General features: G+C 35.0%; 10 protein-coding genes across 18 annotated transcripts; 5 read left to right on the plus strand and 5 right to left on the minus strand.

Moving 5' to 3' along the window:
• Nucleotides 1-347: 347 nt before the first annotated feature.
• Nucleotides 348-3,133, plus strand: LOC127182633 (glycerophosphodiester phosphodiesterase domain-containing protein 5). 3 transcript variants are annotated; one of them, XR_007829937.1, is made up of 4 exons: nucleotides 348-625; nucleotides 731-865; nucleotides 2,308-2,390; nucleotides 2,974-3,133. XR_007829937.1 is itself a non-coding variant. In XM_051138019.1 (2 exons), the coding sequence occupies exons 1-2, from the start codon at nucleotides 669-671 to the stop codon at nucleotides 3,116-3,118; spliced, it is 342 nt and encodes a 113-aa protein (XP_050993976.1). In that variant the 5' UTR covers nucleotides 643-668; the 3' UTR covers nucleotides 3,119-3,133. The 3 variants fall into 3 exon arrangements, 1 of the variants encoding a protein (XP_050993976.1); XR_007829936.1 differs by lacking the exon at nucleotides 2,308-2,390; XM_051138019.1 differs by lacking the exons at nucleotides 348-625; nucleotides 2,308-2,390 and having other exon boundaries at nucleotides 643-865.
• A 584-nt stretch (nucleotides 3,134-3,717) lies between these two features.
• slc25a24 (solute carrier family 25 member 24) lies at nucleotides 3,718-13,214 on the minus strand. Its single transcript, XM_051139429.1, has 10 exons — nucleotides 12,758-13,214; nucleotides 11,600-11,726; nucleotides 11,180-11,267; nucleotides 9,688-9,799; nucleotides 7,571-7,729; nucleotides 7,254-7,406; nucleotides 6,326-6,433; nucleotides 5,959-6,126; nucleotides 4,653-4,803; nucleotides 3,718-4,570 (listed from the first exon to the last, which is right to left on the minus strand). The coding sequence occupies exons 1-10, from the start codon at nucleotides 12,938-12,940 to the stop codon at nucleotides 4,389-4,391; spliced, it is 1,431 nt and encodes a 476-aa protein (XP_050995386.1). The 5' UTR covers nucleotides 12,941-13,214; the 3' UTR covers nucleotides 3,718-4,388.
• Nucleotides 13,215-14,974: 1,760 nt separating this feature from the next.
• On the plus strand, nucleotides 14,975-34,261 carry elp3 (elongator acetyltransferase complex subunit 3). The gene is made up of 15 exons (XM_051138628.1): nucleotides 14,975-15,161; nucleotides 15,653-15,752; nucleotides 15,832-15,970; nucleotides 16,079-16,149; nucleotides 17,862-17,925; nucleotides 18,038-18,106; nucleotides 18,296-18,450; nucleotides 23,522-23,683; nucleotides 24,849-24,975; nucleotides 29,862-30,055; nucleotides 31,273-31,363; nucleotides 31,441-31,506; nucleotides 31,591-31,818; nucleotides 32,844-32,925; nucleotides 33,566-34,261. Exons 1-15 carry the CDS (start codon nucleotides 15,140-15,142, stop codon nucleotides 33,640-33,642), a joined length of 1,647 nt encoding a protein of 548 aa, XP_050994585.1. The 5' UTR covers nucleotides 14,975-15,139; the 3' UTR covers nucleotides 33,643-34,261.
• Nucleotides 34,262-35,850: 1,589 nt separating this feature from the next.
• si:ch211-63o20.7 (Serine/threonine-protein kinase pdik1l-B-like) lies at nucleotides 35,851-42,308 on the minus strand. Its single transcript, XM_051138633.1, has 4 exons — nucleotides 42,128-42,308; nucleotides 40,317-41,009; nucleotides 38,129-38,354; nucleotides 35,851-37,289 (listed from the first exon to the last, which is right to left on the minus strand). Exons 2-4 carry the CDS (start codon nucleotides 40,929-40,931, stop codon nucleotides 37,057-37,059), a joined length of 1,074 nt encoding a protein of 357 aa, XP_050994590.1. The 5' UTR covers nucleotides 40,932-41,009; nucleotides 42,128-42,308; the 3' UTR covers nucleotides 35,851-37,056.
• A 150-nt stretch (nucleotides 42,309-42,458) lies between these two features.
• Nucleotides 42,459-59,466, plus strand: pnocb (prepronociceptin b). 3 transcript variants are annotated; one of them, XM_051138635.1, is made up of 5 exons: nucleotides 42,459-42,757; nucleotides 43,654-43,775; nucleotides 46,628-46,838; nucleotides 55,447-55,641; nucleotides 57,468-59,466. In XM_051138635.1, the coding sequence occupies exons 4-5, from the start codon at nucleotides 55,519-55,521 to the stop codon at nucleotides 58,062-58,064; spliced, it is 720 nt and encodes a 239-aa protein (XP_050994592.1). In that variant the 5' UTR covers nucleotides 42,459-42,757; nucleotides 43,654-43,775; nucleotides 46,628-46,838; nucleotides 55,447-55,518; the 3' UTR covers nucleotides 58,065-59,466. The 3 variants fall into 3 exon arrangements, with proteins under 3 accessions (XP_050994592.1, XP_050994594.1, XP_050994593.1); XM_051138637.1 differs by having other exon boundaries at nucleotides 55,514-55,641; XM_051138636.1 differs by having other exon boundaries at nucleotides 46,628-46,796.
• Nucleotides 59,467-59,624: 158 nt separating this feature from the next.
• znf395b (zinc finger protein 395b) lies at nucleotides 59,625-69,026 on the minus strand. Of its 4 annotated transcripts, none has more exons than XM_051138629.1 (10): nucleotides 68,941-69,026; nucleotides 67,370-67,486; nucleotides 67,121-67,272; nucleotides 66,806-66,912; nucleotides 64,146-64,345; nucleotides 63,931-64,031; nucleotides 63,541-63,781; nucleotides 62,064-62,189; nucleotides 60,970-61,088; nucleotides 59,625-60,854 (listed from the first exon to the last, which is right to left on the minus strand). In XM_051138629.1, exons 2-10 carry the CDS (start codon nucleotides 67,436-67,438, stop codon nucleotides 60,743-60,745), a joined length of 1,227 nt encoding a protein of 408 aa, XP_050994586.1. In that variant the 5' UTR covers nucleotides 67,439-67,486; nucleotides 68,941-69,026; the 3' UTR covers nucleotides 59,625-60,742. The 4 variants fall into 4 exon arrangements, with proteins under 4 accessions (XP_050994586.1, XP_050994589.1, XP_050994587.1 ...); XM_051138632.1 differs by having other exon boundaries at nucleotides 62,048-62,189; nucleotides 68,941-68,998; XM_051138630.1 differs by lacking the exon at nucleotides 68,941-69,026 and adding an exon at nucleotides 67,754-67,856.
• A 1,917-nt stretch (nucleotides 69,027-70,943) lies between these two features.
• LOC127182583 (membrane progestin receptor beta) lies at nucleotides 70,944-79,613 on the minus strand. Of its 2 annotated transcripts, XM_051137907.1 has the most exons (5): nucleotides 79,475-79,613; nucleotides 75,347-75,466; nucleotides 74,755-74,911; nucleotides 74,262-74,337; nucleotides 70,944-71,930 (listed from the first exon to the last, which is right to left on the minus strand). In XM_051137907.1, the coding sequence occupies exons 3-5, from the start codon at nucleotides 74,883-74,885 to the stop codon at nucleotides 71,502-71,504; spliced, it is 636 nt and encodes a 211-aa protein (XP_050993864.1). In that variant the 5' UTR covers nucleotides 74,886-74,911; nucleotides 75,347-75,466; nucleotides 79,475-79,613; the 3' UTR covers nucleotides 70,944-71,501. The 2 variants fall into 2 exon arrangements, with proteins under 2 accessions (XP_050993864.1, XP_050993863.1); XM_051137906.1 differs by lacking the exons at nucleotides 70,944-71,930; nucleotides 74,262-74,337; nucleotides 74,755-74,911; nucleotides 75,347-75,466 and adding an exon at nucleotides 75,795-78,642.
• A 2,520-nt stretch (nucleotides 79,614-82,133) lies between these two features.
• mcm3 (minichromosome maintenance complex component 3) lies at nucleotides 82,134-91,826 on the plus strand. The gene is made up of 17 exons (XM_051092196.1): nucleotides 82,134-82,377; nucleotides 82,539-82,651; nucleotides 83,721-83,929; nucleotides 84,015-84,145; nucleotides 84,232-84,470; nucleotides 84,562-84,670; nucleotides 84,783-84,936; nucleotides 86,218-86,349; nucleotides 86,475-86,683; nucleotides 86,885-87,059; nucleotides 87,156-87,282; nucleotides 87,592-87,742; nucleotides 87,866-88,006; nucleotides 89,961-90,073; nucleotides 90,323-90,408; nucleotides 90,745-90,829; nucleotides 91,001-91,826. The coding sequence occupies exons 1-17, from the start codon at nucleotides 82,303-82,305 to the stop codon at nucleotides 91,197-91,199; spliced, it is 2,448 nt and encodes an 815-aa protein (XP_050948153.1). The 5' UTR covers nucleotides 82,134-82,302; the 3' UTR covers nucleotides 91,200-91,826.
• Nucleotides 91,827-99,021: 7,195 nt separating this feature from the next.
• On the plus strand, nucleotides 99,022-101,387 carry il17a/f3 (interleukin 17a/f3). The gene is made up of 3 exons (XM_051138443.1): nucleotides 99,022-99,494; nucleotides 99,792-99,985; nucleotides 100,892-101,387. Exons 1-3 carry the CDS (start codon nucleotides 99,402-99,404, stop codon nucleotides 101,133-101,135), a joined length of 531 nt encoding a protein of 176 aa, XP_050994400.1. The 5' UTR covers nucleotides 99,022-99,401; the 3' UTR covers nucleotides 101,136-101,387.
• Nucleotides 101,388-101,817: 430 nt separating this feature from the next.
• Nucleotides 101,818-108,227, minus strand: stmn4 (stathmin-like 4). The gene is made up of 6 exons (XM_051138442.1): nucleotides 108,076-108,227; nucleotides 107,008-107,053; nucleotides 105,034-105,129; nucleotides 104,699-104,904; nucleotides 104,429-104,620; nucleotides 101,818-102,535 (listed from the first exon to the last, which is right to left on the minus strand). Exons 2-6 carry the CDS (start codon nucleotides 107,018-107,020, stop codon nucleotides 102,476-102,478), a joined length of 567 nt encoding a protein of 188 aa, XP_050994399.1. The 5' UTR covers nucleotides 107,021-107,053; nucleotides 108,076-108,227; the 3' UTR covers nucleotides 101,818-102,475.
• Between the last annotated feature and the right edge of the window lie 21,584 nt (nucleotides 108,228-129,811).

Genomic DNA, 129,811 nt, shown 5'->3' on the forward strand with positions numbered 1-129,811 from the left:
TATTAAATAACGCCGTTTGACAATTTTCAAATAATAAAACTAGTAAAATGCAAAATAAAAAAAAATTAATAAATAAAGTTAATTTACGCCGTTTAGGGGATAATTAGCGCCACAACTAATGCCGTTTTCTGCCGTTTAAAGCACCATAAATAATGCCGTTTGACAATTTTCAAAACAGAAAACTAGTAATATGTAAAATGAATAAACTAATTTAAATTACGCCATTTTGACAATTTTGAAATAAAAAATCTAGTCATATGGAAAATAAACAAATTTTTTAAAACATTTTTTTGATGGATTTGCGTCTGTAGTCAATTTTCATGGGATTGCTGTCTTGGGGTGGTGGTGGATAACGTTGGGTGGTGAGTGCTGTCCCATCACACCATATCTATGGGAATGAGCCAAGGCATCAGGTGGTGTGACTGTCTCACTCGCCCAACGTTCACCTGAAGCACTCTTACCATAGCGAGACGCTGCTCTAAATTCTCGCACTGTCAGTGAGAGATCAGTAGTGAGGCATCGCTCGGTGGGTGACGGATGGTGTCAAAGACAGCTTCTCGTGAGATTGTTGACTACAAAAATAGCCCTGGCTTACGCCTCAGAGGGCTTGCAATGCCCTATAAGTGTAAGGGCCCACTCCACAAACATGCAACTTTTCACTTTACAAGATGTTAAATGATAGAGTGGAGTCGTGTAAATTACTTACGGATTATTTTGATGTTTTTATTAGCTGTTTGAACTCTCAATCTGGCGGCACCCATTCACTGCAGAGGATCCATTGGAGGGCAAGTGATATAATGCTAAATTTCTACAAATCTGTTGTGTTGAAGAGACAAGCTCATCTACAATCTGGACAGCTTGCAAGGTGAGTAAATTTTCAGTTTTTTTTTTTTATATCAATCGGCTATAATCACATTCAAATACACAGGCCAGATTTGGAACGCCTGTCATTCATGAAGTCCTACACGTTGGCCGGATGTTCATTGAATGGCTAATTCAATTATGCTGTCAGCTTCCAAGAAGGATGTAGAGAATCTTGGCCCACTTTTACACATTTTACCACCCATTCCACAGAATACTGTAGATTTTAAATTGGCATGCTTTATATATGATGCAAGATCACTAACTAATTTTGCAAATAGTTGCATACATTTGCATCAGAAAAATCTGTAGTGGAAAGGGATTGTGGGCTCCAAAAGCTTCGAAATACTTCAAAAATTCCCTGGAAATAGTGCTTTTAGACACATTTAGACTTATGAGATATACACAACCAATCAAAAGTTTTTGAACAGTAAGATTTTTAATGTTTTTAAAGAAGTCTCTTCTGCTTACAAAGCCTGCATTTATTTTATCCAAATTACAGCAAAACAGTTACATTTTGAAATATTTTTAATATTTGAAATAACTGTTTTCGATTTGTATATTTTAAAAATCTGATTATTCCTTTGATCAAAGCTAAATTTTCAGCATTACTCCAGTCTTCAGTGTCACATGATCCTTTAGAAATCATTCTAATATGCTGATTTGCTGTTCAAGAAACATTTATTATTATTATTATCAATATTTAAAACAGTTGAGTACAGTTTTTTTTTTTTTTCCAGGATTCTTTGATGAATAGAAAGATCCAACGATCAGCATTTATCTGAAATAAAAAGCTTTTATAACCTTATACACTATACCATTCAAAAGCTTGGAGTCAGTATTTTTTTAGGGGAAGAAATAATGGGAATTAATTATTTTCTTTAGCAAGGATGCTTTAAATTAATCAAAAGTGATGATAAAGACATTTGTAATGTTACAAAAGATTTCTATTTCAGATAAATGCTGTTCTTCTGAACTTTCTATTCAAAGCAACCTGAAAAAAATTATACTCAGCTGTTTTTAACATAATAATAATGATAATAATAATAAATGTTTTTTGAGCAGCAAATCAGAATATTACAATGCTTTCTGAAGGATCATGTGACTGGAGTAATGATGCTAAAAATGTAGCTTTGAAATCACAAGAATGAATTACATTTTAAAATATATTCAAATAGAAAACAGTTATTTTAAATAGTAAAAATATTTCAGAATTTTACTGTTTTTGCTGTACTTTGGATCAAATAAATGCAGGCTTGGTGAACAGAAGACACTTCTGTAAAAAACATTTCAAAATCTTACGGTTCAAAAACTTATGACTAGTAGTGTACAGTTTTATATATATTGCGATTTTATTTTATTAGGATTCTGCTTGTTTTTTCTCCTAATTAGCTTTTTTTTATATTGATATCTAATGGCTAAATGCTGCTTTAACATGTTTTGTAGAGTGCAGAAGAATATGGCCTGATATGGATCACCTCAGATTTAATATCTGTGGCGACTGTCATCAGCATCTTCATTTTTCAGAAGTAAGTGCATCTCTTTTATGTCCTTCAAGTTGTTTCTTAATGCTTTTTAATACTGGAAGCTATTTTGCTGTGTCAGTAGTGGCTTTAATCTTCAATATGACTATTTCTGTGCTCGCACACATTTGCACGAAAGCAGGCCTTGGTGTTAATGTTAGGTTGTTTTGTAGTTAGCACGCTTGCTATATCTCTGCTGGGCGGCCGGGCGCTTTTCAACTGATGGTTCTGCTCTTTTCTTCTTGGCAATCTCTACTTTCCATTTTCTCTCTGTCCTCTGGTCTTTGCATGCGCCTGTCCTCCGCTGCTCGCTGAAATTGCTCAGCTATCACCTGATCAGGTAATGAGGATGAGTATTTTAGGGTCTTGATTTGTTCTGTTTCTTATGTCTGTTTGTATTTTTCTTTCCAGTAATTATCATTCTTAGTGCTTTTACTTTACTTTAGTGGCTTTAATCCTTTCAAGTGTTCTCAGTCACTTTATCTCATCAAATATTTCAAGATCTAATACTTAATGAGCAGAACTTTGTGGCACTTTCAAAGCCTCAGAAGTGTGTTTTGTTGACTGTGTTGTCATGTTTTTTCCTCAGGTGGAAGATGAGTGGTATGCACAGCTACAACCCTGAGCAGATCATGCTAAGCGCTGTAGTACGTCGGCCGAGTCGTGACGTCAACCTCATGAAGGAGAAACTGATCTTCTCAGGTGAGACTGAGCACACAGCTGTGTGGAGATAAAGCCTGGTTAATGGACCCTTATTGCACCAGAATTGAACACTGGAAGCGCTTGTCGAAGCAGTGTATCGATTCTTCCGGTTATGTATATTTTTCAAGATGCTGTAATCACTAGTTGAATAAATTGAGCATCTGCAGGATGATTTCAAACTACGGACATTTTCAGCTCTTGCGTCAGAGTGGAATAAGCCAGTTCGCTTAACTATTCTCAAGTCTTTTTGTCACTTGCTACATGCAGTTACAACGGATGGCTATTTTATCAAATTAGTCAAGTTTACATTATTTAAACATATTCAAAGGAAATTTTATTACAGCTTAAAATAACTGTATATATGGTGGCAAAGCTTAATTTTTAGCAGCCATTACTGTAGTCCTCAGTATCACATGACCCTTCAGAAATCAATCAAAAATTCATATTTGGTGCTCAAGAAACATGCTGAGAACAGTTGTGCTGCTTAATATTTTTGTGGAAACCACGATACGTTTTTTTTAGGAATCTTTGATGAATTGAAAGTTCAACAGAACAGTCTTTATTTGAAACAGAAAACATTTGTAAAATTAAAATAAAAAATATGTGCAATGAGACACGTCCCAACACTGTATTAAAATACAACCTTTAATATAAACAAGAGTTTCTAAAATAAGCAAACTTAGGGGATAAAGGCAACACAAGTTCAAACTATATTTCCAATGTATAGCTGAGATGGAAAGGAACCCACACAGAGATCGAACAAATGATATAAGGCACATTTAGCTCTTTATGTCATAATGCGGGTTCCAATTTTGCATCATTTTACTGTGTGTATTCAGCATTTTTCACAGAACATATACAAACAGTACTGACTGCAGCATGTAAAGACTTGACTACGGCCCAACCTAACCAACCTAATTCACTTAAAATTATACTTTGTATATTTAGGTAAAATTACTTTACACAAAAAGGCAGATTTTCATGTCTATCTATCTATCTATCTGTAAAACAGACTGATACTGTATAACATTATAGTGCACTGGCTCACAATGGCTTTGGTCAGGGACGAATGTAGAACATTTAGAAATTTCTTCAATTATATATAAATGTACAGTTATATATCAGTGTAAACATGATTAGGTTGGGCCCCAGCCTTAATGCAAGATGCCATCATGGCTTTTTCCCAGAGTTGATATTAGAAACACTTTGGTTACTGAACAAAACATTTTGTCCCATCATGGAGGGTGTTTTCAAAGAAAGGTGGTTAAAATTTGTGCGTTGTAAAAACACGCAAGACACTGATCATTTTGAGATGCCTAATCCAGACCTCATGTACTCATACACCACATAGCTGATGCTCACAGCTGGGATCACTTTCATAAAGTTGGGCAGGATCCCACGGTAAAGCCCGAAAAAGCCTTCTTTCTGCATGATCTTCTTCACTAACTTGGACATGGACACCTGCTCTGATCCCTCCATTGATGCTGTGGAGAATTAAAAAGGGGAATATTAGGCAAATCACAATGCAAAATTGTATTCTGTGCGCATTCATGTCTGAATATTTACCCTGGGCCTGCATGCGTGTGCGGACCAGGGCGAGGGGGTAACTGGCTAGCTGGCCACATGTGCTGGAAATAGTCCCACAGCCAAGAAGAACCAGGACTCCTGGGTTAGCAGTGTCTTTAGCATAGCGAGACAACCAAGCGTTCTTCAGCGTCTGTAGAGAAGAAAGAGTAAAATTGTATGTATAAAACGGATAGTTCTGGTCCTTGATAAATCATCCGATTATTAGCATCTCACACAAAAATGACCAAAGAGTTTTAATATTTTTTCTATTTAAAACTTGACTCTTCTGTAGTTACATTGTGTACTAAGACTGATGGAAAATAAAAGGTCGCAATTTTCTAGACCGATATGGCTAACTGTACTCTCATTCTGGCGTAATAATCAAGGAACTTTGCTGCCAAATCATGGGTGCAGCAGGTGCAATGATATTACACAGCACCTGAAAATAGTCTTCCTGTGCAAGCAGGTGGTCACATTGGTTTTGATGTTGGATGTTAGCCTATTTTCAGGTGCTGTGTAATATCATTGCACCTGCTGCACTCATGGTACAGCAGCAAAGTTCCTTGATTATTACGCCAAAATGACAGTATAGTTCCTAGCCATATCGGTTTAGAAAATCGCAACTTTTTTTTTTTCCGTCAGTCTTAGTACACAATCCAACTACAGAAGAGTCAAGTTTTAAATAGGAAAAATATCGAAACTCTTTGGTCATTTTTGAGCGAGATGCTAACGGTCTAACTGGATTCAATGATCTATGCTAAGCTACACTAAAAGTGCTACCGCCAGACCCAGTGACTGGCTGAACAGATTCAAAAACGGTAAAACTCAACTGTTTACCTCTAGGAGAGTTGGAAAATGAGCCTATTTTCAAAAACAGTGGAGTGTTCCTTTAATACTTAAACATTTTATTTCAGTTTTTAGCTTTCAGTTTTTTTTAAATGTTTTGTTTCATGTTTAAATTAAGGTTTTTGCACTTCAGATAAAGCAAAAAAGCTTATTGACTTGACCAATTTAGGCTAAAGAAAAATATATTTTTGCTTTATCTAAAATGCTAAAGTATGCTAAAGTAAGATTCTTAATGAAATTGCATATTTTCTTTACAACTAGAAATGTCCTTCATTACCAACTCTACTTATGATAATTAAGTACAAAAATATGCAAACACCTGCTGCATTTTTAAAGTAGGTCACAAACCTGAAAAACTTGAAAAATGCCCAGAGGTGTAACACCTAGTCTGAAAATATGAAGCTGATACAATATTCAGAAACTAGGTATGTAGTCTAACAGCACAATATTTTGTGCTCACCTCATACACTGCTAAATCTATTCCAGCATACGGAATAATTCCCAGGATATTGGGCACATAGCCTTTATAAAAGGCCTTCACTCCCTCCTTCTTCAGTATCTTCTTGGCACAGTCAAACATCCCAGAATACTGGCCAGTCTTCCTCAGAGTAAGTCTGGTCTTCATTACCTACAATTAAAAAATAAACAAAAAACATTTTTTTAAATATTACTATTATAATCACTAAAATGTGCACCATGTGTCAATATTGCCACTGAGGGCTACAGTTCATTTTAAATGGGCAATGTTGGAGCAATAATACATCAGTTTATATAAACATCTATATATTAACTCAGAATGATCCATCTCCATGAGTCTCATTTCTCACCTCCATTGGGTAGATGGCTGTTTGAGCAGTTGCGCCAGCCAGAGAGCCAGCCATGAACCTCTCATGTGACTGGATTTTCCCACCGTCTTTGGCCAGCAGCTTCTTATACTGTTAAAGCACAACACAAAGCACATTATGCAAGACTGATTTAACATGTAACAGCTTAGCCAAACAGAACCGAGATGGGTTAACAACAATCTGTTCTCTTTTCATTAGGTAAAGGAAATGCGATCTTCTCCATTGCAATTATCCTCTGTCCTCCACGCCGCATTACCAGTCCACGGTTTGGTGAATGACTGCTGTTAAAATAGCACTAATTGACACCATGCTTATGTAAGACACTTAAGCAATGTCACATGAGCATTTGGCTATCTTAAAGGAGACAAAAATTCCAGAACAAAAATTTACAGATAATGTACTCACCCCCTTAGAGATCCAAGATGTTCATGTCTTTCTTTCTTCAGTCGTAAAGAAATGATGTTTTTTGAGGAAAACATTTCAGGATTTTTCTCCATATAATGGACTGATATGGTGCCCCGAGTTTGAATTTCCAAAATGACATGAACATCTTGGATGACAAGGGGGTGAGTACATTATCTGTAAATTGTTGTTCTGGAAGTGGACTTCTCCTTTAATCACAGCCGCACTGATATTCAGGATAACAGTTCCATAATCTTCAAATTAATATTGAGTAACTGACATTTCACCCAATGTGACCAGCTATTTTGCTTATTTTTGCTACACCAGGAAAAATAATAGCTCAAACTAAGATAGAAGGGAAGACTGTGGCAAAGAAAAAATACAAAAGTGGAAGTGGTTTTCAGTGTTTGTGGGTTTCTTGGTAATGTTGATTTTCACAGTGTCACACTGGTCATATTGGGCTAGATATTTAAGATCAGTGCTAGAGATATTCTCTCTATTATCTCACCTGCTCGTACGCCATGAATTTGATTGCAGTTTCTGGAGCGATTTTTATGACGTTGACTCCATTACCCCGCCACAGAGAGGCCACGCCCCCTTCTTTAATCATCTGCTTGAACCCGCCCGCCAGACTGATTTTGTTGGTTTTTGAGGAATGAACCTATGAAAAGTATAGATTGACAGATACATATATTTTTGTCTTTTTCATGAAATATGCATGAAAAATATACAAATATATTTTTAATGCATGGGAAAATTTTTACTAGAAAGAAAAAATTGATGAGGGAAAAATATTTTGAAGTATAAATTTGGGCTTAACTGTACCTGCATGAAGACTTTCATTCTGTCCAGGGGGGCAGTGCCGGTTCTAGAGACCGCCCCTGCCACGCCCCCAGCAACCAGCTGCCTCCACCAGATGCCAGTGGTCTTTTCCTCCTCGGTGAACTCATCTGGAATAGTCAGACTGTCACCTATATCCAACACCTAGTACACAAGAGAGGTAAAGTTAGGTACTAACCAACTATACTGCAGAGTAACCTACCAAACAACACTAATCCATACTTTATGTCAAATATATTACATATTTTATGGCTCAAACCAATATTTGAACTATGAGAAAAAAGGTTCTTTGTCTTAGTGTTGGACTGAAATATGAAAATAATATTCTGTTACCATTTTGTGACTGTCCATATAATATGCAAAGAATATGATAATAAGCAAATATGATGGGTGACATATAACAGTTTCTATGTGAAAGCTGCAGTAGTAGAATGTACATAATGTCATCAACGCTGTCATCTTATGTAACATATCAGTACTGCATCACAGACTTACACAGGTAACATTAATTTTATTAAAGGGATAGTCCACCAAAAATAAATATTCTGTCATCTCATTCCAAACCTTTATGAGTTTCTTTTTTCCACGAAAAAAGATATTTTGAGCAATGTTGGTAACCCATTTGGTTCCCATTGACTTCCACTGTATTTTTTTATCCACATAATGAAGGTCATTGGGTATCAGAACTGTTTTGGGTAACATTTTACTTTAAGGTGTTCTTGTTACACATATTACATGTACTTACTATTATAATAACAAAAAATGATGCATAATTACATGCAAGTAACCCTTAGCCAAACCCTAAGCCTAACCCTAACCACACAGTAAGTACACATAGTTAATATTACTCAATGAATAAACATATAATATATAATTACACTGTAATAACGAAACCTTAAAATAAAGTGTAACCCTGTTCTGTTACCAACATTCTTCAAAATATGTTCCACAGAAGAAAGTCATGCAGTTTTGGAACAACACAAGGCATTAGTGAATTAACTATCCCTTTACATACCCTCTGTACAAACTTTCATTGTAAATGTAGCTGTTTAGAAATAAAATAAAGCTCAGTTTCTATCACCAAACTATTTCATACTTTGCACTTTATATCATAAACCGTTGGCTATAGCTCAGTGGACCAAAAGTGCTTTGGCCTCTATGAAATAATTTGGATCAGAGGACCTACCATATCTACATCCATCACATATACAGCCTCTTCATCCTCAAAATCAATGATGAGCCATTCTCCCTTGTGCTCCTGCAGCAAAGCCATGCTGATACTCTGCTGCCAGCTCGTCTGACACCAGCCGTGGATACTAACAACTTCAATGAAGACCTATTGCTTCACCTGCTCCCCTCACAACGTTACAGTCCGATTCACTTCTTCATCTCTGCCCGACCTCACTGCGCTTCCATCAGCGCAGCAGTCAGATGACGAACGCATCCAGGGCTAATCCCAGTACAGGACAGTCTTAAATTAGCTTCGCTGCAATTGGCTGAGATGACTTGAGCTGAACCTGCACCGCTCAAAGATCTGTGATTTTTGGCCTAGGGTTATTTTAAGAAACTTTAAATCAACCCATAACCAGAATCATTGTATTGTTTTAAATCTAAATATGAAAATAGGGCTAAATAGGAAAAATAGGGCTTTGGTTTATGTCAGTTGTATATACAATGAGCTTTGATTAAAACAATGTAAATCTATAGTATGTCCTTATTCATATATCTACGTAACATGTGCATGTAAGAGATGCTAAGTTGTCTTGCACAATGAACAAATATTCGTGTCACATTGACTTTTGACACTTAATCAGTCAAGAGACTCTTTATCCTTCCTGGTCTCAGCACTTTTCCCATGATTCCCCAATCCTTCCCACTGACAGAGGGATATAAATGGCTGGCCAAGCTGATTACAGGGCCACTGAACTGTGTGCCTGACTAGACAACTGAATGGGTGTCTGACTGGGCCAATGACATGTGACCGTTTGACTACACTAAGCAGGGCCATCATCATAGCATCTAGTGATCATCGTAACTGATACGTGATTCAGATCAGATGGTAATGTATGCAATATGTGATATAATGCTTGTGTGGAACTTACAGTGGAGTGTTTCCAATAACGAATGATTTCCTGAAGGTTATCTGCTGGGTTGAAGAGGAAATGCTCCCTCCATTCATTCCAATCCACAGTCATAGTTCCATCCGCATCAATACTGGATGACAAAGGGTCAAATTAGAGAACACATGTGGGCCTGAAGAACAATGTCCTAGGTGATGAAGTTACCATAAAGCTTAATGGGTGCATCTCAAGAAATTAGAAACAGAATGAAACAGAAAAGGCTATATCGTATGTATGTGTGCGAGTATATATATATGTATATATACACACACACACTAATGTCCCATTTCACACCACTACTAATCATTTCCTTCATGATAACCATAGACTTTCCAAGAAACTCTGCCCTCTGTAATGCGTTATCAGCAAACTAATTAGATCAAGCATGAGTATTTCACAAGCAAAGACTTTACACAAGGATATTGTATACTTCACTAATCACTGACAACACCAATGTGCTGCAGAGACGTACATAAATATCCAAATGCCTATTTATAGGTTTACATTAGGGGTGAGTAAAAAATATTGATGAACAGCTAATGAACAGAAAACTGTAGCACACTTCCCATTCAATAAATCACAATAGGCTTTGTGCATTTAAGCATTTGTATACAAATCAGTAAAATTTAACCTCCAGTATTACAGTAACGTAGTACCAACTGACTGTGATGGGAATAACAGCGTTATAAATAAACGGTGTTACTAACGGCATTACTTTTTTTAGTGACAAGTAATCAAACAAATTACTGTTTCCCCATTACAACACCGGTACTGTTACTGACAATAAAATGCAGCGTTACTATAATTTTCATGTTGCATTCTTCTTCTGAGGTAAATCTGGGCATTAAGAAAAAAATTAGACATAACACACCGCTGCGGTTTTCAACCCCAGAGGGTTGTTTTTTATGTCTGTGGGTTGAAGTGACCCCAATAATGTGATATTTAGCCCATGGAAGGTATCTCTCACATTGTCCTACAGCAACATTAAAATAGTGTAGATTAGTATACTATGTTTTATTCATTTACCATTTTTACCAATTCATTATTTATTTATTAAGGGGCATCCAAGTTATTTGACATATTTAAAAAAAAAATGTAAGTAACACAATAGTTACTTTCCTTGGTAATCAGTTACTTTTATAATGATGTAACTCAGTTACTAAGTCGGTTACTATTTGTAAGAAGTAACTAGTAACTATAGCTAATTACATTTTTAAAGTAACATGCCCAACACTGACTATACCTGATATAAATCCCAAATAACTGAAAAGTAAGGAAAACGAATCAAATCGCAAGTTTGCGAATCAGAATCATATTGAATTGAGAAATCTGTCAAAACCCAGCTCTAGTTAACACTATCACTTCACATAATTACAAGTTAAATTTGTATCAAATGTGTAATATTTTCCAAAGTGAGTGTAATCTTTATTATCATGAGTATATAGTGAGTTATAGGCTGCTTTGGTGTGAGTACCTGTGGAGGATTTTCTCTGCATCTTTATCTGTCAAGTTTATGCCTATTTCTTTAAGTGACTGCTGGATCTCTTTGGCATCGATGCTACCTGCAATATGCAATTAATGTTGTTAATAAATGTATGTTTTATGATCAACAAAAGCAAAAGGTGTGATTACAAGTGTTTCAGTATGACTCCAAATTAGCATGATTAGTGGATGTAAGAATTTAGGTCAAAATCAGTTATATAGCACCTTTTCACAATATACATCATTTCAAGTCAGCTTTACAGAATGTCATTGCTGTCTATAATGCTTTAACATACAGTGATTTTAGGGTGCAAAAGATCCTATGAATTTAATGATTAAAACAGATTATTGGATTAGTCCTGAAAGAAGGAGAGCAACAAAAAAAATACAGTAGGCTACACTTTAATTTTACCATCTTGATTTTTGTCCAGACTCTTGAAGGTCAGTCTGAGTTTTTTCTCATGTTCTTTCAGATACTTTGAAAACTCCTCAAAGTCCAGCCCTTCATCCTTATCAGTGTCTCCAGAGGCAAAAATTTTCTGTCAGAGAAAAACAAACAGTCCATGAGGTTCCTGGAAAATGTGGATCACTTAGTAGAACCTAAATATAATATTTTTCCACATTGCACTGATTCACTGGAAACAATGATTTCTCAACCTTATACTATATATTTTTTTTAAAAAGCCACCATTTTCATATTCAAACAGACAAACCCAGCTCAGTTTGTTCTGACATCAATGTCAGCTTTAAAAACACTGCCACCCTGTGTTGTCATTTAGATGCGATTATAGACTACCACACACTTCAGTACAATGCAGAAATGCAGGTAATACAAATCAAATGAGCAAAACCAGTATGGCCAAAACAATAAAAAACATTATAATGTGTGACCTGATAAGTTTGCTGGCACTCTTTGTCTTTGAACTTTGATACAGTCAGACTCATTGGCTTAGGCGAGGTGGGGTTATATCATCTGTCTCAGTGGTAAGGAATGGCAACAGATAATGGAATGCATATTTTAAACGAGCATGAGCAGGAGTGTCTTTACCCACCCTTCTGCTTTAAGTGCACTTCCTTGCAAAAGACAGGAAATGGCATACCTATATATGATTGGAAAACCATATCTGAAAGGACATCTGAGAGTATGTTAAGGCAAATAAGCTATTATCTATGTCATGTAACGTTAGTCAAAATTCGGTGACTATTTCCATGTGCATTAAACGTAAAAAGCATAACCTTAAATAGCATCACATATTACTAAAGAAGGAAGAGAAGGAGGTTGTGGGCTGGCAACAAATGCATCATTTCCCATCATATCTTTGATCTGCTACTTATAGTATTTACTGTTAATGGTTTAGCTTAGAAGCATGCATTATGATCTGCAATATTACATCGAACAAAATGGTGGATTTTTCTCAGTAGTAAATTTCCCTTGCATGCGAATAATATAGGAGCCCGACAGCCTGTCGTGGTTTATTGGTTTATGCGGTTTATACTGCACCCGATACCCAGCTCTGCAACAAAAGTGAGTCTACAACAGAAACGCAGAGAGCCAGTGAACTGGAATTACCTGCGCTTCGCCTTTCCCCATAGAGAAGCCCATAGCAGCCAGGCCCGTCTTGAGCTCAGAAACATCCACTTTCCCATCTTTATTAGCATCCAACTTCTCAAACAACTCCGCGAAACTTTTCGTGTTGTCCTCCTCCAAACAATGCGACTCGGTGAACACGAATTTCCTTATAAGCTGATACATGATGAAATGCGACGTACAGTGTATTTATATATATATTTTTTACCGCACGGGATCCAAAGATTGCAGGGAAACTGCGGAAGAACAGCAGACGTTGCCTGGCACTGGAAAAAAACACAAAACAGACCCTCCCTGAACGTCTTGCCCCACTGTGTTAGACTATAATAGTCATACTTTTATTGCCACTATCGCTTGAAACTCAGCACTGTATCGGGTTTAATGTGCAGACTTTCGTCCGAGCTGAGCTGAGAAGGAGGGACTAACATTACTAGGGTATTTTCCTGCCGTGCCTCCTCGTTTTAGACGGACACACCCAAAAGTACACAAGCTGAAGAAATGTTTTTTATTTGACTCACTGGCAATTACTTAACAGAGGTTGTATTCAGTACTTCACGCTCAACTTCCCATTTTTCACGGCATTGTGGACTATAATGCGACCTATATACTTACTAGCCTATATTAATTACGCACAAACCATAGACAGATAGATAGATATCCTAGTAAAAAGTAATGTATTTAAAATATATTTATTTTATACCAAGTAGTCCAAATCTATTAACATATTTACTGACATATCACTTGAGATTTACTGATATAAAAATTAAAATTAAAAATTAAAATTAAAATTTACTTGGAGTACTACTTGTGCACAATGCACATTTATTAATATTAAGTCTAAAATGTGTTTTAATGTCATTATTGGCGATTGTATGGTCTTTGAATAATATCGGTCTTTAAATGCAAGATAATTAACGTGTACCTTAAGAATAGGCCTTCTTGCAATACTTACACTTTAGCACAATCAAATATACTTAAGTGTATGTTTAGTTGGACGTCAGCACTCTGCATAACTAAAATGCATTATATATATTTTTTTTTCAATTTAGCAGACTTTAAGTATAACCGTTTAGTAAACTAAAAGTACAGTTAAGTACATAAATATGTAAATGCATTTGTAGTATACTTAGCATAAAATAAATGTATTTCAAATATATTTTCGTAGTAGACAGATATATAGATAGATATCCTAGTAAAAAGTAATATATTTAAAATATATTTATTTTATACCAAGTAGTTCAAAACTATTAACATATTTACTGACATATCACTTGCGATTTACTGACATAAAAATATAATTAAAATTTATTTGGAGTACTACTTGTGCACAATGCACATTTATTAATATGAAGCCTAAAATGTGTTTTAATGTCATTATTGACGATTGTATGGTCTTTGAAGAATATCGGTCTTTAAATGCAAGATATTTAACGTGTACCTGAAGTACAGGCCTTCTTGCAATATTTACACTTTAGCACAATCAAATATACTTAAGTGTATGTTTAGTTGGACTTCAGCACTTTGCGTAATTAAAATGCATTATATTTAGCAGACTTTAAGTATAACAGTTTACTAAACTAAAAGTACAGTTAAGTACATAAATATGTAAATGCATTTGTAGTATATTTAGCATAAAATAAATGTTTTCAAATACATTTTAGTAGTAGATAGATAGATAGATAGATAGATAGATAGATACCAATAACATTGCTAATAACAGTATTATTATTATTATTATTATTTAATAATGCATGCTAAAATGTGCAATGCATAATACAACTGTGGGCTTGATACAGTTATAATCTTCAGTTTCGTGTTGAACAGCTGTAGAAACAAATCCTTATCATCCTAAATATAGCGAGTTACTACTGTAGTCAGATATGAATGTTATAAATATAGCTTCAAAAGACTGCATAGCAATTATTATAATTGCAGTAACTACATGATAGAGAAACAGATATCAGTCGACACATACACAATAGTAGTTGATGCCCAGAGGCAACTTTACTTTGTGGTGAATCTATTACAACAACCCTTTTTCTTACAATATAATTTCTGTATCACTTAGTATGTGGGTTTCATATTAGACAATAGCCCTATGAGACAAAATGTCTCTGCTAGAGATCGTCTGAACACTAGAGGTCCTCCAGTGTGTATTTCAGAACTGCTGTAGCAAAGTGCGTGACAGCTTTGCGACAACTGCACTCACATGTGTTGCTTTACGACACACGCAGTCGCTGTACGGAAGAGTGTAGCGTGTTTACTGATGTTGACATTTTTATCCGTTGTTTGATGATATAACTAACTACAAGTTTGAGTGTTTATGATATACGAGTTCTAGAGTATTTGTAGCTTGTTTCCAAGATGGGAAAGCCGAAAAAGAAGAGTAAGTATTTACTGCTAATTTTAAGGCGAACGTGTTCTGTTAGTTAGCTGTTGTTGAAAGCATGTTGTAATGTCTAAATTACTAAGACTTGAGTATTGTATACTTATCATATATAAGGCAATATTATGTTTTAACACAAGCAGTTTCGTAAATGTTCGTCACTGTTAAAATGACAATGTGACAAAAAGTTAGTCATGTAAATGAATACTTTTTTGATGTTTTGTTAAGTAAGCTTTCGTTTGGAAGGTAGCTACTAATGTTTTCATAAGTAGAAAATATGTCAGGATATTGCATTTTGGGTTAGACGTAAAGTTTATGATAAAAAGTTGTATCAGTCAAAGCTGTCAGTCTATCCCAAGTAACTAGTTCTGTCCTTTAACTAGTCCTTAGCAGCAGTGACAGTGGAATCTGCATTCTCCTGAGAAAAAGTAAGCATAGAGGTTGGTGTTTCTCTAACATTATCTTTCTGTTTAACTTTGTGTCCACATCAGGTGACTTGAGCCGTGCAGAACTGATGATGATGACAATCGCAGATGTCATCAAGCAGTTGGTTGAGGCCCACGAACAAGGAAAAGATATTAACCTTAACAAGTCAGTGCAATTTTAAATTTCAAAAAGTTAGAACTTGGAAAATGGGACACTAAGATGGCTAACTGGTGTTTTTTTATAGAGTCAAGACAAAGACATCAGCCAAGTATGGTCTCTCGGCACAGCCACGGCTGGTGGACATCATTGCTGCAGTGCCGCCTCACTACAGAAGAGCGTTGGTGCCCAAACTGAAAGCCAAACCCATTCGGACTGCCAGTGGGGTAAGGATGGCCTGTTGGCCCTTTGCTATTTGTATTGGGGTGATGTAAGGATATCATAATGTAGAAATTAAACTGCAGCACAGACTTTGATTTAATATTTCTTTGTAGATTGCAGTTGTTGCAGTGATGTGCAAGCCACATCGCTGCCCACACATCAGCTTCACAGGCAACATCTGTGTGTGAGTATGACCGGAATAATGTGTGTTTGTAATTATTTTACACTACTGTTGGAACGTTTAGTTTAGTCTTTTGTTTTTTTAAACATATTTTATGTATTTACACTGCCGTTCAAACATTTGGGATCAGTATGATTTTTAATGTTTTTAAAGAATTCTGTTATGCTCACTAAGGCTGCATTTACTTGATCAAAAATACAGAAAAAAACTGTAATATTGTGAAATATTATTACAGTTCAAAATAGTTGTTTACTATTTTAATATACTTTAAAATCTAATATTATTCTTGTGATGAAAAGCTGAATTTTCATCAGCCATTACTCCAGTCTTCAGTGTCACATGATCCTTCAGAAATCATTCTAATATGCCGATTTATTACTTTTATTATCAATGTTGGAAACAGTTGTGCTGCTTAATATTTTTTTGGAACATGTGATTCTTTTTTCAGGATTCTTTGGTAAATAAAAAGAACAGCATTTATTTAAAATAGAAATTATTTCTAACAATATAAGTCTTTGCTATCACTTTTTATCAATTTAACACATCCTTGGTCTTATCTATCTAATCTATGTGTCTATTAATTTCTTTACAAAAAAAACGAAAGTATAAAAATGTACTGACCACAAACTACTTTTTATATTGTTACAAAATAAGTTATATTGTTTTAAATAAGTGCTGTTCTTTGTAACTTTTTATTTATTAAAGAATCCTGAATAAAAGTATCACAGGTTTCTAACTAAATATTAGGCAGCACAACTGTTAACATTAATAATAAATCAGAATATTAGAATGATTTCTGAAGGATCATGTGACACTGAAGACTGGAGTAATGTTGCTGAAGATTCAGCTTTGCATCACAGAAATTAATTACATTTTAAAATTGTTTGAAAATAATTTGTTTAAAATTATTGACGTACAAAACCATTATTTTACATTGTAATATTGTGAAATATTCTTTCATTTTTTTTCTGGATTTTTGATCAAATAATTGCAGCCTTGATAAGAATAAGAAAAATAAAATAAAAATCTCACTGATCCCAAACGACACTGAACGGCAGTGTGTTTATTTAATTTTTTATTAGGAATTAAGAATTCTTTCATTGAGCAAGAATGGATTAAATAGATCAAAAGTGACAGTACGGCATTTATAATGATATAAAGTTGTTTTATTTTAAATAAATGATGTTCTTAACTTTTAACTATTCATCAAAAAAGTGTTCCCAGTTCCCATTTATCAGCACAACTGTTTTCAACACTGAAAATATTAACAAATATTTCTTAAGCACCATATCAGCATATTAAAATGAAGGATCGTGTGACACTGAAAACTGGAGCTTTGCTATCGTAAATAAATTACATTTGTATTAAAATGTACTGTGAATGTAAATGTGTATTATAATATTTCACAATATTACTGTTTTACTGTATGTTTGGTTAAAGAAAAGCTATGTTCTTATGAACATAGTAGATTCCTTTCAAAGATGTTAAAAATTCTAAGCGATCCTAAACATTTGAACAGCAGTATACATTTATTCATTCAGCCCGTGCTTTTATACAAACAACCTATTCATCCTATAGAACGGCACCATGAACCTTTTACAGTACATATTCCATGTGGGCCTGCATCTGGTTCAAGCAGTTAGCATTATGCATCAGTTGGAGGAAACTTTCATAAGCAAAATATAATGATGCAGTTTGTTTTTATTTTCAAACAGCTACTGCCCAGGGGGTCCGGACTCAGATTTTGAATATTCCACACAGTCTTACACAGGATATGAGGTAATTATCCTTCTGTATCTCATACCAATGCTATCACACATGTTTTTATGAGTTTTGCACTGATGTTACGCTATATGCTTCATTTTAATTGTCTGTTCACCCTCTTACCCAGCCCACGTCAATGAGAGCCATCCGTGCACGATACGATCCTTACCTCCAGACTAGGCACAGAGTAGAACAGGTGAGTCATCTTCACTGTGCATATTTATAAGCAGCATTTTCTGCTTTGTACAGTTAAAATCATAAGGGATCATAAGCTACTCAATGGTTTTGATTTTACGGTGTACATCTGCAAGGTTGATGATCCTCTCAGCTTTTCCAGTCATTAGATGATGTTAATGTCATTACGCTGCTGTGTTTGCACATCTAGCTCAAGCAGCTGGGTCACAGCGTGGATAAAGTGGAGTTCATTGTAATGGGAGGCACATTCATGGCTTTGCCTGAGGAGTACAGGGACTATTTCATCCGTAACCTCCACGACGCGCTGTCAGGACACACGTCCAACAATGTCACTGAAGCTGTCAGGTACCAGTGCCCTATGATAAACTTGTCTATGACTGATAGAATCAGGCGAACCTTAATTACGAATTTCGTGGCACAAATTTCTCAGTGCCAGGAGAGGGCAAGGAACAGTCCATCTCCAGTTGGTGACAACATTCTCTGTGGCATAATATGCTTGTTTTTGTAAGAATTAGTCTAGTTCTGTTATCTGTCATCAAATGTTGCTTGAAATCAAGTTTTAAATTACCATATACACTACCAGTCAAAAGTTTTTGAACAGTAAGAGTTTTTTTTTTTTAAAGAATTTTCTTATGCTTACCAAGCCTGCATTTATTTGATCCGAAATACAGCAAAAGCAGTAATATTGTGAAATATTTTTACTGTTTAAAATAACTGCTTTCTATTTTAAAATAGTTTAAAATGTAATTTATTCCTGTGATCAAAGCTACGTTTTCAGCATCATTACTCCAGGCTTCAGTGTCACATGATCCTTCAGAAATCATTCTAATATGCTGATTTCAAGAAACGTTTTTTTTTTTTTGTTATTATCATTATCAATATTTAAAACAGTTGAGTAAATTATAGAAATAATACTTTTATTTAGCAAAGATGCTTTAAATTGATCTAAAGTGATGATAAAGACATTTATAATGTTACAATAGATTTCTATTTTGGATAAATGCTGTTCTTCTGAACTTTCTATTAATCAAAAAAACTGAAGAAATTCTACTCAGCTGTTTTCAATATAATAACAATAATAATAAATGTTTTTTGAGCAGCAAATCTAAATTTTAGGATGATTTCTGAAGAATCATACAACTGGAGTAATGATGCTAAAAATTCAGTTTTGAAATCACAAGAATAAATTACATTTTTAAAATAAATTCAAGTAGAACAGTTATATATGGTAATAAATGACTGATACTACAATTATGTGCAATTTTGTTTAAATAAAAATAAAACACAAAAAACTGAATGTATAAACTAAGTGAATTTAGACATAAATAAAATTTTATTGGCCACACACAATCATATGTAGTATGAAATGCAGCGAAATTCGTTTTATAACTCTGTGTACATAATAAAAAATAAGTAAAAACCATAAAAATACAAAACAAACCATCATAAAAAATTAAAAATCAGAAATAGATTTATAAAAAATAACAAATAAGAAATAGAATGTCTTGGTGCCCTAGGAAAGACAAAAATGCTTTGTGGCATTATGTTGCTTGTCTTTGTAATAATTCATTCAACTAATTTCTATTATCTATCATCAATGCTGCTTGAAATCAAGTTTGTTTGTTTCTTTCGATTTAAATTACATTTTAAAATGTAAAATTTAGGTGTCACAAAATCATAATTTTCAAATTATATTGGCCACACAGAACTATAAACAGTGTGAAATGCAGTGAAAATCTTTTTATAACTTTGTGTACATAATAAAAAATAAGTAGAAAAATAAAAAGAAATAGATTTGTAAAAAATAAGAAATAGAATATGCGTGCTCTAGGAAAGATAAGATGTTCCGTGGCATAATGTTGCTTGTTGTTAAAATTATTAATTTCACTAATTTCTATTATCTATCATCAAACTCTGCTTGAAATTAATTTTTTTTTCCCAATTTAAATTAAAATTTAAAATGTAAAATTTAGGCATCACAAAGTCATAATATTCAAATATATTGTCCCCACAGAACCATTAATGATATGAAATGCAGTGAAATTCTTTTTATAACTTTGTGTACATAATAAAAAAAATAAGTAGAAAACATAAAAAAATACAAAACATAAACAATCATAAAAAAATAAAAATCAGAAATAGATTTATAAATAATAACAAATAAGAAATAGAATATCTGGGTGCTCTAGGAAAGACAAAATGTTCTGTGGCATAATGTTGCTTGTTGTTGAAATAATTAATTGCACTAATTTTTTTATTATCTATCATCAAATGCTGCTTGAAATTAAAATTTAAAATGTAAAACTTAAAGGAACACAAAATCATAATATTTAAATTTTATTGGCCACACAGAATTATAAACCATATGAAATGCAGTGAAATTAACTTTTTATAACTGTGTACATAAAAAAAAAAACAAAGCAAAAATAACATGAATCAGAAACAAATGATAAATATAATATTTATTTGTTACAAGTGGGTGCATTTAACGGTGTTAGTGATTTAATTTAAAAATTAAATGCTGATTTAGTTTTATTAATTTTATCAGCATTTAATGATGACAAAAGTAGCCGAAATGTAAAAATAGGTATGATAAATATCCATTATCAGCTGATATATATACAATATTAACCAATATAGATAAATATATATATATATATATATATATATAAATATATAAATGACCAAAATATTGTCCATTGACCAACATGACCAGCATATCATGAATGCATACTCAAGTTTTCTCCAGAAGTAATTATATATAAATGCAATTGTCTTCAGTCATGTTACTGGTCCAAGATCAGTCAGTCAGTCAAAGTGCAGGAATTAAAGTGCAGAAGTTCGATAAATGCAGAGGGGATGGAGCAGCTGTGTTGTCTTATGTGTGTCTGGGGAAAATCACTAGTTAATAAGCACTGACCTGGGACCAGTGTTTTTGTTGTTGAGTAATATAAGTCCGTATAAGCAAAATGAACAAATGCAAGCCTTGGATCAGTTAAAGCATAGTGCCAAAAACCTCCTGGTGAGCAAATTTGGTAGGATGGTGGTGTTGGGAGGCTTTTGGACCGGTCTTTAACTATCAGAGCAGCTGCATTGGCTCTGCTTTCTGCCTAGTCACAGAACAATAAGACAGAATGTGGCATTCGGGCTCTTTGCTTAAATGATGATGACAAGATAAAGTGTGTTATTAGTCACATCTGCTGATATGTAATTTAACAGTTTAGCCACCATTAACTTGCACTTTTATGTCTAACCAAGCAAATAAAAGCCTTCTTTTCACTTTGACCAATGGTCTGTATAAAGGTGACGTATGTGATTTATGTGCAACTAACCTCACCAAACAAATCTTTTATATCTTTTTCTGTCTGATAAGATTTGATATCTTTTCAAAAAGGCTCTTTGCGTCAGTTTTGAACAAATGGTGACTCAGATGCTGTTGACCACCCTGGTGACATCAGCTCTCTGAGGAAAGCAGAAGTTTTGAAGTTTGAATGAAAGACAGAGGTGATGATTGCAAGATGTGGAAAGACTGCCACTGCAGGGCGCTGTTAGTTTATTACTGTGTTTTTTGTGTTATTTATTTTACTGATAGAGAGAGGGAGTGTGCATGTTTGTGTGTGTATGTGCGCGCACGTAGGCAGAGGTCCACAGGATTGTCGGCACACCACAGCTTATCAGCGGGTTTGTTAAGATGACACGATTGCCATAATTGTTCCGGCGGCTAATCAGCCAGAGATGGGCGAGACAACAGTTCGATTTCAGGCACATTGCTTATCTCAGCGGAGGATGTGTGTGTGTGTGTGTGTGTGTGTGTGAGAGAGAGAGAGAGAGAAATAAAGAAAATAAGCACAAATGAGAAACGCTCTGTTGGTTTCATAACTACATTGTCTGAAATCCGCAGAAAGAAACAGGAGCTAAATGGACAGGAAGAGTTTTTGGGCTATTAAATGTCCATTAAAACTTCAGAACAATGTCAGGCGTGACAGGAAGCCAAAAACCATGCATTTCAGAATTATTATTAAATTGATGCAAGCCAATACAGTTGGCCAATTGAAACCAGTTCAGTCGTAAAATAGTTTTCATTTTATCATCAGAAACTGCAATAGCAAAATTTTTTCCATCTTATTCAGAATGTTTTTTTAAAAGGCAGTAGTTTTTTGTTTGTTTTGTATTTTAAACATACATTCTACACACATATACACGTATACATACACTGCCGTTCAGAAGTTCAGGTTTGTAATGTTTTTTTAAAGTCTCTTTTGCACATCTGCATTTATTTGATCAAAAAAACAGAAAAACAAAAAAAATTGAAATATTTTTACTATTTAAAAAATTCTCAATATGCTTAAAAAATGTTTCTTATTCTTATCAAGGCTGCAATTATTTGATAAAAAATCCAGAAAAAAACTGAAAGAATATTTCACAATATTACAATGTAAAATAATGGTTTTCTATGTGAATATATTTTAAAATGTAATTTATTTCTGTGATGCAAAGCTGAATTTTTAGCATCATTACTACAGTCTTCATTGTCACATGATTCTTCAGAAATTATTCTAATATGCTGATTTATTATCAGTGATGGAAACAGTTGTGATGCTTTTTGTTTTTGGAACCTGTGATACTTTTTTTTCAGGATTCTTTGATGAATAAAAAGTTAGAAGTCTTTTGAAACAATATACACTACTGTAAAGAAAATAATACTTTTATTTAGCATGGATATTAAATTGATACAAAGTGATAGTAAAGACTTATATTAAGAAATGCTCTTCTTCTTTTTTTTTTTTTTTTTAAATCCTGAAAAAGTGTCACAGGTTCCAAAACAATATGAAGCACACAACTTTTTCCAACATTGATAAGCATAAGAGAAAACTTTTCCCAAACTTTTCTGTGTGTGTGTGTGTGTATATCATTTTTATATTTTTTTAAATAATTCATTTCTTCTCAACAGTGCTGCTTTTTTTTTCAAAATAAAGTAAAAATTATCATTTTGTGAAATAGTATTACAGTTCAAGTAACTGTTTTCTATTTTGATATATTTTAAAATGTAATTTATTCCTGTGAAGACAAAGCTGAATTATCATCGGTCATTACTCCAGTCTTCAGTGTCACATGATCCTTCAGAAATCATTTGGTGCTTAAGAAACATTCCTTATTATTATCAGTGCTGAAAACAGATGCTGCTTAATGTTTTTGTGGAAACCGTGATAGATTTTCTTCAGGATTCTTTGAAAAGAAAGTTTAAAAGAACAGCTTTTATTTGAAATAGAAATCTTTTTGTAACATTTTTAATGTCTGTCACTTTTTAAAAAAAATAATGTGTCCCTACTAATTTCTTTTAAAAAGCACATATTTAAATAGATGCATACATACATAAAATAGTATCAGAATTTCTAAATTGATATTTTTTCTTCAGATACTCTGAACGCAGTAACACCAAATGTGTCGGCATCACGATTGAGACCAGACCGGACTACTGCCTGAAGAGACACTTGAGTGACATGCTGGCCTACGGTTGCACCAGACTAGAGATCGGCGTACAGAGTGTTTATGAAGATGTGGCTCGTGATACCAACAGGTCAGAGTTTGCTGCTTTTTAAATATAAGTTACAAGCCACAGAGTAAAAGAGTGTTTGGTATTTAGATAAACCTGGGATGTTAATTAGCATAACATCAGTGTTAAGACTGTTTCCGGCTCATGTTGGTAATTGCAGTTACTCGCATGATTATGTGTCATTTAGGAATTACTTAAAGGGAAGGAATTAGTAGACTTGGCAACTAATGCTAATTACTCTGTACTTGTACTCTTTAGTGTAGTTGTAAGTGCTGTGCTGAAGAACAGAGTGAAATTTAAGTGGCCTTGTTAAAAACAAATAATTAGAAAATGAACACTTTTACCCAGTCATATTACCATTCAAAATTTGTTTTTGGTGATTTAAGTTGTTTTACAAAACTTAGAATGATATTTAATTTGTAACTGCATATACAGTTGAAGTCAAAAGTTTACATATACCTTGCAGAATATGCAAAATGTTAATTATTTTACCAAAATAAGAGGGATTATACAAAATGCATGTTTTTTTTATTTTTATTTAGTACAGACCTGAATAAGATATCTCACTTAAAAGATGTTTACATATAGTCCACAAGAGAAAATAATAGTTGAATTTATAAAAATTACCCCGTTCAAAAATGTGCATTCGCTTAATTGTTACCTGAATGATCCACAGTTGTTTGTTTTTTTGATTTAGTGATAGTTGTTCATGAGTCCCTTGTCTGTCTTGAACATTTAAACTGCTTGCTGTTCTTCAGAAAATCGTTTAGGTCCCACAAATTCTTTGGTTTTTCAGCATTTTTGTGTATTTGAACCCTTTCCAACAATGACTGTATGATTTTGAGATCCTTTTCACACTGAGAACACCTAAGGGACTCATGCAACTATTACTGAAGGTTCAAAAACTCACTGATGCTCCAGAAGGAAAAATGGTGCATTAAAAGCCAGAGGGTGAAAACTTTTGGAATTTGAAGATCAGGATAAATGTAACTTAATTTTTTTCTTTTGGGAAACATGTATCTTCTGTAGCTTCTGAAGGGCAGTACTAAATAAAAAAAATATGATATTTAGGCAAAATAAGAAAAATGTACACATGTTCATTCTGTTTAAAAGTTTACACCCCTGGTTCTTAATGCACTGTATCTTATGCTCTTGTACATTTTATATTGACTTTATGTTCTGTCTCCAGGGGTCATACTGTTCGGGCTGTGTGTGAATCTTTTCACCTTGCTAAGGATGCTGGTTTCAAAGTTGTAGCCCACATGATGCCAGACTTACCCAATGTCGGTATGGAAAGAGATGTGGAGCAGTTTATAGTGAGTACTTCATGGATCAGTGTAATGCTACTGCACTCATCTTTAAAATCTGCCACCAAGCACAGTGTGAAAATTATGGAATCATTTCATATTTTGAGTATATATCTCATAGGTTCTTTCGTATATCATAACCAAGCCAAAATTAAAAATGCACAGATGAGATTTTCAGTGAAGAATGACTTTAATTTTTAGTCTGTTCCTCACATAAAGCTATTTAAAAAGCCATTAGAAGATTTGTAATATAGCACAAAAGTAGTTCATTTTTGGTGATTTTTGGAAAGACGGTATTTAATATTCTGCCAAATGCTCATTTGGTTTTTGCTTAAATAAAATAAGTCATGCAAGAGTGGAAATAATGACAGTTTTCATTCTAAAAACACTTTCAAAAGTGCTACTTCAATAATCATGTTAGGATTACTTCAAATAAGTCTCAAACGTAATCTTAAAGAGGATTATGGGAAGTAGTGCTTTTTAATTTAAGGTCCTCATACTTACAACTGTTTATTCTTTAAGCTCTTTTAATGTAAATGAACTGAGGAGTTGAGAGACAGACAACTGCAGAGGGTTATTTAAATGCGCAGGTTTATCGCCGTATACCTCACAGGTTATGCAGGTGGCTTACAAAATGTCATTTTCATCAACTAAAGGACTTCTGTTAATCAATGTTTCTCTGAAATGGCTGTTGGGATATCTAGAATTTCCATATTACTTTCGGGTGCTCTATTAACTTTAGCACTCAAAGTATCAAAGTAACTGAGCTGTAGTTGTCATCAGTCAGGCTTCCCAGAGGTATGAGGACAAGAAATGAGAAATTAAATGTCTCACCTTTAGAAAAGCTTGAATAAAAAATAAATAGCAAAATGAAATTGTTTTCCATATCACGCAGCCCTAGAAGAGGCAAACAGAGGTTATACGCAAAATGTACAGTACAGGAACACTGTAACATGACTACCCCAAGGAGCAATCCGCTTTTATCGGATGCAGTAGCTAATTGTTACATAGCAGGAATGATGGGAGAATGTAAATGAAGTGGGGAGTGATGCGCCATGGCAGGCTGCTCTTTTATGTCCTCTGTCAGTGTCCAGCTGTGACGCATTGGTTCGCATTATCAGGGGCTTCATTATGCGAAGTGAATAGAGCATTCATTATGGTGGGTTTCATTACCGAAGCATGGAGATCCAATCAGTGACTGCGCTCTGGAACCCATTCAAAGTGATTCTCTCTGAAAGACTGTATTAAACACCAACCGGGAGCAATCCAGGTGCCAACAGGTTTCTATGATGTCTTAAGCGAACGCTGTCAGCGCACGATCTTGGGGAGTGTAGTGATTTTTAAAGCGGGTGATTATTTCCCATTAGGAGAACAGAAGAGCCTAGGATGAAGTGAATGACGTTAATGCTGCATACGAAACATCATGATTAACTGAGTGCAATTATATAAATACTATTTTGCATTAACAGTCACATAAATGCCACTTAACTGTAGAAGAGAACCATTAACTTTTTACTGCAATCATCCAGTCTCTAGAGTCTCGGAAGGCATGTGTCTCTAAAGCTAAAAGTCTTTGCTTAGATTTTTACATTGTTGTACCAAGCCCACATTACACCTACCTCGTTTCCCCTGGGACGCTCTTACTCGCCTCCACGCTGCTGCAATCATCTGACAGCTCCAAAACATTTGGACAGCAATAGCTTTTTTCCCTTTATTTGTACGATTTGTAATTGTAATATTGCAATTAGAGGCCAAAGGTGCAGACAGTGTATTTTAAAATATTACCTTTTTTTGGTTCCCTTTTAATGTTAGTCAGCATTACTTGTACCAAAAACCAGCATTTGGAGCCATGAATTCTGATTAAATAAAGTGTAACCGATGTGATTCTTTTACAAGAACTCTTAATAGTGAAAAAAAACTTTTTATCACCGTTCAAGAGAGTTCCCAGTAAAGGGTTTAGGTTTGTGCTCAATAATTATTTGTGCACAATTTTTGCCTTGATATGACATTATTTTTACTGTTGCTTCAGGTTAGAGATGTACCGATATTAAAGTTCTTGCTGATACCGCTAAGACAATTAATTATTTAATATATTATTAATTAATGGCTGGCAGTTACAAATAAAATGGTCAATTATTTTTATGCTATAGCTATTAACTGATAAGTTAACGATATTAAAATTTTGTCTAATGCTGATAAAACGGTTAGTTATTCTTATATTATGGCCAATAACCGATAAATTACCGATATTACAATATTTGCTGATGCTGATAAGACGGTTACTTATTTTTATGGTATGGCCAATAACTATTAAGTTACCAGTATTAAAATTCTGGCTAATGCTGATAAGATGGTTATTTATTTTTATGTTATGGCCAATAACCTATAAGTTACCGATATTAAAATTCTGGCTGATGCTGATAAGACTGTTAGTTATTTTTATGGTACGGCCAATAACCGATAACTTAACGATATAAAAATTTTGGCTGATGCTGATTGGACGGTTACTTATTTTTATGTTATGGCCAATAACCGATAAGCTACTGATATTAAAATTCTGGCTGATGCTACTGATATTAAAATTCTGGCTGATGCTGATTGAACGGTTAGTTATTTTTTTTATGGTATGGCCAATAACCATTATGTAACCGATATTAAAATTCTTACTGATGCTGATAAGACAGTTAATTATTTCCATATTATGGCCAATAACCAAGAAGGTACCGATATTAAAATTCTGGCTGATGCTGATTAGACGGTTAGTTATTTTTATGTTATGGCAAATAACCAATAAGTTAACGATATTAAAATCCTGACTGATGCTGATTAGATGGTTAGTTATTTTTATGGCATGGCCAATAACCAATAAGTTACCGATATTAAACTTCTGGCTGATCCTGAAAAGACATTTAATATTTTCATGTTATGGCCAATAACCAAGAAGTTATCGATGTTAAAATTCTGGCTGATGCTGATAAGATGGTTAATTATTTTCATGTTTTGGCCAATAACTGATATTTAAATTCTGGCTGATGCTGATAAAATGGTTAGTTATTTTTATGATATGGCCAAAAACAAATAAGTTACAGATATTACATTCTGTCTGACACTAATAAGACGGTTAATTATTATGTTATGGAAGATAACCAAAAAAATGTCTGATATTACAATTCTGGCTAAAACTAATAATATGATTAATTATTGTCATGTTATGAACATTAAGCGTTAAATTTTTGATATTATAAAATTTCTTTTAATAAATTTGCTACATTAAAATTCTTGCTAACACAAAAAAAAAGATTATCATTATTATCATGTTATGGCTGTTAAGCGATAAATGACCAATATTAAAATTCTGTCTAAAATGATCAATGATTTGCATATTACAGCCATTAACCAATAAATCTAAAGTGTTGAAGTACTATACTATTTTGTCTAAATGAAAAATAAAACAAAAATCTAGAAACTAAAATCATTTAGGCATCACATTATAATGCACAGTATAAAAATGTATGTTCATGTTAATATTTGCTAAAGGCTGTATTTAACAATGCTATTAAATTAGTGTTATTTGCATTTTGTTTCTCTGCAGTTAAACACTGCACTACACTCCTATCTGTAGATTTGAGTCAGCATGACCACATCCCATCAAACTCACTTGTACAATAATGCTCAGTGTATTTGTCAGCAAAGTGCCTGCCACTTTGTTTCCACTTCATATTCCTGACCAAGTTGTTGCATTTTCTCAATGAAATGAAAGCTACCACTCAAAGCACGGCACTTTGTGCACTTTTGACGATAATCGGCTCGTTTTACAATTTCGCCTATTAATTCCTTCAGCGACTTATTAATATCCGTTGCACTCATACGTTAGAGTGTATATTAAATCGTCTCTCACACACCTGTTGTGATATCTCTGTGATAGAGAGCCATTAGGAAGCAGTGTGTCAGAGCGGGAGAGAGGGAGATTAATGGCTGTGGAAGGTGGTCTCTGACCCCACTGCTATCAGCTCTCCTCCTCCGCCACCGTGTGCCCACACAACCTCACCTGTGTCACCCACCAGCAGCGCTCGGCCGGTTTATCTCACCTAACCTGCTTTCTCCGATGCTCGTGCTCTCCTCCTCCCCTCCCACTTCCGTATTTGCCCGCTCGCTCTCCGTCACGCCTCCCCCCACCTTTCGAGACGGGGACCTGTCGGCGCTATCTCAGGACGAGTGTGCGGTGGAAAGGAGCGTGGCTTAGTGATAATGGAATCCCATTACTGACTCGTCCGACTCTCACTTCTCACTTATCAGACTGTTTGCAGGCTCCCCTCCCTACATAAAAAAGAACACTCAGCGTAAATATATCACACAAAGACTCATTTCATTTGACTCTTAGAGTAAGGAGAACCTCAAAGCGCATGGCAAGTCGTGACTCAAATAATCTGTCATTTCAATTTGTCTGTTAAAGGCAGCTATTTTTGTTTGTTTATGCTATTTACAGCCACTGTTTAGTTTGGACTCATGCAGCGTTTGTTTAAATGCACCAGTGTCCAGTTGGATGATTCGCTAGTGTGTCAGGAAGCAGGACAGTACCAATTAAATGACCACTGGCATTGTCTCTTTGATTGTAATGGTTACATTTCTGAGTCCACTGCATGAACTCTGAGCTTTTCAAAGTGACAAGGGTAAAACAGATTCCCTAGCAATTATGCGTTAACTAGAAGACGTAAGCATGGAGGACTTGAAACTTTCTTTTTCCAGTTTACCAATTCTTGAACTTGTGAATGATGCTACTTTTCAGTTAAAAAGTAAATTGAAAATGATTTTAATGTTTTTATCAGTGTTAATAACAAAGTAGTGGACTCATGTTTGCACTGCTCTGCTAAAACATATCTTGTCTCATTCACCAGGAGTTTTTTGAGAATCCGGCATTCAGACCAGACGGGCTCAAACTGTACCCTACACTGGTGATTCGAGGTACTGGACTGTATGAGCTGTGGAAAACAGGCCGCTATAAGAGCTACTCTCCCAGTGCTTTAGTGGATCTTGTAGCACGAATTCTAGCGCTGGTCCCACCATGGACTCGTGTGTACCGTGTACAGAGGTAAGATGGACCTGATGTTACAGTTTTCCAGATACTGCCTTTCCAAGTTTGTTTTTGGCCATAATTATAGTTCCTCTCATTTGACTTAAAATTGCAATATTAATACACTGACATTACAATTTACAGTACATTTCAAAGGATTTCAGTATATTTTAAAATATAATTCATTCCTGTGGTGTCAAAGCTGAATTTACAGAAGCCATTTCTCCAGTCTTCAGTGTCACATGATCCTTGAGAAATCATTTAAAGATTCAGATTTTCAAATCTGATTCAAATCTTTCAGGTCATGCCAGCCTCTGACCTGCAAATCTAAATAGTGAAAAGACCAACAAAATATCATGCTGTGACTGGTTATTTTCTGATATTAAAATCTATATTATTTTGTGTTAAATTAATCAAAAACAAATGACTAAAAATCAGTAATTTAAAATGAAATGAGTGCAGTTAGACATCACAACATTATGTATCGTGAAAAATGTTGAGTTTGGTTAAGTTGTTTTTGTAAAGTGTTGTTAAATTATACGATTTTAAAAACTTTAAGGGAGAAGTTCACTTCCAGAACAAAAATTTACAGACAGTGTACTCACCCCCTTGTCATCCAAGATGTTCATATCTTTGTTTCTTCAGTCATAAAGAAATTATGTTTTTTGAGGAATGGTGCCTTCAAGTTTGATCTTTCACAATGCAGTTTAAATGCAGTTTCAAAGGGCTCTAAATGATCCTAGCCGAGGAAAAAGTGTCTTATCTAGCGAAACAATCCGTTTTGTTTTGTTTTTTTTAAATGGACAATTTATATACTCTTTAACCTCAAACGCTCATCTTGTCTAGCTCTGCATAAACTCTGTGTATTCCGGTTCAATGCCCATCTCATTTTCTTCTTCAAATCATCCTACATCGCTGTTTTGCCTTTTTTTGTAAAGGGCATTTGAAATTCTTTGCACTGGGTCAGTACTTCTGCAGCTATGTAGGATGATTTTAATCTAGGTAGGACCCTTCTTCCTCGGCTAGGGTCATTTAGAGCCTTTTGAAGCTGCATTTAAACTGCATTTTGGAAGTTCAAACTCGGGGGCACCATAGAACTCCACTATATGGAGAGAAATCCTTAAATATTTTACTCAAACAACAATTTCTTTATGATTAAAGAAAGAAAGATGTGTGACCACCATTTAGTTTTTAAACCACTTTGAAGAAAGCTGATGATCTCTGGCCCTTTTCAGGGATATCCCAATGCCATTGGTGAGCTCTGGGGTGGAACATGGGAATTTGAGAGAGCTGGCATTGGCCAGAATGAAAGACATGGGCACTGAGGTAACCTTAAATTATCAGTCATTTAGTTTGTTTTTTGTTTAGAGCTATTAAATACAAGCTGTTGTTGATTCTTGCAGTGTAGAGACGTACGAACCAGAGAAGTGGGCATACAAGAGATTCATCACAAAGTTCGACCATATCAGGTAATTCATGTTCTCTGTTAATAATAAGCATGTACAGTTAGAAACAGGAAGTAATTTCTAAAATAAATCCTGTTCTTCTCGTAGGTTGAGTTGATCCGCAGAGACTATGTGGCTAATGGGGGCTGGGAGACCTTCCTGTCTTATGAGGACCCCGAGCAGGACATTTTAATTGGTCTCCTGCGTCTTCGTCGCTGCTCACCACAGTCCTTCCGGCCCGAGTTGAAGGGTGGCGTTTCCATTGTTCGGGAGCTGCATGTCTACGGAAGCGTGGTCCCTGTCAGCAGCCGAGACCCCAGCAAGTTTCAACATCAGGTAAAGACACCTTATTTCTGCCAGTAAAACACGACAAAGTAACTTTAGTGTCACTTTGAAAAATAATGAACAGATGATTTGTCATTAAAGGATTAGTTCAGTCCTGAATTTAAATTTCCTGATAATTTACTCACCTCATGTCATCCAAGATGTTTATGTCTTTCTTTCTACAGTCAAAAAAAATAAGGTTTTTGAGGAAAACACTCCAGGATTTTTATCCATAAAGTGGACTTCAATGGTGCCCGATGGGTTGAAGGTCCAAATTGTAGTTTTAGTGCCACTTCAAAGGGCTCTACAGGATCCCAGCCCAAGGAATAAGGGTCTTATCTTGACGAAACAATTGGCCATTTTCTAAAAAAAAAAAAAAAAATACAAATTTATATACTTTTTAACCACAAATGCTCATCTCGCACTAGCTCTGTGATGCATGTCCACGACTTCACACATTATGTAATCATGTTGGAAAGGTATTCTATTTCAAAAAGGTAGGGTAGAGCATAAAACTCCATCTCATTTTCTTATCCAACTTCAAAATCATCCGACATCATTGTTTTACCTTTTTTTTGGTGTTTGAGGGTGTTTTGACTTTTTTGCATGTTTGTCACATTTGTGACTACGTAATGCATTAAGTCATGGATGCAGAGCTAGTGCAAGATGAGCATTTGTGGTTAAAAAGTATACACATTTTTTTTTTTTTTTTTTTTTAAGAAAATGACCAATTGTTTCTCTACATTAAGACCCTTATTCCTCAGCTGGGATCGTGTAGAGCTGCATTGAAACTGCAGTTTGGACCTTCAACTCATTGGTCCCCATTTAAGTTCACAATATGGAGAATAATCCTGAAATGTCTTCCTCAAAAACCTTAATTTCTTTTAGTGTCAAGATAAATATAAATTTGTGCAAATTGCCCAGATTTGAACCATTTCATTTTTAAGGCTTCGTCTTTTTAATGTATTTTACATGAAAATATAGTCTCACTGACTGCACATTCTAAAAGGTTCTTTTCTCCCCATGTGCATTTGTAGGGTTTTGGGATGATGTTGATGGAGGAGGCTGAGAGGATAGCCAGGGATGAGCACGGCTCGAGCAAATTGGCTGTTATCTCAGGTATCAAAAATATTCTCAGCGTTAACGGAATGGCGCATTCATTTTGTTGGGTTCTCCTCTTGCCCTCGCTTGAAAAGAATGAATACGAAATTTTGACATGCACCTCCCCAAATCAGCTGCAGGATGGAGATAACAGCAATTGGAAAATAAATGAAAATCTGTATTCATATTATTCCGGCTCTGACACTTTAATGCGAGTGCGTGATAACTTTTGTACTCGCATGTCTGACAAAGAAAGCAAAACAACAGTAGAATATATTGGAAATACAGTGCAATTTTCTTGTTTTAAGTATTTTGGCTAAAATTATGGTTCCTCTCAAATCACCAAAAAGGGTGATATTCTTTTTCCTTCAGTCAGAGCAAATTCATTACAATTTAAAACAGCTGTTTACTATTTTAATATTTTTTTTTTTAGTATAGTCCTGTGACGGCAAAGCTAAATTTTCAGCACCAATTACTCCAATCGTCAGGATCACATGATCCTTCAGAAATCATTCTAATATGCTGATTTGGTGCTCAAGTAACATTTAATATCACTATTGAAAACAGTTGAAAATCAGTATTGAAACCATTATACATTTCTTTGATGATTTAAAAAGGTCAAGTTGACAGCATTGTTCATGTTTTATGTTGGGTTCAGGTGTCGGAACAAGGAATTACTACAGAAAAATGGGTTATGAACTGGAGGGGCCGTATATGGTGAAAAACCTTTACTGAAGCATAGAGGAATCCAAACCAAGATGTATCATATTCCCTGGAGAATATCGTCTAATATGCAGGACAATGACTTTAAGGGGATCTTTACAGCCAACTATAATTGGACTGGGCATGAGGAGGACTACAGCGAGCGTGTGGTCAGCCAATTCTGTTACATGGCAGCCAAAGAGAGTATTCTGTACTTCTCTTATGAAGACCTTGATGCAAGTATCAATGCTTGTTAGAAAGGTACAGCATTCTCCCTTGGCCACAGCTCCCATTTTACAGAGTTCTCTCTTCAGTGTACTTGCCAGTGCATTTGCTTCTCTGGGATAACACTCATATTTTTGTCACATTATTTTTGGTTTCTACTGACAACATTGGACATAATAGAGAGAAGTAAAAAAAACTGGAGGATCTCCTTTATCTTGTTATAAAAGCGCACATTTTTCATGTGGATTTCGGAGGGGGGAAATTATTTATGCTTGCCGCTTGGCACATTTGATTAATCCACCATTTTTCTTGTTCTGTTCATTTTGAAGATGGGTTAATTGCATTTTCATGTTTTCTTGGCTTTGCATGAAAAGCATTCATCTGGTCATTTTTTATTGTTAATAAAAGATACTTATCCAGGATTTTACTTATCACCACATGATTGTACATTGTCATAAATCACACGTTGGCACAAAGGCAGGCGATTTGGATGGAGTTGAATAGGCATAATACAGCCATCACTGAACATTCAAAGGAATTAATGGGTAAGAAATCATCCGCGGCACTCTCCTGTCCGGCTCAGATATGAAAAACTGTCGCCAGAATGATTGAAATTCAATTGCTTCTATTTTTGACAGAAAGAAAAGTTCACTGCTGCGTTTCAGTGACTGTCACCACACCACCAATTTCTGAAAAATGTCGTCTGGTGTGGCGAGAGCTCTCCTCCGCAGGAGACCTCATGATATGTCTGCTGATGGGTTTTTACTGCTTCATTTGACATCGCAATAGCAGATTATATCGCTATCTCTGTCTGTGAGTCAAGGTGTCAGGCGAATGATGACCGACCACCCTTTAAAGCTAAGCTCAGTCAGATCACACTTGTAAGAGGTTTGTCATCAGAGAAATAGCTTCCAATAAATGGCAAGATGTTGTTTTGCCACCTCCCCGCAATAAAGTGAAGGTTGATATCGTAATTTCCCGGCACAGACCCTTTGTTTTTAATGACTTAATAACCTCACGTTTAAATGATGAACAGTGGCATTGTGTCATCCTACACAGCATTCAGCAGCTTTCCCTAAATCTTAGTTTTAACTACACAATGCCATAACAGATTTCGCTAATTACACCGGCTCATAACGGTCATCATTCCTCTTAAGTCTTACCAATGCAGAATAAAAACTGATGTAGCCGAGATGATGACCTCAGAGAATGAACGAGTGCTGTGTTTAGATAATGTGCATATTTCACCACCGAGGTCAAGATGAGCCATAGCGGCGTTTCATTTGCAAACCAGCGAAGCGTGAGGAAAAGGGCAAAGTGTCTCTAGAGATGGAAATGTCACAGATGAGATCCACTTAGAAGGATTCTCAGACGCTTTATGTTATTGCCGGCGAGGCTGTAAGGTTTCAAAACCCTTTAACACTCACGAAAGTCATTAATATTCAACTTTGGCATTATTATTGGCCTTCATCAACTCAACGCTGCAGTTAACTGCTTTTTGTCTTGATCATAGAGATTTCTGTTTTGAAAAAAAAAACAGCTGATTTACTCTCAGAAGGTTTTTCATTTTCTAGACCTGAGAAGTTATTGAACACGAATTGAGCCAAATATCATTTATATCCATCACAAACAGGGACTTCAATTTCCTGTGGAAGATTGAGTGTTTTTTCCCAACCAGAAAGCCATCTGAAGCATTCTGTAAGGAAAAAAAAAACATCTAAGACTGGCCACTGGAGCTGCAGAAACCATGACAGTCCTGTCGCTGGCAAACAGGCGATCTGAATGATTGATACGTGTGCCGTTTTTCACAGATGCACATTAGGGGAGACAGAATTATTTCCCCTCCGATCTAGATGTTGAACATGCGCCACCAGCTGTGAAACTTCAAAGGTTTCAGTCGTTTTGACTTTCTATAATTACACTGTCGCTTCAAGGAGGCGATTTGTGGTGTGACCGTTTTGAATGCTCAGTTTCTTGTGTCTGACAACACAACTATAACCGATTATGACTGGCTATCCTTATAAGCATGAAGGCTGTATTACAAATTCCACAGATAAAGCAAGTTTGGACTCGGAAAACATGTTTTTCCACTCAAGACTGTATTGTTTCACTTGTTTTATATTGTTCTTTGTTGACTTCACAATAAATACATGAAATTACATTTAAATCACTGAAAACACCACAAAAGAGAGCAAAAACTGAGTTATACTAACAGGACTGCATGATACTGAAGAATCTAATATGATAATGCTTCAAGTGTGCAAAGTCAATTAAAATTACATTTAAGAACAAATGATATAATCAACATACATGTTTCAAGCTTTATCTGGTGAAAACTACCTAAAAACTATTTTTTAACATCAATTTAAGAAACACTTTAAATATCACTCTTTGCTAAACTTGGTATTATATAGCTACATCAACAACTTTTAGAAGTATAAAATCATTCGATTTATCGCAAGTCATGAAATGCATATAGCGATTTATTAATTTGCGATATCTGGATATATCATGCAGCCCTATATAATAATTGCATTGAAATTATAGTACAATTTATAAAGCATCATATAGTAACAGACACGGCACTCAAATTTAAGGTAAATAAAACTTTTTTTTTTTTTTTTTAACTTAAAGGGACAGTTTACCCAAAAATGAAAATTCTGTCATTAATTACTCAGCCTCATATTGTTCCAAACCTGTAAGACCTTTGTTCATCTTAAAAACACAAATATAGATATTTTTGATCCAATCTAAGAGCTTTCTGACCCTCTAAGGACAGGAATCCAACTGAACGAAAAAGAAAAACAACTTTATTTAACGATTTTTCTCTTCCGTGTCAATGTTCGCCACCATTATGAAGAGTACCCCAACACATTTTCATATCTTCATAATATTACGGTTGAACCACGGATATCACAAAGACTATTTTAACATGTCCTTACTACATTTCTGGGCCTGGGAACATTTTAGTCACATTGCTGTCTATGTAGGGTCAGAAAGCTCTTGGATTTCATCAAAAGTATCTCAATTTGTGTTCTGAAGATGAACAAAAGCCTTACTGGTTTGGAACGACATGAGGGTGCGTAATTAATGACAGAATTTTCATTTTTGGCTGAGCTATCTCCAAGTAGACAAACACTACCACAGCTGTTTGATAACTTTTTTGGCTTCATTTTCAAGTTTTTCAGTGTATAAAGGAGACCACTAGCATGCTGCCTGAGATCAGTGCACCTCTATGGCACGGCGGACCCTCTTCTCCAGCTGTTCTGCCATGGGCCGGGTGTCAGGGTCAGAATCTAGCATGTCCATCAGCAGCTCGCACATAGCAGGGTTTGGAGGTGGCGGCAGTGGCGGAGCACGTCGTGCCCTCATAGGGATGATCAACTGCAGGTCAGGATTCTCACAAAGCGCCTCACCTAATGGGATGAGCCAGCGGCCTCGCATTGCATATGCACCTAGAACAACACCGAATAAACAGGAAACAGATGTTATGCTTAATCAATTTTCAAGCATTTTGTTGAGCAGGTCCTCCATTCATTTCTGTCTGAGGAGCTTCCTTTGATCCCCCAAATGGTGCATTTGAATTTGCACCACTCATTATAGTTCACCAACACTAGGAAGCAGCAATAAAAACAATCCAATGTATCTGCACGGCACAAACTCATTATTATTCACAAAACTTCAAGGCAAACAAACCACACAGAGAGGTTAATGTGTGGAATGATGTTAATTGCCCTTATATAAATAAGCTGCAACATTTGACCTTTTTTTGTATGCCTGCTAGGAGCGCAGTCGCTGGGTTCGAGTAATTACTGAGGACTGCTTGTACAGCTTATGCACTCCATCCAAAACCTGCATCCTCAGACCACTTTAGTTTATCTCAGCTATTATGCATTAAGATAATGGGCTACTATGTCAAGCGCTCAACAACAAAGCTTCCACAGCGATCTGAAGTGGTCCGGATGAGGTAACCTGTCAGAGGAGTATCCAAAATAGCCACCCGCCTGCCAACACCAGTGAAGAGAAGCTCTGGAAATTGTGAGAATTTCTATTCCGGTTCCTAATTTTACTCCTATTTCTGTGAAGTAGATGTGACAATCACAAGATGGTGGGTTTTATATTAATCATCATACCCATTATAAGACCTCATTTACTGCATATACAAGTTCCTGTTTCATTTTAATCATAACAATACATGCATCATGGAACTAGATTGATTAAATAAAGACAAAAACATTAAAAACATTAAATGGGTAGTGCTAAATGAGCCATTCCCCCCCGTCCCTCAACTAACCCAGTTGTTCTTGATTAGTGCCATCCTCTAGGAAAGTGATTCTCTCCAGCACAGCCCAGAAAAGAACACCCAGAGAGAAGATGTCAGCCTGGGCGGTATAACTACGACCTGCCCAAACTTCTGGAGCCATGTAGAAGTCTGAGCCGCAGGTAGAGGAAAGAGCCAGTCTACTCTGGACACCATCTGTAGGATTGTCCACCATCTTACTGAGGCCAAAATCTGCCACCTGTAAGACATGAGGAGGGAGTTAACATGGTGTTAATAACTTTTAGTTTTTACATTTATGTGTAATTAAATAACTATTAAATGTATTTATTTAAATTAATATTTTATAAGAAATATTAAAATAATATAACATTTAAAATAAACATATTTAGAATAAATATACAGCACCAGTAAAAAGTTTTTGAACAGTAAGATTTTTAATGTGTTTTAAAGAAGCCTGCGTTTATTTGATCCGAGGTACAGCAAAAGCAGTAAAATTTTGAAATATTTTTACTATGTAAAATAACTGTTTTCTATTTGAATGTATTTTCAAATGTAATTTATTCCTGTGATTTCAAAGCTGAATTTTTAGTATCTTTACTCCAGTCACATGATTCTTTAGAAATCATTCTAATATTCTGATTTGCTGCTCAAAAAAAACATACTATTATGTTGAAAACAGATGAGTATATATATTTTTTCAGGTTTCTTTAATATAAAGAAAGTTCAGAAGAACAGCATTTATCTGAAATAGTAATCTTTTGTAACATTATAAATGTCTTTATAATAACTTTTGATAAATAAAAGTATTAATTTCTATCATTTCCAATATGATTTCTGTCATACTCCAAGCTTTTAAATGGCATATAATGTTAAAAAGCGTATTATTTCTAGATAAACACTGATCTTTCTATTCAAAGAATCCTGAAAAAATAAAATGTATTCAACTGTTTTAAATATTGATAATAATATGATAAAATAATATAATAATAAAGTATAATAAAATAATATGATAAAATGTTTCTTGAACAACAAATCAGCATATTAAAATGATTTTTGAAGGATTATGTGACACTTTGATCACAGGAATAAATTGCATTTTAAAATATACTCAAAAAGAAAACAGTTATTTTAAATAGTAAAAATATTTCAAAATTTTACTGTTTTTGCTGTACTTTGGATTAAATAAATGCAGGCTTGGTGAACAGAAGAGACTTTAAAAAATACATTAAAAATCTTTTTGACTGGTAGTGTGTCTATAAAACCATATCTATTCAAATAATTTCTTCTCTTCATTTCACTGAATGAGGGACTCAGGCCATTCATGTTTTCTTAGTCTTAGTCTAGTCTAATATTATTGACAAAACTTTTTCTTACTGCAGTAAATCCTGAAATATACTTGCTTTGGACATTTTTGGAAAATACAAAAGCAATTATTTTAACAACTATAGATAACTCTAATTCTAGATAAGCCTAGGGCAACTTACTATCCACTTTGTGCGATGCCTAATATTTGACTGGTACACATTTAGAGCACATTGAATCTGTCGCTTCAAAGCACACTACATTGATTGTCTCTACATGCAATGACACGTAAAAACTCATTATTTGAAACTTTAGAAGAATGGATTTTAAGACAATCCATTTCAAACTTTATCTGTACAGCGATTGTTTTGCTAGCCTTGGTATTGATTAACAGAATAGGCTCAAAGGGTTCAGGCACATTTCGTCATTATACAAAAAAGTTTTTCGGACGTGAAAAAAAAGCATGATTAATGATCTGGGTGGAAAAAACACCAGCAATAATATAAATGCATTTTTTTCTTTTTTTCTTATCAGCACTCTAAACCGTGAATTGTGTTTTACGTTGTAGGGCAACACCAAAGCATTTGTCTATCATGCAAATACAAGTTCAAAAGTACTTTTGTAATGCTTTGTTATTTATCACAGCCAAGTGGAACAATTTCCACGCCTCTGGACTAATAAAAACGGAAAGAGGTAGAGGAAAAAAAGACAAAATGTGGGTCTATAAGTATAGACCATTTCAAAAACAACATGAAAGCTTGTAAAAATGCAAATCGGGCCCATGACAATTGCACTTAGTTTGACTCCAAATACTCCATATGCCATTAGCATTTTAACTAATATTATTGTTTCTTAGAAGTACATGCTTGTAACCCTGTGGTATGCATTCTTTTTGTACCTTCATGACTGGTCCTGTTTTAGTAAGACAGACAAGGACATTATCTGGCTTTATATCACGGTGCACAATTCCATGCCCGTGCAGGAACGCAATGGCACTGGCGAGTTGCCGAACCACTGCATAGTTGCACTCAGCATCTGGCGGCCTGGATAGAATATACTGACTCAAATCCCCTCCTTCGCAGTACTCCATCACCAACCAAAGGGCAAAGCAGCGCCTAGGAACCTCCTCTGTGGACATCAGCCTCCTTTTTGACCTGGAGGGATTTCTCGGTTGGGCTTTTGAGTCTTTGTCCACTACTCTTCCTTTGAGAGCACTCTCCACCAAATCCAAAGGCAGCCTCCCTGATCTCAGGGGCTGCAGTGTTCTAGGTCCCGTCTGTAAGAGGCAGTTGTATAGAGCGATGACATTGGGGTGGGTTCGTGCTGTGATTCTCATAGCCCAGAGTTCCTGCAGGTAGAGCTCTATACTCTCTGGGCTACAACATGGTAGACGTTTAATGGCCACCGTGTCACCCCTCTCGCCCCACCAGCCGGTCTCTGTTACGCGTCCCTTGAAGACCACTCCATAGCTTCCCCGGCCCACTTCCTGCTGCAAAGTGTAGATATCGTCCATCCTAGGAGCCTTTGTTGTTCACTGCATCAAATGCGAGATTCGCTGGGGTTCTCAGGTGTTGAGTGTTATTTCATTGTTCTGATATTACAAGCAAAGAAATATATAATTAGTTACAATAACCACTTTTTATTTTACATTTTAACATATGTACACTACCAGTCAAAAGTTTTTGAATAGTAAGACTTTTCATGTTTTTTTAAATAAGGTTCAAGCCTGCATTTGTTCGATCCAAAATACAGAAAAAACAGTAAAATTTGAAATATTTTTACTATTACGGATTTCTGTTTAGATATATTTTAAAATATTATTTATTCCTGTGATTTCAAAGCTGATTTTTTTAGCATCATTACTCCTGTCACAAGATCCTTCGGAAATCATTCTAATATTATGGTTTGCTGCTCAAAAAACATTATTATTTTTATTATGTTGAAAACAGCCGAGTAGAATTTTTTCAGGTTTCTTTGATGAATAGAAAGTTAAAAAGAACGGCATTTATCTGAAATAGAATGTTACAAAATGTTGTAATGATCACTTTTCCTTGCTGAATAAATGTATAAATTTAATTAAAAAAACAAAACAAAACTCCAAGCTTTTAAATATTATAGTGTATAATGTTACAAAAGCTTTTTATTTCAGATAAATGCTGATCTTTGGATCTTTCTATTCATCAAAGAATCCTGAAAAAAATGTACCAAATATTGTACCTTAAATATTGTTAATCTATATAATTTACATTTTTTACATTTAAATTACATTTTAAAATATATGCAAATAGAAAGCAGTTATTTTAAATAGTATAAATATTTCTCAATATTCATCAAATAAATGCAGGCTTGGTGAGCATTAGACGTTTCTTTAAAAAAAAAAAAAACACATTAAAAATCTTACTGTTAAAACACTTTTGACTGGTAGTGTACATATAACTTTATGCAAATACATACATAAGCATGTATTTATTTATACAAATACACACAGATCTTAAAATGTAAACAAAGGCATTTAAATGGACGACGCAGTTGTACGTTTTTACGGTTCTTATTAGCAATACAGGACTAACTTACTTGTTTGCTTATATAAATATTGATCTTCCTTTACAATAAAAGAGAGATAGAAGCAGTTAAATTATACTAAATACTTAAGCATTTACAATTTTGCGTTGTTTTTTGTCTTTTTGTCAATAAACTGAATAAACGTACCCGTGAAATTGCTGCAAACGGAAAGTGTCGTTACTCAAACTTTTTTGATCCAATGTATAATTAATAAAAAACGTATTAACGTGATATCTCAACACACTTACAATCATTACAACTTGAAAAGCAACATAACAACGTACAACGTAAACAGCATTTCCGTAATAACACTTCCGTATTTTTTAGATCTTCGCGCGTCTGGTGCTGTTCTGCGTTTCTATTGGTCAATATCATTACAAATGACAGCGTTCACCAATAAGATACGAGAACGTCACAACACATATTTAAAAGTGACCAGTCAAATTATATCAAGTATTTAGTATCTTGCCAGCATGTTTCGTGTTAATACTTGACTTTTTAAAGGGAGTTATTCGTTTTTGCGTTACGCAATTTTACGTTTATGACATGTTCTGCGTGTAGTTTGGCTTGGGTAATCATTATAGCACGACTGCGACTAAATGTCCGTAACTAACGTATAGAGTTAGGAGTTAAAAAGCCATTACACAAATGTGCTCAAAACCCAAAAGATTAATATTTAGATAAATTTCTAATCTCAAGATTCGTATAATCAGATTATTCCTAACAAGTGAGTACAAAAACACGCATGCATTCAGACAAGACAGCTATGTAACAAAGGTAGGTAGATTGAACTGTGCACTCAGAGTAAGTTAGTTTACTTAAAAATCGTTGGGGCAAGTTGTCACATTTGATTTATATGGTTTATACAATTTGTTAACAAACAATTATTTGACATTTCAATACATTTCCTTTTAAATGGTTGCTTTTTAGGTAGAACCAAAAAGCTTATAATATGCAGGTTCCATTGTGACAACTTACCCCATACTGGGTATATTGTGACAAAAGGTAGAAGCTTTGGTCTCCCCTATATACACCCTGTTAGAATCAAGGATTATCCAACTTTAAAAGTGGGATTAAGCTGTTTTTATAGCAATTTTGGGTTAAAAGCACTAAAATCCCCTATAAGAATCTAAGTCCTTCCAACTTTTAAAATGTGATAAAACCACTGACACAAGGTGGCTCTTTAATGCTTTCCTAAAGTTACCTAAATGTCAGACACAGATAAGGAAACCTCCATGATAACCCAAGAACATCCCCTGACTGTCTGACCAGGCTGTCACTCCCACATTCTCACATTATAGAAAATTCTCAACCAATTATTTTCTTCTTCTTTTACTTCTCTGCTAACTATAGCAGCACCTATGTCTTACCAGTGACCATAGACGTCCTGAGATATAGCTTGGTTTTTGTCCTTTCAGAATTAGATTATTTTGTCTTAATTTATTCAAATAAATGTATACTATGTGGAGAAACTTTTGTTTTATAGCCTTGATTTAGACTTCCTTCAACATTGGATCTCTCTTATGCACAGGCTTTGTATTTCACATATTTTCTTATAATGAGTCATGTCTTTGGGTTATTCTGCTAAAATCAATTAAGTGTCTAGTATTAATAGTCATCACTGGAAATTATTGCCAAGGGCTTTCCATAAAACATAGCGGTGTCTCCCACAGGGATGTGGACATGCCTCGGTGCTCTTCATCGCCTCATATAACAATAAAACTTTGCCCTGGAATGATGAAGGGAATGAAACAACATTGACCAGAGAAGCCCCCAATCATTCTGCGTCACGGAGGTGAATAAGCCCACTCGTATAATTGCATATCTTGCGTAGAACTGACTTCAATTTTACTCTGTGGTGGTATCTCAGCACAATGCATTCAGATGCTGGTTCTGTGATTCAGCCACTGCTGTAATATGATGTGGCACAGAATCTGATGAGTTCCTTTGTAGCGGCATGGTGCATTTCTGTTTGTCTGTGTATAATATCTAATTCCGGGCTTACTGTATGGAACAGTATGCAAATGCATGGGACAGGGACTCAGGTGATGGGTTATTTTGGTTGTTTATGGTTTAGAAGCGAGTTATCAAAGACTGAATATTGGACATACGCATGAATAATTGTGATGCTTATTGGTTCCTCAGTGGCGCAAATGCATGACACATGCTTTTTATAATCACCATGTGCATTTAGAGATTAATTACAAATCGGGATTTGTGTTTATTTTTGCATCTAATCCATGTTATTCAACAGCCTCTGAAATGACATGATTAGGGAGATCAAAGCAAGCCATTGTAACTTAATGGGTGCTGTTATTCAGACCTATATTAGGTACTGGTGGTACTCAAATGAGTTTATTTTTCAGCAGGCTTTCCTGACAATTATATATGCCCAATCAAAGCAATTATCAGCTAGAACACAATGTTACAGTATTTCAATTTTCCCTCAACGCTTTGGCTGATGTTTTTTTTTATTATTATTGTTTGCTAATGTTCATTGCATAAAACTCCACCATCCCTGCTGGAAAGACAAGGTCCAAGCTGGTTTATGCTGGTTTGGCACTGGTCTTCCTTGAACTTGAAATTAGCAAACAGATTTGAGTTAAAGTTCGAATTTGAATGTAAGGAAGTAGAATTTAAACATATAAGAAGAAAAGCAAGGTTTGTCAAGATGTTAAATATTGGCTTGGAAAAGCCTTGTTTGAAAGATATCTAGCCTTCGAAGGTTTTAAAAGATGTTAAGGTTTGACATTTACATTTATGCATTTGGTGGATGCTTTTATCCAATTAACACTGCATTTAAGTTATACTTTTAATTAGTTCATGCATTCTCTGGGAATCAAAATGACTATCCCCATACTCTAGATAGAAATTTTAAATGTCACCTATAGAAATTGATGTTGTATACAATACCAGTCAAAAGTTTTTGAACAGTAAGATTTGTAATATTTTTTAAAGAAGTCTCTTCTGCTCACCAATCTGCATTTATTTGATCCAAAGTACAGCAAAAAACAGTAAAATTTTAAAATATTTTTGCATGAGCTGTTTTCTATTTAAATATATTTAAAAATGTAATTTTTTCTTGTGATTTCAAAGCTGAATTTGTAGCATCATTACTCCAGTCACATGATCCTTCAAAAATCATTCTAATATTCTGATTTGCTGTAAAATTTTTCTAGGTTTCTTTGATAAATAGAAAGTTCAGAAAAACAGCATTTATCTGAATTCGAATTTTTTGTAACATTATAAATGTCATTTATCATCACTTTATGATCAATTTAAAGCATTCTTGCTAAATAAAACTATTAATTACTATAATTTCTTCCCCCCTGAAAAATTATACTCCAAGCTTTTGAATGGTGTAGTATATAATGTTGCAAAAGCTTTTTATTATATTGGATCTCTATTTATAAAAGAATAATAATGATAATATAATAACATTAATAATAATAATAAATCTTTCTTAAACAGCCAATCAGAATATAAGAATGATTTCTGAAGGAACATGTGACACAAAATAGAAAACAGTTATTTTAAATAGTAAAAATCTTTTAAAACTTTGCTGTACTTTGGATCAAATAAATGCAGGCTTGGTGAGCAGAAAAGACTTCTTTAAAAGCAATTAAAAAATCTTACTGTTCAAAAACGTTTGGACTGGTTGTGTATTTCATCATATTTAATAAATGAACTTTTGTGGACAAGAGTAGAAAAACACTTAATTCCCCAAAATCCATGTAGCAATTTAGGAAATTTAGTTTTGTCATATTTACATTTTAATTCAGCTTCATTAGTGGTGATGCCAATTTTATTCAATTCCATTTCAAATTGCTACTCATACTGAGAAGGAACCAACTCTTGAAAATAAAGGTTCCAAAAGGGTGTTTTTGCAGTGATGCCATATATTAACCATTTTTGGTTCCCCAAAGAACCTTTCAGTGAACAGTTCCTAAAAGTACCATTTTGAAGAACATTCAAAAAATCTAAAGAATCTTTTTTTTACTATAAAGAACCTTTTCTGCACTTAAAAGGTTCTATGGAATTTCAAGGTTAGAACCACTGATGCCAGTAAAGAACCTTTCTTTTTCAGAGTGTGTTTTAAGGCTGAGGTATGACCTCAGTTTGACCTAAAAACAAATGCACTGTATTTAAATGCTACATAAAAGCAAGTTATTTGTATAGTTGTATGATTCAAAACTCTTTTCACCTTTGCTTTCCTAAACAGCAATGGTTTAGGAAACTCTTCCTCATATTCTTGTTGGCACAATCCTGTCTTTCCCTTACGGTGGATGTGAAGTCTCACCGTCCACCGAGACTTCTTTTTGCCTCTGGGAGATTTTGTTTTTCTCCTGTATGCACCGCTCAACTGTAAATTGCATTTCGGGCTTAATTTGCAATTCGCACTCCTAAGCCAACGCTTAGCTTGTTAAAGGCACGTTATCTAAGTTTCTGATCATCGAGTTAATTGATGGGAACTATGTTTGGACATATACAATCAATATGCCATTGGATAAAAACCAATGAATTTTGAGTCCATTACAAATTGAATGTGTATTTTTAGCCCAGGTCATATCTTCTGGGGTAGGGAAAGAGGTGACGTTGGTAGTCTCTTGTACGTCAGCCTTGACTAAGGGTTGTATGGCTGTCCAGGTTGTGCGTAATACCCTGCCTTGGTGTAGCCCCATCCACAGACACTGGGGGGGCTGAACCAGAGGAAGGGGTGTGCCGTTATAAGAGGGGAGAGAAAGGGAGCAGGCAAGCAGTTGAACAAACCAAGAAGCTGAAGATTGGACATAGCCGCCACACCTCAAGACTGAAGGTGAGAGAGAGACCGAGAACAACCCGCTATCGCAGACGGCAGGTAAAACAAGGTGTCATGTGATGCCTCTTTTGTATTTTTCTATTGATTCTAGTTTCACAGTAAAAGAATGCAGATTATACCTGATTTGTTGGGTGATTTGTTGTTTTTGTCTGATAAGTATTTTGTGATCACTCACTTTTTTTTTGCTCATCTATCAATATTAATATTTGTTTAAACCAAAATGACTGCAGTTGCCATCACAGTCAATGTTTTTCTTATGGCAGTGTGATTAGGCTAATATTAATGTGACAAGGTCCCTGGATGACGTTTTAATGATTAGTGCTGATCTTTAAATAATCTTTTTTCCATTACTCATAGCATTTCCACATTAATCATCTTCATGGCTACCAGCCATGACTTTATGCTGTTTTCTTTTTTTGTTGTTTGTTTTTTGTTGCTTGTAAAATTTGTTTGCAGACATCTGTGTTTTTTGATTATTATTATTTATTCAAAGTTTTTTTTTGTTAATAAGCTACTTTTTCAAACTATGTATTTCTGTGTGTACGAATAGAATATTTCTGGATTCTGTTTGTTTTGCAGATGTAGGCTAACAGACATTCTCAGAATTATAAGTCCTTCTACAATTGATTATAATTGCATAGAGCACTCAAGACAACAGTAATAAGTGTATTTCATTCAATCCTTTGATCACAGAGACCTGAGTGCACTATTTGAAGTCAGTGACTCTCCATTTACTACTAATATTTTTTGCAGCTGTAATTAAACTAAACTTAACACAAAGTGTGCACTGAGACTCCCTTTAATCAACTAGCAGAGCATTTTGTGCATAATGTTCGTTTCGATATTTCATGTAATTACAGTCTGCGCAGGATAGCAACAAGTGCGCTATACATTTATATGAATGTTTCCTGCTTCTGGGAAGACAGTTCATTTACATTAGTAAATAACATGATCAATAAAAAAAAGACTGTATATCGACATGGTTTAATGATTTATTAATAATCCACGTAAAGGTAAGGCACAAATATGAACTCTTATCAGTGTGTTGATTTTATTTGTTAACTACATTTTATTTATTGTCAATTAGGGTTTATTGTTTAAATATACATTGTGTTTTATAAACAATATATCATATATAACAATACAAAAAATAATGCTGAAATTTTTTAAATTAAGATATATCAAGCTAGACAAAGTTAAATTTCCGATTTTGTTTTTTAATTTTTCTCCCAAATTAAGGAGAATAATAATTACATGTTTATAAATATATATAAATATATATTTTATTTTTTTTACTTTGATTTCCATAATAAATCACATAATTGATTTCCATTATTTTCATATTCTGTATGAAGCACTTCATACTTCGTACGCAGCCATCAGATCTCTTTTCAAGGCCACGAAATGTCTTCATGCATTCATACACATATTTTAAATCAATTTATGAAAAGTTTAAATAGTTCTTTTAATTTGCTTGCATCTTTGGACTAAGACAAACTCAAGGTCTATCTACTTAAATCTTCCAAATTGCATATATTATGCATGCCATAATAAATTCATGCAACAATCCTCTATGAATTTAAATATGAAAGCTGTTTGTCTAATTTAGTGTACTTATTTTAAAACTTTGCACTGCATTAGGAAGACTAGTTTTCCTCAGATTAATTACTTGAGCCATGTTAAATTGATTTTTACCCTAAAATCCATTAGAGCAGAAGTGTTGCATGCATAATTACGTACATCTATCAATTAGAGTTATATTCTCTTACATAAGCAAGAGAAAATCTATTAAATCAATTAATGGTCTCAATGGATTTCCAGAAGCTGTCAACGTTTCAGGTTGAGCAATGTATTCAATATTAATTGCAATGAAAAAAAAAACAATCGTACAGAATTGATGAATCACTCAGAACCAGTATAAGGTCAAAGCTGCCATATCTAATGTTCACTTTTCATATCATAGGTAATTATGCATAATTGTGACACTTAACTGATTGCATTTTATTCTATCCACATGACTTCAGCTGCTTCTGGACTATATATACAGTGTCATAGTATCTCTATCATACAATAGCTGTCCAGAATTCTGCTTAGTTCCTGCACTGAGGATTATATGCCATGCATAGAAATTTCATACTACACGTCTCCAGCTCACTGCGAGCGTTATTATTCCAAAACAACTTTTTCTAAGCGTGTGTCATTTTGATTTTGAAATTGCAAACCCTGTGACGAAATTGTGACTTTCCATGAGTCAAACAGTCTAATATATGCATTTGGCTATTTACTTTCACCACTGCTTTTGATTTAAATTGTGGTGACAGTGGCATTTATTGCATTTTCTCCTCGCAATTGAAATATCATGCCGATAGTCCTTCAGAAATAAATAAAGAGAGAAACTTTTCACTCCCTCCCCCCGTCTTTTTATGGTAAATTCTCTGCTCATTGTCATGGCCACAGGGAGGATAATGCAATGATTGCTGCTGTTCTGCCAGTGAAGAGGCAGTGTGTGTGGAAGGGAACCATGATCGTCTGCAACGGGACTGCAGACTCTGAGCCCTCTGGCAATCATTGTGCTCTCAATTAAAGTAACCATGCGAATCCCCCATTCCTCAACGGAAATGGTTATGACAATGAGAAGAGCCTAGATTATTTTGATACAGTGCTATTACAAAGGACAAAAAAATTTCTAGATATAGCAAACAGGTGAGCTATCATTTACTGCGTAATAAATCTGAGATGAAGTGCCTTCGCATTCAGCGGATGATATTAATGTGGATGAGAATTGAGAAAGAGGTCATGGTCCTCGTTCCATCTGCTGTGGAGCAAACAAACAAAAGTAATTGTTATTTGCTCATTCTTGACATGTCATGACACGGTTGACCAACAAAAATTGTAATGGGAAATACACAAAACAGAAGAAAAGCAGCAGACTTGATTTTTCAGAATCTGGTGGTGACTCAGTTCAAGCATTTGTGTTTCAGCCACGGCGCGGGAACAGAATAAGAATGGGGTTTGGTGTTTGCCGTGGAGAAGATATGATCAGGTGGCTGTAGGAGAGGGCGAGCAGACCGGTCAAATCAGATTAGTCGCATTCCCTTAGATTAGTCAAAGACTGCGGACAGAGCATGAGCATTACACTAGGACCCACAGGCATTCAATCAAAAATTCACCCTCCAAAATATTTTGTCATCAAGTCAATAGTGCTCAAAACAACACTGCAGCCTATTTATTGCTGTATTATTGATCTATTTAGATTTTATTTTATTTGTTTCTGTACTGGACAGCTCAACCTCTAGTTGACTTGACTAGAAAATTGACCCTTCGCAATGACCCGCCCCCTTTAGTTACTGTTGCTACATCAGACAAGCCGTACATGCTTCATAATCTAAAAACCACGCCCACCAGGGGGGAAAACAATCCAACGCTCTCCATTGAGTTTGTATTGCGGGAAGCTGCGTCCTTGTCATTTTTGACTTATAACAAAAAAACAGAACAATGTCTAAAACAAGACAAGATGTACCGTAAACAAGCTAAAAAAAAAACACAGAACTACTTTTATAAGCTGTCGACCCAAAAGTTGAGGGTTTAAGAACACAAAAGTAACGCGCAACGTGTCATATTACACTGAGATCTACACCCACTGGAGGGAAACTTAATCGCGACAGGAAAAAAATAATTATTTTTAACCATGCCAAAAGATTATTTCACCACCCTATGTAGACCTGAGAGGAGGATATATATTGAGAAACTAAATTTTGTTGGTCTATGTCAGTGCTCCTTTCCCTTACCTTTCTTTTGCTGGAGAAATTATCCAACTGAATGGCGCAACGTGAAATACCCTGACATTCACAACTATTTGTGTCCGTAAACAGCTTATAAAAACGGAATTCTGTGTTTTTTTTTAGCTTGCTTACTGTACACCTTGTCACATAGCAGCTTTTAGACATTGTTCTGTTTTTTTGTTATAAGTCAGAAATGACAAGAGGCAGCTTCCCGCAATACAAAGTCAATGGAGAGCTTTGGATTGTTTTAAACATGAATAAACATCAGAAGTTATCTTGTTTTAATCGTGGAAAGACATTTTTTTTTTTTAAGTTCAAGTCCACTGATGTAAATCTCTTCTGTCTGGCATGTTTGTCGGACAAAATGGCAGATTCTGCCTTATGATTGGTCAGGTCGCCTGTCAGTCAAACTCCCTGTGTAGGGTCAGTTAAAGTATCAGATGTATAATTACATTTTAAAATATTGCATTTTTTGATCATTCTTGTTTTCTAGTGTAGATAAGAGTAGCCTGATCTAAACTAAAAAATAGTATATTATATGGAGAACTACAGGTAAAGAGTAGCTTCAGCTGTGCTTCAACATGAAAATGTAGTTTTACTCACCCTCATGTTGTCCCAAACCTTTTTTGTCCATAGAAAGAAACTTTCACTGTATGAATAAAAACAAAATGCTCCAAGATATCCACCTTTTTCTTTAACGTGGAAGTAAGCCTATGGGCAAAACTTCTGGTTCATTATTCGCTATAGCGAAGTAATAAGAATAACAACATGCAGTAAGCGGTAAAACTACAAACCAGTTTGTTTATAATTAAGAAATACATTAAAATAACATGGTATGACACACCAATTTGTAATATTTATCTGTTTATATATCTGTTTTGTACAGCTAAAAATAGCTGGATGCAGATGAGACTGAAAGCCAGATCCATAAAATATACAAATGGCTGTAAAAAAAAAGGTGTATTTTCACATAGGAAAGTAAGTCATAGGGTTTGGAAAGATGTACATCATATATCATTTAATATTTTTAAGGACATATGTGACCCTGGACCTCAAAACCAGTGAGGGTCAATTTTGTGAAATTGAGATTTATACATCATCTGAAAGTTTAATAAATAAGCTTTCCATTGTATGGTTTGTTATAGGACAATATTTGGCTGAGATACAATATTTAATATACAATAAAACCTGGAATCTGGGGGTGCAAAAAAATCCAAAATATTGAGAAAACCACCTTTAAAGTTGGATTTTTTGTAATATTCACAGTAGGAAATTTACAAAATATCTTTATGGAACATGATTTTTACTTTGGCATAAAAGAAAAATCGATCATTTTGACCCATACAATGTGTTGTTGGCTATCGCTACAATTATACCCATGCTACTTATGACTGGTTTTGTGGTCCAGGGTCACATATATCCTTACTCCTTCTATGAAATTGGGGTCAAAAAGAATTTTATAGGTCAAAAAGGACACATCTATCTCCTCTGCTAAATACAGGCACAGTATTCATAGATGACAGTTGCTAAAGCTGCTGCTTTTGCACTTTCCCTCCAGCTGTTTTCATGTTTTCCATTATCTCAGACAAATAAGAAATTGTAGCAGGGGATGATCGTAAAAATGTTTTAGCAAATTGCTCTCCAAATTGAACTGTATTAATGATGCAAGGGATTTAATTGGTTGGAAAACTTTTTTTGAGTCAGGCTTTTTTGTAGTCCTTCCCTCAGAGTGCTCTAGATATCCATGTCCACATGAGGGGATACAATTATATATACTCTTTGCTCACTGAGCAGAGACATCTCAAGATGCTTTTATTGTCAACTTTTCATCACTGCGCTGGAGTTCACCGAAAGATTTTTGTTGGCTTTCATCAAAGAAAGCTTTTAGAGATGTGTGCGTTTCTCTCCTAATGCGGTCGTGACTAATGTGTGCTGGCGCAGTGCGTGAGTCAGAGTTTGATGGGAACTGCATTCCCGCTCTTTCTCTCCCGCACTCATTTCCTTCTCATTATGCCACACACGCTAATTCAGACATTAATTAGGGCCTATGATGAGTTTCCTTAATGAACTTCAGTATGTGTGGGCAAAAAAAACAGATGGTGGCTTGCAAAATTTGACATGTTTCAATAGTGGAAGTAGTGGTGGTTGATCCACATCATTACGTTACACTTTCATGTGTGAATTTTTCAAATATGTTTGATTCCCTTCGAGGGTTCTGTCGTGGTTGTGATCGTCATGAGGTGATCTTATCTCTAGAAGGACATGTGTTTGGCTTTAGGGAAAACTGGACCCATTTCTAGGTTTATCTTTAAAATGCCTGGTTATCAGTCCTAATATCTGGGATTAGCAGGAATTGGTTTAGCTGGTTGACAAGGGTGGAAAAAAGTGTTCCAGAGCTGATTAGCTACAAGTCAACCTTTATAGATCTAGGAACACTGTTTAGAAAGGTTCCAAAATGCATTTTTTTTTTTAACAGAAAAAGAACTATTTTTGCTTCCCCAATTTTTTATTAGCGTGAAGAACATGTTAAAAATTTAAAGAACCCTTTTCCACTATAAAGATTCTTTTTTGTGTAATGGAAAAATATCCATTGGTGTTTATAGAAGCGCGGATGCCAGTAAAGAACCTTGAAAATGCAATTTAAAATAAGTTAAAAATTTAAATGTAATTTATTTCTGTCATGGCAAAGCTGATTTTTCAACAGCTATTACCTTATTCTTCAGTGTCACATGATCCTTTAGAAATCATTCAAATCATGCTAATTTGGTGCTCAAAAAACAGTTATGCTGTGTGATATCTTTTCATGGTTCTTAATAAATAAATAAATAAATAGAAAGTGCAAAATAATAAATTAAATGTCTTCATCATTTTTGATAAATTTAATGCATCCATGGTAAATAAAAGTATTCATTTCATTAAAAAACTGCTCCAAAATTTACATATAGTAAGAAATGTTATACAAATGTAAGAATCATATCCCTAAAGTCTTTTCCTATGGCTGAAAACTCTATTACTGGAGCTGTAAAATGAGTGTAAGAACTAGGCAAGATGAAGCCAAGGGGTAAATTTGAATCAAATTAGAATCTCTGATGTAGCTAAATTACTTAGCATAATCCATTAGAGTTTTAGGAGTTTTTTTTTTCTATCTTGGAACCACTTAAAATTTGCTCTGTTACTGTCTTAGAACATCTGGAGAATCATTCAGTTGTTCTCCTCTAGATAAGTAACCAGTAAAATAGTAACCAGTAAAATAACGCATTACTTTTTGTAACGCATTACAATATCTGAGTTAAGTAACACCAGTTACTTTTTTTTTCCCATTTATTGATTGAAAGCTCTCCTGTTCCCATGTTGAGAGAAATCAGGAGTAAGATGTGAAATGTGAACATTCATTAATTCATCTCACAAAAAACAGATTTTCTGACCGTCTTTGCTGCTGACCTTCGATGATCCAGTTCAACCATACAAATAATCAAAAATTACTCAAGATAAACTAACGTTTTTGACCCTGGACCACAACACCAGGTATATTTGTAGCAATAGGCAAAAATGGGTCAAAATGATTGATTTTTCTTTAATGCCAAAAATCATTAGGATATTAAGTAACGATCATGTTTTGTAAATTTCCTGTCGTAAATATATCAAAAGTTAATTCTTAATTAGTAATATGCACTGCTAAAAACTTAATTTAGACCACTTTAAAAGCGATTTTCTCAGTATTTTTGCACCCTCAGATTCCAGATTTTCAAATAGTTGCATCTCAGCCAAACATTGTCCTAACAAACCATACATTAATGGAAAGCTTATTTATTCAGCTTTCAGATGATATATAAATCTCAGTTTCAAAAAATTGAGCCTTATAACTTGTTTTGTGGTCCAGGGTCACATTTGTTCTTATTTTGTTGCTGAAGAGTGTTGAACTTTCTTCTTCTGTGTTGTACTGTACAGACGTGAATTGACCTTTCCTTCGGGCTGAGGCTTTTGGTGTGAAAGGGCTTTTACATTTAACAAAAATTAAACTTTTTATATTAAAAACAAGTGAGCAGGCCCTGCCCAGATTTAAAAAATAACGCAAAAGTAACATAACGCATTACTTTCCATAAAAAGTAACTAAGTAACGTAATTAGTCACTGTAAAAAAATACTGTGAATTTAACAGTAAAAGACTAAAAATGCTACAGTAAAAACATGTTAAATGGTAAGTTCCCCTATTTTATACGGTGAAAAACTGTATTGGACATTGCATGTAATTTTACATTTTTGGAAGTGGAAAAAATGTAAAATTTACAGTGAATAACCCTGAATTTACATACTTTTTTTTGGTGTTGTTAAAATAACTGTTTCTTCTTAGTTTTTTCTGATCAGTTTCGTACATTAGGGTTGTATGTTACATCTAACGTGGTTAAATTCATGTTTATTGCATTATTTCAATTTCATGTGTGTTACCATGATGGTGTTTAGTGTTTGTGTGAATAGCACCTTCTATATATATGTTAGTATTTAAAAGCTGCTTTTGATGGGCTTTAGTTCATCATGTGATTTTCTCATTACCACCTGCTTTTGGTGGTTAACAGTGTATTACAAAGGTACAAAACAGATTTCAGTACTTAAACAGGTTGGTATATTAACATTATATCACTTAATGAAAATACGTATTTAAATGTAAAATTAAGTTAAAACAGTAAAAAAAAAAAAAATATTGCTACCGTATTTTTTACTGTAAAGTTCTGGCAACCACAGCTGCCAGTTTTTTACTGTAAATTTTACACTTTTTTTTTTTTTTTTTTTTTTTTTTACAGTGTTCTTTTTTAGGGAGTAACGCAATATTGAGTGCCAATGATACATCTCTTCTCTTTCCTTCATCAGATATCACATTGGCTACTCTGACTAAGATCCTGCTTCATTTGTTTGTTCCGGTGTGTGTTCTGTGAAGAAGTCATGAAGACCCCATTTTGGACCCTGCTGTTCTTATGCTTGTGCGCCTCGGGTCACAGCGACTGCCAAGGGGACTGTTTAACCTGTGGACTCATCCTACCTGAACACCAAGCGTTTAATACATTGGTAAGGACCACATGTATCTAACATAAAAGTACAAACTCCCTATTAGTGTTCATGGTCTAAGATGTCTGTTGGGTATCTTTATAGCAGGAGTGGACGAGAAAACTGTGATACAAATTAACTTTGTTAAAAGTTGGTTGCTGTCATGATAGTGGCTGTAATCAAGTTGCTAATGACTGTTCAGACCAAACAGCTGTGACTGGGGTGATTGGGGTAATGTCTACCCATAATTGGCTGCTGTGGTTTCGTCAGCTGCCGATGTTGTGAGTAGGAGTGATTGACACTTGGTGGAGGCAGTCGTGCCACGACCAGATGGGTCCCTATGGGCATGCTTTCGCTCTGTGACACCACAATGGTGTCAGACTTTAAAATTCATCAACAGATTCATACACTGATTTATGAAGATAGTGTATTTACACTCACAATCAAAAAGGGAGTATTCACAGAAGAACCTTTTGTAAGAACCTTTTCAAATACATGTAAAGCTGTATTTCATAACTATGCCCATATGTCTTCTATCTTCTGTCTGAATGTTTTTTCATTTGCCATCAACATTTAATTTGCGGTGGCCTGTTATTTTGAATGCGTTCAGCTTCTAGTTTCACCCTACTGTTATAAGTCGCTACACAATTTATGATTTTCTCCCTATGAATGGGAGATAATAAAAAATCTACTCAACCTATTCAAAACCTAAAACATATCCGTCCTTAAAAAGGGCATCACATGAACATTTTGTGGAAAGAACATGCATTTGTCTATAGCTGAGCACTGCTGATCACATACAAAATGATGATTTTATCCCATTCTAGTCACTCAATTATCATATCATTTCTTGCACCAATGCCACAGATCATTTCACATCTCATTGCACTGGTAAGACCGTTTGCATGCAGCATTGTGCCACTTGGAATTTTTAATACTTATAGCATTTTATTAGAAAGGGCGAATTCAAATCATTAATATAAACATGATAAATCTCCAACAAAGGAAAAATCCATTTTCATATAGAAACAAAAATGATAGAAGACAGAAATAAAGACTTTTTAGCCTATATAATTTGTGACTTTGGACCACAAAACCAGTCTTAAGTAGCATTGGTATATTCGTAGCAACAGCCAACAACACATTGTATGGGTCAAAATGATCCCAAATTATTCCAAAAATCATTAAGATATTAAGTAAAGATCATGTTCCATGAAGGTATTTTGGAAATTTCTTGTTGTAAATATGTCAAAACTTAATCTTTTATTAGTAATATGCATTGCTAAGAACTTCATCTGGACAACTTTAAAGGTGATTTTCTCTGTATTTTGAATTTTTTGGACCTTCAGATTCCAGATTTTCAAATAGTTGTATTTTGGCCAAATATTGTCCTATCCTAACAAACCATGCATCAATGGAAAGCTTATTCATCTTTCAGATGATGTATAAATCTCAATTTCAAAAATTGACCCCATGACTGGTTTTGTGGTCCAGAGTCACATTACAAAAGATTTCTTTTTCATATAAACGCTGTTCTGTCATGTGAACTTTATTAAAGAAAAATCAGTTTCCATAAAAATATTAAGCAGCACAACTATTTTTAGCAGTGATAATAATAAAATGTTTTTTTTCCACAAATCAGCATATTAGAATGATTTCTAAAGGATTATGTGATACTAAAAATTCAGCTTTGCAAAACAATAATTTTAAATTGTAATAATATTTGTCAGTATTAATGTTTTTACGATATGATTTCAGCATGTTCAGTCCAATTTTATAAATATATGTAAGGAAATGTTCTATTGGTCAAAAAAACAAAAAAAAAACAAATCTGTGCTGTTTTGCAGGTATGCATCCTGGAATGCGAATCACAGGCCTCTCCTGCATTGACCTGGGATTTGTGTTACCAAGCAGCGGGTCTGAACCAGCTTCCACTATCATTACAGGAGGAGCAAACATCAAAGCGCTCTGACGATGAAGCGGAGCCTCTGGCCACAGTGAGCATAGAAAATGACAATGGCGTTGAGTATACTGAGGCTTTGGAGCGGTTTCGACACGCTGCGCAAGCGCTCCGCAGCCAGCAGCCTTCAGAGGAGGAGGAGAAACTCGAAATTTCATATGACCCGGACCTTGACCCGAGGACAGAGGAGGACCAGGATGCTGTAGGAGAAGAGAAGAGCGGTGAGGCAGCCGTAAGCATATCCAAGCGATTTGGAGGCTTTATGAAAGGTCGTCACGGCTTCCGGAAGTTGGTGAGCTCCGGAAGGCCTTTGCAGAAACGCTACGGCGGCTTCATAGGGATAAGGAAATCTGCCCGCAAGTGGAACAACCAAAAGCGCGTGAGTCAGCTACTGCGGCAGTACCTGAGCTTGACGGGTCGCTCGGGGCGTTCAGGTCACGTCAGCAACCTCTCCACCAGGATCCGAAGACAGAATGAAGTTTAGTTGGCCTTACAGTACAGGCCTTGGTCTTTTCACTTACCTCAACTCAACTGCTCATCAGCCATCAGTAACTGTGAACATCTATCATGCACCACAGCCCAGAACTAGATAAATCTGTGTTTAATCAAAGAAGAGGAATATTTTGTATAGCGTTGGTTTTTATCATTGACATTCTCATGGTGCCGTTCCTGACATCAAAAACACCTCGATCAAGTCGTTAGGACAAATGTTGCTGATGAGAACTGATTGTGCATTTCAGAATCAAAACTCCTAGAATTAACCTTGAAGCATTGTGAAAAAAATAAAAGGCAAAGCAGTGAAACTTGTATTGAGCACGTGAATCAGTTACAAATGAGAGCAGTGGGTTGTGGAGTATGGGGCTTTCTTTTTCTGTTCAGGGGATTGCTGAGAGAAAAGCACTTTATATTTGAACCTTGCACACTGTATTGTGCTAAGATTGGTTGTTTTGCACACATCCTTGGTGTATAGAATTGTCTTAAAAACTACTAGAGCAATCAAAATCAATAGGTGATTATATAGTACAATACTGAAGGAAGGATATTATTTACAGGTGTTTGACGGGTTTTTGGACCAATGCTGCCCCCTAGAGCTTACACTTAGTATTTTTGTGGAATACCACTAATAAAATCAATACAATTATCAATAAAAAATAAAAACTTTAGGCTTTGTAAACAAAACCGCGGCCCGTCCATGATAGCCAATCAGAAAAAGTGGGTCGGCTCTCTGCCAATGGCGTGAATTTGGGGGCGGGATTACCAGTTTGTCCTAACAATAAAAGATGAGGAGTGTTCAGTATATATTCGACCCTGGACCACAAAACCAGTCATAAGGGTCAATTTTTTTAAACTGAGATTTATCGGAATAAAATCTGAATAAATAAGCTTTCCATTGATGTATGGTTTGTTAGGATAGGATAATATTTGGCCAAGATAAAACTATTTGTATGAATGTGAGAAAATATCAAAATACTGAGAAAATCATCTTTAAAGCTGTCCAAATGAAGTTAGCTATTTAAAAAAATCTGGAATTTGAGGGTGCAAAAAAAAAAAAAAAAATTGCCTTTAAAGTTGTCTAAATTAAGTTCTTAGGAATGCGTATTACTAATCAAAAATTAAGTTTTGATATATTTATGGATGGAAATTTACAAAGTATCTTCATGGAACATGATCTTAATATCATAATGATTTTTGGCGTAAAAGAAAAACTGATCATTTTGACCCATACTATGTATTTTTGGCTATTGTTACAAATATACCCGTGCTACTTAAGACTGGTTTTGTGGTGCAGGCTCACACGTGTTTAAAAGCAATTCATAGTCATTATTTTTGCAAATCCGGTTGGTGCTGCAGAAATGCGCCTTTAATTGTTTGGTTCCACCTGGTGATTATGGAGCATGTGTTCCAGTTTTCTGCATTTGTTTGTGCATGAACATATACAATTGAGGTCATCTTAGCGCTTGACAGACTCTCCCTCACATTAATATTCAGAATCGGGTTTCAAAACTAATACAACCACATGTAAAGAACGAACTAGCAGATAATCTTTCAGTGTACTTTACAGTATTCTGCATATAAATGTACGGTTTTTGTGTGTAGACATCTTGGTTTTGTGAATATTTTTCATTTCAAACACATTCTGCAAGCATCTTTGGAAAGTGAGTTTTCTTTTAATCCTTTCCACTTGTACATGAAATGCACACAAAAGGCCAATAAAATAATTTTACGATTGTTCTTGTTATTTGTCATGCACAAATGACAAGCTTTTGAAATTTGCATATTTTATCTTGTGTGTTTTTAATCGTACATAATATCTTTTTGTTTTTCAATATGATGTTACGCTTTCAAATCCTTTTAGATGTCATAAATGTTCCAGCGGATGTTCCAGTATTGTACAAGACCTTACAATTTTTTTTGGAAGGATGACAAGAAACGTACAAAAGGAAACAAGCCCGTTCTATACTCCGGGCAATATTCAGTCAAGCTCCCTTTAACTCTTTGCAATAGCACTTTGGTATTCAATCAAAAGGTTATAGCTGCACTTTATCTCCATCGGACGACATACTTTGGCCACCGATGTGGCCAACAACATTCACATCTTTCACCCATCACCACTGTAGCTTTATATCTGGCAGTTTAGATTGATTAGGAAGCGCTATGGCATACGACCTTAGTCAAACCTCGCGAAACTTAAAAGTTGTGACTAAATTCAGAGTAAATACGTTGAAAAAAAGACAATACGTGACATTACACTGTTACACCTCTCGGGCTAACAAAACAGCAATAGAAAAACATTATGAAAATGCTCAAAGCAATACATTGTCCACAGTATACAAAAATCAACAATCACTTAAATATCTCAGGTATGGATGAAGTGCAGGACTGGGGGTAGAAAAACACCTTGATCAGATACAGGATTACACTTTAGTCTCGTGAGAGGGCAGAATTCAACTTTGAGGGGTCGGGATCCTACTACTCCACAGTCTCGACAGCTAGTACCAGCGTTCACTTTTGTGGGAAAACAACAAGAACACTTTCAACTCTGGTAGGAAAACAAAAAAAGGTAGAAAAGTGAAAAGAGGGGTCCTCTACAGTGCAGGAAATAGTTGGAGGAAAGAAAGAAAATGGAGATTCTTCCTTGTCTCCTAAAGTCTTTTTTGTCTTTTAGTCGGGGAACCGCTGACAGGCTTTCTTCCAGCGACAGGCGGTGCACCACTGGTCCCTACGCTCCACGCCATACACTTTTCGGCACTTTTTGGCCTCACCTCGGCCCTTCCTAAAGACACGAAAAGCATAAACATACAGGGAAAAAATTAAAACGTGCAGTTGTTATCTTATTACAGAATGATGTAACTACAGATAGCAGCATTTAACAGAGCATGGCCTAATACCTGAATGAACAGTGCCCTCTGGAGGGAGATGCACTCATGGTCTGTGATCTGGTGGGGGCGCTGTTCCTCTGTAGCCACTGCTCTCCAACACTCACTGACCGGCTGCGAGATGCTGGAATCTACAGATCAACATAGTAATGAAACGACAGATGGCATAAAGTGTTTTTTTTAACCCACTAATTTTTTTGGAATCCCAATAAATCATAAACAGTCTCCAGATTTCAGATTTCTCCCTAAGTACACATCATCGTAAGGAGAAATTCACGCCTATTTGTGACACAGCCCTGAGATTTGGAGATGTCAGTGCCAAAGAGGCATTACAAGTGTTGTGATGCACCAACGAACACAGGAGTCTCCATAGACTCCCTCTGTCTGAACCGCTGAGGACACTGTGGTTAAATTTCACTTTTGAAGGAAACGGTAAGATCCCCTTTATGTTTAGGGATCAATAACAATGCTTTGTGTGTGTACGTCAGCTTCAGACAAAGTAAGAACCACACGTTTGTTTTCCAAATTTCCTTTCTGAAAGAGTTTCTTGGCACTCTGTAAGGCTAATGTTGCTAAAGCTACCACTGTCTCTTCCTGTTTTCACTGATGCTACCTTTAGGTGCTACCAAAATGATTGTAAATAGGAATGTGGTAGTTAAAAACTGCATACAAAAACAATGTGAAGTCGACCGCTTAAAATTGTCGAGCTCATAATCACAAATGGGACTTTTGGGAAAAGTTTGTGATAACACACAGTACCACCGTGAGACCAGCTATGTCATTATTTTTAATTGCGCCATGCTGTCATTTATTGCACAGTACAATCAGACTTTTAAACCTTTAAAATATAAGGATGAACACTGCTACTGAAAGCTTCTGACATTTTCAGTGCGTCTTTTGTTTTTGCTAGCTCTTGAAGCTCTACCCTCTTCTGAAACGGAGGCTGGGAGCACCAGCTCATTTGCATTTAAAGGGACAGAAAAGCGTTGGGGTATCTGTGGGGTATTTTGAGCTAAAACTTCAGATACACACTCTGGGGACATCAGAGACTTATTTTACATCTTGTAAAAAAAAAGGCATAATAGGTCACCTTTGAAATGCATCACCTGTGACGTTAAGTGCTTTTGGAGAGGCAGACCAACCTGAGGTTTCTGCTGGACATCACCAGATGGGGTCCAGCTACAAAAGGTGGGAGAGCCTGGAGAGACCGTCACCTGAATGGGCGCACAGGCCTGGAGAAAACAACACAGTGATGAGTAAAACAAAACATACTTTAACATCACAAAGCTTTTTAGCAAGATTTTGTTTGTTTTTAAAATGAATAATAAAGGGATAGTCCACACATTAATTGACTCGTTTTAGTCCTATGGGTTTGTCTTTAAGATGCCTTTATAACTTTTTTGGATCTTCTAAGTTTTGGATATGTTGACTTTTAGTGGACTTTAATTAAAAATATCATAATTTGTGTTCTGAAGATTAAACAGTCTTAATGGTTTTGAAACGTCAGGGTGAGTAAACAATGACAGAATTGTCAGGGTTCGACATTAAGCCCTGATATGTTCTTGTTCTTCATAACTCTTATACTTTTTTTTTTGGTGTAAATGTAATCCATTCTGAAACAACAGTCTCATCACTGCTCTATGATGTCTTACTAGCATATTTGTGACATTTGCTGTAAATTGATTTCTAGGACTCTTTTTAACTTTATAAAGAGCAATATACTTTATAAATAGCAATAGACTCCGTATGGTTGTTACCATTCAAATTAAATCAGAATCAACAAACTCCACTGCAGAAGAAACACTGAAGATGCATCGAAAGTGCCATTTAGATGTATTTACTCAGACTGTTTAATGAAGATAGGAGAGTCCATAAATGCATTTACACAGTAAATTTGCAAATGCAAAAATAATGTTATGAGATTAATGTTTTACTTTTTTTAACATGTAAATCTAAAATGTTGGACAAATGCAATGACACTTTTTTAAATATGAAACCAAACCACCAGTAGGTGGTGACAAGTCACTGTCTTAATGAGTGAGTCACTGATTCAACCAATTCGTTCAAATGGCTAATTCATTCAATAAATGACTGTCTTCATGAATGACTCACTGAGTCATTGACTCACCAGATTTGTTCAAAAATGCTGAATCATTCAGTAATGAACCACCGCTGTGTGTTGCTCAGAGATGTGTGACTGTTCTGTTGTGGCTTTGCTTAGAACTATTTTCGTTAGCAAAAACAGTCAGTAATGTGTTTAAAATGTAAGTCAGTTAATATTAACTACTTGTTTATAGAACTACTGTTGTATAAAATCAATGTCACATTTGCAATCGTGCTGGTGCTTGGTCGTGTGACCGTGTGATGTTTCTTACCTATATCATATGTTTTTTTCTACCGCAGTATGTTTATTCATGTTTATTTCTTTGCGTGTGCTGTTGCACCTATTAGTTTAGATTTTTCACTTGCCCCTACACAAAATCCACTTGTGCCGGACAAGTGGACAAACACTGATGTCGAGCCCTGACTATACTTTTAATTTCTAAACATCAGTTCCAGCCAATTATATCAGCCGATCTGTACCTGATAGAGATGTTCAGTGTGGATCTGCCACACGCTGCTTGGAGCTGATTGACTGAGTGGGCTTGACTGGACTGGAGCATCTTGGGGTCCTGGGGTGGACTGGCTTTGTGTGGAGCTGCATGACGTCCAGGCCCCGCTGGAGAAGGATGGAGCAGGAGATGGAGGTGCAGTTTCCTCATCTTCAGAGGAGACCTCTGTGTAGTAGAAGTCTTCCTCCCTATGCGACTGCTCTGAGCCCCCACTGTTCGGGAGAAAGCAAAATAAAACACATTATTTATAGGTTATTTGCAGGCCTAAAAAATAACGTAAACTTGAATAACTATACATGGTTTTTCATCATAACGTTCCACTCAGTTGTTCCAAGAGGTCAGTGTATGAGGACATACTCACCCCAGGTGAAGAATGCGAATGTGCCGTTTCATTCCAACCCGTGATGTCAGCACTTTCCCGCAACCAGGCCACAGACACCTGTATGCTCCCCTGGTCAAGCTCTGAGAATGAGAAAGAAAAACAAAGAGTGACTCACTTGTATTTTTAAAGCATCAGCTTAAAATGCTGTCTATTCACCCTCAGGTTCTGCTGTCTGACAGTTTTCTCATTCTCACCTTGCACCTCCTGGCCTCTGGCTCCTCACATGCGGCTTGGTCCAGCTCCATGTGCAGTCCTTCGTCTGTCGGTTGGCCCAGGCTTCTGTCCATCTCAGTGACCGATGGAGAAGGGGCTGGGCTGACATTGCCATGGTCCCAGCTCCAGTAACCACTGCTGCCGCTGTCCGACAGCTCACCTCCGCAACACTCCATGTCCCCTACAGACACAGACAAAAAAGGGGAAGTGTGAACAACACGGACAACCATGCAAAAATAAATTAATTGTTGGGGTGTGTGTAATACTGCTGAATAAAAAAGACAATAATTGTATAATTAAATGTTAAATAAAAAAGTTAAATTAATTAAAATATATATATGAGTGACAAAACCACAGAATTGGTAAATTACTTGCATAGTTGCATGTTGGACTGTGCAAAAAAATTAATATAATAACTACATATTTACATAATTAAATAAGTGTAAATTTAAGGTGAAATTATTCAGAGAAGCTTTTAAAAAAATTATTTGACTGACAATTTTTTTTTGTAAATTAATTGTTGGATTGGATGTTGGACTGTATAATAACAATGTTATATAATAATTAAATATTTACTTAATTTAACAAGTGTATAATTAAAGTAAAATGATTAAGACAAAAAATGAAAGATTGTTATTGTTAATTGTTAAATTACTCATTAGGCTGTCTGTTATAATGTATAATAAAAATCTAATATACACAACACTGTAAAAATTAAAAATTAAACAAGTATATAATTAGAAAGAAAAGAAATTAATAAAACTAAAATAATGAAAGAGTGACCTAACCATATAATTGCTAATTTAATTGTTGGGTTGTGTTTTATTCTATGTAATAAAACATATATAATATTATATTATATAATATTATACAACATTAAATAATACAACATTATTATATATGGCAACACTTTACAATAAGGTGTTATTTGTTAACGTTAGTTAATGTATTAACTAACATCAACGAACAATGAACACTACATTTATTACACTATTTATTAATCTTTGTTAATGTTAGTTAATAAAAATACAGTTGTTCATTGTTTGTTCATGTTAGTTCACAGTGCATTAACCAATGTTAACAAACACAACTTGTGATTTTAATAATGCATGAGTAAATTCTGAAATTAACATTAACTAAGCTTAAAAAATGCTGTAGAAGTATTGTTTATTCTTAGTGCATGTTAACAAATGTTAACTAACAAACCTTATTGTAAAGTGTTACAGAGAAATTAATAAAAAAAAAAAAGAAAAAAAAAAGAAAAAGTGACTAAACTATATAATTGCTAATATAATTACTGGGTTGTGTCATATTCTACGTAATGAAACATATATAATATAATGTTACATAATATAATCTTATATAATATAAAATTATTATATAATAATTATATATATTATTATATATAATACTTTGGAACACTTTACATTAAGATGTCATTTGTTAACATTAGTTAATGAACAATACATTTATTACACTATTTACTAATCTTTGTTAATGTTAGTTAATAAAAATACAGTCGTTCATCGTTTGTTCATGTTAGTTCACAGTGAATTAACTAATGTTAACAAACACATCTTGTGATTTTAATAATGCATTAGTAAATTCTAAAATTAACAATAACTAAAATAAATACATGCTGTAGAATTATTATTCATTCTTAGTTCATGTTAACTAATGTAGTTAACTAATGTTAACTAATGAACCTTACTGTAAAAAATGAATAAAACCAAAAAAAAGGAAAAAGTGACAAAAACGTATAATTTATTTATTACACACATAATATAACACAATTATATAATAATATATAATATTTTAATATAATAATTAAATAGTTATAAAATTAAATGAGTGCATAATTATAAAAGCAAAATAATAAAACACTAAAATTAAAATACTGACAAAACTATAGAATTGCTAAATTAATTCTTGGGTTGTGTGTTATTCTATAAAAAATATATAATAAGTATATAATTAAAAAGTACAAATAATAACAACACTTAAATGAGCAAAAAGTCTACTAAATTCTAAAAAGATTGACTCTGCAGTAGTTTGTCCAGCATACAATGTGAATTGTTCAGCGTTGGGCAAGTTGTGGTTTGCAAAGAAAACCAGTTCACCTGGTAGGAGGTCCCTCTTAAAAAATATATTTGAGTAACAAAACCACAGAATTGGTAAATTAATTGTTGCATGTTGGACTGTGTAAAAAATGTAATATAATAATTACATATTTACATGATTAAGTAAGTGTAAATTTAAGGTGAAATTATTCAGAAAAGCTTTTTAAATTTTTTTTTTTTTTTTTTCGTAAATTAAATGTTGGATTGGATGTTGGACAGTATAATAACAATGTTATATAATAATTAAATATTTACTTAATTTAACAAGTGTATAATTAAAGTAAAATTAGTAAGACAAAAAATGAAATGCAAATTACTCATTAGGCTGTTATAATGTATAATAAAAATCTAATATACACAACACCGTAAAAATTAAAAAAATAAATAAGTATATAATTAGAAAGAAAAGAAATTAATAAAACAACAAGAATGAAAGAGTGACAAAACCACATAATTGCTAATATAATTGTTGGGTTGGGTTGTGTTGGGCAAGTTGTGGTTTGCAAAGAAAACCAGTTCACCTGCTAGGAGGTCCCTCTGCGGGGGGCTCTGGACCACTGGACTGCAGGACAGACTGGTGAGCACCATTGCAGCCATGATCTCATCCATCTCCACTGACTCAGGACTTCTAGAATAAGGCAGAGAGTTAAAACTGTTTACACGCCTACATTACACTGCATTACAGATCTATGAAATAAGAACATAATGCCCACATCTTATATCACACAATATCCGCTCTAATACAGTTAGGGTTAGTCTAAAGTTAAGAAGGGCTGGCATTACATTATATTTATCAGACAACAAACTAAACGGACGAAATGGATCTGTAAGTTAACCTGTAAGGTAAGTCCACACCGGAAGACCGTGGGAAGGATAAAAGATGTGTTTGCTGTGCGTTTACATTGGCTGTCCATTCTGTCCCAGCTCCTGCATTCAGCTTCTTCTGCACACCCACCCCTCCTCCCTGCCCACAACACTGCATGTAGACCTGCAGGATTGGAAACAATCAATTACACACAGACTATTCACACTTTACATCTATGTATGAGTTAGAAGGGCTATATATCATGCATTATGACACATACCAATTCGTCCTGCCCGTCTGTGCCCATCGATATCGTGTTCAGTCCTGTTCTGGATCCCACCGCTGCCATGCTGTGCCTCTCAGCTAAACAGTCGGCGCTGGCTCTCCGCACAAAAAGCTAGAAATCATGAAAAAGCATGTTAAAACAACGTGCATTTACAGTACATGTTTCAATCTAAACGCAAAGCGTTCATAACAACTCACAAGCTCAGCCAAAGCGCCACGAGGCCATAAAAGCGTGCAAAATAATAAATAAATAATTAAATTTACAAGCAACACCCTCTGTTAAAAACTAAAGCACTTATACGACTTTTAAGGTAAATTAATTACTCACGTGAGGGACGTACATGAAAAAGACAACTATGTAATGTAACAATAAAAATACCTTTATCGAATACACGGATAGATTTTTGCATACAGATAAGCAGCGCAGTCGGATATTGCTCGGTGCCTTTACTTTTTTTAGGGCAACACACCCCCTGACTGTGAGCCTCTCAGATACTGTAACTCCGGATTTAGGGAGTGAAATCACTGAGAGATCCAAATCCCGCATCGGAATCAGGATTCATTTTAGTGACTCGTGTTTAGAATCTATCCACTCAAAAGAATCGTTCACTGATTCATTCAGAAACTCCATCCCTGCAATGTGCATACTATCCACCCTATCTGCCCTAAATAGTATTGAAAATCACTACTATCACATAGAATTTAGCATGGATATGCACATTGGGATGTAGGCCATAGGTCACTGCAGGCGAGACGTTTACTAGTGATTCGATGAATCATTCACTCAACTGATTCGTTAGAATCCACCAATTCCAATTCGACAAAATACCATCTATTTGCAATATAATACGACTTTTTGTCTTTTTAAAACGTATTTACCGGCTCATATCCGCTTTTATACTTCTCTGTTGATTCTTGTCTCGATCCCAGCTGACAGAAAATAAAACGCATCATTCACTCAAAGCCAAAGCCGACAACAAAGCCTATGCGTAAAATGTTTCCTCACAAACACTTTGCATTTTCTTCAGGAAATGCTATTCTAGTTTGAATATTCGGGAGAGCTAAATTAAACTGTGCCGTTTGTTTAATCCAGGTCCATACTTTAGCTTGGACTCTCTCAATGGGCGTTTACATCCAGCAAAAAACATCCTTCCCACTGGGGACGGAAGCTGCGCTCTGATTGGCTGATTCGGTTCCCCGAAGGACACACCTTCGCTCAACAACGTGTGCGTACACGAGTTTCTGCTCAACCCCCGTTAATGTACACAATCCAATAGGCAAAACAACAGACAGTTGCAATAAAATAAATAACATTTGTACACATTATTTTTGAAAATGCAGATATAAAAAAGCATTAAACCGCATGCATTAAATAGCCACACTGAACGGTTCATTTTAAACAGCGAATTTTCTCGACACCACCGTGGTAGGATTAAAATCTGTACAGTTCACATAAACACCGGCTACATGATTATATTGGGAAAAGTCTGTAAATATGCAGTAAAATAAATACACTGAATATCTGTCATAACGTCACCAAAAAGCCGGCTTGTTTAAGAATATTACCTTGACTGTTTTCGTAGGGAGAGATGCCGCTGCCTGCTGCTCACCCGCGCTTCTCCGCCGTCAGTTCAGTCAGTCTGGGAGGGGGGGCTGTGCGTCGCGTTTGCGCAGCTTACGTGCCCTCATATTACTCAGTTATGCCGAATGACAGCTGTTTACTGCAAGATTTCAATATTCGTAGTATTATTACACAATTTTAGCACTGTGCGAGGTTTATTTATTGCATTTTTACTTTGGTGTCTGATGTCTGCTGCTGGTCATATATGTTATCCCACAACCAAAAAACATATTTAAAAAGCATTTAAGTATTCAAATCCTAAATGTTTACTAAGATCCTTTTATTTTCTGTTGAATCCCACAATAATATTTAAAATATATCAGTAAGCTTAATACATATAAAATCATCATTTAGTGGGTACCTGAAATTGGGAAGTGGCTGTCCCGAACCCCGAACTTATGAAAATGATATTTTCTTTGTAAATGATAAAACTTTATGTTAAAAAAAAAAAGTGTCTTGCATTTTTATGTCACTACCGAAACTGGCTGAGATTGATTTTAACTACACCCCTACGTTTATAATCAGGGAATATTTATGTGTCACTCTCTCTCATAGATACATAGTGAGTAGGTAGGTCTCATCATTTTGAGGTAAATGTGTTCTGTGTGTAACTTTAAAAATCTGTGTGTAACTTGTCACTACTGAACACCATTTTTCTATAATTAAACACTTTTTGTTTTTCCATAACATTTAGTTTTTAGATGTGTACAACTGTTCAGAACTGTGCTAGATAACCATGTGCTGATTTGCATCTTCGAGTTAGCTTCAAAAGTATCTAAAATTGTCACTACTGAAACAATTACGATCAAAACATTTGGTGAAGTTTCAGTAGTGACATCTTTTTTTTTTTCTTCTTTTTTTTTTTTTGGGCGTTACCCTATAAAAAGGTCACTACTGAAACAGTTAGGATCAAAACATCTGGTGAAGTTTCAGTAGTGGCATCTTTGGTTTTTTTGGGTATTACCCCATAAATTGGTCACTACCGAAATAGTCACGACCAAAACATCTGGTGAAGTTTCGCTAGTGACATCTTTTTTTTTTTTTTTTTTTTTTCTTTTTTTTTTGGGCATTACCCTATAAAAAGGTCACTACCGAAATATTTGGTGAAGTTTTGGTAGTGACATCTTTGTTTTTTTTGGGTATTACCCATAAATTGGTCACTACTGAAATAGTCATGACCAAACCAAAACATCTGGTGAAGTTTCGGTAGTGACATCTTTGTGTTTTTTTGGGTGTTACCCTATAAAATGGTCACTACTGAAACAGTTAGAACCAAAATATTTTGTGAAGTTTCGCTAGTGACATCTTTTTTTTTTTTTTTTTGGGGCCCTATAAAAAGGTCACTACCGAAATATTTGGTGAAGATTCGGTAGTGACATCTAAAAATTGTCACTAGCAGTCATGAGCAAAACATGTCATCATTGTTTCGGTAGTGACAAAAGGGAACACATAATCCTTTATTTGGGGGGAATTTAATTTTAATTAAAAAAATTGTGTACAATTTTTTTGTGTTTTAGTATGTTTTAGTATGTGTGTTAAAATTCTGTAATGTGATGTGGTTGCTACAAAAACATTCACCAAAACTGTCATAACCAAAACATGGGATATTTTGTCAAAAATAAAGTATACTCAATATACTGTTTGGTTCAATGTATAATGTAAAAATAAATAAATATATATATATATATATATATATACTAACAACTACTATATTTGTAATATATACAAACATATAATATATCACCTGCAATATTAGTCTGTTGTATCATGTTTCACTCTTACAAAAATTGAAACATAAAAAAACATGTATTATGAGTCAAATGATAATTTTACTTTTTTTTAGGTCAAAATATTGCTTTTATTTTCATATGTAATATACATGATAAAAAGAATACCACAATAATAATTATTTCATTTTTTTAATAATATATACGTGTGCGTGGATAGACAGACAAATAGACAGATAGATATATATGGCACTGTATTTGCATGCAGCATTAAGTAATTCTAAGTGAAGTGTCCAGTTTAGACAGCATTCCGCAGCTCCCAAAACAGTCCACTGACATGACCTTTCACCTACATCATTTGCTCTGTTTTCTAAATATACAGCATTGTGTATTTGCAAACAGACATTTGGAAGAAAGCGTTCATCATGTAATGATGTCTGGGGATTATAAGCTTTCTTCTGTCGGCGGCCGTGCCCGACGGACTTCATCCTCCAAAGGGGATTTTAGGTCTGGACAGCACAAGCATGTTGGGTTTCAGTCTCTGAATCCAGACTGGGTATTGGCTCGAGGCATTGCATCATGTGACTCACACTGACCTACAATAACCCAGACATGGTCGGCTTCCTTTATAGTTTCAGATGAAGTTGCGGCAATGCAAGAATGGATATTTTTATCAGTTCACATGATAAAAAGCAATAAATACAAAACTATTCATTTTTAACAACATGTGTTGCAAAATGTGAATAAATACAAATAATGCATTGTAAATTTTCGTCATACTAGAAATGTTTGTCTGGAATGGGAGGGACTGCCTCCTTAGCAATACCGCTCATATCAACCACGGTGTCTGTATCAGACAGAGGCATTACGTTCTTCTGACTTTTGGTTTTCCAGTTCACTGCAGCATAGACAGCAGTCGGTTCTGAGTCGGTTGAATGTTGAGGTAAAGCGTTAGGCTGCTCCACTGCCTGCTTGTTTACTGGTTTGTTGAGGGCTGAGACAGAGTGATTACCATCAGGCTTTGTCATTGCTGGGGAAGGGCTCTCATTCTCCCCTTCAGCTTTGTCAGATGGAGGCTGTAATGGAGGCTCACTAATGCACTCATAAGGATTTTCCTCATTCAGTTCAGCCTCCACGAGCGAGTATATATGATCAGTTAGATCCTTGGCATCTGCCGTATATTCAACACTCTGGGGCTCAGGTAGTTTCTGTAACACGGACATTAGTTGTGAGAATATTAATTAATTTATTATTTAGTTTTTTTCATGTCACATACTATAACTTTTAGGCTGGTCCTATTAAAAAAAATCTTTAAAAAATCATTAGCTTTCTCTGTCTGCTTTCCATTAAAGTGTCATTTCCTTTAGAAGATTAATCCAATAACTCTTTGGAAATTACTTATCCTCTCTTGCTGATTCGCTGCAATTTACCACTAAATGATTTTAATTGACCATAATAGGATGGATATGGTTCAACAGTGTATTGCAAATGGTCTCATAGCAGAAAAAAGTTTCTTCCACTTAAAGCAAATTGTCTTGCACTATTCAGCTTTTGTGCTCATGCACTATTCAAAAATTCTTTGGCTTTCCAAAGAACCCTTTCCAACAACGACTGTATGATTTTGGGATCCAAAACTGAGGGACTCATATGCAACTATTACAAAAGGTTCAAACCCTGACTGATGCTCCAGAAGGAAACCCGATGATTATAGAGCCGGGGGTGAAAACTTTTTGAATTTGAAGATCAGGGTAAATTTAACTTATTTTTTCTTCTGGGAAACATGTAATCTTCTGTAGCCTCTGATGGGCAGTACTAAATGAAAAAATATGATATTAAGGCAAAATAAGAAAAATGTACACATCTCAATTCTGTTCAAAAGTTTTCATCCCTGGCCCTTAATGCATGGTTTCTCCTTCTGGAGCTTCAGTGAGCGTTTGAACCTTCTTAATAGTTGCGTATGAGTCCCTCAGTTGTCCTCAGTGTGAAAAGATGGATCTCAAAACCATACAGTCATTGTTGGAAAAGGTTCAAATACACAAAAATGCTGGAAAACCAAAGAATTTGTGGGACCTGAAGAATTTTTCTGAAGAACAGCAGGCAGTTTAAATGTTCAGGACAAACAAGGGACTCATGAACAATAAACACAAAAATCACTAAACAAAACAAAACAAAACAAAAATCCTTCAGGTAACAACACAGTATTAAGAATCAAGGGGATGTAAACTTTTAAACCGGGTGATTTTTATAAATTTAACTATTATTTTCTCTTGTGGACTATATGTAAACATCTTTTATGTAAAATATCTTACTCAGGTCAGTACTAAATAAACAATAACATGCATTTTGTATGTTCCTTTTTATTTTACATATCTCCAAGAAAAACAGTTCACAGATGAATGCAGTAAATGGGTGCCGTCAGAATAGTTCAGCTAATAAAACATCGAAATAATCCACCAGCCTCAAGTAATGTAAGCAATCCACAAGGTGAGTGTTTGTTTTACACAAATCCATATCCAAACAATTTCTTTTGGCTAGAATACAAGTCCTCTATGCATAATATTGCTTTCGAAAGAGTCGTCTCATCATTTACGAGCAAAAACGGTCCAAAACAGCATTATTGTGGATTATGGACTGGTATTTTGTCCAGAAGCGATGGTTTAAAGTTAAAACACTTTAATTAATTGGAGTCATGTGAATTACTTGTGGATTATTGTATTGTTTTTATCAGCTGTTTGGACTCTCCTTCTGACGGCACACATTCACTTCAGACGAAACCTCTGTATAGCAAATTTGGGAGTTAATTATTCTTTTAAATAATATTTTGACTTGAATAAAATCAATTTAGATGTAGTTTGTGTCTTCATCAAATCAGATCTGGAGAAATATCTCCAAAAAGTTCACCAATGAATGCGGTGAATGGGTACCGTCAGAATAATAGTTTAAATAACTGATAAAAATATCAAAATAATCCACAAGCTGTTTGCTTGTTAAACACAAATCCATCATTAAAGACATTTTTAACTTCAAACCATTGCTACTGGCTAGAATACAAGTCCTCTGTACATAATAATGCTTTCGAAAGAATCATCTTGTCTGAATCAGGAGAGAACTATGCACAGATCAAGCATCATTTACAAGCAAAAACAATCCAAAACAGCATTATTGTGGATTATGGACTGGTATTTTGTCCAGAAGCTATGGTTTAAAGTTAACACTTTAATTAATTGATGCACTGGAGTCTGTGCACTGTGAATTACTTGTGGATTATTGTGATGATTTTATCAGTGCTTGGACTCTCATTCTGACAGTACCCATTCACTGCAGAGGATCCACTGATAAAATTTTAATTTTTGTGAGTTATTTATTTCGTTAAATAATATTTTGACTTGAATAAAATCAAGTAGATGTTATCAAGTGAAGCACAATTTTTAGGCAACCTGACAACACTGAACAATAACCCATTGAAGCAATAGCCATGCGTAATACTGATTTGTATAATGTATTCTGACAATGAGTTTTGTCTTATGTCAGTGTCTTACATTTTGTTGAGGGGCGGATGGAATATTCGTTTTCTCTTGTCTGTGCAAATGCCTGGGTGAAAAACTGTCAGACATACTGGAGACATAAAAAAAGAAAAGTCAATATTTTAAATGTTATAGATATACAGTAGCATCCAACTTGTATCCTGTTTATTTTCCTGATATATTTTTTGCATGGTGTCTGCATGCAAACATGATGTTAACAGTCCATCTTTGTGGTTTACATAAACACAAAGGTACTGGAGTTGACAAACAGGTCTCTACTTTTCTTACAATAACAAACTTTAATGTTATTCACACTGCGTGACTTGGGCACTTGGTGACTTGTGCTTCTGAACCTGTCATTGCACATTCCACCCATTTACTCAGCATTTTGTTACAATCACTCCCTTCCCCTGGGTGTGTTTTGAAGTTGTAATCATGACCAAATTCCTAAGTATGCATATAAATATACATAAAAAAGCAAACGAAAAAGAGAAAATTAGAGACTTACCTAAAACAGCTTGTACATAGGCTGTAGACTGTGACATAAATGATGATGAAGAGCACTGACACAATACCAATCTGAAGGGAGGAAGAACAATCTGATAACCAGGTGACCAGACCCTCCTCAACAGGAGCCATCACTCTTCATACAGTTTCTGTAATGACTAAAATGTAACAATAGAAGGAAAACAAAATCAATATTTACAACAGGTGATATTCTCAGTGAGATTGTTGATGGGCCAATGTGTAAAAGTAATGAAACTGAATATAACGTAAGCAGGTATTACAGTTCTATGACTGCACAGGTGAGTACTTGTACAAGTCACACCTCTCTTTCATGTTAACACAGACAGGTGTTACTACAGTGTTAAATGTATTAATATTTAAAAAATGTAATGAAACACAGTAGCGGATGAAAAGTAATGTCAAAAAGTATTAAAAAGTAATACCAAAAGCGGTACCAAAATGTACTTAAGCATACAGATCTTTCAAATGAATATTCATACACATTGTACATCATCGGTGGGAGATCTGTCAGAAGCTAATACTTATAAACAGCCTACTTCTGCCAAAAAGAATAAAAGAGAATGTCCCCTTACCTTTGACATCAGTTACACGACCCTAGATCACCCGTCATCATCTTATCTTGACTGACAGCAACACACTGATCCAACAGGGATTTCACACTTCCTCATTCTGGATTCCTGTCACTCCTGTGCCTAATCCATACATCCCTCAATAGAATCAACTTCTTTTGCCTATTTGTTTATTCAGTTAGATTAGCTGTTTAATTTAATGATAAAGTATTGTTTCTCAATACTTATTTAGATTTTATTTATATATAAACAATGTTAGTTCTGATTTGACATTTACATAATTAAAATAAAAATAGTTTCAGTTCATGAATGGAACACTGCTGCCTCCTAATGGACAAATTGATGTATGACAAACTGTGTTTCAAGAGTGTGACTGATCCTTGCACCAGAGCTAGACCAATAGATGTATGACATAGAATTTTAACTTTTTACTTACAAATAATAAGTCTCATTGAACTTTCTTAACTAAAATCACCAAACTCACCAAAGATTTATTACTTGGATTTTAATGTAAACATTTTTTAAAGTACAAAACAGTATCTAATGCACATTTTGTGTTTAAGCACCAGGGTTAAACTGAGGTAGAAATGATTGTTATGACATCAATAAAGTACATTATACATCAAAAGGGGGAAAAAGGAAAATATATTTCAAAAGCTCATTTGTTCAGGAGAATAACAGTGCAGTCTACCAGTCAAAAGTCTTTGAACAGTAAGATTTTTAGTTTTTTAAAGAATTCTCTTCTGCTCATCAAATATTTTTACTATTTCAAATAACTGCTATATTCTATTTGAATATATTTTAAAATGCAATTTATTCCTGTGATCAAAGCTAAATTTTCATCATCATTACTCCAGTCTTCAGAGTGTCACATGATCCTTCAGAAATCATTCTAATATGCTGATTTGCTGTTCAAGAATCATTTATTATTATTAATATTATTATTTCAGGATTCTTTGATGAATAGAAAGATCCAAAGATCAGCATTTATCTGAAATAAAAAGCTTTTGTTACATTATACACCATTCAAAATCTTGGAGTCACTATAGTTATTTTATTTATTTCAGATAAATTCTGTTCTTCTGAACATTCTATTCATCAAAGAATATATTATTCACCTGAAAAAAAATCTGCTCAGCTGTTTTCAGCATAATAATAAATGTTTTTTAAACAGCAAATCAGAATATTAGAATGATTTCTGAATGATCATGTGACTGGAGTAATGATGCTAAAATTCAGCTTTGAAATTACAGGAATAAATTAAATTTTAAAATATATTTAAATAGAAAACAGTCTTTTCAAATAGTAAAAATATTTCAGAATTTTTCTGTTTGTGCTGTACTTTGGATTAAATAATGCAGGCTTGGTGAGCAGAAGAGTAACCTTACTGTTACGTATAAAAACCTTGTTCAAAAACCTTTTTAATTAAATTTTATCAGTGTCATATTTTATGTTTTGGTGTTTTGCTGCTCTAATTTATTTTTTAATTCTTAAACTTTATTTTTTCTAGGTTTAAATCAGATTTTCACTACCAGATTTACCTAGACTGTTGGACTCCACAGTATATAACAACACACCCTGACAGCAAAGTATTTAGGCAGGACATTTCTGGTGCTATTTCAGATGGTATTTCGATTTTCGGAAGACAGTTTGTATACTCTGTTTGAATGTTCTATAATATAAACAAGAAGCAAACAAGAGTTGATCCATTCCTCCACCACAACACCGTTGCCTGACAACGCTAAGTGCAAAATAAAAGTAGCCTCTTTGTTCCCCTTATCCCTCACCCCTCCAAATCTCCCTCATTCTAATTTGGGCCAAATCCAGCTTTACTCCTTAGTTTGAATGTTTTTGCCTTCAAAAAACAGTTTCATGTAAACAGGCCAGTTATGCAAAACCATACAGTACTGGATCTCAAGAGGAATGTCAGCTAAGTGGTAGATTATCCTCAGTGGTGAAATTATTTGTAGGAAAAACCCATTTAGTGTTTAAGTTTGATTTGATTTGTAAAATCATTTTTTAGTTAATACATATAAGCTGCCTCCCTGAGACTAATATCTGCGATCTGAGATTGTGGGACATTTAAAATAAAAATAGAAAGAAAAGACATCCCATTACAATTCTAATAATAAATGCACTAAAATATATTAATAAATACCTCTTGGTACTACAATATATAACTAAGCAAATATGCTTTGTAAAATTGCTTTCAGTCTTTTTTCTTCAGTTGCCTTTGCACCGCTCCCCTCATAAGAACTGCAGTCAGAACACTGCACAGCACCAACAAGAAGAACGATCCTCCAGCCAGCATAATAAAGTGTTCTCCATGCACATCCACAACAGACTCCCGATGCACCAGGAAGTCTCTAAACATTGCTTCCAGCTGGCACATAGTACACATGGCCAGGAAGATATGAAAGATCTGATGTCCGTGGCCCACAATGTCACATCTCCCTGGAAAGAAGCGCTCAGGAACAGGGCAAGAGAAAAACAGAGCTGCTAACATGAAAAACACCACTTGCAGGGCATGAAGCACCAACACCGGTTCGTCCCAAGATTTGGTGACCAGGCGGTGTGCGACGGGGCTAATGTCGAGCAAGTACGCCAGGCTAGTGGGAATAATCTGGCAGATCTTCCGGCGGGGTGGGTATGGACGGCGGTAACGGAATTTGGCGTAGCAGCAACTGGTGCAAGACAACCAGGCCAGGACCGCAGCACCAGGCAGAAACACAACACCCACTAGGCTGTGCCTCCATACTGGCTCTGAACAGTAAAAATAGTGGCCTAGTGAGCAGCCATACTGGTAGACAGCTACACCGACGTAGTCTACGAAAAAGAGGGAGTAATGGGATAGCTCAGAGTGCGACTGCAGCAGATGGGCGGCCACGCTGAAACTGAGGTAGGTAAGTGATGACAAAACATACAAAAACAAAGGCAAAGATGCCACATTGAGCGTCAGCCCCCATGTCCCTGCAAATAAAGAAAACTGGAGTAGAATGGCAGGGATTGCCAGCAGGTGTGTCCACACATTGAGCGACTCATTGTGGCATTGAAACAGGCTACAAAAGTAGCTCCGCCATTCCTGATGCACCGGACGATAGCCTGACAAGATGTAAGGTTCACGAAACAGGCTCGGCACATCAGAGGCGAGGACAGTGGCTTGAGGTAAAGGTAGACGGGGCAACCAGTTCGACAAGTGTGGTAACTGACCCAGCTGCTGTATGCTCAAAGTCAGCGTACTCAGACGGCCCAAAACTCCACTTGACATGGTGAAACTCTGGATCAGTGTCAAAAATGAGCTGCAACGAGAAAACAGCACGAGGATAAATAATACTGACAAATCAGCATGCCATGATTCAAACCTCTGCCACACAAAGAGCCAATTCTTGCTGAACTAAAACGCTTATGCTTGATAAGTTAATAACTGGCCTGGTTGAACTGATCATTGTATACTCACATTGTTCTCTGTGCTCTTGTGTCAAACCAGCATTTCTATATTCTATAACACTTGGTGCGAAAATGCTGTCTAGATAGGGAGCTCACTATGTTTTGAGACATTTATTCTTTGATTATCTTATATGTCCCTAGTGAAAAATAAATGTACTACAACGTATTTAAAATAAATGTAGTATACTACAAGTACTTTATAAAAACACCCTGCAATTCTACTTCTGGTATACTAAACTGGTATATTTAAAGTCTGCTAATTTTGTTCTTAATGCACTGTGTGGAAGTCCAACTAAAGATATATACAAAGTATATCTGATTGTACTAAAGTGGAACTATTGCAAGTATACTTTAAGGTACACTTTAAATGCATTTAAAGATATTATTGAAAGATCATATAATCCTCATCAACAGTGACATTCAAACACATTTTAGGCTTAAAACAAATGTGCATTGTGCACAAGCATTAATATAGATATAAATAAGAAATTAAAATCAGAGATAAACTATACTTTTAAACGTGCTTCATAAGGTAGAGACTATAATATGTGACACCGGAAAACATACTTTCAAAACACCGTAAACTATTTGTCTGCGTGGGAAAAGAAGAAAATCCTTACTTCCTATTTTTAGGTAAAAGGGAGTAAATAGTTATCGTTTTTGATATATATTAGAGCTCCTCACCTGTGCGGAACCGGTTAAAGTCACTCTTCGGTCTTCTCAGTTACTTTTTACACGATATAAGGGGTTTCATATCGACCCAAAGATTAAATCCGGTCCTCAGATTTTTTGCATTTTAACCTTGGCAACCGCACTGCGCCTGTCAAAGTCTCCACTGGACCTGTTGTGCCGGCTCCTTGTGAGTCTGGGCGGGGTTACAGATCACTAAAATGACTCAGTTCAGTTCACACGCAGACGTCACTCAGACTCAAATGTCTGAAAGAAAAAATCATGTAACTTCAAAAACACTACATTGTATAGTGGGCTTACATGATTAGAAAATCCACACAGTAAGTATTTTGATGTTTGAAGACTAGTTTTCTCAAAATAAAAGTAATTAAATAAACTAACCAACAGAAATCATGTTTAAATGTTAAATGATTCAAAAACACAAAATAAAATATTCGCCGCTAGATGTCATTAAAGCATTGATAATAGATAATAAATGTTTACGTTAAAGTCTACTTACATTAGATATTGTCAAATTGAATATTGCACATATTCTGGAAATATACACAGTTACAAGCATTTTGGAACAATATTGTACTATTTTTATCAGTTACCATCAGCCATCAGAAAAAATAGCCTATACTGGGGAGTAATGTGATACATATAACTTACATATTACATATTTAAAGGGGTCATCAGATGCCCATTTTCCACAAGTTGATATGATTCTTTAGGGTCTTAATGAAAAGTCTCTAATATACTTTGATTAAAAATTCTCAGTGGTTTTGTAAAACAACACCCTTTTACCTTGTCAAAATCAGCTCTGCAAAAATCATCTCATTCTAAGGGGTTGTTCCTTTAAATGCAAATGAGCTCTGCTCACCCCGCCCCTCTCTACTCTCTGTGGAGTGACCATCTTGTTTACTTTAGCTGCATTTAGCCGGATTTAGCTGCTAAACTTCCTAATTACCACGTTATAAGGAAAGGCCATCGCAAAGATTAATAAAAAAAACGCTTATACACACTTCTGCTGTAAGTGAAGCTGGTTCATGAATGATTCGCGCGAACATAGACGGATATATGTAGATCGGGAGGCGCATTCCATTCACAAACAAATGTAATCCACTGCATCTTCAGCGGCTCAGATGTCAGGAGTAAATGACGACCACTACATTCATTATTACATCCAGCAACACAACACCTCAATCGGAGATATTCTTGTCTAACTTACATCCCTGCTTCAGCATGAAACAAGGAAAGTTACTGGACTGTGACAGTTGGTCTGAGGTAAGAGCTCATGTCAATCAACTATTGTGGGAGCGGCCTCTGTCGGTGTGACGGCACACCGACAGGCATCTGAGAGCGGCTCGATTTGAAAAAGGGAATATTATTTTTACAGATTAATTAAAAACCACTGCATTAATGTTCAAACAACATGAAAAAGTGAAGTTTGCATCCGATGACCCCTTTAAAATACAAAATATGAGTACATGTATTTAATTTTAAATGGGTGGTAGTCAAATTACAGATACACCCAAAACGTATTTTTGATTACCTTTGTGCTTTTTTTTTTTTGTCTTTTACTTCATTTAAACATTACTGTAAACTGTAAAGTTCCTAAAAGGGTGTTTTTGCAGCGATGCCACAGAAGAACCATTTTAGTTTTTTTTTAGTACTGCCCTGAATAAGCTTTTTCACATATCATATCTTTATATACACTCCACAAGAAAAAATGGCTGAATTTATAAAAATTGCACCATTCAAACATTTACATACCCTTGGTTCTTACTTCTCTTTTGTTACTTTAATGATCTACGACTGTTTTCATATTGTTGTCCCTTGTTTGTCTTGCATTCCTTGGTTTTCCAGCATCTTCTGCATATGTGAATCCTTTCAAACAATGACTGTATGATTCTGAGATCCATCTTTTCACATTAAGGAAATATCAGAGACCTATACACAACTATAACCAAAGGTGGTTTTTTTTTTCAGATTGTCTGCATTTTTTTCATTCAAGAATTAATGTGGAAAACAGAGGAAAACCAAGTCCTATGTTTGGATGTCATTTTACTCTAGAGGACCCTTTGTTGTATACACCTTATTAGTAGCTATTCAAAAGCATTCTGAAAAATTTAGGTTGAGTGTGTAATCTAACAGAATATGTTACAAATTGCTTTTGAAGCATGTAATCTGCAGTGAAATACTTTTTAAAAGTAACCTTCCCAACCCTGTATACAGCAGTACATTTCAGTACTGTAACTTTAAAGGAGAGATGCTGGGTAGAATAACCACTACACCATCCAGTCACCTTTTATTTCATCACATCTGTTCTAAACAGTGAAAGTGAATTGTGATTAAATCTGTCATTCTGCCTAACATCTGCTTTGAAAGAAAACTACTCTTTGTTATTATACTGCTATTTATGGTGGAACTAAAGTTCTAGGCCTGTATTTAAAAAAGCAAAAACAGCCTTAAACAGAACTAATACCACCACTCAAACATATTGTATACGTGGGGGTATTAACTTTAAAATGCATCGACACTTTTCCAACATCTCCTCCGCAAATGCTGTTTTTTTTGTTAGCGCATGCGCAGCACCACCACTCTTTTCGCGCGAAATACTCACGCGGGCCGGGCGAATCTTCATTCTGTGGATATGATTGGACGTCGCAACCCAAGAGACAGAATATGTTGATGAGTCACCGGTGTGTCGGCCAATCAGCACCCGAATTCCGCAGCGCCAGAAGCCTGGTGGCGCGAAAAGACACACAACAGTGCTGAGATCGACACGAGGTGTTCTGCACTGAGGATTTATCAACACTTTTAAAAGCTATACAGAAAAAATGGCTGTTGAAGTTGTGGACGATCAGGAGATGAGGGAGGCCCAAAGGGATTACCTGGATTTTCTTGACGATGATGTAAGTATAACGCATTTATTATATACTTATTAACGGTTAAACTACAGAAGTTGGTGTTCCTTATAGGAACAAAGGCCCACCCTTATAAAGCATAATGTAAATTACTTTAAAAAGGTTTTTTTAGTTGACAACTTTTTTCTTGCATTTTTATATTTTTCCAGCAAGACCAGGGTATTTATCAGAGCAAAGTACGACAGATGATCAGCGAAAACAAATCCAGGCTCATTGTGAACCTCAACGACCTCCGTCGCCGCAACGAAAAGCGAGCAGCCAAGTATGTAAAGTACTTATACTTTACAGTACAGTGTATGTACACATGCATAGTTAAATTACATTATGATATAGTATTCATATGCCATGCATAATGAAATATTATGTATATGTACACTACCAGTCAAAAGTTTTGTTTTTAGATTTTAAATGTTTTTAAAGTGATTTCTTCTGCTCACCAAGCCTGTATTTATTTGATCCAAAGTACAGCAAAAGCAGTACAATTGTGAAATATTTTTACTGTTAAAAATAACTGTTTTCTATTTGAAAATATTTTAAATTGTAATTTATTCCTGTGATTTCAAAGCTGAATTTTTAGCATCATTACTCCGTTCACATGATTCTTCAGAAATCATTTTAATATTCTGATTTGCTGCTCAAAAACATTTATTATTGTTGAAAACAGCTGAGTAGATTTTTTCAGGTTTCTTTGAATAGAAAGAAGAACAACATTTATCTAAAATAGAATTTTTTGTAACATTACAAATGTCTTTATCATTACTTTTGATCAATTCAAAGCATTCTTGCTAATTAAAATAATCAATTTCTGTAATTTCTTTACCAAAAAAAATAAATAAAAATTTTGAATGGTATAGTGTATAATGTTACAGAAGCTTTTTTATTTCAGATAAATGCTAATCTTTGGATCTTTCTATTAATCAAAAAAAATTTTTTACTGTTATATTATATTATATTAATGATGATGATAATAATAATAATAATAAAAGTTTATTGAACAGCAAATCGACATATTAGAATGATTTCTGAAGGATCATTAAGACTGGAGTAATGATGCTGAAAATTTAGCTTTGATCACAGGAATAAATTATATTTTAAAATATATTCAAATAGAAAGCAGTGATTTTAAATAATAAAAATATTTAACAATATTACTACTTTTGCTGTATTTTAGATCAAATAAATGCAGGCTTGGTGAGTGAAAGAGAATTCTTTAAAACCTTACTGTTCGAAAACTTTTGACTGGTATTGTATTTCAAATAGTATACACTTCTGAAACGACAGTTTGAAATTATAACATGTTTTTACTGAAATATTAAATCTCTGGTCCTCAGGTTGCTGAGTAATGCTTTTGAAGAGCTTCTGGCGTTCCAGCGTGCTCTGAAAGATCTGGTGGCTTCAGTAGATGCCACTTATGCCAAGCAACACGAAGAGTTCTTCATCGGTCTGGAGGGCAGCTTCGGCAGCAAACACGTCTCCCCTCGCACCCTGACCTCTCGCCTGTTGGGTAGCATGGTGTGTTTGGAGGGCATCGTCACCAAATGTAGGTCCAACTTTATGTATGTACATAAACAGTTCATATGTTGCATGGATGGTGCACTGATAAAATGTTCTCCATCCATTCACAGGTTCTTTGGTGCGTCCCAAAGTAGTACGCAGTGTGCACTACTGTCCAGCCACTAAGAAGACGATGGAGCGCAAATACACAGATATGACCTCTTTGGATGCCTTTCCATCAAGTGCCATTTATCCCACCAAGGTACTGTACTGTTCTGGACCCGTTTGATAAACTGTTTTATATATGGTTTCTTTAATGTTTTCATTCTTTGTGTTTGATCCATTCAGGACGAGGAGAACAATCCGCTGGAGACTGAGTTCGGTCTGTCCATTTATAAAGACCACCAGACCATCACAATTCAGGAAATGCCAGAGAAAGCTCCTGCTGGTCAGCTGCCCCGCTCAGTGGACATCATCCTGGACAATGACTTGGTGGACGCTGTAAAGCCAGGGGACCGTACGCAGGTGATCGGCACCTACCGCTGCCTGCCTGGCAAGAAGGGTGGATTCACTTCGGGCACCTTCAGGTAAAACTGTTTTGGAGTATTATGTGTGAAATTTGTTTTACTACTATACTATAAATCCTTAACATATCGTTCCCCATGTGTCTTTGTTCAGGACTATCATGATCGCCTGCCACGTCAAACAAATGAGCAAAGAAGTCTCTCACTACTTCTCTGCAGATGATGTGGCCAAGATCAAGAACTTCTGCAGAACTCGCTCTAAGGTAAGATGATGGAACATGTCTAGTGCACTTGGCTAGTGCATCACTAATTTGGACACAGTTTTGTTCATGTTCCCTTAATATGGATGCTTTATTGGTTTTTCTACTCCTGTAGAATTTGTTTGATCAGTTGGCTCGCTCCCTGGCCCCCAGTATCCATGGTCACGAGTACATAAAGAAGGCCATCCTGTGTATGCTTCTGGGAGGGGTGGAGAAGGTTTTGGAGAACGGCTCACGCATTAGAGGAGACATCAATGTGCTTCTTATAGGTATTTACTTCATTAGATTTGCATAGATGATGTTGTAAAATCAGACATTTAAGGCCAAATGAGTTTTTCATATTTGCAAGCTGCTTTCTGTGCGGAATATCAGGCCTAGATGAAATGTGCATGTTTTTGCTATTTTCTGTAAATAGTTATAGATATTACATGTTTATATGACATTAAAATTAATAAGTAAGCTTTAGGTTGCAGTGACTTTAAGGATCTAAACCAGGTGTTCCAAACTGTTTGATGCCCTGAATTTGATAATCACGTACATATATATATATATATATATATATATATATATGTAATATAAAATAAAGTAAATATAAAATATATATTTATAGTAATGTAAAATAATACTAAGTATTTTTAAAATACAGTTTTATTTACTTAGAATTATTTTATTTTATATACTTACAGAATTATTTACTTAGCAGTCCCCCTTGATTTTTAATTAATTAATTAATTTATTTTTTCTGTTGAGATTGACTTTTTTTTAAATGTCATATTACATTTATAAGTTCATATTGTAAAGCAGCTTTGCATAAATATGAAGGTTGGTGTTAAACTAAAAGGTTTAGATGACCGTGCAGAGCTTACTAGTTCACTGGTCAATCCTACATTTTAAATCAATCTTCATAAAGACATTTTAAAGACTTAACCTATTTTCAGTGCTTTAATGATGTTTTTGTGTGCTGTTCTGTATGTACCCAGCAGATGGCGCCATTTATCTATTTATTGGATGTAAAGAAAAATGACAATAGATTAAGACAAGTGGAAATATTAGTGGTGTGACTCATTAAAAAAATAACTAATTAATCACACATTTTTTTCTGAAGTTAATTGCGATTAATCCCACCTAACTTAAATTTTTTTAATATATTGCAATAATTTCACAACCTTCAAATTAATGTAGAAACTATGTAAAGACAGTATATTTTTATTATTTGTTAAATATTTTTTTATGACTGAAGGTGAGTATCACTAATACCAATATAACTGATGTCTGTTTTTTTTTCGTATATTTAACCATGACTATAGCCATTCAACATTACAGTATAATACAGGCTTAAAAATAACTTCTAATTTATGTGAACTTAAAACAGCCTGCACATAAACCCATAATTTACCTGTGCCCTTCAGCAAGTAGGAAATACACGGAAATTAAATAAAGTTATCAGATTATACTCTAAGTGGTAGCTTTAAATATAATCAGTTTACACAAAATACTTAGTAAAGGAACACATAAGATGTTTAAATTTTGCCTGTCTCTCTATTGTTTAGGTGACCCCTCAGTGGCCAAGTCTCAGCTGCTCCGGTACGTTCTGCACACTGCTCCTCGTGCCATTTCCACCACAGGCCGAGGCTCATCAGGTGTAGGTCTGACCGCAGCCGTCACCACTGACCAAGAGACAGGTACTGTGTTTCTCACACACACACACACACAATCAAGACAAGAAACCATAGGTTAATGAATAACAGCTCTGCTTGTTTCAGAGTTTCAGTTGTTCTCTTAATATTAAGTTATGTCTGCTTCTCAGGTGAGCGACGTCTTGAAGCTGGTGCCATGGTTTTGGGGGATCGAGGGGTGGTCTGCATTGATGAGTTTGACAAAATGTCCGACATGGATCGAACTGCTATCCATGAGGTCATGGAACAGGGTCGCGTCACCATCGCCAAGGCCGGCATCCACGCTCGACTGAACGCTCGCTGCAGCGTCTTGGCAGCTGCCAACCCTGTTTATGGCAGAGTAAGTGCTTTATTTGATGTTCGTAAGATGTGAATTCTCTTGCATCATTTCAGTGCTATTCTTAATAAAGATCCAGTTTAGTTTAGGTAATCAGACTTCATAGAACAAGGATCTGGATTATATTACTAGTCTTTTCTTTGAAATTCATGTTCTGGTGAATTTCTCTGCGTCTTTTCATCGTTTCTCCTCCTTTGTCTGCAGTACAATCAGTATAAGACCCCCATGGAGAACATTGGTCTGCAGGACTCCCTGCTGTCTCGTTTTGATTTACTTTTCATCATGCTGGATCAAATGGACCCAGAGCAGGACCGTGAGATCTCAGATCACGTCTTGCGCATGCACCGCTATAGAGATCCTCATGAGCAGGATGGAGCAGGTACAAGCTGTGATATTTTGTACTAGGAATTAATCATGTTGCAAATAGTGTGTGCTGTAGTGTTTATTGGAGTCTCATGCATTTGTGTGTTTTCAGCTCTTGCTCTTGGTGGTGCCATCGATGCACTGGCCACCGAAGACCCTGACGTAACTCAGGAAGAGGAAGAGGAGCTACAAGTGTACGAGAAACACAATCCACTCCTCCATGGCAGCAAAAAACTCAGGTAAGGATTTGTTTCATTTCATTCATGCAGATCACAGTAGCTTATTCCGATCAGATTATATCTGGTTTATGATATTGCCACATGACTTCAGGCATGACGTGAAATTTGAATAGGGATGCCATGTTTTGCTTTTTTAGTTTTTCAAGAAAATACATTAGTTTTGAAAGATTTTTCTGGTTGGTAAGATGTTTAAAATGTTTTCGAAAATCTCTCTCACCAAGGCTGCATTTATTTGATCATAAGTATAGTAAAAACAGCAATATTGTGAAATATGTTTCACAATAATGTTTTTTTTGTGGTCTTTCTTAGGGACAGAGTGGTCAGCAAAGCGTTCATGAGGAAGTACATCCACGTTGCCAAGGCTCTTTCTCCTGTTCTGACTCAAGATGCAGCCAATCACATTGCGGAGGAGTACTCACGTCTGCGCAACCAGGAGCAGCTCGGCTCTGACATTGCACGGGTAAATGCACCCACATTTGTAAACTCAACAAGCTTATGAGTTGCTGGTCAGGTACTTGTTGGTAACAGTTCTTGTGCTGTCAGGTAACTAATTTAAAGAGACTGTGCTGTGTTTTGTCCTCAGACATCACCGGTCACTGCTAGAACCCTGGAAACTTTGATCCGTCTGTCTACGGCTCACGCCAAAGCTCGCATGAGCAAAGTCGTGGAACTGGTGGACACAGAAGTTGCTGTGGAGCTTGTGCAGTTCGCCTATTTTAAGAAGGTTTGTATGTTGTTACTGTATCTCAGTGGTTGCAGTTGTTTACTAGTTCAGTAATATGTAAGTACATTTACGCTTGAGATAGTTTTTTAAGGGGACATATCATGAAAATCTGACTTTTTCTTTCTTTAAGTGCTTTAATTGGGTCCCCAGTGCATCTACTAACCTAGAAAACATGAAAAGGGACAACCCAGTAACTTAGCTTTTGTAAGCCTTTCTGTGTAAGATTTTGCTCCCTCGTGATGTAGAAACGGGATCTTATTATAATATTTCCGCTCCCTAATCTGCACATTTCCACTCATGGCTATGTCATTTTGTTCCCACAAGCGACAACAGTGTACCAGTTTGAGCAAAGCATGCTAACTCTTCTGTTGTTGGCTGCACAGATGAGCACAGAACATTATTTAGAGTCCCAGCCTCTGAAAAACACAAGATGGCAGTAGATTTATTGATTTATTTACTGTATACCAGCTGCTGCCACACAGATCTAATATAAGTTTGATTTCTTTCCAGCTGTTTACCTTACGGACATAACCGACTGTTTTTGTAACTCCTGTTTTTTTTAACATAAACTTGTGTGTATTGACAGTTTAAGCGCAATAAGACATGAGAGAGAATTTAGTTTAAGGAGAAGTCCACTTTCAAAACAAAGATTCACATATAATGTACTCACCTCCTTGTCATCCAAGATGTTCGTGTCTTTCTTTCTTCAGTTGTAAAGAAAGTATATTTTTTGAGGAAAACATTTGAGGATTTTTCTCCATATAATGGACTGATGTGGTGCCCCGATTTTGAACTTCCAAAATGCAGTTTATATGTGGCTTCAAATGATCCCAAATGCAGTTGTAAACGAGTCCAGTTGAGGAAGAAGGGTCTTATCTAGCGAAATGATCGGTTATTTTCATTTAAAAAAACGATTTAAATACTTTTTAATCTCAAATGCTCATCTTGCTTTGCATTGCCTGAACTCTGTGTATTCTGGCTCAAGACAGTTAGGGTATGTTGAAAAACTCTGATCGTATTTTCTCCCTCAACTTCAAAAATCATTTCAAAATCATCCTACATTGCTGAAGTACCGACAGTCTTTGCCAAGTGAACATGCAAAGAAGATCAAACACCCTTAAAAAAAAAAAGGTAAAACAGTGATATAGGACAATTTAGAAGTTGAGGGAGAACATGAGATGGGAGTTCTTCGACATACCCTAACTGTCATGAACCGGGAAAAAAAACAGTTTAGGCAGAGTGAGACAAGATGAGCGTTATAAGTATATAAATTGTATTATTTTTATTAAAGTAACCGATCATTTACGCTAGTTTAGACCCTTGTTTCTCGGCTGGGATCGTTTACAACCACATTTGGGATAGTTTGAAGCCACATTTAAACCGCATTTTGAAAAATCAGGGCACCATACCAGTCCATTATATGGAGAAAAATGCTGAAATGTTTTCCTCAAAAAACATAATTTCTTTACGAGGGAAGAAAGAAAGACATGAACATCTTGGATGACAAGGTGAGTATGTTATATGTGAATCTTTGTTTTGGAAGTGGACGTCTCCTTTAGTTTAGTACTCGGCCATGTGACAGCCGCTTTCTGTGCACATGCTTCAAATGTGTGCGCACTCAGAGAACCCTACAACTAATATGGCTTTGAAACACACAATTTCAGCATGATAGACAGGATAGTCAAAACCAAACATGTTTTCAGCAGAGTATCTGAGGTATGAGCTGTAAAGGTACAGCCCAATTCTGGAAATGTGGGTGGGGAACAACACGAAAACAGCGTGTTTTGCTTGTGTTGTAAAAAGAGGCATAATAGGTCTTCTTTAAGACATAGATATTGTATAGATATACAGTGTTTTAGATCCCCACTTTTTAATTTGTTGTACATATGTTGTACTTCAGTTAATTTCCTATTTCTTAAATCAATATATCCAACCCTTATTCCCCATTCCTCAGGTTTTGGAGAAGGAACGCAAGCGCTCTAGAAATGGTGAGCAGGACGCAGCCTCAGAGGATGAGGAGGAAGAGGAGGATGAAGCACAAGACACACCTCGAACACAGAGAAAAAGGTCTAGTGTTATTCTGTGATAATTTTGCGAAGTCATTTTCCTACATACACTACTGTTAAAAATGTTGGCGACTGGAAGCAGTCACTTATACTCACTAGGGCTGCATTTGATATGATGAAAAAACAACAGTAAAAACAATATTATGAGACAATTTCAAATAACTGTTTTCTAATTTTTAAATGTCTTAAAATGCAATTTGTGTGATATAAAACAGAATTTTTTAAGAGCTTTCTCATTTTTGTCCTGTAGGAGGCGTCGTTCTGAGCGCAGACCATCTCAGGGCAGTGAATCATATGACCCGTATGACTTTGATACTGAGACTGATGTACCACAAAGTAAGCTAAATCAACAAGAAACGTTTTTTTGTGCTATTGAATGGGTTTAATTTATTTTTAATGATTTTTAAAGTAAATACAACACCATTATTGAAAAACAATGATTTTTAACAACAACAGTTAATTGATACATTTAAATTAATTCTAAATTATTTAGAAAAATAATTGTTTTTTTTTAGGAAATATGTTTTAAGTAATTATAATAAATATAAATAAATAAATAAAAGATTATAGATTATATTGTATATATTTAATTGTAATTAAATGATCTCTTTTTAACATAAAGCACATGAAATGCACATTCAGTTGATTAAAACACATATTTTTTGTTCTCAGTTCAGTCCCCAGCTCCTGCGAGGCAGGATGAAGAGCCAATGGACACTCCTGATCAGAACGGTCACGCAGAGTTGTCCGACGGCAGGTAGGCATTCAGGGTTTGTCTGCTGAGATTACACAGCAATTTTAAGGGGCTGCCACATTCTTTTGAAGTATTGTTTCTGATTAAGTTCTGAACAGAAACTGCGTTGCTTGCAGGACGGCTGATTGTTTCGGATGCTATATGTCTGACGCACCATGTGTGTTTTTGCTGTAGGTTGAAGGATTTCAAAACCGCATTGCTGGAGGTGTTCCGCTCCGCTCATGCTCAGTCAGTTGGTATGATCGCTCTGATGGAGAGCATCAACAAGAGCTGCCCATCACCGTTTAAAGAAACTGAGGTCCGTGCCGCCCTCAGCCGCATGCAGGACGACAACCAGGTTATGGTGGCCGACGACATCATCTTCCTTATATAAAAGAGAAATTAAAAAGTTCAAGTGTAGATCTATTTCAGAAGATTTGCAATATGTGTGCAATGTTTGATTCATTTTTGTACATGCGTACACATGCATGTATTTCTGAACATTTTCATTCACTCAAGACATTTTCAGTAATTTTTTCTTACTGTAAAATTTTTCACATGCTTCTTACATGCATACAAACGCATGTATTAAAAAACAATTCAGTTTGATTTCTTGACGTTTTTTAGACCTGGTTAATGTTCTTCAGAAATTAGTCTTTTCTGTTGGTTTTATATTTTTTCAAAGAAAAGCTTGTATCAGTGTCTGCAGCTTATTTTATTTTTTATTTTAATTTTTTTGGTTTGTTTTACAACTTGTAAATACTGATTTATTGTTTTAAAAAAATTGTTACACCACTGAAAATGTGTAAAAAAAAAAAAAAAAAACTGGTGTCAGAATAATGTTCAGTAATGTACTTCATAATACAGTTGTTCTGTTCGAGTTGTGACTTAGTACTCCACACACATTGAGATGTGGTGCTCAAGCAGGAGATACAGGTTTTAACTCGTCTCCCCATTCCAATATTTTCTGTGTCCTGTCTATTTTGCCTTTGTCAATTAAAAAACGTGGCAAAAAGGTTCACTCATTGACTTTATTGTATGTTTCTACTCTATTCACCTTTTTCTTCAACACAAAAGTAAGCCTGTGGCCAAGACTTCCGTTTCATTAGCTGCTATATGAAAATAGGAGACGAATAACAGCATGCAGTTAATGGTAAAACTGTTTGCACTATAAACCAGTGTGCTCATAATTAAGATAATACATTAAAATAATATGATGAAACACAAATTTGCAATATCTAGCAGCAAAACAAGCTGTTTTGTACAGCTAAAAATAGCTGGACAGGGATGAGCCTGGAAACCAGACCCATGAAATTTACGGGAAGAAAAAGGTGGATACTTAGACATACGCTATACTTTTACATAATATCCAAAAAGACTAATGATTGAGATCTAGCGCTACATAAATCTCTGCTCGTTTACGTAACACCAAAAAGCCACATAACCTCAAACTAGTCATGCATTAGACATTCCCAGTCATTACAGCTACTGTTGTACTTTCAGTCAAGTGTAGGTAGAGTCTGTATTATTATGACTGGATTGTCTCATAGCTGTAGAGCAAATGATGATTTAAATGCAAAGTGCAGCTTTATGCTTGAGCATGCAAATGCTTCAAGGTGTCTTTTTACTCTCCAGCTTCCCGGTTCTTTAAAACTGGTGATTGTAACCCTGATAGCACACATAGATCTCGGAAACGTCTATTTGGCGTCTCAGATGTTTTTTTTTTTTATGTGTTTGCTCATCTGCAATATGTCTATAGGATGTTTCCTATCAGATGTCAATTAGACGTCTATTAGATGTCTTTAAGATGCTTAGGATTTAGAATGTATGTAAAACTGACGTCTGTCAGATGTTTGTACACAACAAATGCTTTCCAGATCAAGTGATCTTTAACAAACATCTTGCAGATGTACGTGTGCTATCTGGGCTACTTTTGTGGAACACGAAAATAAGGTTGTGAACCAAACATTGGACCCCACTGACTTCCCTTTTACAGTATAGACAAAAGACAGCTGAGGTTTCAGGTTTGCAATAACATGAGGGTGAGTAAATGGCTGCATTTTGCAACTTCATGCAAGTTGTTCTTATGCTATACAACTATAAACATTCCATTGTTGTTTTTCTCATTTGATGTAATGTCAATTTCTAAGAATGACTCAGGAGATGTTATCACCATATGCTTGTGGTCGTGTTAGTGTCTGCTGCTGGAACATACTGTTTCAAGAACCAAGTCAGCAATTCAGTGACCTACATTGAAATTAGTGGAGGAGTAGAAGAACATGGGGCTAAGTGTCAGTTGGCAGATCTGGGCCAAACGTAACCCTTCCATCCAGTGCTTTACAATAGTGTTAACATTAATGAAATAGTTTAGTAACAATACATTTACAGCATTCATTAAAATGAATGGCTTTCCGTTCATTTCAACACATACATAATGTTAAAAACATTTTCAGCACTTATTACTGCAGTCTTCACACGAAAATCTGATTTGCTGCTAAAGAAACGTTTCTTAATTATTATCTGAAACAAATATTTGTTAACATAAAAATCTTTACTGTCACTTTCGATCAATTTAATGCATCATTGCCAAAGTCCCTTTACGGCAGTGGTTCGCAAACTTTTTCTGCCCCTCCCCCCCCCTCCCTTTTTTTAAGAAGGATACTGAGGAAAAAAAAACTTAACAAGGAAATAGCCACTTTTAGAGTAAAAACATTAAAAGTAAAGCATGCAGCTTTACTGTGTACTTTTACTTGTATTTTTTTTTACTATGTAACAACATTCATTGTTCTTTTAAACAGATTTTCTCATATTTTCTTCACGGTATCAAGCTGTCTCATGTGAATTCCTCCTTTAAACTTAATAAGATTAGGCTAACTAGGTGGAGCTTTAAGCATGTTTTGTATTTGTTGTAGATTCATCATCTACTTTACGTTTACCTGTCACTTGTCTTTTCAAAAACTTGTCCATGCGTCATTCATTCATAATTTTACTCGGCTAAAGGCAATTCTCTTTTCTGATATCAATTGCACCATCTAGTGGTCTGTTATTTTACGACAAAAACCGCCACAACTGATAACAGACAGCTTGCAGCGGGTACTGCGAGTCGTCTTGAGGTAATAAAATATAATGAAATTCATATTTTGTGTTAAATTATTTACATATGTGGCAAGTAGCCGTATAATAAGCAAGATAATTTTACAGTGGGGTCTTGTATCACCCTGAAAACGTTTCTTTTTACATAAAAATCTATAGGGATGTACCGAAATGGAAATTCTTGGCCGAAACCGAAACTGCTTTTTAATATTTATTTATTAATTTAATAAATAATATAGTCAATTTTGTAAGACTTTTTAATTTAATTCAATAATTTTAATGATACTGAATAAAAAAAAATCACAAGCCAATAAAATAAACCGTTTATTGAAAGTAACAATAAAACTGGACAGAAAATATATGAATATTAAATCTCAATATATTATTTTTATTCAGTTCTGTGAAACAGAATCAGATAACCTTTTTTGACTAATTATCAAAATAATAGTCCTACAAAACTATTATCAGAGCACAGAGCATGTGAGCAGAGCATACCGTCACGAGAGGGTCGCGTCATTTTACCAGCGTTGTCCAGTACAGCAGTACTACAGCATGTTACAGCACAGTATGCGACGCTGTTGCAAAAAGGAACAACTATACACAGACATTTTCTGTCGGCGAGTTATTTGAGCGGACTTTGCTTTTCCGTTGAGCATAAGCGGTACACGAGTGGAGCATTCATATGGGCCGTGTGCAACTCAACGGAACGCACATTCATAGAGCGGAAGTCCAATATCGTTTAAAAAGGCTAGAGCAGCCAATGTGGAGTCATTAGCGCGGGTTTGCGAACGCTTCCTGTTTCTGTAGAAACCGGAGCTTCTAGCGGCGGCAGTGGCGCGATGACTTTACTAATCAACGACTGGTGCTGCGTCCGAAATCGGATACTTCCCTACTATATAGTACGCGAAAAACAGTATGCGAGGCGAGTAGTATGTCCGAATTCATAGTATTCGAAATTCAGTAGGCGAGAAGTACCCGGATGACCTACTGCTTCCGCCCGAATTCTGTAGTACGCATACCATGGACACTTTCCTATCCCATGAGGCTCCGGGAGAGGATGCGTTGTATTCGAAAAATGGCGGAAGGTGGAGACGCGGCTCATTTCGAGTGTAAGTACCTCAGGAAAAAACGTTGTTTATTGTGATTAAATTACACTTGTTTAACACAATCTAAATAAACGGATGACTTATTGAAAGTTTAAACATTGTAAATCGAAACGTTATTTGACAAATAATCTAGAAGCTGTCTACGAAGCCGTGATCTGCGAGCAGCTGACCAACGCCTTCTCTGAGCTGTCTGTCCAATCAACGTTAAAACGCCGAACATTGCCGGTGCTGGTGTTCGTGCAGTGGAGCAGTCTCTTTAAATTTTCGCGCTGTTGTGACGACGCATGACACGTGACAACATCAATATGGCGGATGTAGTACGTCCGAATTCCATTCATACTACCCACATTCATACTATATAGAACGTACTTTTTAACGGTCGGGTAGTACGTTCATATTTAAATGTAGTACCTACTTAACCAGTATGCGATTTCGGACGCAGCATGGGTCTTTCATTTAGAAGGCGGGGCTTATTCGCCATATTGGACGTTGCACTGTATCACCCTGAAAACGTTTCTTTTTACATAAAAATCTATAGGGATGTACCGAAATGGAAATTCTTGGCCGAAACCGAAACTGCTTTTTAATATTTATTTATTAATTTAATAAATAATATAGTCATTTTGTAAGACTTTTTAATTTAATTCAATAATTTTAATGATACTGAATAAAAAAAAATCACAAGCCAATAAAATAAACCGTTTATTGAAAGTAACAATAAAACTGGACAGAAAATATATGAATATTAAATCTCAATATATTATTTTTATTCAGTTCTGTGAAACAGAATCAGATAACCTTTTTTGACTAATTATCAAAATAATAGTCCTACAAAACTATTACTGTGCGTTCACAAATCAGAAATATTTTTCAGCAGCGACACTGTTTTGCATGCTCTGGCACTAAAGTTAGCATATGCAATTCTCGCTTATTTACCGAAAATATATAACGTTAATGCACATCAGGAACATCAACAATCTCAGACACCTTGGTCCACGCATCATTTTGCTTGGGAACGAATGTGGTCGGAACCAAAGTTTTACAGGACTGCGTTCTCTGGAATCCTCTCAAGTGGTGGACTTCTACATTCCGATTGGTTGCCGCCGAACCGCGTCATAGCTCATTACCATAAAGTTGACCTGACTTCAACTCTTCCCGACGCCCACACCGTCCAAAACGCGCCGCGCCGCTTCTCGCCGGAGCTCGCCGCCGGCTCACACTGAAAATGAATGACTTCCGGCCACTTTGACGCTCTCGCCGGCGGCGGTGTGAACGCACAGTTATTATCAGAGCACAGAGCATGTGAGCAGAGCATACCGTCACGAGAGGGTCGCGTCATTTTACCAGCGTTGTCCAGTACAGCAGTACTACAGCATGTTACAGCACAGTATGCGACGCTGTTGCAAAAAGGAACAACTATACACAGACATTTTCTGTCGGCGAGTTATTTGAGCAGACTTTGCTTTTCCGTTGAGCATAAGCGGTACACGAGTGGAGCATTCATATGGGCCGTGTGCAACTCAACGGAACGCACATTCATAGAGCGGAAGTCCAATATCGTTTAAAAAGGCTAGAGCAGCCAATGTGGAGTCATTAGCGCGGGTTTGCGAACGCTTCCTGTTTCTGTAGAAACCGGAGCTTCTAGCGGCGGCAGTGGCGCGATGACTTTACTAATCAACGACTGGGTCTTTCATTTAGAAGGCGGGGCTTATTCGCCATATTGGACGTTGCACTTTCTCCCTTGCATAGGGTTACAGGAGAAGTCCACTTCCAAAACAAAGATTCACATATAATATACTCACCCCATTGTCATCCAAGATGTTCTTGTCTTTCTTTCTTCAGTCGTAAAGAAATTATGTCTTTGGAGAAAAACATTTCAACATTTTTCTTCATATAAAGGACTGATATGGTTCCCCCGATTTTTAACTTCCAAAATGCAGTTTAAATGCGGCTTCAAACGATCCCAAATGCGGTTGTAAATGATCCCAGCCGAGAAAGAAGGGTCTTATCTAGCGTAACGATCGGTTATTTTCATAAAAATAATACAATTTATATACCTTTTTAATGTCAAATGCTCTTTTTGTCTTACCCTGCCTAAACAGTTTTTGTTCCGGCTCATGACAGTTAGGGTATGTCGAAAAACTCCCATCTCATGTTCTCCCGCAACTTCAAAATCGTCCTACATCGCTGTTTTACCTTTTTTGTTAAGGGTGTTTGATCTTCTTTGCATGTTCACTTTGCAAAGACTGGGTCATACTTCTGTAGCGATGTTGGATAATTTAAAATGATTTTTGAAGTTGAGGGAGAAAATACGATTGGAGTTTTTCGACATACCCTAACTGTCTTGAGCCAGAATACACAGAGTTCAACGAGAGCAAGACGAGACGAGCGTTTGAGAATAAAAAGTATTTAAATTGTACTTTATGACAATAACCGATCGTTTCGCTAGATAACACCCTTCTTCCTCAGCTGGGGTCGTTTACAACCAAATTGGGATCGTTTGAAGCCAGAGTTAAAAATTTAAAGTTAAAAATCGGGGCACTATATCAGTCCATTACATGAAGAAAAATGCTGAAATGTTGTTCTCAAAAACATAATTTCTTTACGACTGAAGAAAGAAAGACATGAACATCTTGGATGACAATGGGGTGAGTACATTATATGTAAATCTTTGTTTTGGAAGTGGACTTCTCCTTTAAGGCAAGAAGGGATAAAGCTCTAGCTACTGGGCATGCACATATCAATCTAAGGTTATTTTAGTCACACTGTACAACAATAAAACTGTTCTTGTATTATAGTAAGGGCTAAGTTTAAGGTTGGGGTAGGTGTAGATGTTAAAAAAAAACACAATCCAATAGGTAGAACAATTCATTTCATTGTTAGTTTCCGGTCGGAGCTGTATCCTTTCTAACCACAACCCGTGCACAGTCTTGCTATATAAAGTCTTTGGTCATTCCTCAATAAATGTATCACCAGTGTTGCCAAGTCAGCGGAAATTGGGCTACTTTAACACTGTTGCCGTGGGTTGTTTTTGATGTCCGCGGGTTGAACCGACCCCAATAATGTCATATTTAGCCCTTGAAGTACAAATTTATCAGGGGAACCCTGACAAAAAACAAGTGTATTTTACCCCTTAACAGGGAAAAATCATAAGTTTACTGTCACAGATTTGTCATGTATTATAACAGGTTCTACTTTATTTTGTCATTTGTAAATGTTATGGGTCAGGCTTCCGGTCTCATCTGCATCCAGCTTTCAGCTGTACAAAACAGCTTGTTTTGCTGCTTGATATTGCAAATTACTGTGTCTTACCATGTTATTTTATTGTATTTTCTTAATTATGAACACTGGTTTGTAGTGCAAAGCAGTTTTACCATTTATTGCACTTTTGTTATTTCCCTATCCACCTTTTTTTTCCGTAAGAGCGGGCACGGCATTTGTAAATTTAATGCGTCTGGCTTTTGGTCTCATCTGCATCCAGCTATTTGTAGCTGTTCAAAACAGCTCATTTGCTGCTTGATATTGCCAGCTGGTGTGTCTTACCATATTATTTTAATGTATTATCTTAATTATGAACACAATGGTTTGTAGTGCAGACAGTTTTACCGTTTACTGTACTTCGTTATTTTTCTTGTTATTTCCCTACGGTGGCTTATGAACCGGAGGTCTCACATATTACCAGAAAACAGCTTACATCCACATTGAAAAATAAGGGGGATAGCAGATAATAAACTAGAAGTCTCACCCACAAGGCTTACTTCCGCGTTGAAGGTGGATAGACACGGTGTATGGCACAGCATTTGTAAATTAATACGAACCCAGATTAATAAATTAAAAAAGGCTCATTACATTGTTCAGAATCATTAACAACCGTGAAGCGTTTAAGGCAACAAAACTTGAGGTGGCTAGACACAGATTAGACATCTTAAGTTTTTCTTTCACAATCAGCATGATGCACATGCATTTGCATTATCTCACATATATTTGAGTCACTTTGTCTCACTTAAGATCAGCAAAAGCCCAGTCTTTCAGAACACAACATATCCTGTCAAAGCTGCTGACCCATATAAAACATCTCAGTGCACCAGTGTACAAATTAGTTATTCACAAGTCTGAAGCTGATGTGTATGTAGGTGAAACGTGAGAACGTGGGAGAGCGCAGAGTAAAGTGTCCAAGTTAAACATAGAACATCTAATGAACATCCTTCCAGCACACCTTTCATATTACATGTGTAAAAACTATAAACTGATATTACAAAATGACATGCATTGGGCTTCACTGTCAGTGAGTTAAAAAATCTCACGATTAGTATCTACAGTACTCCAGATTTGTATCTACATCAAAATCAGGAAGTTCAAAACTTTCTCACCAGCCTATATAAACAGAAGAAGATTAGATGCAGGGTTCAGACACTTGCAGTCCTTTGTGGACCAGCTCTGAAGAGCCAAGAAGACCTTACAGTTTTATTCAGAAGATGCAACTCTCGTTGGTGAGTTTGTCACACTAATGAATTAAACTCTAATGATGTTGTTCTTCATTTTATACAAGTTTAAGCACGAAATAATCTACTTAAATTTGTAATTTGACTCAGGACAAAAGCGTGAAGGCTTTTTGTTGTTGTTGATTCTGAATCTTTTGTTGAGATTTTGGAATTTGCACTAGATGTTTCACCTGACATTGAATTCATTAGCTCAGTGTATCTCACCTCCATAATGTCATTGTCTTTTGAATGTTGTTTAGGCAAATCAACAATATCAGAACAAACTGTTTGTCTCCATCTCCTCAGGTTTTCAGAGTTGTGCTGCTGCTTTACCTGTTCGCCCTGTTATTAAATGGCGCTGCTTCTGAGAAAAAGTCTAAAAGAAAAAGAAAATCAAAATGTCAAAAGAAAGGAAAGTACGTCAACTTGGATCCATCTCTAAGCCTCTCAGTGAACGTTCCCCCGTCTCCAAGCAGATCTTTGTCACCATGGACATACGAGTGAGTCTTTGATCTGATAAATAATTACGGTTGTTCATTTTAATCTCATATTATACACTACCAGTCAAAAGGTTTTGAATAGTAAGATTTTTAATGTTTTTTAAAGAAGTCTCTTCTGCTCACTAAGCTTGCATTTATTTAATCCAAAATTTAGTAATATTTTTACTATTTAAAATATCTGTTTTCTATTTAAATGTATTTTAAAATGTAATTTATTTCTGTGATTTCAAAGCTGAATTTTTAACATCATTACAGTCACATCATCCTTCAGAAATCATTCTAATATAATCTGATTTGTTGCTGAAAAAACATTTATTATTATGTTGAAAACAGCTGAACAGAATTTTTCAGGTTTCTTTGATTAATAGAAAGTTCTATTATAACATTATAAATGCCTTTATCATCACTTTTGATCAATTCAAATCATCCTTGCTAAATAAAAGTATTCATTTCTATACTTTCTTTCCCAAAAAGAAAAAAAGCTTTTAAATGGTATAGTGTATAATGTTACAAAAGCTTTTTATTTCAGATAAATGCTGATCTTTGGATCTTTCTATTCATCAAAGAATTCTGAAAAAATGTACTTAACTGTTTAAATATTGATAATAATAATAAAAATGTTTCTTGAACAGCAAATCAGCATATTAGAATGATTTCTGAAGGATCATGTGACACTGAAGCCTGAAATAATGATGCTGAAAATGTAGCTTTGATCACAGTAATAAATTACATTTTAAAATATATTCAAATAGAAAGCAGTTATTTTAATAGTAAAAATATTTAAATTTGACTGTTTTTGCTGTACTTTAGATCAAATACATGCAGGCTTGGTGAGCACAAGAGATTTCTTAAAAAAACATAAAATCTTCCTAGTTTAAGTGAATTTTTATTAATGTTTTCATTCAGAGAATCCTATGACGATTCACGAATCCCGTCGAAAATCTCTGAGGCGAAATGTGAAAAAAAGGGCTGTTTAACCAAAGATGGCGAGGAGGACTTGGGGCTTGAATCTAAACCCATCTACTACCAGATCAACATCTTGAGGAGAGTGAAGTGCAAAAACACTACGCGCTACACGCTTAAACTGGATACTAAAATAGTTAGTCTGGGCTGTACATGCGTTTTCCCTGTTGTTGTGCCTCAGAATTAGTTCTATGCTGTACTCTTAATCTTAATGTCTATTTCTATATTGTTGCATTAATCTGCTTATATACATACAGTAAACATCTTTGTATTTATTATCTTGATTAATAAAATATTACTAACTTCTTTTATAGTTTTGTCATTTGTTTCACTGCAATAATTGTATGAATAAGATGCAAAAAAAACAAAAATCTTTAGTTTAGTTAAGAGAAGCATTTATTTGACTTTAACTAGAGAATTTAGTCATCTGGAAATTACAAACACATGGATCATTTACATTCCATTTTCTCACAAAATCTGGTCGATTAACATCAATTCCCATCATTGCACATACAACGGCTCATTTTTGATGCGGCAGACACCAACACCAACTCCTTTGTCTTCGTATAGAACGAGTAAAATAAACGACTAGAATAAAGCTCAGTGACATGCCAAAGCAAAGTGCACCATTCATATCTTTCAAACTATTTCCCAAATCCAAACAGGATCTTTTTCTCACACCTGAGCGCTTTCAATCTTCATTTCTGAGATGCCACTATGTGTTTTCCTACTGATGAGCATCGTGATACAAATATAATGAATGAAAAAAGCTAAATGTGCTTCTGTGTTGTGCTTAAAGTGTCACTGTGCTCCACTTTTAATGTATCTGAGATCGTTATAAGCTTATGGATTTATTGGCATCCAGAACGTTATATTCAATCGATCATATTTTTACCTTGCATTGTCACAATAGGAAATGTGATAGATATTGTATCTCCAGCCTCCTATAATGTATATTGTATAAGCATGCCTGAGGTTTTATGAAACCCTACTGATTACTGAATATTAATATCAAATGATAATTAAAGAAGCATGAGCCAAAGCCTCAGTAGATGGCACAAGTTTTGAAAAAAGATGCTTTTTGTGGTTTAGACTGTAAAGAGATACTGCCATTAGTAAAGAGTGACTTTAACATGTAGTTTATGTTAACATATTCATCTGTACTGGTTATGGAGGTTATTAAAGCATCCCTTTTCATCATTTTTCCCCTGTCCTCTTCCTCATTTCAAAAGATCGGTCTATTCATTCTTTTTTTTTTCTGAAGCAACCTTCTGGGTTCTACCAAGCAACGTACTTTTAGTGCACCTTGCATTGTCATCTAGACAATATCTTCCTGTTTTTAATAATATTAAGTAGTTTTGATGTTGTTAAACCTCACAAAAGCTTGGTGTGTTGCAAATTGTCATTATCAGTGTCCAATATGTCCCCTTTTTTGAGATGTATTGGCTACCGTTTGCTTTATTTTCTCTTCACCGGTTTCATCTCCCTTGACTATAGTCAAAGCAGTCCTGCGCAGCGGGCGCTCCTCTACCGGCAGGCCTCCTCTTTCAGCTCTTTGTTCTTCCTCACCTCCTCTGCGTGTTTGTCCTAAATAGACACACAAAAGAAAACTTACAAACTTACTAGATCTGCGTTCATGCATGTATTAGTGTGCCTGAGGGAAGGTAAATACAGCAGCATAAACAAAGTAGAGAAACAATCCACCCCTTTCTAATGCAATATTCATACTGATTCTATAATTAGACTGGGAAGGGACTCAGATGCACAAAGGCCAGGAATCCACTGAATGTGTAATTGTCACAAAAATTTTGTATAAATATATATAAATATATTCAAATGCACACTACTAGGTCAAGTTTTTGAACAATAAAATTTTAATGTTTTTTAAAGAAGTCTCTTCCGCTCACCATTTGATCCAAAGCACAGCAAAAACAGTAAAATGTTAAAATATTTTTACTATTTAATATTTACTGTTTTATGTGAATATATTTTAAAATGTAATTTATTTATTATCAATATTTAAAAAAGTTGAACAGTTAAAACAATTGAGTACATTTTTTTCAGGATACTTTGATGAATAGAAATGCAAAGATCAGCATTTATCTGAAATAAAAAGCTTTTGGAACATTATACACATTTCCATTCAAATGCTTGAAGACATTTGAATTTTTTTGGGTAAAAAATTATAGAAATTAATATTTTTATTTAGCAAGAGTGATTGATCAAAAGTGATGATACAGACATTTATAATGTTACAAAAGATTTCTATTTCAGATAAATGCTGTTCTGAACTTTCTATTCATCAAAAAAACATGAAAAAAATACTCAACTGTTTTCAACATAATAATAATAATACAAATAAATGTTTTTTGAGCAGCAAATCAGAATATTAGAATGATTATTGTAGGATCATGTGACTGGAGTAATGATGCTAAAAATTAAGCTTTAAAATCACAGGAATAAATTGTATTTTAAAATATATTCAAATAGAAAACAGTTATTTTAAATAGTAAAAATATTTCACAATTTTACTGTTTTTCTGTACTTCAGATCAAACAAATGCAGGCTTGGTGAGCAAAACAAACTTCTTTAAAAAACATAAAAAATCTTACTGTTCAAAAACTTTTGACTGGTGATGTATATTAAATATAACATTTTATATTATGTTCTGCATATTATAAATAGTATTTTTAAGAGAAATGACTGCTTTTACTCTGCGAGGATGCATTAAATTAAACAAAATAGACTGTAAAGACATTTATGATGTTACCAAAAAATACATTAATTAATTAATTGAATTAAATAAGTTTCAGATAAATGCTGTGCATTTTAACATTTTAAAAATGAAAAAACAAAAAACAAAAACTGAAGTCTGGAGTAATGGATGCTAAAAATTCACAGGAATAAATTACATTTTACAATATTCTAAAATAGAAAAAAGTTATTTTATATGGTTATAATATTTAAAAATGTTACTATTTTTACTATTTACTATTACTGTTTTTTAATATTTGTACTATTTTTACTATATATTATATTAGTGAGCAAATATTATTATTTTTACTATTACTATTATATTACTATTTTGTCAAACATTTTTACTATTTTTTGATCCAAAAAAACAAAAACAGCCTTGGTAGTGTTGCATAAGATACTTAAAACTTTTTTTTAACCTATAAACCCAAACTTGGTACTGAATTTAAATTAAAAATTACATGTATGAAGGTAAAAGAAAAAAGCTTTCATATTTGATTGTAATGAAATTTTTTAAAGTGAAAATGTTCTTAGTAAAGTTTAATGTTTTAGCTATGCATAGTCAAATTAAATACATTTTCATCAGAAGTACAATTCTACATGTATTCCTGTTAAATATCCTGTTTCGCTCTAAAAGATCTCTCATTACAGAAGAAAAATGGGTTGTAAAGAGCAATTTACATTCAGTGCTGTATTAAAACACTTTACATCCCTGTCAGTTCGTACCTTTTCCTGTAGTCTCTCCAGCATGGCGGCAAGCAAAGCCTCGCGGTTCTCTTTGTTGGCCTCCATCTTCTGCTCCAGCTTTTCTTTAGCATTCTTAATGAAGTTGTTGTTCTCCTCAAAGGCCTTCTGGATGACCTCTCTCTCATGCTCCCTCTTCTCAGCAAGATGCTTTAACATCTCAGCCTCCTGAAACTGGAGAAAAGAATACAGCTTCAGCATCAGAATCAACCAGGGATGGTTTAGATATTTATTTTGGGTTTAAATTCTAACCTTCCGCCTCTCTTCAGCTGCTTCCAGTTTCTTCTGGATCTCCTCCAGTGAGGGGTCCTTACGCTGGGGCATGGATGTGTTAAGCTCAGGCACGCCGTCAAAAGAAGGGGGTTTCAGGATCACCTCAAACGCCTGGCCCGACGCCCGCTTGTTCAGCTCAATGACCTCCATATCTTTGATCACACACCAGTTGAGATCCACTGCATCTTCACGAATGATCAAACACAGAATGTTTACTGTTATCAAATCTGTATTATATTTAAGCTCATTGTATTGTAGTGGTCAAGATGTGTCTATAAAGCATAAATACCGATGAGTAATATTTTATTATTTACCTTCAGCCTTGTATGTGGGATTTTCTACAGGGTTTGAATTGATGCAGGAGCACAAAAGTGACACTAGAGGGAGCTCCTTCACCTTGTCTCGATATGCTGTGGTGAGAAACGTCAGGTAAGTACAAAATTCCTTGTAAACACGAACAAACGCTTGCATTCTGTCATATGACTTGAATAACAATCAGAAAATTAGACGTTTTGAAAGTAGTTAACTAATTTAGAGCAGCTGTAGGCGGTTTTTAGCACATGTAATGTCTCAAATATTTGACAGATATGACTAAATAGCTCTCATATAGTATTTCAAACAATCCACGTTATTTTTCCCGCGCGAAGTCATTTGTTTATGGGTCTGACTTCCGGTCTCATTCGCGTCCAGCTATTTTAACTGTACAAAAACGCTGGTTTTGCTGCTTGATATTGCAAATTGGTGTGTCTTACCATATTACTTTAATGTGCAATCTTAATTATAACCGCCACGGTTTGTAGTCCAAACAGTTTTACTGTTTATTGCAGGTTGTTATTCTTCTCTTATTTCCCCATCCACCTTATTTCTCCCATAAGAGTGGGCGCGGCCATTTGTAAATTTTATGGGTCTGGCTTCTGGTCTCCTCCGCGTCCAGCTATTTTTAGCTGTACAAAACAATGTTTTGCTGCTTGATATTGCAAACTGGTGTCTTACTATATTATTTTAATGTATTATCTTAATTATGAAAACAATGGTTTGTAGTGCAAACAGTTTTACCATTTACTGCACATCGTTATTCTTCTCCTTACTTCTCTATAGTCTCACAAATTGCCAGAAAACGAAAAATAAGGTATATAGAGGCTAAGTCTTGCCCATAGGCTTACCTCCACATTGAAGAATAAGTTTGATAGAGCAAGATTATGGGTTCGATTGCTAGGGAATGCATTAAGTGGTACATCTATTTAATGTACCTTTAATACAATGTAAGTTGCTTAGGATAAAAGCTTATATGAAATGCTTAAATATAAACAGAACAACAGAATCTCGTTTAGATCAGCTTTTTGGAACAAACCGTGCATTAGCCGAGTAGAAAACTTTAAGGCGACTCTCTTACAAAATCGACCAATTGCACGATTATGTGGACGGAACTACATTTTCTAGACCAATGGGAGTTTGGGGGCATGTTTCTGAAACTTGTTTGGAAACAGGATTATTTCAAATAAATTACATGTATTTATAATTATAACAATATAATGTATGTAACATAAAATATGTGCTTCGATATAATGTGCTTGATATTTGACCCTGGGCCACAAAACCAGTCATAAGGGTCATTTTTAAAAAAAAAAAATGATATGAAAATCATATGAAAGCTGAATAAGTAAGCGTTCCATTGATGTATGGTTTGTTAGGACAATATTTGGCCAAGATACAACTATTTGAAAATCTGAAATCTGAGGGTGAAGAAAAAAAGTATTTTAAAGTTGTCCAAATTAAGTTCTTAGCAATTACTATTGAAAATACTAATGAAAAAAATAATTTGGATATATTTACTGTAGGAAATGTACAAAATATCTTCATGGAACATGATTTTTACTTAATATCCTAATGATTTTTGGCATAAAAGAAAAATCGATAATTTTGACTCAAATAATGTATTGTGGGTTGACTGGTTTTGAGGTCCGGGATCAGATATTTGTTACTCCGGAAGAAAAAATAACACAGAAAAACAACCTACTGAGCTCTCTCTTGGACATATTTTTATATTTGTACAAACTTGGCAACCAAAATGTACTTTTTTGAAATTATATTTTGATTAAGCTAATCATGAAATGTTTTAATGTGAAATTTGTTCTTCATAGTTTCTGAAAAAGACTGAAACTAGGACTTGTGTTAAAATATCAGCTTAAGTACAAGAGGAAAAAAAAAAATCATAGCCTGCAGGCCCTTCTAATATTAAATTTGACAGTGGGAGCTTTGGAATTTCAGGGATGACTTTTGTAGCTTACCTGCCAAGGTCATGTTTATGCAGTATTGTGCGTAGTTTACTCTGTCCTGTTTAGAGACGGAAAGAGAGAGGAAGAGAGGATTAGAAAAGAGTGTGTTGTGTTTAGTATACTGCACAAGGATGAAACACTCAGGCCTAAAGTAAATGTTTCAAAGCACAAAAATGATTAACAAATAATTAAATCTCTTTCAAATCAATACAGTAACTTTTTTATGTCAAATGCGGATCCATTGTGCATGAGATATCTGAAAAGAGCTTGTGTTGTGATGTGGCGGGACCCTTGGTGAGAGAGGAGCATGAATTCAGATGAGGAGCAGCAGGGAGTGTCACGCACAATCTCTGTATTGTTACTCTTCCTCAAAGCTGCCACTTATCACTATACAAACCAATTTTAGAAAACAATACAAATGTTAAATATTACATTAATTCTAAAAGCATGAGCAAAACTTACATGTAACCTTATGGAAAGCATTGCCCTGCCCTGTTCATAAATAAACACACACTGTTTGTGTAGTTGGTTATTCACCGCTTGTCTGTTAATGTATTTGTCACTATATTCTCACATCTCCATTACAGAACACACGGATACGACACCTTTTACATAAGTGCTTTCCCAAATGGCATATGTTTATAATGTCAAGCTAAAATCCACTCTTAAATGACTATATTAATACAAAACAATAGTAAGTAACAAAATGAACCCAAATCCAAGCCTAATCACTGCAGTCAGTGCGTATGTGTGCGAAAGGTTGTTTACTGACTCTTGTCTTGAAATGACATAATCTAGTGCACTATTGAATTATGTCATCTTTTAACACATAGTGCATATCTATACACACAGATACATCCCCATTTCCATGCACATAAAAGTTGCTTCGCATACATTATAGATGGCAGACATAGCATGTTGTGAGAACAATGAGTTCCCTCTAGATCTCTGGTGTGGCACATTTGATCTTAACTCAGAGGTAACCTTTTTCTTTTTTGTATTAAATGCAAGTCAAAATCGCAAAATACATCAAAGTACAGTAAGTCTCGTCTCATTTGATTTTGTGATGCACACACTTACCTTTTCTCCTTGATGAGGTGGTGTCCCTGTCTCCCCCCTCTCTCTCTTTCTGTCTTTTTCTCTCTCCCTGCTATCCTTTTTCACCTCCCTCTCTTTTGCTCCGTGCCTGCTGCTCCTCGGATACAAGAGCTCAGCAGCATCAGCAGCAGCACCCCTCCTACCGCATGACATCATCTTCCAGCGCTGCTATTGGACGAGGTGAGTGGCAGAGCACTGTGGGCCAGCATTTCTCCATCACAGTGAAGGACGGGGGGTGTTAACTCTTTGTGCTTTACTGCAGGTGTCCATGCAAAATAGAGGACGGGTGTTTTCCAACACATACTGTAGATGACAAAAACAATTACAAAAGACAAAGATTAGAATTTACTTTTTTATAATATCACAAATAAATGTATAATAATATTAAGAAATATTAGTAATAATTTAATAATAATAATACAAAAGCAGAAACGTTTTTTCAAAATATATTATATTTTATCTTTACATATATATATGTAATATGTAATATATTACAAAATCCCCTGCTTCTGGACTGGAGTGGTTTGGAGAATTTATATTATATTATTATTATATTATATTATATTATTTTATATTATAATATATTATATTATATTACAACAGATCAAACAAATCTGAAAAAAAAAATACAATTTATTTAGATCAGACATTTCTCTACTGTACTTTATCCTGTATTCTTCTAAAATAAATTATATCCCCACATGTGGTTTATAGAATGGAGTTATATTATATTATTATATATTATATTATGACAAATAATACAAATATGAAAAAATGCATTTAAAAATGTATTAAGATCAGACATTGCTCTTCTGTACTTTATCCCATATTTTTCCAAAATAAATTATAAACCCACCTATGGTTTACTGAATGGATTATATTACATTTTATATTATATTATATTATATTATGACAAATAATAAAATATAATATGAAAAATATTTTTTTTAAATGTGTTTAGATCAGACATTGCTCTACTGTACTTTATCCGTGTTTTCCCACAATGAATTATATCCCCATCTGAGGTTAATAAATTGGAGTTTTATATTATATATTATATTATATTATATTATGACAAATAATAAAATATAATATGAAAAATATTTTTTAAAAATGTATCTAGATCAGACATTGCTCTACTGTACTTTTCCGTGTTTTTCCTAAATGAACTATATCCCCACCTGGGGTAAACAGAATGGAGTTTATTATATTATACTATATTATATTATATTATATTATATTATATTATATTATATTATATCACATTACATTATATTATATTATATTATATTATATTATATTATATTAGATTAGATTATATTACATTATATTATATTATATTATATTATATTATATTATATTATATTCGATTTGAAAAAATATTTAGAAATTAAGTATATCCCCACCTGTGGTTTATAGAATGTTTTGTATATTATATTATATAATGTTATATTATATTATTAGATTAGACATTGTCTATTGTACTTTATCCCATATTTTTCCTAAATTATATCCCCACATGTGATTTATAGAATGGAGCTATATATTATATTATATTATATTATATTATATTATATTATATTATATTATGAAAAAATGTTAAAATTGATTAAAATCAGACATTGCCCTCTGTAATATTTTCATAGTGCATCAACTACATCTGTCACATTTGTGAAACACTGCCTCTTCTTCTACTGCTACAGAACTTCATACAGTATATGATTTCACCCAGATATTTGCCCACAAAGTGCAACAAGAGAAGAAGGCAAAAACTGAAGGGTTGTCAGGAAGCTCTAAATACATTTGTTAGGGAGTGCTGGACTCAAGCATGGGGTGTGTCTCTGTACCGTACTGCAATGTAATAAAAACCAAATTGCTCTGACAGGAACAGGAAAGATCTTCAGTCAGCCAGTGCTCCTGATCTAATGACTGAAACACTGACTGGAAAGAGCGAGGGACATCATCACAATAAGAGATGTGATGATATAATTTAAGCTACATTGTAATGGTGTTAAGTTCAAGTTCCTTTCATATAGTATGGTCCAAAAGTATTATTTGATTTAACACATCGCTAATTATTTGTAAGAAGATATTTCACATTAATTAGACAAAGTCTAAATAAAACTATTTTCACTAGTAGTCTCAGACTTTCAGACCCAACTGAATTCGGAGCCCAGAGACTCGCATGTGATTCTGCGTATGTCCCCAGGTGCTGTCTGTGTATTGATCTTAGGGGAAGGGAACAGTGGAAGCATAATGAATAAAAAACCCTAATTAAATCCCACTGAAGTGTGACAGAAATTAGACAGTCACTGGAAGCACACTCTTGCTCTCTCAACCCCTGCACACACTCACTGTAAACAGTTTAGGATGAAAAACACCTGCTATTTTGCATAGAAATATTCAATATTCTGTCCACTTTGCCTATTGTATACAATTCAGCCTATTAAAAACATAAAAACACTCCTCTTATGGTTTACTCCAACACAAAGCATGACTCACAAAGGTAGAGCTGTGAATATGTAATCTGACATCATCCCGTGCCTTCTGATGACTTCACCCACATATATTGATTCTACTTGACCAATAAGATAGCATCTTTAAATCCAATTGCAGTGGCTTTCAGTAAAAGATTACTGTTTGCATTTTTCATAGTCAGCCAAACCACATTTTCTGACCCACTACTCAGCTTTGGTCAGTTCTGGTAATTTTCTTCTGGTTGGGGTGGTTATTTTTTTTTTTTTACTTTTTTCTTTCTGCAGTGTTAGGTTGAGATCCCTAATCAGAGAAATGACACCGGTGATGTAATGGGACTGGACAGCAGTGGACACCGAGAGAGAGAGAGAAAGGGAGGGAGAAAGACTGATAGGATAAGATTAAAGGGCAGGAAATGGATTTTTATTTCCTTAGAGATTTGTAATTAAAACGGGGGATCTTAGTGCATACTAAATGTGTCTTTTTTATCTTTATTCAGACATTGCCTATATGGAAAGATGGAGACTAAGAAAGCAAAGAGTATTTGTAAAAAAACATCTCAAATACTCCAACCATAATACATTTTAGAACTCTAGACGCCATTCACACAAAACATTTTTGGTTTTAAGACACAGTTTTTTAAAAGTTAAACATTAAACATAAAATGATCATTCCGTCAGTAATTACTCACCTTCATGTCGTTCCAAACCCATAAGACTTTTGTTCATCTTCAGAACACAAATTAAGATATTTTTGATGAAATCTTTCTGACCCTCCATAGACAGCAACGCAACTGACACGTTCAAGGCCCTGAATCGTTAAAGGGCCCATATGATGCGATTTCATGTTTTCCTTTGTCTTTGGAGTGTTACAAGCTGTTTGTGCATATATAAGATCTGTAAAATTGCACAGATTAAAGTCTCCAACTCAAAGAGATATTCTTTATAAAAGTTAAGACTCAGCCACGCCTTCCTAAAATGGCTCATTCAAACACCCCCACACATCTCCGTCACAGTGGGAGAAGATTTGCATAATACCGCCCAAATGTATTCGCAAAGAAAGAAGGTGTGACTTTTAATCTTGTTGTAGAATTGTTGCAGCTGCAGCCATGTTGTGGAGATGCTGTGTGTTTCGTTGCAAAAGCGAAACTACTTTGTTTGGCCTTTCAAACGAGTACACAACTAGAAATTAGTGGTTAAGTTATATTTACAACACTGTTCCAGAACAGTACAACACAAATATTTGGTGTGTGCAGTCCATTTTATGGACTTTGACTCCCAGCCTGTAAATACATTTTCATATTTAAATAATTTGCTATGGACTATTCAAACGCGAGTTTTGAGCAGTGTAGAGCAGTGCTTGTTGTTTGTCGTTTCTATTATCACAAATGCAGTTGGTGTTATGGTGTTATGTTTAGGCGGCACAACGCAACGTAATGCGTAAAAAGACAGTATGAGTCATTATAATCAGTAATTATGTCCTCACTGGATGCAACATATACCTTATTTATACTGGGTTTTATGCACCGGGACACAGTATCACAACATGGTAAGGGGTGTTTGAGGTATTCAGCCAATCACAATGCACTAAATAGCTGGCTAATCAGTGCACACCGCACCTTTCAGAACGATGAGCTTTGTAAAACAATCATCAAGTTTCAGAAAGGCGAGGCAGAGAAGATCAACAGTAATGTACAGTATGTGGAAAATATGTGTTTTTTTGAACCTCAAACCACGTAAACACATTGCATTACACCAAATAAACAAAATAATGTTCTTTTTAGCAACATCATATGACCCCTTTAAAATCAACCCAGGCTGGAAATACATGCCTCTACATACATTTCTGAAACACCGTAATTACGCACGTTATTGCACATTTCACGGCAGTTTCAAAGTGGTGCTAAAACACGTTCAATACATGACCATGGCACGTTTTTATTAGCTTAGTAAAAGCATGCATTTCTGCATTTTTATTATGCTGCTTGATGTACGTATTGTGGCTGTACAGAAATCAAATATCCGGGAATGCTCTATCATGTTGGAAGTATCCCCTACACCAAACCCAACCCTAAACCTACCTTATAGTGTTAACAAATGCAGAAGTGATTTAAAAATGCATTTGCTGATGCAGCTGTGCTATTTCGACTTTCTTATGCGGATTTGAGCTGTTTTGTTGAACCGTAGTTTCACACCGGAGCTCTTCACCAAGTGCAAAGCTGTATCCCGTGGGCTACACTGTAAAAAATAAAAAACATAATTTGTTGAGTCAGCTTAAAATAATTTTTATACAATTTTTAATTTACCCTGCTGCCTTAAAATTTTAAGTTCAGTCAACTAAAATAAGTTTAGTCAACTTGAAATGTTAAGTTGTACTAAGTAACAACTTATATATTTGTGTTTGCTAAACTTAACAGATGGGTAAGTAACCCAGCTGCCTTAAATTTTTAAGTTGATTCAAATCAAATATCTAAGTTGTTACTTAGTATAATTTAACATTTCAGGTTGAATAAACTTTTTTGAGTTGACTGAACTTAAAATTTTAAGGCAGCCAGGTTACAAATTATTTTAAGTTGACTCAACAAATTGTTTTTTACAGTGTACCGAGCAAACCAACTGAATTAAAGAACTCAGCATATGAAGCTCTAAATGTGACAACAACATTCAAAAGTATCAGTTTTCAAATCACGCAGGATGTTAAAATAGTTTTATAATATAATATTCTGTAAGCAATTGTGTGAAAAGTAGGCTTTATTAATCAAAACTCTGTGTCAAAAGGAATGAAAGTCAGTGAAAATGCAGTGATTTGTACATATAGGTACGTTTTTTCAGTTTTGCAGAAAAAGACACGTATTTGATTCGTACATACAGGTACCTTTTTTTCAGTTTTGCAGAATTGTATACAGAGGCATGTATTTCCAATAAACCTATGTTGCAACAGTCCATGTGAGATCAGTGGTTCAACCTTCATTTTATGAAGCTACGAGAATACTTTTTTGTGTGCAAAGAAATAAAAAATAATGACTTTATAACAATTTCTTCTCTTCCGTGTCTTTGAAACATGTTCATAAGTGTACCACGATGTGAATGCATGTCGTAGACCGACAGGAAAGAGAAGAAATTATTGAATGAAGTTGTAATTTTTGTTTTCTTTGTGGATAAAAAGTATTCTCCTAGCTTCCCAGGGTCTGAACCACTGTCACATGGACTATTTTAATGATGTCCTTACTAACTTTCTAGGCCTTGAACGTGTCAGTTGCGATGTTGTCTATGCGGGGTCAGAAAGCTCTTGGATTTAATCAAATTCTGAGATTCAAATTACTTTTCTGAAGATGAACAACGGTCAGACATGTCCGTCAAGTGTGAGCTTGCATAGAAAAACAATGGAAAAGTAGCACAACGTTCAAACACTTCCATCTATTGTGTGTGCTAACACAGAAAAACAATGGAATAGTAGTGGAACGTAAAAATGACTTATGTGTAAATAGCCAGTAAGAAATTTTTACACTACTGGCTACTAACCATCCCCTCCATCCCATGTTTTTACCACTCTTGGACCTGTTGACATGCCAGATGCTCTCTTCTCTCTTCTCAGGCTTGTTGCCATGGACACAGTCTTGCACCATCTACAACTGTCTGGAAATTATTGACAGCTTTAGATAATTGGCAGCTATGCTACAGAGTTTTTAAGTGACTGAAATCATGAAACCGACCGGAAACTTTTCATAGGTAACTTCAGGGCCAACACAAACACCAGCCTATTTGTTTCAGTTGCGGTTAAACCCAGTTCACTGTAATAATGAAAAATAAAAAACAAACTGAGTGAAAAGGTCAGAGATAGGTCTGGACTTTATTAAGTCTGATCTATTTACTTTCTGAGTGGTTAACCTCAGACAAAGTGAAATTCTTTGCTTTTTCTACTACCCCTGATTCTGTATATATGAAGGTCATTTCTGTTGCGACAAAGCTGAATTTTTTTGGACATAAAAAGGAATTAAATGCCTTGCATAAGATTCTCTTGTATAGTTTCATAACACTTTTTCCAGATGTTCATTATGACTTCCTGCTGTCTGTGGCCTTGGCAGATAAAAACACATGAAGGTGGTCTTGAAATGCCCTGTTACTCACATAACACAGGGGAATTATGTTATTATGGGTCACTGCCTAAGGTCATAGTTTATGAGTGAATTGAACTGCATTCAAGACTGAAGTGTTTAAGGACAGGATCTCCTCAGGTTCCTTCAGATCAATCTTGGTTTCTTTGATTTTTTGCAGCAATGGCCTGATGCCTACAGTAAATCAAATTTCATACTTACAATTCCTTGTTGTTCAGAGGGCCTAGAATGCACAGAACTGAAAATAATTTGCTAAAATGGGGGTGGTAGAGGATGATGGGTAATTCAGCAGCTTGTGTTTCATGTCCCCATCATGTCAGATACCAGACGGGCAGGAGATTTGCAGATTGCAAGTATCACCATGTCCAACACAGGCCTTAATGTTTCCACTCTGCCAACTTGGATCACAGCATCCCCTTCTCCCCCTCTATCACTCACTGTAGACACAGACGTCTGGAAAAACATGCACTTCTTGCACATTTTCATAACGTACTGCTTTTTATCACAAAGTCATACGTTTTTGAAAAGTAAGATTTTTTTTTTTTTTTAAGAATTCTCTTCTGCTCACCAAGCCTGCATTTATTTGATCCAAAATACAGCAAAAACAGTAATATTGTGAACTATTTTTTACTATTTAAATGAATTGCTTTCTATTTTAATATATTTTAAAATGTAATTTATTCCTGTGATCAAAGCTGAATTTTCAGCATCATTACGCCAGTCTTCAGTGTCACATGATCTTTCAGAAATCATTCTAATATGCTGATTTGCTGTTCAAAAAACGTTTATTATTAATATTATCATTATTTTTATTTTCAATATTTAAAAGTTGAGTAAATTTTTTCCAGGATTCTTTGGTGAATAGAAAAATACAAACATCATTTTGAAATATTTTTGCTGTTTAAAATAACTGTTTTCTATATGAATATATTTTAAAATGTCATTTATTCCTGTGAAAATGATTTTTAGCATCATTACTCCAGTCTTCAGCGTCACATGATCCTTCAGAAATCATTCTAATATTCTGATAATAAATATTTATTATTATTAGAATGTTGAAAACAGCTGAGTAGAATTTTTTCAGGTTTCTTTGATGAATAGAAAGTTCAGAAGAACAGAATTTATCTGAAATAAAAAGCTTTTTTACATTATATCATTCAAAAGCTTGGAGTCAATTCCTATTTTGGGAAAGAAAGCATTTAGCAAGGATGCTTTAAATTGATCAAAAGTGATGACATTAGAGACATTTGTAATGTTACAAAAGATTTCTATTTTAGATCAATGCTGTTCTTCTGAACTTCTATTCATAAAAAAAAAAAAAAAAAAAAAAAAACTGACAAAATTCTACTCAGCTGTTTTCAACATTATAATAATAATACATATTTTTTAAACAGCAAATCAGAATATTAGAATGATTTCTGAAGGACCATGTGACACTGAAGACTGGAGTAATGATGTTAAAAAAAGCTTTGAAATCACAGGAGTAAATGACATTTTAAAATATATTCATATAGAAAACAGTTGTTTTAAATCGCAAAAATATTTCAAAATTTTACTGTTTTTGCTGTACTCTGGATCAAATAAATGCAGGCTTGGTGCAGGCAGAAGAGACTTCTTTAAAAAACATCAAAAGTTTTACTGTTCAAAAACTTTTGACTGGTAGTGTAATTGATATTGCCTCACTGATCATCTGAGCATCTCCTGCAGAAAGCTTCAGTCATGCTTCTGAAAATCTGTCTCCCCCTAGTGGAGAAAGTCAATGTACCACATTTTTGACTTCTGTTGATCTGTCCCAGTCATTCAAGAACTTAGTTTGGTAGGTTGAGAGTAACAAATTCATTAAATTCCACTTTCGGGTCACCATTCAGTGAGTTTTTTCTTCCTTCAATGACAGAACAAAAGTAAAGCACTCTAACAAAGAGCAATGAAGTTCCAGAGAAAAGAGAAAGCACTGATGTATACAACCAGAGTAACTCCACCCGCAGACTTCCCATAGAATCTAAGCTGAAGTGTCATAAGGGCCACCGCAGTGGGTGATTGTGGACAATGTACCACCCTGTGACATGCTGCCCTCTTTGTGTCTCAAGAGACTCTTAACAGCAGGGTTGGAGATCTCGGTCTGACCAATTATTGTACCCATATGCACAACAACTCAATATAGACTGAAGCACCTATTCTTTTTTCCTCCCCCTTTTTTGTATAAATAAAGCTTATTAACACAGCTATTAGCCCTCAATGTCATATACAGACAATAATATTATACATTTGATCCTGTTTTACTGATGTAGAAGCTGATTTAGAAATGCTTTTAAAAAAGTCTCTTATGCCCACCGAGGCTGCATTTCTTATAATAATTCTATAAAAACAGTAATATTGTTAAATATTTTTACAACTTAAAATACCTGTTTTCTATTTTAATATATTTTAAAATGTAATTTATTCCTGTGGTGCAAAACTGAATTTTCATCAGCCATTACTCTAGTCTTCAGTGTCACATGATCCTTCAGAAATCATTCTAATATCCTGATGTAGTGCTAAAGAAACATTTCTTCTTATTATCATTAATGGTGAAAATGGTTGTGGAATTAAATAATAGTCAAATTCTTGAAACATTTTTCACCTTAAGCAGGAACAGAAGCAGATCATATTGTTAGTTGACACAAGGGATCTTTTTTGGGGTAGCTCAGTTCACCCTCAAGATTTGTGACACTGGCCTTTTGATCAGGGTTAATAGAAACCAGATCTTATACTTCATTCCAAAGCCTCTGTGTGGAATCTGATCAATTCAGCCTGAGGTCTAAAGTGTGTGCGTGTGTGTGTTTTTTGTAACAAGACTCCCATCCATTAAATCAAATAAGATGTAACCCTCTTCCATTGTTCAGGTTGCGGCCCAGTGATGACAGGAATGGGCAGGAAGGGAAAACCAAAAATATACAAACTCTGTCTTTTCTGTCCAAAAGGACATTTCTTTCACTGTTTGTGGAAACCTGTCATCCTGACTTAAGAATTTTCTATAGGAAGTCTGAAGGAAAGCAGTTTAAACAAAAAACGAAGGAAAATTGTATGAGAGAAATTAATTGTCTAGTTGAATGTTCTGTACATTCTGTTACTAAAATTTTCAAAATGCATATTTTATTAATTATTTGGCACCAAATTCTAAATATACACTACCTATCAAATGTTTTTGAACAGTAAGATTTTTAATGTTTTTTTAAGCAAGTCTCTTCTGCTCACCAAGCCTGCATTTATTTGATCCAAAACACAGCAAAATCAGTAATATTGTGACATATTTTTACTATTTAAAACAACTGCTTTCTATTTAAATATATATTATAAAACATAATTTATTCCTGTGATCAAAGCTGCATTTTTAGCATAAATACTTAAGTGTCACATGCTCCTTCAGAAATCATTCTAATATACTGATTTGCTGTTCAAGAAACATTTTTTTTTATTATCAATGTTTAAAACAGTTGAGTACATTTTATTTAGGATTCTTTGATGAACAGAAAGATTCAAAGATCAGCATTTTTTTTTAAATAAAAAAGCTTCTGTAACATTATACCATTCAAAAGTGTGGAGGGTGTATATTGTCAGGAAAGAAATTATAGAAATTATTACTTTTATTTAGCAAGAATGCTTTAAATTGATCAGAAGTGATGATAAAGACATTTATAATGATACAAAAGATTTTTATTTCATATAAATGCTGTTCTTCTGAACTTTCTATTCAGCAAAGAAACAAAAAAAAAAATCTGCTCAGCTGTTTTCAACATAATAAAAATAATAAATGTTTTTTAAGCAGCAAATCAGAGCATTAAAATGATTTCTGAAGGATCATGACTGGAGTAATGATGTTAAAAAATTCAGCTTTGAAATCACAGGAATAAATAAAATATATTTATATTTATATAGTAAAAATATTTTAAATGTTACTGATTTTACTGTACTTTGGAAAAAATAAATGCAGGCTTGGTGAGCAGAAGAGACTTCTTTAAAAACATTAAAAATCTTACTGTTCGAAAACTTTTGACTGGCAATGTTACCTTATGACTGGTACCTTATTTGGCATTGTTCTATTTTATACTTATTTCTACTTTATTTGTGAATTATTATTATTTTTTTTGTGTAACAATGCTTAATGCAAATGTACACACAATCGTGCCAATACAGTACTGTAGTCAAAAGTTTATTCAAAACATGCAAAAATTAAAATACACTACAATTACAGGCTAAAAAACTAAAATACAACTAAAATTGTAATTTTAGTTAGGGTTAGGGTTTCATTTTAGTTTGTAATAAAATGTATCATGCTACTGTTTGGCAGGATATTGGGCTCATGAATATAAAAATATACAGTTCTATAAAGTTACAACACAAAATTACATTATATAATATAATATAGTAATATAATTTATTCTGCATAATTGTATATGCATGTTAAATAGCTTTTTTTCCATTCACTGTTATTTATCATATAATGTTACAATTATCCAGCTTAGCTTTTTATAAATGTAACATCAGCCTTTGTGTACTTCTAGTTTAACTGTATCTGACTTGTGTTATAAATCTAATTGACAAGGATAATCACTGCTAACATATCTGGAATATAATTGGAATAAATAAGCAAATGCTAAAAGCCTGCTTGCATCATGAAAGAGCATCAAGAATCTCTCTACTTGCTACGTAACTTTGATAATTGAAGCTGTGTATGAATAATAGATTAAGCAAGGCAACTGCTGAGTTCACTGTAAACTAGGCTGTATAAAAATGCTGAGTTCACTGTAAACTAAGAAGACTGGCACAGGCTGCCTTATCTCAAACAGCCTCATGGCAGAAGAGATATCCTGCTATAATTTCCTCAGATGAATATCATTTTGCCTACAGGCCCATATACAAACTCAGTTTGGCAGAGTGAGGCAGAATTCCCAAGCTCAGTGCAATTTGTAACCCCCCCCACGCTCACTGTTGTCTTTAGGGAAAAGAAAGTCCATATTTTTTAGATGCAGAAATGCTATCCTGGACTTTCGAGGACAGATAAGACAGGAACTCCCTAATTGAGATGGACATAAATTGGTCAACTCATTACCACATCTGTATTCTGTGCAGGTTTTCATTGACTGGATCTGAGACCAAACCAAGCTGTTTAGACCGATTATAGGGAGGGACAGGAAGCTCATGGAGTACAGGAACCATGCAGCCAGTATCTACAACAATTTGACCTATCTATGACATACAGATGTTGCATGCAAGAGTCTGCCAGCACTTGTAAATGGATAAACCACAGTATATGATGAATATGAAAACATTTCTGCTCAACATTTGCATCACAGCCCTGACCATTTAAATATAAAAACCCTGAAGATAAACAGGGTGAATATTACTTAACCATTAAATCAGCATATTAGAATGATTTCTGAAGGATCGTGACACTGAAGACTAGAGTAATGATGCTGACAACTGTAATAATATTACTGTTTTTACTGTATTTTTGAACAAATGAGTGCATTAGAGACTTGATTTATAAAAGACTTGTTTTGACCATAAAACATTACACATTACACATTCCTAATGCACATTCTCATAAAGGGTTAAAAATGTGAGCACAAGTATAACCGCTACACATGAAAGAAAAGAAATTTATAGGTTTTATATTTCCTATCCTCCTTGCTCATCCTGGGAATCAGCAGCTACTGAAAACAACATGGATCATAACTCAAAGACTATGAGCTCCATGAAGGCCTTTAAGCAGAGTGATGTGCCTGTATGGAATGTATGTATGGTGCAGGATTAGGGGGAACCTGAAAGGGAAAGACAGATGGAGAGGAGGAAGATGATGGGTGATGGAGGGAAAAGCGCTGATCGGGGTCTTTAGTGTCATACAGGAAAGGAATGTACAGGGCATCATAACATAGAACAAAGACTGTACTGTTCTGCTGCCTTTCATCATTTCTATCTCTCTCCTCCTCCACAAATGCATTCAAAACCAAAGTCATTAATTACAGATTGCCTGCAAACCGATTGAATAATATTATGGTTTTCACTGTACATGGCTTCATTATCACAGCAGAGATCCAGACAATACAACTGACAAGGGAACCACTGGCTCTTAAAAATATGCATGTACAAAATATGACAGTATTTTTACAATTAAAATATAATGTACAGCTGAAGTCAAAAGTTTACACCTTGCACAATCTGCAAAATGTTCATTATTTTACCGAAATAAGAGGGATCATACAAAATGCATGTTATTTTTTATTTAGTACAGACCTGAATAAGATATTTCACATAAAATATGTGTACATATAGTCCACAATAATAGTTGAATTTATAAAATGACCCCATTCAGAGGTTTACGTTTGATTCTTAATACTAAATTATCCACAGCTATTTTTTTATGTTTAGTGATAGTTGTTCATGAGTCCCTGGTTTGTCCAGAACAGTTAAACTGCCTGCTGTTCTACAGAAAATTCCATCAAGTCTCACAAATTATTATTTTTTTTTTTTCAGCGTTTTAGTGTATTTGAACCCTTTCCAACAATGACTGTATGGTTTTGAGATGCATCTTTTCACACTGAGGGCAACTGAGGGTCTCATATGCAACTATTACAGAAGGCTCAAACGTCCACTGATTCTCCAGAAGGAAACACAATGCATTAAGAGCCAGGGGTGAAAACTTTTAAACAGAATGAAGATGTGTACAATTTTCTTATTTTGCCTAAATATATATATTTTTTCATTTAGTACTGCCCTTCAGAAGATGTTTCCCAGAAGACAAAATAAGTTAAATTACCCTGATCTTCAAATTCCAAAAGTTTTCACCCCCAAAATAAGAAAAATGTACATATCTTACAAATGTACATAAACCATTACAAAAACCAAAGAATTTGTGGGACATGAAGGATTTTTGTGAAGAACAGTGGGCAGGTTCATTGAATTTTTTTGATAAAAAAGAACCAGTTCATAATTTTCTTTTTTTTTTTTGCGATTTAGACATTACGGCCTGTACTGTGCTTATTGTTACATGAAGATAACACTGCCATTTATTACATAATTTTTTTCTATGAGTTTTATATTTAATGTCATTCATTTTTTTAATTCGATTTTTATTACATTTATTAGATTTTTTTATTTGTCATGCTACTTTGTACTTCAGCTTTTGGAGATTTTAAACAGTGAACAGTGTCTTCACTGGCTAAGCTCCAGAGATTTGGATCTCAAAGTTAAACTGCTTATATCGGCCCCTGGCTAAATGCTGTTACATGAGCCCAGTTTTAAAGGAATGTTGGATTAAGCATGCGCTTTGCCAGGCTTTGAAAAGAGGCCGCAAAAAGAGCTCTTTATTTGAAAGACTCCCAGCGCTTGACGCAAAGCTCCACTCAAGAAATTTCATATTTCTTTCCATCTAAGCCTTCGCCTTTTTAGCCACCAGGCAGTTTGTGGCCTGTACGTAACAGTCTTGGGTGCTGGCATAGATGCTGTACGCAAAGTTTATGTTTCCTACCCTTTCTGCTTTGAGATGAGTGTGATTGGGAAAATAAAGAACACTTTGGAAAGGTTCTGTGTCTAACACACAATCAGTTACTGAAACCCTCTGCCTAGATAAGAGAGATATAAAGACCCGGGATCGGCTCCAACCTTGGCATCAAACCTACGAGTGCCCACTCACTGGGAATCATAAAGAGAATGACTGTTAAAACCCTTATTGGATGTATTTTTCTTTCACAGTAACCTTAAGGTTGTGAGTAAAATCATTTAGAGTCTCTCAGAGTCGACAGCTTGCTATGTACAGATACACAGCGCTGTATAATTAACAGCTCAAATTGAGAGAGTTTGACAGGAGTAGGCCTGGTCTATGTCAATGCGAAGCATTCAAAGCGTTCTTTTACTACAAGGCAGCATCGCTGCACCGTCTGCAGCTGATAAACATGTACTCGTAAAGGATAACATTAAGAGGACAAGCGACGTATATATAAATGTGACAGGCAGGTCATTATTGCAGGATTCAGACTTTGCCTTAAAAGTACAGCACTACAGTATTCACTTTATTGGATGGGACAAACGGAATCCATGCAGTGTTTCGTTTAACTTTTCACGACATCATGAAATACAGTGGAACGAACACAGGTTTAGTGACAGTCATTTGAATGTTGTGAGTGAAATAGATCTCCATCTAACAAACCATAAAACTGTTGAATACACTGACGTTCCTACTGTCAAGTTTTAAAGTGCATGTTCAGTGTTCTCCTGGGTTGACCTACAAGAGCTGCATTTTTCTGACTCTCCCAGGCATTCACAGGTTAAGACTCTGAATATCCAAACCATCAGGATGATTTAAAGCTGTATAAGGATTTAAATCAAGAAAGATGATTTTGTTTTTTCAACTATATGGGAACTTTTGGCCTTGTGGACTTTGTTTAAACTCTTTTAATAATAGTTCTGTTAAACTCTGGCTTGCTTAATGTGTCTGGTAATTTAACATGTCCAATAGTGTACACTAAAAGCATGATTTAGCCGTTTGCTAAGTTTAATTAAAATGAGCTAAAGCAACAGAAATGTGTTTATTGTTGTTGGAACTCAATTTTCAGTCGGATGAAATTGGTGTGAAGATGAATTTTACTCATCAGGACAATTAATAGTTTAAGTTCAAATAAATCTGTTCAGCTATGTGGAAATGTGTCATAATTTTATTAAGAACTTAAAAATAAGTGTGCTAATTAATGAAAACACTGTATTATGGGCAAAACTGTGGGACAGTAAAATATACAATTATTTTCATACAGTGCAGCAAATACTGAGATTTATTCCATAATTTATTTTGATTATCATAGTTTATAGATGTAATAATTTATATTTACGTGACTAATTTGTATAACTAAAAGTCTGTATGTGTGTGTCTATATATATATATATATATACACACACACAAGTTTTTTCCATGAATTCCATGAATTTTTCCATTGAGGGGCAATATTTGCCCTCTGGAATTTATTTCCAGGGCATTTTTTACATTCATAAGGGTAATTTTCATAATCAGCTTATTATTATAATCACCATACTATATTGTCTTTAATGTCAAATACTTGGATTTACCAAATGTGACCTAGCACCACAAAACCAGTCATAAGGGTCAATTTTTTGAAATTAAGATTTACACATCATCTGAATTTTGAATAAATAAGCTTTCCATCGATGCATGCTTTGTTAGGATAGGACAATATTTGTCCGAGATACAACTATTTGAAAATCTGGAATCTGAGGGTGCAAAAAAATCTAAATATTGAGAAAATTACCTTTAAAGTTGTCCAAATGAAGTTCTTGGCAATGCATATTACTGATCAAAAATTAAGTTTTGATATATTTACAGTAGGAAATTTACAAAATTTCTTCATGAAACATGATCTTTACTTAATATACTAATGATTTTTGGCATAAAAGAAAAATCTATAATTTTGACCCATACAATGTACTTTTGGCTATTGCTACAAATATACCCGTGCTGCTTAAGACTGGTTTTGTGGTCCAGGGTCACAAATTACAAATTAATTATCAATATTTTAATCTGTTGTCAGTAACAATAAAGTTTTTAAAATCTAAATTATATATGTAAAAACAGGAGTTTATAGGGCTGCAATATTATGTCAAAAAAACATTATTGTAGATTATTGCTCTTTATATTGTAATAATGATTATTGATATTGATCTAGAAAACAATATAAAAACAGTTTTGTTTTGTGTCTGAGTTTTGGGCACGTCACATTATGGCTTCACAGGAAAACATGTCGGTCCATGACGTTAGTCTAGTCTAGTGCACGTTATGCAAAAACTCCCATTATAATAGCTGAAGCGACAAAAATTTTTTTTAAGCTATTTATGTATCTGCACTGTGTTGACTAATCTAGGTGCCTCTGATTGGCCAATGCGTTCCTAAGTTCAACAAAAACGTGTTTGATTTGTTATAAGGCTTAGCATTACACAAAACATGCAGTGTGAGTGGATCTAAATGTAAATTCGCACATTTATATTTATTTAATTTTAATCACAGCAGCCATAAAATATATTGTTTAAAAGTGTAGGGGCATTTTTTGCACCTTTGTCTTGAATTTATAGGGCATATTTGCTCATTTTGGTGGCCCTTGTTAATTTCTGACCCAAGAGTGAAAAATAAAAACTCAGATGAAGGAATGATGGTAAAACATTTAAAAATCTGATTTAATGTGATTTTAATATACCAAATTTTAAATAAAATGAATCTGTTACTTGTAATAGAAAAATAACTATGACACCCCACTGAATGGGATATGACAAATGAATTTCATGCTTCTGTTGCGGATCCTCTGATCGCATCTGTCTTTTCTCACTAAAACTGTGTTCACCAGCTCCCACAAGTTTAAACCTCAGAGATAGAACAAAACTAATGGAGCTGTGAGAATGTCCATCTGTCTGTGTTGTCCTTTGGCAAACAGAGAGCATTTCTTACAGTGGGGGTTTTAGCCTCAGTAAAGTAATTGGTCATTTACTCAAGATGAATTATAAGTGTCTCTGTTTTCCAAAGAATGTCTGTGTTATCTTATGTTGTTGTGGGATGAACCAACAGATTTCTGAGAAACACGGATGCGTGTTTTCTCTAAATGTGAGGGGAAATATTTTGTAAATCAAGGCAGTTTGATGAAAATTTTTAAACATTGCAGCATCTTTTGTTTAATGTTGCCAACAGTGTCACTAGAGATTTAGTTTTGTAAACTGGACAAAACCTGGCTCCTGTGTGCCATTAAGTCTATGTAACATCAGCCTGCCTTGAATTCAGTCCTGGACAATGTGGTCGTGCATATAAGAGGTGACACATGTTTCCTTTGGTGCTTCGTTATAAATTGTGGCAAGTGGAAGTGGGAAGGTCAAGGGCCATATTCCCATTTCACGAGGGAGCAACAAAGAGATTAAAGCTTAGAAACTAAAAGCAGAAACTCTAAGTCACGTGTTGACCTTAGCAGAACAGTACAGCACAGAAGTCCAGACTTAAACTACATTAAATCTACTTTAAAATACAAGAATCATAATTAACATACTTGATATAAATAAATGCATTGAGCTAAACTGTTTTTTTTTTAGTATTATTATTATTATTACGAAATTACATAAAAAAGGGAAATGTGATTGTGTCTGCATGTCTGCATGTTTTTTAAACTGTAAAGTTTTTAAAATAAGTCTCTCTTAAATGCTCACCAAGTTTACATTTATTTCATTAAAAATTCTGAAATACTGTCAAATATTATTACAATTTTAAATGATGTTTCTCTTTTAATTTATTACTGTCATGTCAAAGCTGAATTTTGTGAAAGCATGTTTCCGCCACTGAATAAAAAATAAAAAGAAAGTAATTGCCACTTTTTAATCTCAAAATTCAGACTTTTTTTCTCAGAATTGTGAAATATAAACTCACAATTGTGAGTTATGAATTGTGATTTATTACCCGAAGAAATAAACTCACAATTCTGAGAAATGAAGTCGCAGTTATTAGAAATAAAATCAGAATTGCAAGATATAATCTGAAGTGACTTTTTTTTTCTCAGAACTGTTTCTCAGAAGAGTTTATATCATGCAATTATGACTGTATAACATGCAATTGCGAGAAAAAATCTATATTACGAGTTTTTATCTTTAACTTCTGACTTTATTTCACACAATTTTGAGTTTATATAATTTTTTATAAAAAACAAAAATCACAACTGCAATTTTATATTCTGACTTCATAACTTGCAGTTGCGAGTTTATAGCTCATAATTCTGAGAAAAAAAGTCAGAATTGCGAGAAAAAAGTTGCAAGATACAAACTTGCAATTGCAAGAAAAGTCAGAATTGTGAGTTTTTTATCTTGCAGTTTTGCTTTCATTTCTCAGAATTGTAAGTTCATATCTTATAACTTGCAATTGCAAGTTTATATCTCAAAAAAAGTCAGAATTGCGAGAAAAAAAGTTAGGAGTTTATATTTCCTAAGTTTGCGAGTTTATATCTCACAATTCAGAGAAAAAAAACAATTTTCCTAATATTGTTGTGGAAAATAAGACTTCCAGGATTGATGAATGGAACGTTTAAATGAACAACATTTATTTAAAATATATATTTTTTGTAACAATGTAAAAGTCTTTACTGTTGCTTTTGATGAATTTTACACATCCTTTCTGAATAAAAAGTATTAATTTCTTTTAAAAAAAAACTTACTGTAGATATACAATGTTTTAAAATGGTCAGACATACTGCATGTCTGAATATTTGGATCTATGACAGATATTTGACTACAAAATCTTAAATATTTATCAACTCAGACAACAGCATGCACAAGTTTGCAGTTTTGTTAAACATAAGAATCAAACAAACCTTCAGTCTTGTAAAAACAGACGAAATGAGATTCTCTATTTCATTTTTGGGAGAAACTACTAACTTTAAAACCCTATTCCAACAATAATATTTTCCTCCAAATAAGTCTGTACTGCTTTACATTATTAATGTAGGTTGTCTGACCGCAAGGCTGTTTGTGCAAAACTAAAAAAAAAAATGGCAGAGCTGTTAGACAGAAGTAATTGGTCTTTAATCAGCAATAACATACGCAAAGGTTACAAGCAAAACATACTGCCAAAAGCTTCCATCAAGAAATAAGACGCAAATGTTTACATGGAGCAAAGTAATAGGCTCTCACGCTTGACAGCACATTATATAAAACATAGCACGAGACTTTGATAATACTTTAACCTCTGTCCTCCACTCGCCCCCATATCGTGCAATAAAAAAAGGCAGATGGTAACAAGCTAAACTGATTATAGTCAATTAGTTCTGGTCATTCATAAAAAAGAGGCATAACTCCTAAGCGTATTGATTCAGTTCCTGATTCCCTTGCCAGATTTGGCAACTTCCATAAAACCACTCCAGCCAAGATAATGACTTTGATCTTTTCTTTTACAATAAATTGCAGCCAATTCATCACCCCAGTAATGTTTTAAGCCTAGTTTAACTACATTTTATGATAAAAGTAGAGGAAGGACAGTCACTCACAACAGTATGCCATGCGCAAGTCATCAATTTACATCCGCCCACAGGGAGCTACAAGAGGTGCAGGGAACCTATAAATCATCCGAAGCATGACACGTGCAAAAGATCGGGGAAATGCAGCTTGCTGCTAGTTAGACTCTATAGGGACAGTCATGAGGTTTCGAGGAGAACAATGAATCTGGAAGCATGCCTTATAGAATTAACCCCACTACCTTGACACTACCCAAAGGGACACATGTCAGGGTGATCTAATGGGGTTAACTCACTACAAAAGCCGCCGGAGTATGCTCACAAAGAAAGTATCAGAAGATGAGAGGCATTCACTTGACAGACATTTTAAAGCTTCTCGGTTAGCTACTTCCACCGCTGAAGATTTAAAAGCAAACAAAGCAGAGTGGGTGCTCTCAAACAGAAGCCAAAGCAATAAGACTGTAAGTGCCCAGCAAGTGCCAAAACCAACAAAGGTGAGAGGTCTGGCTTAAAATGCACTGAGGAATTAAAACTTCTGGTTCTTCAAACGGGAAGGAAAAGTGCTCCTGAATAAACATTAAAACCCATTACATATGATTGCACACGTTTCACGTAAATATTTGCATTAAAAAAAACCTACTGTGACAGACAATAAGGTTGAAAACAAGTTTTCTAGAAGTAAAACCACCTAATTAAGGGCAGCATTGTAGCGGTTTGTTTTATAACCAAAAATTTATAACCCGAATCTGTCATTTTTGCCTAGTTTAACATTCAGAAAAGCAGTCGCATTAAACATACTGTGGTTTAAAATTAGTTCCAAACCTCCTGCCAACTGAAAATCCAGATTTATATGGTTTGCCGAGCACCATTTGTGCTTCAAATGCCGCAAGATGGAAGGTGTTATATGATTGTGTCTTTGTTCTTAATCTGACATTCATCACAGTGATTAGTGTGATGGGAGTGAGAACATATGAGTCTCTCACTAAATGAAAAAGGCACAACAGATTAATTTTCTGTCCTGAAAAATCAGGCACTTGAGACCATTTGAGTAGATCTGAGGCCATTTCTTTTTCAAAGAACATTTTTGGCATTGCTATGAGGCCCCTAGAATAGGAGAGGCAAGTCACCAGTCATTATCGTCTCCAATTTGATGCCTGTGCAATTATCTGTGCACTTGTCAACGTTATATGATGTATTGTGACATTAGCAGAAGTTAGAGATAAGAGAAACCGTATTACAGAAATAACAAATCTCTCATTTAAAAGGATAAATTACCTTAAAATCAAAATCCTGTCATTAATTACTCACCCTTACGTCATTCCAACCTCATAAGATGTAAATTAAGATGTTTTTGATGAAATCTAAGAGCTTGTTATTCAAGAACTTCTTCTCTTCCGTATCAGTCTTTGACGCACGTTCACGAGAGTACCACGACGCATACTCTTGTGAATGTGAATACTGACACAGAAAGGAAGAAATTACTAAATAAAGTGGTTATTTTTGTTTTCTTTGCACACAAAAAGTATTCTCATAGCTTTATAAAATTACGGTTGATCCACTGATGTCACATGGACTATTTTAACAATGTCCTTACTACCTTTCTGGGCCATGAACATGTCAGTTGCATTGCCATCTATGCAGGGTCAGAAAGCTTTTAAATTTCATCAAAAATATCTTAATTTGTGTTTCAGAGATGAATGAATGTCTTACAGGTTTGAAACGACATGAGGGTGAGTAATTAATGACAGAATTTTCATTTTTAGGTGAACTATCTCTTTAAGTAATTAAAGATGAGGTCAGTGATAAACACTTTCTATTACAAACTTAATATGCAGAGCCATTTCTTGGATGAAAAACTGGGGTGGCATCAAAACATTGCTTGGTTTGATCATTTCTTACTATAAAAACACATAAGTGCGAGGTATGCCGTCTTGCGTACAGCTGGGCACGGATGGACTAGTTTGGCGCATGTACACTAGCAGACCTTCTCCTATGCCTCTCAAGCAATACAGTGCAGTTGGGTTGGGTCATTATTCGGCCATATTGGCGGCACTGAGTGTAAACAATGCCACTGAACTGAAAAAAGCTTGCATATTTTGCTGATTATTGCTGC

This window comes from Labeo rohita, chromosome 20 (assembly GCF_022985175.1).
Source record: "Labeo rohita strain BAU-BD-2019 chromosome 20, IGBB_LRoh.1.0, whole genome shotgun sequence".
NCBI classification, from domain to species: Eukaryota; Metazoa; Chordata; class Actinopteri; order Cypriniformes; family Cyprinidae; genus Labeo; species Labeo rohita.

What these genes read in the sequence shown, in the direction of transcription:
- LOC127182633 (XM_051138019.1), top strand. Translation starts at nt 669, where the DNA reads ATGTTAAATGATAGAGTGGAGTCGTGTAAATTACTTACGGATTATTTT. An exon ending in CAATCTGGACAGCTTGCAAG is followed by an intron (nt 866 to 2,973) that starts GTGAGTAAATTT and finishes TTTTTTCCTCAG; the next exon opens with GTGGAAGATGAGTGGTATGC.
- stmn4 (XM_051138442.1), bottom strand. An exon ending in CAGCTGAAGAGAGGCGGAAG is followed by an intron (nt 104,621 to 104,698) that starts GTTAGAATTTAA and finishes TCTTTTCTCCAG; the next exon opens with TTTCAGGAGGCTGAGATGTT. An exon ending in TGGAGAGACTACAGGAAAAG is followed by an intron (nt 102,536 to 104,428) that starts GTACGAACTGAC and finishes GTGTCTATTTAG; the next exon opens with GACAAACACGCAGAGGAGGT.
- il17a/f3 (XM_051138443.1), top strand. Translation starts at nt 99,402, where the DNA reads ATGCAGGGTTCAGACACTTGCAGTCCTTTGTGGACCAGCTCTGAAGAG. An exon ending in AGAAGATGCAACTCTCGTTG is followed by an intron (nt 99,495 to 99,791) that starts GTGAGTTTGTCA and finishes CCATCTCCTCAG; the next exon opens with GTTTTCAGAGTTGTGCTGCT. An exon ending in TTGTCACCATGGACATACGA is followed by an intron (nt 99,986 to 100,891) that starts GTGAGTCTTTGA and finishes GTTTTCATTCAG; the next exon opens with AGAATCCTATGACGATTCAC.
- si:ch211-63o20.7 (XM_051138633.1), bottom strand. Translation starts at nt 40,931, where the DNA reads ATGGACGATATCTACACTTTGCAGCAGGAAGTGGGCCGGGGAAGCTAT. An exon ending in AAACAGGACCAGTCATGAAG is followed by an intron (nt 38,355 to 40,316) that starts GTACAAAAAGAA and finishes CATGTCTTACAG; the next exon opens with GTGGCAGATTTTGGCCTCAG. An exon ending in CACTAATCAAGAACAACTGG is followed by an intron (nt 37,290 to 38,128) that starts GTTAGTTGAGGG and finishes GTGTTGTTCTAG; the next exon opens with GTGCATATGCAATGCGAGGC.
- elp3 (XM_051138628.1), top strand. Translation starts at nt 15,140, where the DNA reads ATGGGAAAGCCGAAAAAGAAGA. An exon ending in CTAGGCACAGAGTAGAACAG is followed by an intron (nt 18,107 to 18,295) that starts GTGAGTCATCTT and finishes TTGCACATCTAG; the next exon opens with CTCAAGCAGCTGGGTCACAG. An exon ending in TGAAAGACATGGGCACTGAG is followed by an intron (nt 31,364 to 31,440) that starts GTAACCTTAAAT and finishes TGATTCTTGCAG; the next exon opens with TGTAGAGACGTACGAACCAG.
- LOC127182583 (XM_051137906.1), bottom strand. Translation starts at nt 78,611, where the DNA reads ATGTCAAGTGGAGTTTTGGGCCGTCTGAGTACGCTGACTTTGAGCATA.
- pnocb (XM_051138635.1), top strand. Translation starts at nt 55,519, where the DNA reads ATGAAGACCCCATTTTGGACCCTGCTGTTCTTATGCTTGTGCGCCTCG. An exon ending in ACCAAGCGTTTAATACATTG is followed by an intron (nt 55,642 to 57,467) that starts GTAAGGACCACA and finishes GCTGTTTTGCAG; the next exon opens with GTATGCATCCTGGAATGCGA.
- slc25a24 (XM_051139429.1), bottom strand. Translation starts at nt 12,940, where the DNA reads ATGTATCAGCTTATAAGGAAATTCGTGTTCACCGAGTCGCATTGTTTG. An exon ending in GCAGAGAAAATCCTCCACAG is followed by an intron (nt 9,800 to 11,179) that starts GTACTCACACCA and finishes TTTGTCATCCAG; the next exon opens with TATTGATGCGGATGGAACTA. An exon ending in TAGATTTAGCAGTGTATGAG is followed by an intron (nt 4,804 to 5,958) that starts GTGAGCACAAAA and finishes TCTTCTCTACAG; the next exon opens with ACGCTGAAGAACGCTTGGTT.
- mcm3 (XM_051092196.1), top strand. Translation starts at nt 82,303, where the DNA reads ATGGCTGTTGAAGTTGTGGACGATCAGGAGATGAGGGAGGCCCAAAGG. An exon ending in TTCACTTCGGGCACCTTCAG is followed by an intron (nt 84,471 to 84,561) that starts GTAAAACTGTTT and finishes GTCTTTGTTCAG; the next exon opens with GACTATCATGATCGCCTGCC. An exon ending in CCAACCCTGTTTATGGCAGA is followed by an intron (nt 86,684 to 86,884) that starts GTAAGTGCTTTA and finishes CTTTGTCTGCAG; the next exon opens with TACAATCAGTATAAGACCCC.
- znf395b (XM_051138629.1), bottom strand. Translation starts at nt 67,438, where the DNA reads ATGGCAGCGGTGGGATCCAGAACAGGACTGAACACGATATCGATGGGC. An exon ending in GGTGTGGACTTACCTTACAG is followed by an intron (nt 66,913 to 67,120) that starts GTTAACTTACAG and finishes GCCTTATTCTAG; the next exon opens with AAGTCCTGAGTCAGTGGAGA. An exon ending in ATTCGCATTCTTCACCTGGG is followed by an intron (nt 63,782 to 63,930) that starts GTGAGTATGTCC and finishes TCTCCCGAACAG; the next exon opens with TGGGGGCTCAGAGCAGTCGC.